We start from the raw sequence: 124,284 nt of genomic DNA on the forward strand, positions 1-124,284 counted from the left end.
CAACCTTTTTGAAAGAATTAAAAGTCAGCAGCTTTAAATACTGAAAGGGCACTTATCTGTCAAAGGGTCCACCACCCTGCTCACCAGAACCGATTCTTCACCGATCTTCAGGTCCCCAGCACTGGCAAGTTTTCTGTGGGCAGCTGGCTGTGATTCCTTGTGGCTTCATGGGGGGCTGGCCGTTACGTATGCACGAGTCTTACTGCTCTTTGTGAATGGTCCCGCAGCCTTCTGGGACCTGTGACATGTCCCAAAAGGTTGCGGGTGGGGGGTGTTGAGAACATTCATCTGGAAGTGGGAGTGGGCATCTGTCAAAACTAAGTACCTGCCCCCCCCCCCAAAAAAGTGCCAAAAATAGAAGAGGAGGGGGATGAAGGCATAAAGTGGAACTATCTCTCCCACCAGCTATGATCTGCCAACATTGCATAGAGAAGCACATCATTGGGTGTAAAACAGGATATGCACTGAAAGCGGAAGGGTTTTATTTTAAAGTTTTTACTTTACACGTTTGGGTGAAAGGAAATGGTGGAAGGCAAATAATTTGATTAAACTCCTTAAGTGTCAACAAAATGTATTTACCTGAAAATTAAATTTACATTTTATTTTGGTTTGCAATATGCATTATCTGAAGAATCTATCACTTTGCACATATATTTCATAGGGGTGAATGTCATTATTTCTAGTAACTCCATTTTTAATCTCATGAAGAATTGTTTATTTATTTTACTCTTATTAATAACCGATTTTGTCTTTTGTAGAGCCACATAATTAATTCTAGCAATAAGATAGACAAAATAAATAAATCCCAGAACATCTTTTTTAACTAGAGACACTGAGACATGGCCCATATACAAGCCAATGAGGGCTCAATGCATAGGCATGGCTAGTAGTGAAGATGATTTCAGCCATAGAGATGTGACTGTCCTATCAGGTAAATAAGCAGCTGGTGTCGGTTTAGGTCAGGAAGGCTAGGGAGAGTGTTCAAGTGTATTTTGCAAGAAAGTACACATACTCTTTAGCCACAAAAGTTAAATGATCATCTAAACTATGAAACTGGGCCAGTATTCAGCTTACTCAGCACTAATTTATACCACATCTTGCATCAAGGTATTTCAACACTAAAGATTTCTACTCTAAATGCATGAGTATCCTTTATTTTAAGCACTAAATCTAACCAGTTTGTAGCTCTTTTTAGAAATTTAGAATACCCTTAATAGGACAGATTTCAGAGGTACAGCATGTAGCACTACCCATGGAGGATTCGCTGGTAATTTGGGTTATCTGTTCTACACCTCAATTCCAAGAACAACCTTAGCCCCTCTGACACACCTGGTTAAATTAAAGTAACTGCGAGCACTTATAAGAACACCATAATAGATCCCTTTATCTTGACTGTGAATTTGTACCAGGAAATAGACACCAGACGGTTTAGTGGTAAATTAAAGGAGTTGTAAAGGCAGAAGGTTTTTTATCTTAATGATTCTATGCATTAAGATAAAACGCCTTCTGTGTGAAGCAGCCCCCTCAGCCCCCTAACACTTACCTGAGGTAACTCTCTGTCCAGCAATGTCCATGAGTCGCAGCCGTGTCCCTCCTGATTGGCTGAGACATAGCAGCTGTGCCATTAGCTGCCGCTGCTGTCAATCAAAGTCAGCTAGCCAATCAGGGGAGAGGGGGATGGGGGGTGAGAAGGGGCAGAGGGGGGGGCAGGTCAGGGTTCCATGTCTGAATGGACACAGGGAACTGTGACTTGTCTTGGATGCCCCCATAGCAAGCTGCTTGCTGTGGGGGCACTGAACAGGAGGGAGGGGCAAGGAGCAGAGAAGAGGCCCCCGAGAAGAGGAGGATTCAGGCTGCTCTGTGCAAATCCACTGCAACAGAGCAGGTAGGTATAACATGTTTGTTATTTTTATAGGGGAAAAAAAACAAGACTTTACAATCACTTTAACTCAATGTATTGTTTAGGTTATAATGAATGTCGGTTTGAGCAAAAGAAGAAGGTGTCTGAACCTACAGAAGGCAGGTTCAGACACAGTCTGCTAGACAGTATAAACACTATGCCAAAGTAACTTAGAATAGAGTTCTGTACCACTAGACTGTAATTGTCAGGAAAATAGCTGAAGAAGGACTGGCAATCCCACCCAAGACAATCATGTCCACCATGGCACGCAGTGTGACTGATGTGGGCAGTACTTCTGGGTCTATTTAAGCCTGCTGTTGAAGCTACCCCTTGCTGGATTATCGTCAGTTTTCCAATGTTTCTTGAGCTCCTCTGTTTTCGTGATTCTGATCCCCCATTACCACGTGTTCTGACTTCTGTTTTGGATCCTCTCCTGATTAACCCCTGGCTTGCCCCACTGACTACGCTCTTGTCTGCTCCCTCACCTGTACTTCACACCTGATACTTGTGGACTGATCTCACGTGTATGACCCTTAACATGTCTTCACCTTCTGTTCCTGGTTTGCCCTACTAGAGAAACCTAGCTGAATCAAACGCTCAGTGGCCCTACGAATCATCCCAGCAACTCTCAGTTCTCTCCAAGTGGCCAGCTCATCAACATCAAACAATTGGCAAACTGTGCACCATTGGGCACTGCTCTCCCTGTATCACTTCCAGGAAAGCACTGCACTTAGCCGCAAGGGGCTCCCTCTCAACAATCGGCCTCTTCCCTGACTCCTGGCAGTAATTAACACATACATCAGCAAAGTCTGCAGTGAATATAAGCATTAACTGCAATGTAAATAATAATACTATAACTAGACAAGAGTGCATTCTAGGAGAATGGCTAGGATATGGTGCAATGTCTCCTGAGAGGTACCTCTTAGCATAAGCAATAGGTAAAGGTCTCTGTATAGCACCTGTAAAGGCAAAGTCTTTGGTCGCAACTTTTCAGCCAGCTAGCGTTGGGGCCCACTTGTAGCATTGGTGCACATGAGAACAGTCCCAGTCAAGTCTGTAGGCAGCTAAAAGGCTACTAGATGGCCATTAGTAAGTTCATAAAGGGCCCAGTCTCTCACTGTAGCAGTAGATAATAAAAACCCCACAGCAGCAGCTCACCAACCCAGCGATATTCTATAAAGATAATATTAATGCGTTGTCTCAAAAAAACTATTGCGAATATAAAAATCACATAATATCAGTTGAGAGTTGGGCAAATAGGCTGCTTAACCGACCACAAGATCTCACAAAGGAAATTGTGAGGAATATTCCCTTCGGAGGACTGTGACTTGCTCTTGAACAGTCACTAGATAACATGTTACTCCACACACATCCATACATTAAAGACAAGGAAGAGAGCTGCTTTTAAGAGTTTATTCAGTAAAAAGTATTGCACTTACATAGTAAATCATGTAAACAGGCAAAAAGATTCCAATGGGCATGGCTGCAATGGCTGTGAGCCAGTCCCCGCGTGCTGACGTCACACCGCTAGCTCTGTCTGCCGCAGTTCCCCTTAGAAGGCATAATCAGGGATTAGAGGCCATCGTGGCCATGCACATTGAAATCGTTTTGGCCAGTTGACATGGTTTAAAAGAAGGGATTGGGCGCATGGCTCCCTTCTTGAACCTAAATTCTCACATTCCATTATGGACTGCATAGAGTTCTGTTGAATTCTTTAGGCATGTCTGCATCCCCTACTGGCTGGAGGCAGGCAATGTTGCTAGGGCCAGCATGAACAGTTTATTAAAAGCATAGAGCATCTGCATCACATTGTTTTTCTCACTCTCATTCTTAGCCAAGCACCTGGCTATAAGTATGAATAAAACACAAGAGTTATACAGTAAAAATGCTCAGATGTTCACCTAAGGGCTGTATGCCCTTATTTTTAATTCATGCTCAATTAATATGTGTTTTGTTGTATAAGGGCTTTCCATGCTCAATTTGTTTGACTTTAAAATGTTTATTTAACTCTGTTAATCAGATCTTTCAACCCAAGAAATATCAGAAGTAGGATTTCTGTGCTTCTGTTCACTTGGGAATTTGACACTATAGTTCATTAGGAGGTTTTTCCAGCACTCTATAACTAAAGTTCTTTGGCCCAGAGCTAGAAGTGCAATAACCTATTTGACAGGTTCAAGACACAACCATGACTGAGCAGATTCATGCCTGATGAATATGTAATGCAAAATTTACTCCAATTGTTAAGCTGACACTTTGTTTTTATATCTCCAGTGTAACTGTCCTTAGATAATCAAAATAGTACAGCTTGAATGCCCCCCAAAACCTGTATCAGTTGGATCAGCATGTGAATAGACTAGCGGAAGACAGCCAGGACTGGCTTGTCAGGCTCTAGTAGACTTCAACAAAATGGTGGCCAACTGCACACAGATATCAACTCCCTGTTGCATGAATGTGAATAAAATGAGTAAGATGACTTCAGCTCCTGTTCTCCAGTGTCTTTGCCCTGAGTCTTTTGTACATTTCAGATGCTTAGGTCTAGTCTTGCTTATCAAAACTGTATGGCTAAGTGCTAATTTTATTCTGCTGTATCATATGTGGTCTCTTAATTCTTGCAGTAAGAGCACTTTCACACTGGGGCGTAGGCGGTAAAGCACTGCTATTTTTAGCGGCGCTTTACCGTTGTTTTAGCGATGGTTTTCGGAAAAAGGGTTAACTACTTTCCACCCGGCCAATGTACATATACAGCCGGGTGGGAGCTCTCTACTTCTGAGTGGACGTTCCTGAACATCCATCAGAAGTAGGGGGATCACACGCGCGTACCCACGCAGCGGCGCGATCACGATGCGCCCGTGTCACCCGGACACGCCGCATCTCGGATCGGCAGGAGGGCTCTGTGATTGGCCCTCCTGATCACATAACGGCCGTGTCCAATCACGGCCGTCATGTGATGTGAACAAACAGCCGGTTGCTAGGCAATCTGCTCCTCCTCTCCTCACACGGAAGTCATCGCTGAGGAGAGGAGAGCAGATTGCTGCAGCCGGCTGATGATCAGTGAGTATGAGCTGTTTTTTACAGCTTTTTACTCACTGATTACCAGTCTAGTGTAAAACACACAACACACCACACAGTATAAACACAATGTGGGGACCATATGTCCCCAAAACACACATGTCCCCAAATAATAAAAACACATGTCCCCAATAATAAAAACATGTCCCCCACATATGTCCCACTAAAATCACATGTCCCAATGATTATCTGTACACATATGTCCGTGATCACCTGCACCCATGTGTACATGATCATTTGCGTACATATGTCCGTGATCACACAAACCAATTATTATACACTTAACCAATTTTTTTTTACCAAAGACGTAGCAGAATACCTTTTTGGCTTAAATTCGATTTTATTGGATTTCTTTTAACTACTTACAGACCGGACCATTTTGCTGGTCAAAGACCAGACCACTTTTTGCGATTCGGCACTGCGTCGATTTAACTGACAATTGCGCGGTCGTGCGACGTGGCTCCCAAACAAAATTGATGTCCTTTTTTTTCCCACAAATAGAGCTTTATTTTGGTGGTATTTGATCACCTCTGCGGTTTTTATTTTTTGCTCTATAAACAAAAATAGAGCGACAATTTTAAAAAAAACGCATTATTTTTTACTTTATGTTATAATAAATATCCCCAAAAATATATAAAAAAAAATTTTTTTCCTCAGTTTAGGCCGATACGTATTCTTCTACATATTTTTGGTAAAAAAAATCGCAATAAGCGATTATTGATTGGTTTGCGCAAAAGTTATAGCGTTTACAAAATAGGGGATAGTTTTATGGCATTTTTATTAATATTTTTTTTTTACTAGTAATGGCGGCGATAAGCGATTTTTATTGTGACTGCGACATTATGGCAGACATATCGGACATTTTTGACACATTTTTGGGACCATTGTCATTTATACCGCAATCACTGCTATATAAATGCAGTGATTCCTGTGTAAATGACACTGGCAGTGAAGGGGTTAACCAGTGGGTGGCAGTGTACCTAGGTGTGTGTTACTAACTGTTGGGGGCTGGGCTTTAATTTAGTGAACACTGATCTCTGCTCCAATCACATGGAGCAGAGATCAGCATCACTAGTTGCTAGGCAGAATGGAGAAATGCTGTTTACAATGGAATTTCTTCATTTGGCCGCTCCGTGAGACGATCGCGGGGTACGCCCACGGCGATCGAGTCCGCGGGTCCCGCGACCGGACTCACGGGGGTCCCGACCAGCGCGAGAGCGCGCCGCCGGCGGCGCGCTCCCGATGGCAGGGCAGCAAATTCAAAGGGACGTACAGGTATGCCCATTTTCCTGCCCGTGCCATTCTGCTGACGTACATCGTCGTGCGCTGGTCGGCAACTGGTTAAAATAGAAAGAAGAAAATATATATTTTTTTCCAAATTTCCGCTCTTTTTTCGCTTATATCGCAAAAAAAAAAACGTAGTCGTTAATAAATAACACCAAAATAAAGCTCTATTTGTGCAAACAAAGTGATAAAATGTAATCTGGGTACAGTGTAGCATGACTGCGCAATTGTCATTGAAATTGCGAGAACGCTGAAATCTGAAAATTGGGCTGGGAAGGAAAGGGGCGAAAGTGCCCTGTATTGTAGTGGTTAAAAAGGAAGTAAAGGCACTTTAAAAAAAAAATGCAACCTGCAAGGCAAAGGCATAATGAGCTAGTATGCATAGCATACTAGCTCATTATGAATAACTTACCTGAGAACAAAGCCCCCGAAGCGGTCCTCCTCCTTTATCTTCACTGCTGCCATGTATCCCGGAGTAACTTCCGAGTCTCGCTGCTCCGGCGCTGTGATTTGCCGGAGCTGCGATGACATCACTCCCGCGCTTGCGCACGGGACCTGACACGAGCGGTATATCGCCGTGATCTGCAGCGTGCTCAGTGCGCCTGCGTGCTGCTGTCTACGGCGCATGCGCCGTAGACAGCGGTGCCTGTTTTTTGGCAAATATCTCCTAAACCTACAGATATTTCTTGGACCTACAGGTAAGCCTTAATCTAGGCTTACCTGTAGATCAAAGTGGTTTGTAAGGGTTTACAATCACTTTAAAAGCACCTGCAAAGCACCGCTGTGGTGGCGTTGCCCATTAATTTCAATGGAGTGACAGGAGAGGCACTTTACAGGCGCTATTTTTAGTGCTATAGCACCTGTAGTGTGAAAGGGGGCCTAAAAGTTCTGGCTTTGTCTCTAGCTACATATTGGCCTAGGCTTGCTTATTAAAAAAAGGACCGCCCTGCTATTGGACAACTTTATACTGCTCTATCTTCTATGGTCTCTTAATTCTCAATGACTGAAAATGTCCAGCAGCAGAACAGTTTGGCACCAGCAAAAAGACAGACAGCTTCAGATAACCACTAGCCAATATCAATCCACTGGTCAAAGCAGGCCAATTCCTGCTTGATGTCAAAACCTGTGTAGTTTCTAAAGTTACCTGAGGATTTTTTTTTAAGCTTAAAAAAAATAAAAAAACTGATTGAAGTGCTGTTGTGAGATGTAAGCCAAGTTCATTACAAAAGAAAAAAATATGTTCCACAACCAAATTTGTACTGCCAGAGAATGATATTCCTGATTCTGTCTGCAGGACACAGGGGGTTATTTATGAAATGCAAATCCACTTTGCACTACAAGTGCAAACTACAAGTGCAAAGTACACTTGAAATTGGACTGAAAGTACACTTTGAAGTGCAGTCGCTGTAAATCTGAGGGGTAGATCTGAAATGAGGGGAAGCTCTGCTGATTTTAGCATCCAATTATGTGCAAGCTAAAATGCTGTTTTTTATTCTCCTTGCATGTCCCCCTCAGATCTGCAGCGACTGCACTTCCAAGTGCACTTTGTACACCTAGTGCAAAGTGGATTTGCCTTTCATAAATAACCCCCACTATGTACAGCTTTAGGCCATGGCTCCAGCCTGCGGTTTGAGGATTCGGATTTGAGTATTTTGTCACCCTCTAAGCTGGCAGGGCCCATGAAACCATAAAAGGGCCAAGTTCTGGTTCACCAAATTTCAAACAGGGTTTGCTTCACACTCAGCAAACTGAACTAGGACAGGTTTTCTGATCACTATTTATTATTTATATATCTTATGCTTCTGCCCTGACAGGTGTATAACCCACACTATCCAATGCATAGAAAAAAGTTTGTGCTCTAGATATACTTTCAGAGACTCTACTTTTCACTGGAAGTCCTGCATCTGACTGATATAGTAAATGATGAGGATAAAGGATGAGTGCCAGGAGGGAAAAAGTTTAACGCACACACGCACATATGTTTTTGTAAAAATCTCTCTATACACATTCTCCGGAAGTGGTTTGGATGACGTTTGGGGTCATTTGCCTCAGAAGACGAACAGGAGCGGTGACCGGGACAATTGATTTGCAGGGAACAGTGCCATAGAGAAAATGAGTATTGCAGTCAAATCTGCTTTTTATTTTTAAAGGCTATACAATTTTCATTTAATTCAAAAAGTGTGCATTTGGGCTTTAGTCAAAGCCAAATAGACTAACCTAAAAACTAACAAATGAACTTGTAAGCACCACAAGGTACCTTCACTTCAACAATATTGGTACCTTAGAAATGTTTTACCCCAGTTCAGGTTAAAGCCAAGTACACACAGGCTGATAGTCGGGTAGCATCGGTCGGTTCAATAGAAACTGGCCAACATTCGGCCCGTGTGTACTGGAGTCAGTCTGACAGAAGCCGGCCATTTGCCCCTGTACACTGTCGTATCTACTACTGTCCCTTAGACACTGCCCTACATTGAAAAAACAAACTACTATCACCACGCAAAAGGTCACGTTACACAAAGAAAAAAACTAAGCAGCAGCACTTTTAAAGGTATAGGATATACTACTTTAAAAAAAAAAACATAAAAAGCTGTTCCACGCTAACAAAGGGCAGAAAAGAATTACAAAAGCAAATACAATTCAATTTGCTAACGCATATGCAGCAAATGACATGTGATGGTGTATAATATCCTAAAGAGTCCATACAATAGTGAGATTTTGTTCCTGAAAATACACCAGTGAAGATCACTCTTCCCACATCTCGTGCTCTTCAAAATTCTTCACAACTGAGCACCCAGTGCTCAATCCACCACGTCACATATATGAGCTTACCAGAGTTAGTGTGACCTAGGCGGAAATCCGCATGTATAGACTACAATCCTTAGTGTTTACGAGGCTTAAAGCAGAGCTCCACCCAAAAGGGGAAGGTCTACTTGTCTGCCCCCCCCCCCCTCCGCTAATACATTTGGCACCTTTTGGGGGGGGAGAGGATACCAGGCTTTGACAGCTACCCGCTCCCACTTCCGGCTGTGAAGTTCGGCTGCCCTCCTCCTTCCCCCGCAGCCGGACCATTCACAGAGTGCAGCACGCTTCACGCATGCGCAGTAGGGAACCAGTTATGAAGCTGCAAGGCATCACTGCTGATTTCCTTTATCCCCATCACTTAGATGGCGGCGGCAGCACCCGATAGCTGATTGAAAAATTGGCTCCGGTGAAGACACTGCTGAATTCCTGGACAGGTAAATGTCCTAATATTAAAAGTCAGCAGCTACAGTATTTGTAGCTGCTGACTTTAATTTTATTTTCTGAAGGAGCCTGGAGCCCTGCTTTAACTTTTACTAACAACTGTGTTTTTTTTTCCACCGAAACCAATCAGACTCTCCATCTCATGCATTTACTAGAAAACATAAAAGGGAACATCTGGCAGGTTCCCAAAATGTGCTAACCTGATAATAAATTCAGGACCCTAGGGCACAGAAATCCATTTGCCTATGGCAGCCAATCAGTTTTTTTTTGTTTAAGGTTCCCAAAACAGAATGGAAATGGAGCAGCTGATTGGTTGCTACGTTCAAAAGACATGTTCTCAGACAATTTAACGCAAGAGTTCTATGTCCATTCAAAAAGCAGTATGCTATGCCGTCCTTTTTTTTAAATCATATCACCAAGGAGACAAGACACAAAGAAACAAATATGAAGAAACACTAGAATCCAAACAAAAGGAAAGTGTCTTCAACCAGGAAACTCAAACCATTTCTTGGCAAATGGAGAAAAGTGATTAAACAGACTTCCAGCACGTTTCTTATAACTGTTTGTGTTCATTTTTTTTTTTGTAGAATCAAATTGATAACGTGTGCAGTTTCCAACCTCTCCAAATTTCTCTATTTTTCTTAACTTCAGTTTACAGACAAATTCTTTTTGGATTGGGTAAGCATTATTTTGTCTTATTAAAGAAAAAAAACACTCCTGGAAAAATAAACCCATGAAGTGTACTGCTTTAACCTTTCCCAGAAAGGCATGTTTTCACTGGCTCCGAATAAAACTTTATATTCTTCAGAGTTTCTATAGACAATTAATTGATCCCAAGTCATTTCAGCAAGCAAATAATTTGCACATTTTACAGACTGAGAAACATTCAAACATCAGTCAAAGAGTTGCCGCACTTCTTTCTCTCTTTATTTTCAAGTCACAATAATGTTTTCAAAGTTCTACAAAAGGGAAGAAATAACAGTTTGCTAAATATAATTGTAAGGTGCTCATTTGGCTGCATGCAAGTTAGATTTTCTTTAGATATAATCTGCTAGATCAGTAAAATTTACCAATAACTATGTAATACCTGGACCTACTTTAGCAATCCAATTGATTTGAATCCAGTTGAGTAGGCCACAAACAGCATTGCTCGGTGTAGGCAACCCCCGGCAATGGTGCTGCAAGCGGCATGCAAAGCCTCTTTGGCCTACACTCGACTCCATCCCCATCAACAGAACAGCGCAAGGAAGTGTCGGTGAGACACTAATGCATTCCAATTTCAGAATTCCCCACACCGCACCTGAACTGAGGGGGAGGCACTGTGCCCCCACACATTATAAAATATGGGAAACATTGTTTGGTTCTCTAACTTTGTGACCGCCAGCTTTTGTGATGGGGTAGAGATTGGGTGCAGTGCCGTTGGGGGGGCCGGGCCCTGTTTCCAGGAGGAGGACTGTCATTGGCCACTGCTAAAGCCAATCACATTCCTGCTAGCCCTCTCCACCATCTGGAGGAAGATGACTCACTTGCTTGCCACTACCAATCTCCGAAAGAAGGGATTTCACTGTGATTGAGAAAACCCCAATCAGGAGACAGTTTGTGGAATTACTGTTGAGCGTCTGGAAACTTTATTGAAATTATTCCTAAACCCCTGCACTCTGTGTCCCTTTAAGCCACAGCCAGTATTCAGCACAATGAAAATCACATCCAACTTTTGCTGCAGCGCAGGGCGCCACACTTTTTCTCAGCTGCGGGGGCCCAACTTATGATCCTGCACACATGCCCACTGCTTTAAGAAAATGCCCCCGACCTGAGCGCATCATTGCACATCCATTCCAGATGCTTGTAGGTGACATCACATACATCACATACAAGCACGTGAGCTGGATACGAGAGGTGGATCAGCAGGATGAGTGTGCCAGGACAGGTAGATGTGTCTCATCCCTGCTTCCTTTCACCACTCTGCATATCACAAATATCATAGATGAGAAGAGGGTACAGCGTGGAGCAGATGAGCAGGAAGGTACAACGGTGGGGAAAATGAGCAGGAAGGGTTCCGAGGTGGGACAGAAGAGTAGGAGGGTACAGCGGTGTGGCAGATGTGCAGGGAGGTACAGTGGTGGAAGAGATGAGAAAGGGGTTCAGCAGTGGGACAGAAGAGCAGGGGGATACAGTGATGGGGCAGATGAGCAGGGGGGTTCAGTGTTGGGGCAGATGAGAAGGGGGTTCAGTGGTGGGACAGAAAAGCAGAGGGGTACAGCAGTGGGGCAGATGTGAAAGGAGGTATATTGGTGGGACAGATGAGAAGGGGGTTACAGTGGTGGGGCAGGAGAGCAGGGGGTACAGAGGTGAGACAGATGTGCAGGAGGTACATTGGTGGGGCAGATGAGAAAGTGGGTTACAGTGGTGGGGCAGATGAACAGATGGGTTCAGTGTTAGGACAGGTGAGGTGATTCAGTAGTGAGACAGAAGAGCATGGGAATATGGCGGCGGAGCAAATGTGCAGGGAGGTACAGTAATGGGGCAGATAAGAAAAGGGGTACATTGATGTGGCAGATGAGCAGAGGGTACAGTGGTGGGGCAGGTGTGCAGGAGGTATAGGGGTGGGAGGGATGAGAAGGGGGGTTCAGTGGTGGGACAGAAAAGCAGGGGGTACAGTGATGAGGCAGATGAGCAGGGAGTTACAGTGGTGGGACAGATGAGCAGGGGTTGTTCAGTGTTGGGCCAGATGAGAAGAGGGTTACAGTGGTGGGGCAGATGTGCAGAGGGTTACAGTGGTGGGGCAGATGAGAAAGGGAGTACATTGATGGGGAAGATGATCAGGGGATTACAGGGGGATTACAGTGGTGGGACAGAAGAGCAAGGCGGTACAGTGGTGGGACAAATGTATAAGGGGGTTACAGTGATGGGACAGGGGGGTACAGAGGTGGAGCAGATGTGCAGGGTAGTACAGTGGCGGGGCAGATGTGCAGGGAGTTAAACTGGTGGGGCAGATGTGAAGGGGGTTACAGTGGTGGAGAAGATTTGCAGCGGGATACAGTGGTGGGGCAGATGTGCAGAGAGTTACAGTGGTGGGGCAGATGAGAAAGGGAATACATTGGTGGGGAAGATGAGCAGGGGATTACAGTGGTGGGACAGAAGAGCAGGGTGGTACAGTGGTGGGACAAATGTATAAGGGGGTTACAGTGGTGGGACAGATAAGCAGGGGGGTACAGAGATGGGGCAGATGTGCAGGGGGTTATAGTGGTGGGGCAGATGTGCAGGGGGTTACAGTGGTGAAACAGATTTGGTGGGGGGGCAGTGATCTGAGGTGTGAAGGTGCATGAATTGGGGGTGATCTGAAGTGTGGAGTTGCAGGTATTGGCAGTGATCTGAGACATGAGTGCAGTATGTTAATTTCTCACTACCATTCAAGTAGTTTACAGCATTTACTTTATAAAAAATCCATTTCGTGATTGAGAGTGTGAAGTTGACATTTTTTTGTTATAAAATCAGCATGCTCAATTTCTTTGAAAACATTTTTCGGCGCAAAAGGTTGCCTGGCATAAATAATGATAAACCCAAGCAAGATTGTATAATAAGATTGTAATGTGTGCAGCCAGCTTTAGATTTTCTTTTTTAAGATCTGTTATATCAGCAACATTAATCAATAGCTATGCAGAGGGCTACATATTAACATATTAAAGGCTTAACATATTCAAGGATATGGCTGTGCTACAACCAAGCAAATTTTTGTTTTTCTTTCTTACCATTAAATGAATGTTTGCACAGGCCGGATAAGAGCCTATTCACACCACAATGCTGTGTGCTGCAATGCACATGTCATGTGTTATTATTATTATTATTATACAGCATTTATATAGCGCCAACAGTTTACGCAGCACTTTACAATATAAAAGGGAGACAATACAGTTACAATACAATAAAATACAAGAGGATTAAGAGAGCCCTGCTCAGAAGAGCTCACAATCTAATTGGGTGGGGCAGGCGGTACAAAAGGTTGTAACTGTGAGGAATAAGCTGATGGAAGTGGTAAAAGATTGGTTGGAGGCGTGATAGGCTTTGGTGAAGAAATTAGTTTTCAGGGATTGCCTGTTCCAGAGGATGGGAGAGGCTCCAGAGAAATCCTGGAGACGAGCATGGGAGGAAGAGACAAGGGGGCTTGAGAGTAGGAGGTCCTGAGAAGAGTGGAGAGGAAGGTTTGGGTGATATTTGGATACAAGATTGGTGATGTAGCTCGGGGCAGAGTTGTGAATGGCTTTGTATGTTGGGGTTAGCATTTTGAATTTAATTCGCTGCCCGATTGGGAGCCAGAGTAGAGATTGGAGGAGAGGGGTGGCAGACATTCAACAGTTGGTAAGGTGGATAAGCCTGGCAGCAGCAGACTAAAAATGGGATAGCCTATGGAGAGGTAGACCAATGGGAGTTGCAATAGTCAAGGCGAAAGATAACAAGGAAGTGAATGTGCAGCTTGGTGGTTTCATTTGTTAAAAAGGGGCATATTTTAGAGATGTTATGGAGGTGAAGTCTACAAGCTTTTGACAATGGTTGGATTTGGGGCTGAATGGCAATAGCATTGAAGCTAAAATTCAACTTAATATTGCCAAACTAATGAAAGCCAATTTAAGTATGATTACAGATTATTATTATTATACAGGATTTATATCATGCTGACAGTTTACGTAGCCCTTTACAACGTAAGGGCAGACAGTACTATTACAATACAGTTTAATGCAATAGGAATCAGAGAGCCCTGCTTCTTAGAGCTTAAAGAATATGTCAACCCAGAAATTTGTACTCCTGATACGAGTGACCACTTATACACAGTCTTGTGTCAGCCTCCTCAGTGCCCATCAGTGCAGCCTTATCAGTGCCTCCTCATCATGCCCATCAATACAGCTTATTAGTGCCCATCAGTGATGCCTCATTAGTGCAGCATCATCAGTGTCCATCAGCAGGGCCGCTGATAGGCCAGTACAACTGGCCCTGCTGTACCGGGCCTGACCAGCAGGGGGGCCCGGGCAACCTGAACTGCAAAATTTTATGTATAAAAAAAAAAAAAAAAAAGTTCCTCCTCCACCGATCACCGTTTTTTTTTATGTGCTATGTGCTGTATTCGTTTTAGTATGCAGCTGCAGGGGAGGGACTCTTTCCTGTATTTCGGGTGCGGAAGAATACGTCTTCTGCACCCGCTCCTAATGCTCCGCACACCGCACAAGTCCCGGCCAGCATATAATGTTATGGTGTTGCGGAGTGATATTCCCAATCCTCTCTCTCTCTCTCCGCATGACAAGAACTTAGTAGCAGGGTGAGAGGCGACTCAGGCGACCAGAGAGAGCAGGGGCCGGGCAATCGAGTCGAGATCTTGTGGACAATTACAGGTGAGGTGTATGCTTGCTTTGGGGGGGGCAGGGGGGGGCTTGAAGTTCAACATCTGCAATACATACCCTGCCAATACCCAATACTCTGCAATACATACCCTGCCAATACTCTGCAATACATACCCTGCCAATACCCAATACTCTGCAATGCATACCCTGCCAATACCCTGCCAATACTCTGCAATACATACTCTGCCAATACTCTGCCAATACCCTGCCAATACCCTGCAATACATACCCCGCCAATACCCTGCAATACATACCCCGCCAATACCCTGCAATACATACCCCGCCAATACCCTGCAATACATACCCCGCCAATACTCTGCAATACATACCCTGCCAATACTCTGCAATACTTACCCTGCCAATACTCTGCAATACTTACCCCGCCAATACTCTGCAATACTTACCCCGCCAATACTCTGCAATACTTACCCTGCCAATACCCTGCCAATACTCTGCAATACATACCCCGCCAATACTCTGCAATACTTACCCCGCCAATACTCTGCAATACTTACCCCGCCAATACTCTGCAATACATACCCCGCCAATACTCTGCAATACATACCCCGCCAATACTCTGCAATACATACCCTGGCAATTGTTTCAAGGCGGGGTCTGGGGAGGGGCAATGGGTGGGGCCAGGGGTGGGGCTGAAGGAGGGACCAGGGGCGGGGTCAGGGTGGAGCTGAAGGGGGCCCCATCAGGTAGGCTGTACGGGGCCCCATGATTTCTATCAGCGACCCTGTCCATCAGTGCAGCCTATCAGTGCCCATCAGTGCAGCCTCATCAGCACACATCAGTGAAGTAGAAAAATTACTTATTTGTAAAATGTATTAATAAAGACAAAGACATTTTTTTTTCCAAATTTTGGTCTTTTTTTGTTTGTTTAGCAAACAATTAAAAACCCAGTAGTGATTAAATACCCTCAAAAGAAAGCTGTATTTGTGTTGAAAAAATTATCAAAATGTCATATGGGTTCAGTGTTGCATGACATTCAATGTGCAATAGCACTGAAATATAAAAATTGGTCTGGTCAGGAAGGGGGTGGAAGTGCCCAGTAGGCAAGTGGTTAAGAAGCCAGCAATTCAATCTCATTTGCTGGAAATTTAAAATATATCTTTTTTTTCCTTTGTAACTGTCACTTTTGCGATATGCCTAAAAATCTATACCAGACTCCACTCAAACCATACCAGGACACATGTCTTCAACATACTAATCTTCCCCACAACCCTGACCCATTGGTTGAAAGAGTCTGTGGGCAGGGGACTTATTAGTATCTGGAAGCCAGGTATACAAATCGGGGTGACATCACACTCTTTTTGGGTGTTGGTGCTGGGGTTCCCCTTAAACTCCCATGAAATTATTCCCTGGCTTCTTTGTTTAAATGGCTGGGCATTCTCTATTCTAGATAATTGTCTAATATAGATGTGTCTAGATGTAAAAAGGGACCCCCACACAAAAAAGGGTATGTGGGTACAATCATAATTCATAGCAGGACCTTCACATCTGGTATGAGTTTTAATAAGACCTTATAAAACAAACTAAATAAAAATAGTGTGAAGTTCCCCTGAAATTCTCTACCCGATCATTTTGAACTGATATGGATTTTAAGGGTGAACTCAATTCAAAAATCAAGAAGTCTGGCAGCCCGGGAAGTGAAGAAGGGGGGGTGTAGCCCTCTTCCTAAATCATGGCAGGCCCCATGCCCTCAACATGGGAAGAGGGGGTGCCTTGCCAGGAAGGGGACTCCTGGTAAAGCACCTTGTCCCAATATTGATGATGACAACGGTCTCCTCCCTACAACCCTGGTCCATCAATTGTGAGGGTCTGCAGGTGGGGGACTTATGGGAATCTGGTAGCAACCTTTAACAATAATACAGCTTCCCCATATGAATGAGTATGGGGTACATAATATGCCTACTCATTCACAAAAAAATGTTGAGTGTAAAAAAAAACACAAAGACAAGACCTTTAGTAAAAACAATTCCACAATATGAATCCACGACTCCCATCGACCCACACTCACCCACTCACCAATAACCACTCCCAGAGCTGTAATCTTCAATATAAGGGAAGGAGTGGGGACAGTGGTGTCATCTTTGCCAAAATATGGCCTCCAATCTTTGGCCAATTGCTTACATTACTGACAGCTCGGCTCAAACACTGAGCTTATCCATAATCATAAATATTACCCATTTTTTTAAAATAAGATACTTTCTCTACCTTTTTTCATCCCTCGCTGCGTCTTAATATTGATGTTCTCCTGCAGCCTCTTTCTACATATATGCATTTAGTAGAAAAAGCTACAAGGCATTTTTCAGGCCAGGTTTCCTGATGGTGACAACAGTGGAGCAGGCACAAGTAATGTGTGTTGAAACACCCACTTGTATACTCCATCAGAGGCTTGTGTGAGAAAATGACCACACAAGAGAGGAATTGGAAGGCAAGGAAAGAGAGTTGTTACCCTATAAAGGAAAGGGCTTGCACAAGAAAATTCATGGCAGGATCATCAGGTATTGGTTTAACGAAAAGCTGAATATATAAAAGTATTGAAAATTACATTTGAAAATACAATAACATGTTTAAGCATATATGAGATTTTTGTTATTTGTTTTATGTATACTTGAAGGCAATTATTTGTAAGGTCTTATTACCACACTGCTACCAGACAAATTACAATGTAATGTATTTTTTCAAAGATCTAACCAATGTTAACAATAATTCCTATAATTATAGGCAGCAAAACGCAGATTACTGTTCAGTTTGAAAAATCCATACATCAAAAAAATTCTACCAACCTGAAACCTTTGAAGCTTACCATTTGAGAGCCAGTCAACTGAAATAATGTTTGTACAGATGTTTAACAATCTGAAAAAAGTTGACAGTGTCATACGACAGCAAAGGTATGCCAGTGCTCAGAGTGGGGAATGTCTAGTTTGACCCACACTGGGCTCTATCCCTGGCCCTTTTTAGCTGTAAAGCTAAATATAAACAAATAAGCTTGGGACACTGGTGATATCATTACCCAAATATGGCAATGCCCATCTGTTTTGCTAGAAAATCCTCCTATACTCTTGAATAAAAATATCCCTTGTCCTAGGAACATCATCAAACCTTTAAAAGCCTTCTTTTTGGGGGGTATAGAAGGTTTTTTTTCTGTGCCAAACTTGTAATATCTATAGACTGAGGAAATAGGAATAGAAGGAAAAATGTCCCTTACATCTAATAGTACTAATAAGTACATCGGATTGATAAACATATAACATGTCATATCATATTTGTTGTATATGTGCTCCAGTGCCCATGTGGTCAACAATATGTTTGTAGTGAGAATATGGGAGCATGATGGGAACATTAACAGAACTTAAGGAACCTACTTTGTCTTTACTTTTTTTTACAGTATCACAATAAGAATCCAACAGACATTAGATTTGTGGGTATTAACAGGTTACATCCATATTGGAGGCGTTGTAATAAAGAAAGAAAGATTTTGAGAATGAAGGCTGGAATATATGGATGTATGGATATATGATTTGCGTTATTTTGTTCCATTTGGTCTCAATGTGGCTTGGGAGATCAATTGTTATATATCCGCTCACTCAGAGTATATATGACACACAAAAAAAGAAGAAAAAAAAAGAGTAACAATATTCAGTATTACAAAGTACATAGTACCCATTGGTTGACATGACAAGTCATAGATTGAAACGATCTAGACCAGATAACATGGTGTGGCTTGTTTTACTTAGTTGAGGAGATGTTGCATTGCTTCCTGACCCACTGTCAGTAGCCTCTGGAGCATGATCGAACACGGAGCAGGCTTCAGAGGCAAGAGAAATTTAGACCCATATCTAAATCTACCTTTAGTGTCTGGGTGGACGAAGTCCAATGATGTTTATTTTAGTTGACAGTGCACAGCAGTGGCTGGATTCAAAAGTCACAATTGGACTGGATATTGGCTATGGATCCTCCCACTGCCATGCTCTGTCAATGAACAGCAAAGGGTATCTGATGGGGAACTAATCTTGCAGTTCCATATCAGGCTATTCCCACTCCACAACACTTCTCAGCCATGTACCCGTACGTGTGAAGGGCACAGTGAAGTAAGGGGAGAGACCACTGTCGAAGGAGTGTCCAGTATGGATACTCCAACCTCAGTGCCAGGTTTCATTAGATTCATTAATATATAGCAAAATAGTCAGTTCTGCTGCAAACGTACTACTCCTTTACTCTTCCGGAAACGGGTTCAAGCTTTTAGCAGTCCTTGGACATTCTATAAAGTCCACTTCCATGCACAAAAGAATGAAAGCTGCTCTCCATCAAAAATCCTGTGTATATTTATTGAAGTATTCCATGCACAAGCCCATCCACCTGTCCCACAAGCCCTCACATATTTCATTTTATCTGGATCGTATTTGTAGACTACAAATAGATAGATGGAGTGAACACATTGGAGTAATTTACTATTACTGGAGAGTGCAAAATCTGGTGCAGCTGTGCATGAAAATCAATCAGCTTTCAGATTTTATTGTCAAAGCTTAATTAATCCCCCTGACGGTATTCCCGAGTCTGGCTCGGGGTGGAATTTTCATACCAAAAGCGGTATCCCCGAGCCAGACTCGGGACTGCATCGCTGGATCCAGGAGGACGTTTACTCACCTTCTCCCTCGGATCCAGCGTTGTCTCCCCGCTGTACGAGCGAGCCGTGTCTCGCTCGATGCATCACATCGCCGATCTCCGTGCCCTGCGAGCGTTGCGACGCACGGGGACGGAGATCGGCGCCAAATTCAAAAAGTAAAACAAACAGTAAACATACAGTATAATGTAATCTTACAGATTACATTGCTGTATGTAAATATTTTACATCCCCGTTGTCCCTAGTGGTCTGCCCAGTGTCCTGCATGCAGTTTTATGTAATAAAAACTGTTCTTTATGCCTGGAAACTGGAGATTGTCCATAGCAACCAAACTGTCCTTTTACATCAAAAATGGTTTTAGACCAGCTAGAAAACAGCGATAATAAATTGGAATCACTCGCAGAATTGAGCGATAGCGATTTGTGGGGAGATCCGTCATCAAATACTGAAAAGTAATGACAGTGACAATTCTGCAACTGAGCAAATTTCAGTGTTTTTGATTCGATTACATTATTGAATAATTTTTATTATTGTTATATTATTATTTGGTACAATTATTTATAATTATTTATTATATTATAATTTATGATTTCATTTTTCAAACTTTATCATACCTGGGATGTCTGCTAGACTCTGGTTTGGACAGATTTAAGTGAGTTATTCCTAAGAATTGCAGGACTACAATATAAAACGCCAAATTTTCATGCAAAATAATGGTACCGCTTTTAGCACCTAAAATCCGAAATAATCATACCGCCAGGGAGGTTAAACAAGCTGAAGTTAGAAGCTGATTGGTTACCATGCACAGCTGCACCAGATTTTAGATTTTGCACTTTCCAGTTGTATAAAATCAACCCCATTGGGTCTTGTGGGACAAGTGAATTGGCTGTGCATGGAATACTTCAATAAATATACACAAGGTTTTTAATTAAGTTATTTTGTGCTTGGAAGTGGACTCCAACAGATTCATGCACCCGCGTACATGAATTGAGCGCAAGCCCTAATAATTTTGGTGCTGCTTCCTGACAGAAGCCTAAAGGTTTTAAGTTCATTCAAATATACTATTTTTAACATAGATCTGCTTATGACTGTCCACTATTATGTAGAGCTAATAAAAAGTACACAGTAATTAATTAAAGTAAACCTATATTGAAACATGAAGCTCAAATTTTTTTCAATTACTGATAAAAAATATTATTATTTTTTTCTTTCATTAAGACAGTGATTCACCTTGAGGTTTGCCATATGTAAAAGATAAATAACCCAAGATGCGATAGAAAACATATTTGAATTTTCTCTTGTTCTATCAACGAAATTGTGGGGGATCTTCTGATCTTTGCTCCCCAGAAGGTGGGAATTTTTAGCTGCTCTGTAGAAAATACAATCCCCTCTTCTCTTCTCTTTCTTTATAAATCTGGAATCATTCCAGACAGGGCTTTGAGTTGCAGCAAAAAAAAAAAAAAAAAAACTTTACTGTGTAAATTTGTTCTTTGTGTTGGGAAACCTTTGTTTAAACATCATTGTAAGTTTGCTGTGAAAGGAAAAAGGGGGGAGGGAGGAGACATAGAAGGAATTTGAAAAGCCTTGACCTCGGATGAATAAAATCAACCACATTAACACATTCTTCAATAAATTCATGATTTCAGATAAGGTGGAAGTCCATGGGGCTGGGCTTTTCATTAACCCCCTGCGGGCTAACCCAAACATATTGGAGTGTTTAGTTATTTCGTGAGGACAAGCAGAGGCCTCCCCACATGAAAAAAACAGACTTTCACACAGAAAAAAAAAATATCTGCTACAGACTAGTCTGAAGTTCCTCTTGTCTTTAGCTCCCCTTTAGTTAATGTTTTGAATAATTTTTGTAAATCGGATGCACTGCATGAAGGCTTTCATGCTGTTATTGACAATCAAATGCATTTAATTGAAATTCCATGGGAATATTCAATGATTATTGAATCACTGCTTGCATTTTCAGCTACACATTTTGCCAGAAGGTCTCAAATGTATTAACTAATTATATTAGTTTACACAACACTGGCACATTCCATAATTGAGTGTATGCCCACAATGCTGATGTCATTACAGTGTATAGACGCTTCTATAGTGGCACATCCCTGTATAGAATTTCAATAATTCCAAACTACAACGGTGGCGACTGGAAGAGTCCTTTAGTACAGAAATAGAGATAACACTTTAGGACATAATAGCCCCATGGACCTGGAAACTCATGGACCTTCATACTCCAAATCTAAAGAACTTTAGTACAATATTTTATTTACAGGCATACCCCACTTTTAAGTACCCAATGGGGTTTATTTACTAAAGCTGGAAAGTGCAAAATTAGGCTCACTTCTGCATAGAAACCAATGAGCTTCAAGGTTTTATTACAAAATCCTAATTGAACAAGCTGGGGTTAGAAGCTCATTGGTTTCTATGCAGAAGTGAGCCTGATTTTGCACTTTCCAGCTTTAGTAAATAAACCCCATTGTGTACTTAAAAGTGGGGTATGCCTGTACATTATTCACTCTCCTGGAGCACCTAATAGGATTTCAGTTATCCAGGCATTTGTCCCCTTTCCCCATCCACGCAATGGCAACCAGAAGTCACCACAGTTCAGCCATAAACAACCAAAATTTTAGATTGTAAGCTCTAACGAGCAGGGTCCTCTGATTCCTCTTGTACCAAATTGTAATGTAACTGTAATGTCTGCCCTCATGTTGTAAAGCACTGGGCAAACTGTTGGCGCTATATAAAACCTGTATAATAATAATAATAATAATAATAATAATAATAAGTGATGCCATAATAATTGGTCTTGCTGTTCAAACATTAGGGTGCATTTCAGTGGTATTTCTACTTTGCTATGCAAGTGAACATGCTAGCATGCAACCAAGCATCTCCCCAGCCCCCCATAACTAATGGTAGGTTTTGTAATCACCTGTATCTAATGTGCCACTATATAGGTCAAAGGAACCTGCGATAGCTGGTAAAGACTTTGCAAAGTAAAAGTTGTTATCAGCATTTGAGACACCATAAAACCAGCATAATGTAACTGCAAGTAGTTCCAGTATCTTCAATCAGTTTAGGGGGAGGTGGGAAAAATAGTTGCTCATGCATCAATACACTCAAAAACTGCAACATAGGACTCGTGGTAATTGCCCTTTAACTGTCACTAATCCGCTTAGGCCTCATGTACACTACTAGTTTGATTCAATCCAGCGGGTTGAATGAGAAAAACTGACAGTGCAGGTCGGAGCCGCTGCACTAGCAATCCAATGTTAGTACAGCAATCTTCCCTGCTGTTTTATTGTGTTCTGACAGGGGTGCGACCCAACCACCAGAACACTCCGGTCAGAGCTCTTAGTCATTGTATTAGAGCGCTGATCGGGAGCCGGTCTGCAGACCTTTTTGGGTCATAAGCCTTTTGAAAGAAGCCAGCTGAACGGCCAGCTTTTGTAGGATTGGCTCCCATACACACAAGCCGAATGACGGCCGGTTTCTATTGAACCGGCCAATGGCGGCCAACATTCTATCCATGTGTACTAGGCTTAAAGGGATTGTAACCCTCAATGGTTTTCACCATTTTTTGCTGTCTCTGTCCTCATTGGAAAGAATGATAGCAGCAGGAGCCATTGGCTGCCACTGCTCTTGTCAATCAAATCCAATGTCAATCAAATCCAGTGACACGAGAGTGGGGGGCGAGGCCAAGTCCTGCTGTCTGTGTCAATGAAAGCAGTGCCAGCATGAGTGCCCCCATGGAAAGTGGATCTCCGTGGGGGCACCAGATAAAGAGGAGGAGCCAGGAGTGCTGCCGGGGCACCCCAGAAGAAGAGAATTAGAGTTGCTTTGTGCAAAACCCTGTTAACATGTTTGTTATTTAAAAAAAAAAAAACCTTTACAATCACTTTAAGGCTCAACAAGAGGAGGTATAACAAAGAAAGCAGCAGTTTGTGTAATCTCCACAAAAAGCGCCAGAAATTATAAAGTGGATAGATTTTTTTGATTTTTTTAACATTCCATCAAAAATATGCATGTCTCAATGCAGAGCCTGCATGTTTAAGCCAATGGAGAACAAAGCTGAGAGAAGCAGCAGACATCTTCAGCACTAGCTGAATCACAGACAAGCAACAGTGATTCACAGAAACCATTTAACATACCTAGTTACTAAATTCCCCAAATAAACCAGAAGGGGCTGTCGGCAGAAGTCTGCTGGTCTCCATATATAAGAGGATTGGCACGTGATTGGATGACAATTATATCTTGTCAATGGATACCTTTAAGCATGTAAACCAAAGTAGTCAATGGGAACATAAGAATAAACATACCACACAGATTTTGCTCTTTTTACAGCACATTTGTTGAATGTACTATATTAGGGAGGAATATTGCCCAACAATCCACAAAGAGTTCTCAATGTAGAGAAATCCATACATTAAGGAGAAATTTTATAAACTGTTAGTAGTGTTATCTTTCTTCATTAGCCATACATTTGGTCTTTATGTTAATGAGTTGTAATGCGGAAGCATCTCTAAACTTTGTGCCAGTAATTAGAGTAATTACTCCATTAAATGTGAGTTTGCAGCTCTTTGTATCCACCATTAGCACATGAATAATACCTTCAGGTGATAGAAATGCAGTTTTGATGGTATTGGGCTATGCTAATTTTAAATACAATTAGCAGCCATTTACTAATGAAACACTAATGTTAGTACATTTGAAGCATTTCGAATGCTAACAGTAAAAAAAAAAATCCACACAGTTTTTATAATACTACTTTATAGGCCAGGTAGTTTATTAAATGTAAGATGGAATCACGGTGTTCGTGACTCATAATAGGCAAGTGCATTTGCCAGTTTTTTTTTTTAAAAAAAGGCCAATATTATTACACCTATTCTGCTAAAAAAATATCAGCTTAGTTGAAAACTTTTAGGTTAGATAGAGGTAAATAAAATGTTGACAAAATTACAGCGTTAAGTGCAAGCAGTGGTGTAGTGTTTAGCACTCACATAGCAGTAAGAAGGGTCACTGGTTCAAATCCCAACCATGACACTACCTGCTTGGAGTTTGCATGTTCTCCCTGTGCCTGCGTGGGTTTCCTTCGGGTACTCCGGTTTCCTCCCACACTCCAAAGACATGCAGGTAGGTTAATTGGCTTCTGTCCAAAATTGGCCCTAGTATATGAATGGGGACCTTGGATCCTTGAGGGTAGGGACCGATGTGAGTGTGCAATGTACAGGGATAGGGACAATTGTAGACACTCACTCGGGTTGGACTGGATGGACTGGTGTCTTTATTCAACCTTACTAACTATGAAAATATGTGTAGCAAATAAGATATAAAACTGAGCAATAAGACATAAACAATAAACTGATTGTAAAGGATCACCTTGTTAGGCATTCAGTCTAAAACTGAAATAAAAGGCTCTACATTTGTGTATAGATCTAAAAATAAATTATAAATACCCCCCACCCCTTTTTTTATAGGTGATCACATTTCCTCTGTTCTCAGATGCATAAGTGCAGGGGGGAGGAGAAGCAAAAGTACACTGAGCTGTGCAGGTGAGACGTATCAGGACAAGTCTGGTCATTGAAGGAGAGCAGAATGAGTTTTCAGCATAGCTAGAGAACTGACCATGATGTGTTCTCCTGCTTAGTGTGGTCGGTTTTTGATAGGAAAGCAGAGGGACTGGCAGGAACCAGGGATTTCACACATAGGAAGCAATACAAAGAGAACAGGATACTTTTTCATACATGTACATGTTCATACATGTACATGATACAGCAGGCACATATCAGGAATAGGCAATACTGGGGTAACAAACACTTTAAGGTGTCTTCATAGTACTTTGGAAGTAAATCCACATCCCAAAATGTATACAGGGAGGGGTACATTAGAACTGCAGATAGATATATTTGACTCTCTTCAAGATCTTTGACTTCCTGGCTTCAATATTTAATGTGGAATCTCCAGCAATTTTTACTTTTACTTTGCCCTGCTGTCCTTGTCTCCATTGTGGAAATTCCACTTCACTTCCTGCCTCAGTTAGCACACAGGAAGTGAGGGGAAATTTATGCAATGGGTACATAATGCTTTCCAGAGGTTCCAAGCCTTCTTTTGTACATAACTACATTATTACTATTTAATTATTATCTTTTAATTATAAAGCCCTAACCCAAGGAAAAGTGACCTGCTTTTCTGAGAAAAAAAAACTCAGAGGGGACCCAATATGGTATCACATAGATATAAAGAAATAAATTGCTCTGAGGAAACTAATTATACAGCTGGGAATTACTTTTGGCTTTCTGTACAAAGCCAGCATTATGGAGTTCCAGTTGGGCTGCTCTCTCTGGTCCAATGCATCTTGTAGCCTGTTAAGTATAAGGACCAGAATGATGAATGCATGCTAAGCAAAGTACCAAGGCAATTTTGGGTTGAATGTTCAGTAACTACACTTTTGGAACTGTCAATCTCCTCTGTCACCTGCTGCAGTTAGTGGCTCCTCCCACTGACACCTATGTCACCCTTTATGCAGGTTTGTATTACAGTGACAGAGCCACTTTAACCACTTCAGTTCCGGAAGGATTTACCCCCTCAATAAACAGGCCCTTTTTTGTGATACATCACTGCGTCGCTTTACCTGACAATCGATGTCCTTTTTTACCCCCACAAATAGAGCTTTCGTTTGGTGGTATTTAATTTTTGTGCTATAAACAAAAAAAGACTGACAATTTTGAAAAAAAAAAAATGTTTTACTTTCTGCTATAATACATATCCAAAAACTGGGCACTGGACTGCATGAAAACAGATCAAAAACGCACCAGAACGCATTAAAAATGCAGATGCAGAAAAGCACCTGGAGAGCATCCTTACTTTTACATATATATGCTTTCTTCAGCTTGCTATATTCTTTAGAAAGTGAATACCGTGTTAGAGATTTTTCTTCCTGTTCAGCACTGGGTGTGGATTCTTGGCATACACTGTGTGACAGCTGATTGGGGGAAAGGCACACCCCCATCTACATAGACAAAGGAAGGAAGGAATGTGCTGAGCTGTGCTGTGAATAGACCATGTGCTGCTGGTTCCTGAAGTGGATATGCCTCATGCAAGTAGATATGAAGAAAGAGACTTCATTGCGCAATAACATTTAAGAAGGGTTTATTTAAAAAAAATAACATTTATACTCACATGTATGGGTGCCTGTGTCCTGGCACCCGGTGTGAATAGCAGGTGATTATTTAGAGGAAATCAGCTCACAAGAGATGGTTGACTGCTAGTAGCGGTTCTGCTCGATTCCTGGAAGTTGGTCACAACATACTTCCACCCGCGACCAACTTCTGCCCGTATTAGTGTCAGAAGCTAGTTATTAGGTAATTTGGACAGAGTATAATCCCCAATCCTCATTACATTTAATAGGTACCAAGCCCGGTGGGTGTGGTGAGGCAACTCGTTGTACATCTTGCGGCATGTATACATTCCTTGATCATCCGAACGAGGGTGAATACTGCTGTGCAAAATGTAACGTATTGTTTTCCTGGAAGCCCAGGTTTTGAATCTAGGGAAGCAACTGTCAGCACTAAGAAGTCCCTCCATACTAAAGGAGAGCCAGGAATGTACACAGCAGGTGTCGGTAGGGGCCAGCACAGAGGCAGGTGGAGACAAAGAGGTGCAGGCACTTGCAAAGTGTAGATGTGTGACAGTCAGGAAGGTTAGGGGGGGAGTGCCAGGGAGGCCGATCCTAGGCTGGAGCCTCCCAATAAGTACGATCCATTGAGTGACAGTAACCAGTCAGGGACCAGCACTGCTGGAGATGAGGGACTCTCCTAGGTGCCGGGGGAACTCCTCCAGTGAGAGTGGGGGGGAAGTGATGGGAAAGACAGATTCTTGTGGTAGGGGACTCACTTCTTAGAAGGACAGAAAGGCCAATCTGTAACAAAGACCTGAAGCGCCGAACAGTATGTTGTCTACCACGCGCTTGGGTTTGGCACATCATGGATCTGGTGGACAGATTACTAGGAGGGGCTTGGGAAGACCCAGATTTCATGGTGCACGTTGGCACCAATGACAAAATCAGAGGCAGGTGGAGTGTCCTAAAGAACGATTTTAGGGACTAAATTGAGGAAAAGGACCTCCAAGGTAGTATTCTCAGGAAAACTACTGGTACATCGAGCCACACCAGAAAGGCAGAGGGAGATTAGGGAAGTAAACAAGTGGCTGAAGAGCTGGTGTAGTAAGGAGGGGTTTACGTTCCTGGAGGACTGGGCCAACTTCTCAGTCGATAACCAGTACTATAGAAGGTACGGACTGCACCTATATGAGGAGGGTGCAGATCAGCTGGGAATGAAGATGGCCAAAAAGTTAGAGGTTTTTTTTAGGAGGGTCCAGAGGTAGAGATAGTCAGCGCGGGACATATTCCAGAGGGTAGTACTGGGGACATTATTGGTAGGTTGACCAAAGCACATAAACCCAAGGTAAGTATAGTAGCAAGTCCTAGTTGCAATCTCAGAACACACAATAAGAGGATAATATGCGACTAGATATGCGACTAGATATGCGACTAAACTACGTGGCATGTTAACCAATGCCAGGAGTCTGGCGGACAAGATGGGTGAACTATAGATACTGTTATTTGAGGGGGATTTGGATTTTGTGGGAATTTCAGAGACCTGGTTCAACAGCTCCCATGATTGGCTGGCAAACATTCAAGGGTATACACTTTATCGCAAGGATAGAGAGCATAAAAAAGAGGGAGAGGTATAATAATAATGTACAAGTGAATGTGAGAGATGACATCACTTAGGCAGCTAGGGAGGAGGTGGAATCCTTATGGGTAGAGCTCCAAAGGGATGAAGCTAAGGGGAAAATAATACTGGGAGTATGCTATAGGCCCCTTAACCTGAGGGAGGAAGGGGAGACAGATCTCCTATCACAATTTGGATTAGCAGCAAGGATGGGAAGTGTTATCATAATGGGGGATTTTAACTATCCAGACATAGACTGGGCAGAGGGAACCACACATTCATCTAAGGCTCACCAGTTCCTAAATGTCTTGCAGGACAAGACACATAGTGGAGGAGAGCAAAAAAAAATCTCAAGAAATTCTTTCAGTATGTAAGCAGTAAAAACGGGAGGACAGACCATATTAGCCCCATAAAGAATGAGGAAGGACATCTGGTTACAAAGGATGGGGAGATGGCGAAGGTATTGAACGTATTCTTCTCCTCGGTCTTCATGAGGGAATCAGGGGGCTTCAGTAACCAAAACTGCACTGTTTATCCTCATGACATATCACAGGAAGCACCTCCATGGTTGGACAGAATTAAAATTAGACTTGGGAAATTTAACATTGCCTGAATGTAACTTTCCCTCCAATACTCCACTGCATTCTCTATACCTAAGGTGCCAAAAAACAATTGGTGATCCTATCCTACTCCGGAAGAAATCAGCAGGATAAGGTGGCTCTTGAAACCCCAGGCACACAGTTAAATGTACACATGCAATGCTTGCATTTGTAATTTTGCTTAGTTTCTGTAGCAATTCAGCCATCTTTGTGACATTGAACTGCCAGCTAGCTAAATCACTCTGCTGCTTCCTGTTTCAGCTTTACTGCTTCTTGTACAGCTTCCCTGCTAATTGGACAGCACTTAGATGCTCATTCATTACCTAGAGAGATGACTGGGAGGAGAAGGTTGCTGAACAAGGAAATAAGTGTGCCACGGATCTGGCTGTGCAATGTGGCAATTGTGTATAAACCACAAGACTTGCTGGACAGGTTAACAAATCTTCGAAGAGTTACAACAGCAAATACTGTATGTATACATATGAAATGCGTATTTAGCTATAGTAGTTATACATTCATTAAAATGCAATGCAGAGATTTAGGGCTAGCTCTAGGGGTCAATCAAGTACTGCATGCACAAAAAAACATCTGACAAAAAGAGAGAGCAGGAGGAGCAGAAGGATGCGGTCTTTGGTTTGCTACTTATCCTTCACTGTCCAATCACAGGCTGCTATAAGTACATACAATGGAATTGATTATGCAAGGGTGTGTTTTGAGATCACAATGGTCATCATGTTGAAAGTTGAAAGAAAGGAAAATGTAGACATTGCCTATAGTAACCAACTTCCAGTTCTTATTTGCCTAGATAAAACTTAAAAAAAAACATATGATGATTATTAACACACCCACGCTCTTTTTCTCTAGTCTTAGTAAATAGACCCCTTTTATAGAATATTTGTAAAGATGTACCAAACAAAATGTGCATTAACTTCATGTGCACTAAAGACTTTCTATATTGGTTTCAAACTAGAAATTTGGTGTATGGCAAGACACCAAATTTAAACACTATACATAAGAGTACATTTTCAGTCCAACACTTAGGTGTTGCATGCATATACAATGTCAAAAAAACATATCAAGAGAGAAAAGTGAGCAGAAGGATGAGGTTTATGTTCTGCTACTTTTCATTCAGTGTCCAATCACAGCCAGAGGGCGAGTAGGTGACCGGACTTTATTACCGTAAATAAAAGTGAGCACTACCTCACTTACTCTCAGGACTGATTGGACAGAACTACAAATTCTGACAGGTGAAACAGCTCCCATACATGTAGTTCAACTGTGTATTGACCCGTTGTTCTATATTAAATGTTAAGTTCCAGCTTTACCAGCAAGACAAAGACACGTATCACCATTAACATCATATTTATTGTTATTTAGCCGTTTTGGTAAAACATATACAGATATATACAATATGCATGAATACAGAAGACTGCACTTTACATATTTTTTGTTAAAAAAAGAAAAATAACACTCGGTTTTATGAGCTATTGTCACAGTCTTCCAAACAAGCATTTAAAAATGAATTTAACAATAGTCAATAAAAGATTACAGATTGCTAAACACACAGCAGAGTTAACATTTCCATATTTTACATGTGCAATAACATTTGAAGAAGAGTTTGCTATGCAGTAATGATTACCAGTGTTTTTCCCCATCCTATTAAACAAATCCTATGGAAAAGAAATTGCTATCACATATGATTTAAAGCTGTACTATATGTGACTCACAGTACATGTAATGACTGCTCATTGACAGTTCAGTCTGACAAAGTGAATATGAAAACAATATATGATATATATTATTAAAAAAATCCTTTTTTTGGCACCTTAAATTTTGTTTTATGAAAAGATTTGAGCTACGATTTATGTATAAAAAGGGAAAAATACAGTTGTAGCTTCTGGAGAAATGTGACAAGCTATACATTTTATACATTTTCGTCAAATACAATGGGTACAAAATCAAATATCACCTAGAGCTAAAAAAAAACAGTGGGGAGGATTTACTAAAACTAGGAGCATGCATAATCTGATGCAGCTCTGCGTAGAAACCAATCAGCTTCCAGGTTTTATTGTCATAGCTTTATTGAACAAGCTGTAGTTAGACGCTGATTGGCTAACATGCACAGCTGCACCGGATTCTGAGTGCTCCAGTTTTAGTAAATCTTTCCCCTCCCTCTGCATTTATTAGGTTAACAAATATCCATAACCATGTTGCCGCTCTCTAAATGGTGTGCAGCATTGCAAAACCATCAACGGAAACTTTTAGGAAACTTGTGGGCTGCTGGCTATAAAAATACAGGCCAATAAAACAGTAGGTAGGTATAAGCATGGCTTTTAGGAGAATTGTCCACTCATAGCAGCCTTTTCTATGCATTGTTCAAGAAGTGATGTTGTTACTCTTATCATTTTTAGCCTGTGCTATATATTTATTACCCATTTTATTTCCTTATGTATGTATGGGCATCAGCTCAGCCCTCTTGGAAATGTTCAAATCTTGTCATGTCAGCATTCTATAGACAGTGGTAGATAGCTGTAGATATGTCTACGGAATACCCCTTACAATAATTTAAACATTTCCATATGTCACAATTCGACTACCCTGCCTGAACACATTATATTTGTCCAAAAATGAACGCTTTGAGTTCTTTAATAAATGACTTCCTTTAAGTTTAACAAACTTCAGAACATGCACTATTATCAATAATATGGTGGTTGACAGATAGTGCAATTGGTTTGTATTATAATGGCAACATAAACATGCACAATCATTTCATGATATACAAGATAGAGTTGACAGCCAGAGATTTAGAAAATATTCCAGAAACTTGAAATAATAAGTGTTTAGAAGTCAGATGTGTAACACGCATTTGTTCTCTATATTATACAAAAGTTTTCATTACTTATATCCCAAAGGACTGTGCAAGAGGCTTTTATAAATACATACTATAGAATTGATTATGCAAGTGTGTATTTTGAGAACACAATGCTCTTCATGTTAAAAATTACAAGAAGTGGTATGTTTAGGCATTGTCTATAGCAATCAATCTGATTCTAGTTCTCAATTGTCTAGATAAAACTCAAAACATGTTATAATTATAAACACACCCACTCTCCTTTTCTACAGGGTAGGCCGACCATATACGGTCCGAATCTTGGCCGGTTCAACATGAACTGGCTGAAATTCAAACCGTTAATGGTCAGGGTGAATATACCAAGTTGAGCGATCAATAAACTTGGGTACAACCAGCCTGCCGGATCCTCTTAAGATTATCGCTAGCAGCTGCTATAGCCACTAGCAATAATCACTGTCTTTTCCCAGCCGCCCCTAAACTGGCCGGGAAGAGACAATTGCTCGGCAGGAGGGATTCACCTGTCAGCACTGTCTGTGTTGATGGGGGAATAGTGCAAATTTCTTTCTTCCAACTCGTGGTTGCAGGAAAGAAATTTGCACCATTTATGGCCATGCTAAGTAAATGTGCCCTTTTTAGAGAATATTTTCTAAAGGTGTACCAAACAAAATCTGCATTAACTCCACGTGAATTTATTGACCTTCTGTATTGGTTCCAAGCTAGCAGCCTGTGCATGGCAAAATAAAAAATATAAAAAGTATGCATGAGAACACATTAGTCCAGATAGTGAATTGCTTTAAAAATTCTAATTTTGCAACATAGGGATCTTTTTAGCGAAGGAAGCTGTCATCTTGGTTTCTGTTTGATCTGCAGTTGCCATGGAGCTGCACATGTGATTAGTTAGGACACCATCCATTTTATGGTTTGACTGTTCAGTTGAGAAGCAAATGTGACAGAAAGGGGTTAATTCACTGAAACCGGAGAGTGCAAAATCTTGTGCAACTCTGCATAGAAACCAATCAGCTTACTTTTTTTATTTTTTATCAAAGCTTAACTAAACAAGCTGAAGTTAGAAGCTGATTGGCTACCATGCACAGCTGCACCAGATTTTGCACTCTTCAGTTCTAGTACGTCAACCCCTTAGTATTCATGGCATTTCCTGAATGTAACTGTTTTTGAAACAGTTAAAGTGGAAGTAAACCCTCTTATCGTTTTCAGCCAAGGAAGCTGCCATCTTGAACATGTGATCAGTTAACACAAGCCATTGAATGGTTTGACCGTTTGGTTGAGAGCACAAGCAATGTGTTACATTTTGGCACATGCCGGGAATGTAACTGTTTTTTGAAATCGTTAAATTGATGGGTTCACTTCATCTTTAAATTGATGGGGTTAGTTTCACTTTAAAGCCAAAAGATTTGACATTTATAATCATTAAAAATTCCTATTATGATGCTAAAGGTTTGTGAATTGAGGCCAATAACTGGTCATAGTTATGACATGATTCCAAATGTATACTTTCCTGTTAGAGCATGAATTTCTTTCTAAGACAGGGCACAGCAAAGTTGGTGTATTTCCAGGATGCATAATGCATTGTTGTGTAACAAAGTTCAAGCAAGTGACATAACATTAAGGGGGTGGTGTAGAGGGTGCACCGCTACAACAAACTATACTGCCATGTACATTGCTTTTACTTGTACATGTACTCAAAGTTAAGCAGAACATTTCATGATATAAACCAGATGTGTCATATGAGTAAAATTTTATATTTACAGTTACAGTCTTGTATGGACCTAATCTAACCGTTGTGTTGTGCATAAAAGTGATGCACTATTAATTTATATTAAAACAAAAAATGCCAACACATAATATGGTGGCTGGAAAATCCATCTGGCAATGAATACGTTCTTAGAACAATGGTAGCATAATCATGTATGCTCATACCATCCTTTGAACTGGTTTATGCAGCCCTGGTGCTGGCCACAATCCAAGAGAACAATAGTGACCAGCTGGCTAAATTCCACCTCAAGATTGGCCAGGCAGAGGTCATCAAGGGTCTAGCAGAAATACAGTCATTTCCCAGCCTGGCCTTTATTGGATTTTGCAAAGGTCACCTCATGTCCATGGGCTCTTTCACATCTTTGCTACAATTACAGCCATGGCTAGCTAAAATGCAATACTTATCTGGGATGAAGTGTATGGTGAAAGAGATGAGATTTTCAAACAACAAAGCAAACAGTATAAACCATGCGTTCATGGAGATTACACAGCTCTAAATCTAATGGTCAAAGTTCCTAACTTTGTGGAGTGAAATTTTCACTTGAGGATGGCAAGCTATTCTGCCATTCAAAAAAAAAATAAGACAGCGTATTTAACATAAAAAAATGCCTGCTTTGTTGCTTAATACAGCATGGAGAATGATATGCTCTTTTATTTAAACATAAATAATCACATTTATTTAAAATAATGAACTTGACTATAGAAATTACTGTATTATACTTACTATAGTGGATTGTGCAGCCACATCAAAATCATCAAATAATTTCAGAGTAACTTTGGTGTGCCCCATATATATTTGTGTATATGTATATAATTAAATTTATAAAGGTGCAGTTTAACTTTATATCAATTGTTTTTTGTACTTTCAGAAAATCCAAGCTATATTAGATCTGCTCTATTTGGAAGCAAATACCTTGAAAATAAATATCAGATTTTTTTCATATAATTCTTTATTTTGATTCATGCTAGTATAGTCTTGTGCTTATGGCAAAAAACAATGGAGTGACTTGTTGAAAATATATAGTAATATAATAATAATCATATTCCTTTATTTGTCTAAAAGAACTGATAAGTGAAAGAGCGCCTTGTGTGTAAATAATGTATTCTGCTAAGGAGGCGAAGAGAACGTAAAATACTTTCAGTAAGGAGAATGAGAGACAATCACTTTACTTTAGGTCATCCATACAAAAAATAAATTTTTATAGAAATAGAACATGATTTAATGGTTAGCTATTGGTATATTTTTGGTTTTGTTAGCTAATATAGAGTCATTTTACTCGTAAATGGATTCTATTTACCTTTATGAACAATATACAATCCATTTTCTAAAAAAGAAACCAATGCTTACAAGCTTGATTAAATGTTTAGGCTTTCCACGTTCTAGCTCCTGAAACAAATTAATAATTAAACCAGTATTCCCTGTGGTGGCATGGAATGGTGTTAAGGGTGATCTTGTATTGCAGTTTGAATGCAGATAAATTAATGATCGGTCATAGACTAATGAGTCCATAGGCAGAAATGTCCTTGTTCACACACAAGATGATTGGTCAGTTTTCCAGTGACAGGCAGTGAACTCGGCTTGATGTTTCATCGACTGGTGAAAATGATGGCAAGTAATGACAATGCATTGACTAAAGGGAACAATGTTCACCATACTGACATGCAGCACAAGGTGAATTAAGTGCACAGTACTGAATGCCCTACAGGCATTTCATTATATGCTAGCATATAGAAAAAAATCTGTACTTTGTTAGCATTTTCAACCTGATTCCTTTACTGTTATATAACCTTAATGATGGAATGGCTAGAAATACATTGTATGGGGTTTATTTTATCATTCAAAATGTGGTGTGCAAGGCGAAGTAACCCACAACAGACATGCACCAGCCATCTTTTACTAAATACACTAAGCGAAAGAAAGGCGTAATCTGACTGGATGCGCAATTTACTGATAATATTGATATCCTTCTCAGATTTTATGTGAACTGACAAAGCAATCTGGAACCCCAGATTGTACCCCATACATGTATCATAAAAATCATAAAAATCATTCAACAGATCCAATTAAATAATTCCAATCAAGCATTTACATAATTACAACTGTAAATCACAGCAAGTATCAAAAGATCATTTAGCGTATGGCCACCTTAGGCATCTCAACTAAAACAAGTAATGTTCCTAGCCTGAAGCATCACTTATTATGCCATTTCCTACTGTAACTGCAAAAGGGCGATAATGAGCTTCCTGTGAGTGATCCCGACCCTTCACTTTTCTATGTAGAAGAGTGAAGAAGTAATGCATGTGTTATCACCGTTAGATGAGAGTCATGGTGGGTTCATACACTTATGAAAGCTGTGAAAGTGTGGGCAGTTATCCCTCTGGCCTTCATTAACAGAAATATATCTGTCCATTTATATGTAATTTAAATGCTGGCAATACAAGGGGAAATCCTTTCCCTGCTATCTCAGCGTATATAGTATTAGACTAAATTTCAAACTGTCACAGAACAGTATGTTGAGGCAGCCTTTCATTCTAATTAGCACAAAGAATGGTCTGTCTTACAGCTGAACCTCAACTCTCCAAGTCCTGGGTTGAGTAAAATGGTCATAGTGAAGTTGCACAATGCCACCTTCAACAAATGTAAGAGCAAACTATGCCAACATATGTTTAAGTCTGCATGTAACCAAGGTTTCAAAACATGTGATAGTAACTACCAGATTTTATCTAATTTCCTAAAGTGACTTTAAAGAGAGCATAGATGGTAGTAGGGATAACGTGCAGATACCTACACAGGTTCAGCTCTCATTCCACCTCTAGTTGCCTGACCCAATGCTAGCCATCCTGAACTGCAAAGTTCCAGTGTACTGGAGGGTAATGGGCAAATAGAAATATGGGGGCAGAAGGGAAAGGGCAAGTTCTCACACTACCTGGAAAAATCCAAGCGTTACCTGTTAGAAGTAAGAGTGGTGCTGCAAGTACGTGCAGGTGCCTGTACTTTATACTCGCTAGAAGGACTTTTTTTTAAATAATAGATTCACTTAAACAGCAATCTAAAACTCGCCCAATGGCCAGTGATGACATAAATTATACTGATGCTTCCATTTTCAGCATATTTCTTATATTATATTATTAGTATTAGGTTCATGTGCCCAATATGCAGCATAATTTTCTACCAAAATTTTATCTACCAAAATGCTATTGAATAGATTAAGCTTTATGTCTATTACCATGTGGAACCCAAGAAAAAAACAAATTAATTGAACTGGCCCATGTACGATTTGCCAAGATATTAAATACAAAAGATTTTTAAATGTCCTTTTATTCATCCCTTGCATACATCTATAATAACCCAAATACAGTGGGGAGAACAAGTATTTGATACGCTGTCGATTTTGCTTGTTTTCCTACTTACAAAGCATGTAGAGGTCTGTAATTTTTTATCATAGGTACTCTTCAACTGTAAGAGACAGAATCTAAAACAAAAATCCAGAAAATCACATTGTATGATTTAAAAAAAAATAATTGGCATTTTATTGCATGACATAAGTATTTGATCACCTACCAACCAGTAAGAATTCCGGCTCTCACAGACCTGCTATTTTTTCTTTAAGAAGCCCTCCTGTTCTCCACTCATTACCTGTATTAACTGCACCTGTTTGAACTCGTTACTGTATAAAAGACACCTGTCCACACATTCAAACAGACTCCAACCTCTCCACAATGGCCAAGACCAGAGAGCTGTGTAAGGACATCAGGGATAAAATTGAAAACATGCACAAGGCTGGGATAGCCTACAGGACAATAGGCAAGCAGCTTGGTGAGAAGGCAACAACTGTTGGCATAATTATTGGAAAATGGAAGAAGTTCAAGATGACGGTGAATCTCCCTCAGTCTGGGGCTCCATGCAAGATCTCACCTCGTGGGGCATCAATGATCATAAGGAAGGTGAAGGATAAGCCCAGAACTACATGGCAGGACCTGGTCAATGACCTGAAGTGAGCTGGGACCACAGTCTCAAAGAATACCATTAGTAACACACTACATCATCATGGATTAAAATTCTGCAGCACACGCAAGGTCCCCCTGCTCAAGCTAGTGCATGTCCAGGACCGTGTGAAGTTTGCCAATGACCATTTGGATGATCCAGAGGAGGAATGGGAGAAGGTCATGTGGTCTGATGAGACAAAAATAGAGCTGTTTTTGTATAAACTCCACTCGCCGTGTTTGAAGCAAGAAGAAGGATGAGTACAACCCCAAGAACACCATCCCAACCGTAAAGCATGGAGGTGGAAACATCATTCTTTGGGTCTGCTTTTCTGCAAAGGGGACATGGCGACTGCACGGTATTGAGGGGAGGATGGATGGGGCCATATATCGTGAGATCTTGGGCAACAACTTCCTTCCCTTAGTAAGAGCATTGAAGATGGGTCATGGGTGGGTCTTCCAGCATGACAACGACCCGAAAAACACACAGTCAGGGCAACTAAGGATTTGCTCTGTAAGAAGCATCTCAAGGTCCTTGAGTGGCCTAGCCAGTCTCCAGACCTGAATCCAATAGAAAATCTTGGGAGGGGGCTGAAGTCCGTATTTCCCAGCGACCGCCCTAAAACCTGAAGGATCTGGAGAAGGTCTGTATGGAGGCATGGGCAAAAATCCCTGCTGCAGTGTGTGAAAACCTGGTCAAGAACTACAGGAAACGTATGATCTCTGTAACTGCAAACAAAGGTTTCTGTACCAAATATTAAGTTTTGCTTTTCTGATGTATCAAATACTTATGTCATGCAATAAAATGCTAATTAATTACTTAAAAATCATACAATGTGATTTTCTGGATTTTTGTTTTAGATTCCGTCTCTCACAGTTGAAGAGTACCTATGATAAAAATGACAGACCTACATGCTTTGTAAGTAGGAAAACATGCAAAATCGGCAGTGTATCGAATACTTGTTCTCCCCACTGTATATAGGAAAAGTGGAAATGTACTCAAAACTTTCCTTTTATACTAAATTCAAGTAGGTTTTGCCTTTGTTACACCAACAAGGAGATCAGCCTCACCTCACCTACTATGATAGCCAAGACCCTGGAGACAGCAGGATGTATTGGTACCTCCTTCTGGAGAGCAATGTCATAGGAATACATGGAAAAAGAATTCACAGGGCAGAGTTACATGGTGGAGTGAGACCCCCCACCAACATCAAGAGCTGCAAAAAACATCCGATGCTGAACCAAACCCAGATTGCTACTATACAGATGAAGGAATCTTTACAATAAACTATCACACAAATATTATTATTCATCTGGCTTATTTGAGCTTCTATATCTTCTCACACTATCATACTCTCAGTATAATCACAATAAAAATAGATGCCGACTAACTGATTGCAGTATTTTTTCCTTTACCTAGTTCATTATCATTACTACGTTATTCACGCATGGCATAACCCTCCAATTTTAGAGATTGGAGATGATATTGCAGCAAACGTGTTCCTTTTGTTTTATCTTAAAATGTTACCATGAAAAATAGGGGATTCAAGAGGTAACTGATTTTTTTTTTTACCAGTCACAATAGTGTGATCAAATATTTTGTAAATATATTTCTAAATCTTATAAAGAGTTTCTTTGGTTAAAATCTCTGGATTTCATTCTAAAACATGGCCACATGGGTGCTATTTTGAGCACCATCAAAAGAAATCTTGCAACCAGTTAATTTCAGATTATTTGTATACTTCATAATAATAATTCAATTTATTATGGTGCCCGCTTTACATGTTTTTCAGTAAAACTGAACCACAAAAAAGTAAAATTTTGATCCAAAACCCTCTGTGAAATAATTGAGTTGACAGCAGCAATGCGTTGCCATAGGCCAGCCACCTTGCCAAGTTTTCTATTTATTCTTTTCTCAACCAGCAGCTGTGTGTGTGTGTTGGGAGTCAAGTGCTTGTGGTGGCCTAGGTTATACCACATAGGGAGGTCTGAACCAGAATTTCACTTTTGAGCAGGCAAACCTGCAATGTAAAATGTTCTTGGAAACTAAAATAACAAACTATGTATGTTGACGGTTATTCTCTATGCCCCAAAAATAATATACTAGTGCATGGCTGAAATGCATAGGAGGTGGAAAGGAGAATAGTCTGAAAAGCAGTCCATTCCTTATAGTGATCATTTTTGGACAGTCAACAATGTCAACTGAAAAAAATGTGAAAACAATTTGGAATGTAGTTTTGTGTACTGGGATGTTTAATGAAAGTAGAAAATAATATGGGCATGATTGGGATCTGACAGTGATGCATGCGGTACATGTTGGATCCAGCCATTGAACAATCTTTCATATTAAAAAAAATTAGCAAATGTAATGTTTGTTGTTATGAGAGGAAGAGCTCTTTGCAGATATTCCTGGTGCCAGCCCATCTTGGGGAAAAACCATAGCAATTGGCAGGGAAAATCCAAATTGGCAAATCAATTAAGAAGGTTTTCCAAGGGAAAGGGAAATTTTTAAAGGTGTGGAGCCTCCCTGGACCACAAACTAGGACTGTTCTATTAAATCAGGACAAGTAGACAAAATGGCCAGATATATTATTATATATAACGTCTAGTAGACTTTGAAGTTTGCTAATCAAGGAAAGAATTAAACTCACCATATTACCAAATAACTGAAACATGTAACCTCATTTAATTTATGAAATTCCCAAAATAAGAACACTGTACAGATCTGCACAATAAATTCCACAAAAATAAATCAAATTGATGTGAATATTTTAACAGTTTCCAAGTATTGTTTCTGCAATAACCACCTTATGACCTGAATTTAGACCTAGATAAGCTCAGTATTAACGTACCTTCGCATTGGGCTTAAAGCAGTATGAAAACAATGATGAAGTTCAAAGTGCATATGCTCATAGCATTTGAGTTACTGAAGTCGGCAAGATTAAGACTGGATTTTTCAATTGTTGCTATGGGTTACTGCTTTTTGAACATTGCCATTGCCTTATTGAATATACCTGCAAAAATATTCAGTCTGTAATCTCTGACTTGTGATTGGTCAAGTTGCCACGGCAGCACGTGTCATGGTAACTTAACCAATCACAAGTCAGAGATCATAGGCCATGATATCCATGGAGACATACCTTACTTGTCTCGTCATTTATTTTGCAAACAATTTCCAACAATATGATGTATAAAAAAAGACATACAATTCTATGTGCAAAATAGCTGTAAATATCCATTTTAGGTCATCAAACAAACAAAAAAAATAAAAATAAATAAAAGCCTCATTGAATAAATGTGGATAACAGAAGACAGTTCAATATTCAGTTTCCCTTTCTTGTAACTCAGCCATGGTCAAATACAATATGACATTTTAATAGGAAACACCAACCTTCTTTAACAGAAAAGTTTTTGTTTATGTTTTTTTTTTTTACTAGAAATAATATGTTTATGTAGCATGAACAAAAGCAGTAAAGAAAATACATATACATGTTTAACATACAAAAGCCCTTCTCTAGCCCAGATAAACCAGAAGTCAACTTTACAGGGAAATGACTTAAAGAAAAAAGTATAATATGTGCTGGATGATGAAGAATTAACACTGGTATCATACTGTGGCAAAAGTTTCAAAAATATGAGGTTTATTTCAAACTAACCCTTCTGAGTCCAAAAGCCACTAAGCAGGTACCAACCTAAAAAAAAAAAATATTAGTCCACCTATTATTAGCGGCCTCTTAGGAAAATGAACCAAAAAAAAAAAAGAAAAAAAAAAGAAATAGTTTATTTTGTCTCATTTTTCAAGTCAGGGCAGCCACGAAAGTTCCAAATCTATTGGAAATGTCAGAATGAAGTGATCTCCATGTAGGTACAGGAGTCCTACCCTTTGACTCCCCAATGTCATCTGTGCAGTGAACTGATAGGCACTGCAAATGGCTTCCATTCTGTGCCGCTGCTGAGGTCTTGTTCTGGGGAAGATCGTGGGCTGTAGGGAAACAATGAGACAAAAATTTAGCATCTTCTTCAATGCATTGTGATAAATATGTAGCACTTGAACAACAATTTGCAATATACTGCTTTCACCTCACCTATTATTAGTCAGACAATGATCGTCAGCGGTCACACAAACAAAATACATGGATCTGCTGACCTTCGCATTCAATCAATTTTATAAAGCGATTAGACAAAATAAAACAGGGTTTTGTTTGGCTTTATTTGAACCTTTTATTTATAAAGCCTATACACTTCTGTGGAGAAAATGTAAATTTACAGCAAAAGATACAATAAAACTGATGGTGTAATTTCCAAATTTTCTCCATCTATACACCTCTGTGTTCACGTGGCTACCCTTTTATTAATTAGCGATTTGTTAAGTAGTCAAGCTCAGCACATTTTTTTATTTGTTCAAAGAGTAAATAAGTGAAAGGACCCCCCCAACAAGATATACTCATGTATCCATGGCACCGCGCCACTGCAGGAGTCCACCCTGAGTAAGCTCTGGGGTCATAGCTTACTTGGGTTGATGACATCATTGTTCCAAACCACGTAGTAGTGTTGGGGCCTGGCCACTGGCCATTCAGGGCTAATTGCTTGAAGGAGTGGGGAGGCAGCATGAATTGCTAAATATAAATATCAAGATGCACCGTTAGGCCAGCCATAGACAAAGCAAATTTCTTTCTTGCAACCACGGGTTGACAGGGAAATCCCTCCCGCTGAGCCATTGTTTTCTCCTGATGGGGGCGGGGGCAGGATAAGCCTTTCCCCGCAAGGAGAAGACATAACAGCTACTAGCAATAATCACATGTAAAATGCCAGAGGTCGGTTGTACCCAAGTTAATTGATCAACATGGGTACATTCAGCCTGCCCATATATGGTTTGAATCTCGACCGGTTCCTGCTGAACCAACTAAGATTCGAGCCATCTATGGCAGGCTTAAGTTTATACTAATTTCAAATTCAGGCTTTTCATTTACCTTTGTAGGAGCCCCTCAAACACCTGTCAAAACTATGTGCATTGCAGTGACCAGTGTTGTTCACATGATTGATCTGACATGTCATTTGACTGGCTTTACTGGTCCCCAAACAGTCCTATTGATGTAAATGTAAATGCGCTTCAAAAACACCATAAATGCTCCTGTGGTGTTTACAGCGAGTTTGAGATGCAATCCATACAATAGAAAATCAACACAGAAGTGGTGCCTGGAAAGCATTATTTAGTGCAGTGAAAAGGCGTTAAAAACATGTCATAAAAGCATCAAAAACATGTCTTAACACAATACGTGCATTAATGGATGTTTAAACTTCAAAGCCCATCTAAATGAGGCCTTACTTCCCCTAAATTGGCAAGCTAACAACATATTTTTCACTTTCACTAGAAAATCATTTAGCAACAGTTCACACTAATTCAACAACACACAGTATGGTTGCAAAGAAATCATTGTAATCACAATGCTTCCTATTGAACATCTGAAAAAATTAGGACTCACAATATGGTTAGCAAACTGGGGTAATCTACTGGAATCCCAGTCCCAGTCTAGTTATAATAAATCTGTACCAAGATTGATTCAGTTAAAACAGGGAAGTTACACTGTAAAGACATAGGAATCTTTTGTATCCAAATCTCCAACCATTGATTTTTACTGAAAAGTAGAATGGGTACAGAAAAGTTCCCCCTTAGCAGTTCACAAGGGGCAGAGGAAGCATGCATTTTTACGGAGTAATTAAGTTGCTTCATCATTTCCATTATCAAGTACAGCCTGGTGACCATCCTCAGCCAGTTGGTAGTAATTTGCTTATATGAGCAGGATATTAGAGGAGCTTTGGTCACTTTTGGCATGCATTAAAAAGGGGATCAACTACAGAGATAAAACGATAATTCTCCCACTCTACAAGATTCTGGTCCGGGGTCCTATCATATAGAGTCCCCCATCGGATAGTGTCTGCTGTGTACTGCGCATGGCTAGCGAAGCGAGCCTGCGAGGGGCCCTCTAATACCGCCATCCCTATGTCCACTTGGATGGTGGGTCTACCATCTCGACTCACGGCGCAGGCGCCGTTCATCTTCCGATTTTCCAAAGCTTCCTCTGCTCCGTGCTGCGCTTGCGCAGTGTGGAGCGGACAGTATCCGATGCCAGGACACTATATGGCAGAACACCGGCCGCACCTGGAATATGCTGTCCAGTTCTGGGCACTAGCACTCAGGTAGGATGTACTATAAATGGAGCGAGTACAAAGAAGGGCAACAAAGCTGATAAAGGGTCTGGAGGATATTAGTTATGAGAAAGGGTTGCGAGCACTGAACGTATTCTCTCTGGAGAAGAGACGCTTGAGAGGGGATGTGATTTCAATATACAAATACCATACTGGTGACCCCACAATGGGGATAAAACATTTTCGCAAAAGGGAGATTAACAAGGCTTGTGACCACTCATTAAAATTAGAAGAAAAGAGGTTTAACCTTAAACTATGTAGAGGGTTCTTTACTGTAAGAGCGGAAAGGATGTGGAATTCCCTTCCACAGGCGGTGGTCTCAGCGAGGGGCATTGATAGTTTCAAGAAACTATTAGATAAGCACCTGAACGACTGCAGCATACAGGGATATACAATGTAATACTGACATATAATCACACACATAGGTTGGACTTGATGGACTTGTGTCTTTTTTCAACCTCACCTACTATGTAACTATGTAACGTATACAAAAATAAATAAAAGTCAGCAGTCACAAATACTGTAGCTACTGACTTTTAATATACAGACACTTTCCAGCCCAGGGATCCAGTTCTGTCCTCACCCGAGCTGGTTCTTCCCTAGTCTTCAAGTCCCCATGTTTCTTATGGGAAGCATGTTGTGACTTCCTGTTGTTTCACAGTAAACTTCCTACTGTGCATGCTTGAGACACGCTGCACTCTCTCAATGGGCCCACAGTCTCCTGGGACATGTGATGTTTTCCGGGAAGGTTGCTAAGTGGGCGAACCTGTCATAAATAAATACAAGCCTCCCCCCCCCCAAAAAAAAGGTAAGAATGAGAGGATGGGGGAAAGAAGGTGAGCAGAACTTTCCTTTTTAGGCAAAGTTCTGCTTTAAAGAATATCACTGGTATACTAAGCTGGAACAAGGAAGGAGCGCTTTTTGACTATAAAAAAAAAAGAAGAAAAAAAATATATATGTTGGGAAAAAGGTATTGGTTGGGCAAATCTTCAGGGGGTGCAGATTTTTTCAATTTCTGTCCTCACTAGTTAGATAAGCTAACCTATTTCTGTGGAATCCATCAATGCTCAGATTTGCTCAGGGCACATTTCTAATTAAATGATTATCTGCAGCGACCAGGTACAGTGCCTTAAAGCTGTGTGTCTACACAGCGTCTATGCAGCTTTTTCCAGAGAGATTTAAATAAAAGGTGACAACACAGAGAGTTTTCCACTGCTGATATCTCAGCTGTGGTAGCAAAAACCTAAAAGCTAAATATAATATTTTAGTCTAATCAACATCCCTGTGATCTTGCTTTCCATAAAGTCAATTCACTTTAAACTGGAAATACATGAGGAAGCGTGAATCAGATCATTTGGAACCAATTTATCAGTCCTTCACTCTACTCCCTTCACTTAACACAACCCTGATCAGGGTATTCAGCAATTCTGTACTTTATAAGCGTATCTCAATTACAAAATGTTTCAAACCTTCAAGCAAAACTATCTAAAATTAAGAATATACACCAATTACACCTAAGTAAAGTGAACACAAGATTACTAGACTTTTGTATTAATCAATTGCTATATCTATATTAAAGCTGAACCAGGCTGAAGAAAAGGTACCATAATTCTTTAAAGTGACCCCCCCCCCCCCCTATTTACCTTATTCCTCGCACCTTCAGAATTCCCTCTTGTAAGACTGGTCCCCTAAAGCTGCTTCTCTTTGCTGCCTGACCTTAGCACATACAGGAACATCAGTCCTGCATTCTACATGAGGATGCCGAGGACCCCCCACATCTCAGGACATTGTATCCTGGAGGAGAGCACTGGCTGCCAGGTAAGCAAGGAGTAAGGTAAGGTAAGTAATTCATCTTATTTATCATCCACTAGATAAAACAAGCAGTTAATGTGATACTAAAGGTTCCTGTTTTCTAAAAAAAATAAAAAAATAAAAAAAAATAAACGTCATACTTACCTGCTCTGTGCAATGGTTTTTGCACAGAGCAGCCTCGATTCTCTTCTTTTGGTGTTCCCTGCTGGCACTCCTCTTCTTCTACAATAGCCTCCATAGGAAACAGTTTCCTATGGGGACATTTGTGCGGGCTCACTCTCAAGTGTCTATTGACCCAGACTGGGAGGCTCGGCCCCATCACCAGCTCCCTTGTCACAGCATTTGATTGATAGCAGAGGGAACAATCTACCCCAATCTGAGGAGGGAGAGAGCCTTGGCTCTCGTGCACATTGCTAAATTGAGAATAGGCTCGGGTAAGTATAAGGGGAGAGGGGGATTTTGGTGCACTGATGTTGTTGTTTTTTACCTTAATGCATAGAATGCATTAAGATAAAAAAAAAAAAATTTAGGCTTTAGAACCACTTTAAACCGACAGTATACTTAAAAAATAATTTAAAAAAACACTGACAGCTGGGGTTTTTTTATGGCAGAAAAGGCTAAATTGATCTCTTATTCCATAAATGCTTTTCCTAGCCTATAAGAGGTAATGTACATTGAGCAGTGCTAGAGCAGATTAGAGTACATTATGGCACCCGCTCTGTGCTGTAGTGATGTGACACTTGTGCGTAACATGACATGACAGTGACATCATAGTGGCCCGACCATTCAAGCAGCTGAACAGAGCAATCCCGGAAGGAAAACCTGGTTAATGAATTGACAGTGTAGCACTGGAGGGCATCCTTTGACATGTAAGCTTGTCATAATGTGCTAGTATGTGGTGCTGGTAAAAAAAAATATCAAGAGTTTTACTACTTTACTACCTCTTTAAAACTTGCAGCGCAAAGGGGGGAACCACTGCAAGGGTAACAATTTCTTCAGACCCGAACTTTAAAGTGCTTGTAACCCTTTTAAAAAAAAAAGGAAGAGATCCTGTTCCCTTATAGCAGATTAAACAGCACAGTGCTTGTGCTGTCTAACCTGCCCCTCTTTGAACTGTAAAAAACCTGGCTGATCCTGCCACTTCCTGTGTCCCCCTCTGTAAACTGACCACGATAATCATGGCTGCTGAGCCCTGACCACCGTGGTGCCTCCGTCATCTGATCTCTGCTGTCCTCCTCACCCCCCGTGCCTGTCAGCTCCTGTGTCTGCTCCCCCTCCTGTCGCTATTCGTAATAAAAAAACTTTAAAATATCCTGGCAGCCCCTCTCCTTTATCTGGCAATAACTCACTCTCCAAGTGTTTGTTTAAAAAGATGCCTCTAGATACTAATTTTCAATTAGCTTCAAGCCGGTCAGGTGACACTGGCCACTCTGTTACTATGATCTGAGGCTACAGTGGGCGGTGCCGAGCGGCCAGCAAAGCGGTCACGTGACTCCCACCCAACGTCAGAGGGAGATCTTAGCTCTTCCTGCTGTAGACCTGGATTGTAGCAGCAGAGCGGCCGTGAGTCACGTGACCGGCCGAAAGATAACAGGAAAAAGTTATTTAGAGGCATCTTTTAAAAAAAACACTTGGTGAGTGAGTTATTGCCAGATAAAGGTGAGGGACTGCCAATGAAAGCCATTTTTTAGGGCAACAAACCAATTTAACATAATGCAACAATGATTTATAGCGAAAGAGCCCTGCTAGGATAGGAGAGGAGACATCTACAACCACATCCAATCCTATGTTATAAAAAAAAAACTATAACATACGCAGTAAAACAATTGGGAAACTGTTCTGTTATATTGTGAAATTTTCTGCCTGGAGGGAAGGTTGTTAATAAAATCAAAGCATTAACCTAGAAAAGAAAAAAGGGGTCACTGCTTCGTGCCATTAAACAGTTAATGTATATGTAAGTTTAAAGCATTTGTTATCTCTGAGGCAGCAGTGATAAATTCATTTTACCGCATCTTTTAAATATGCATGGCATGTAATGTAGCATGGAACTGCAAAAGGGAAGGGAGGCCCGAGATAACAGGTTTACAGTGAGAGATAGCATAAGTACTTCTGCTTTTCTGCTCCAATGAACTCAGTGAAATAAGGATTCCAGAAAAAAGCTTGGGAAGTGTACTTCAGTCATATTTTACTTAACAAGATGAACTTATGTGATTATACTGCCACATCAAAAAAGGGGAAAATATCTTATTTCTTTGGAGAGAAAATACACAGTAAGTTTGGAGGAATGGGGTTAACCTATTGTTGTTTTGCTTTTTCTTTTTTTTTTTTTTCAGAAACATTTTAGAACAAAAAGCCAAATGTTATATTAATTATTCTGCAAAATGATAATCCTAAATATTATATCTACACAGCTACAAAAATATTCATTCACTGAGAAAAATCTAATGTCTAGAATTATTTCTTTTTCTACATTTACCCCATCATCAATTGAAGTAGAAAATGATTCCATAACAAAGTACAGTAAATGTTCACTAAGTAAATAAATTGGAGTGGTGTTCATGTCAATCATCCAATCATGTGCATGCAAAAATTCTTTTTTTTTTTTAATTCCTTGCACATGATCAGGTATTACAAGTGATTACTGCTTAACCATAGAAACTAAGCTTACTGAACAGGGTCTGCTTCTTTAGTCAATCAACCTCACAGTGCAAAAGAGACTTCTCTTCACGATTTAAAAACACAGATGCCATGGGTAGTGTGTGCATGTGTGTGCTTATTTATCAATACCCTTACTTGCTTTGTCTTAAAAGAGAAAGATTTTTATTTATTTAGAAATCATACTTACCTAAGTGGATGCAGCATTGATCCGATGCTGCATCTGTCCCCCACCAGAGAACTGAGTGACCAAACGCCGCTGATCGCTCAGTTCTCAGAGCTCCGTGAGCAGAAAGCTAGTGACTGTTAGCCAGTGGCTCTCTGCTCTGCCCCTTCAATGCCCACTGGAGTGCTGGGCTGTGGAGAGGGTGGGAGTGGCTGGCTCAGGCTCCCAGTGGCTCACTGAGAGGCTGCGACAGGTGCTAGGGTCCTGGGCGGATCCCAACCATATGGTCGCATCTTTCTCCAGCCTGGACCGGCTCTGTAACGCCACAGTCCACTATTGGCTGAAAATGGGTCACAGGAGTGCAGAACTAACCACAGGAGAAGTACAACCAAATGAGCTTTGTCTGTACTTCTCCTTAAATGGTAGAAGCTGACTGGCTACCATGCACAACTGGCGGTAGATTTTACACTCTGCAGTTTTAGTAAATCAACCAAATAGTAGATGTTTTTACAAGGCGTGGGTGGACTGGGTTGTTTATGTTTACAAATTAGAACATATACCATAAATCTAAAATCGGAATAGAGTTGCACATTTGGTTAACACAAGAAGACTATATAAAAATGAGTATTGCGCAAATGCAGGAATTCTCTGATCAGGTTGCAATTCAGCTTTCACCTGACTTCAAAGAACTGAAATTTACTAGGCTGCGACGATGAGCGATGGAACTATGGCCATATTAATAGCTCTTTGACTAGTCTAAGTATATAAGTCTATAAACCAACATGTGATATCAATGTTAGCTGCTCATGTACTGAATAACACAAGCAATTCTGTAATTGTACCGTGCATAAACAATTTGGGAAGAAAATGGCAGTTGCCTTTGCTGAAAATACTAGGTCGCTGGCTGAAATGCTGATTCATTGGTTTTAGTCCTTTCTGAGTCACTAATGTATGCAAGTATGCAGACCACAAGCTCTGAATTCAATGGCTAAATGCTCATTTCAGTTATTAACTCAGAAGATACTGAAGGTGGAGCACTTGCCATTTTTAGAAGAAGGTCTGGCTCTAAATGTATATGCAAAATCAACACCTTTTTTGTGTTTGGATACAGTAGGGAACTCCTATCAGTTTACTTATTGTTGTTTGTATCCTGTTCGGGAGAGGTGTTGTTTGTATCCTGTTCCATGCACTTCCCAGACATGCAACGGGAAGAGATAGGAAATCTTTCCAAAGAGAGAGGAATTCCTTAAACAATTGTCACTGAAACAAATCCAGAACCTGCAAACAAAAAAAACCCCCAAAGTATGGACTGAACCTATTACATAGTTACATAGTTAGTAAGGTTGAATAAAGACACCAGTCCATCCAGTTCAACCTGAGTGAGTGTCTACAATTGTCCCTATTCCTGTACATTGCATATCACATCAGTCCCTACCCTTAAGGAGCCCACAATCCAAGGTCCCCATTCATATACTAGGGCCAATTTTGAACAAAAGCCAATTAACCTACCTGCATGTCTTTGGATTGTGGGAGGAAGCTGGAGTACCCTGAGGAAACCCACGCAGGCACAGGGAGAACATGCAAACTCCAGGCAGGTAGTGTCGTGGTTGGGATTGCAATATTAACTACTCAACATACCCCCCCAAAAAAAAAAACTTTTACAAACCATGAACCATAATCCATACATAACAAAGTTAAACTATAAGACACATGCAATCAAGACATATTTAAAAATCATGGTAGAAAAGATCCCATGTTACAGATGTGTTTCACAACACCCATATAAAGATTTCCCCTCACCTCTTGTTCTGGTGACAATTCTAAGGGTTTGTTCAGACCAAGTACGTTGAGACTTTTTTTTCTGCACACCACCGCACATGTATGGTGTAAACAGGGTACAGAAAAACAATTGTTTTCTATTTGTCCTGTTCACACCATTCATGCTTTGTGGTGTGCAAAAAAATGCAGCTAAACAAACATGGTGGGGGAGATTTTCTAAGGGCCAGTTCACACAAGATGCAGTTCCGTGCGCTTTTTTTCTGCACAAAATGCATGCATCACTGGGGGAGAAAGTGGAAGGCAAAAGGGAATTTCTATTCTGGGAGGCTAATATTTATATAATGTACAATAGACTTAAACACGACCAAGTAGCATTCTAGTGTTCACAAAGAATATCATTATTATGCAGGATTTATACAGTGGCAACAGTTTGTGCAGCAAGAATATATATAACTATTGGCAAAATAACAAAACACGTTATGTGGGATAAAAAGTATGGATATGATCACACACTGACCTCACAATATATATATATATATATATATATATATATATATATATATATATATATATATATATACACACACACATATTGTACGATTGCAGAGCTAGTATCAAATAACTAAAGTTGCCATACAGTGCATAATAGTAAAGTCTACACATTTTGTTAGGCTTTGTGTGCCGTTTTTGTCACATTTTATCACAATCAAAGGCGTGGACAATGGAAAGAGTGCAGCCTTTTAAAGGTCTGTTGAAGAATCAGCTCCCCTCTTTCAGCTTGCTGGCGAGATTAAAGTGACAAACAGGAGGTGAGGATCCTTAGAAAGGCTACTGGCCTGGAGGCTCGTCCCTTACACTTCTTCAAAGGCTCTGACAAACCGTCAGCTACTGCTCCTTGGCTGCCCATATCCTCACACAGCGTGAGTCCAGTGTGCAACAGCCATCCCCGATAGGCAACCAAGCGTGAATCACTCTGCTAGCGATCTTGCAAAGGCAACATCAGTTTATTTGGATCATATATCCAGGCTGGTTTATTGGGAACCGACCTTGTCTCGTATAACAATTAACAGAGTTAGCCTCTGCATCTCGGTTTAGTTTATTTACAAGGCTTACTTACATTACCAAGAATGAATCAAAGGACAGTCGTAACACAATTTCCATTGCCTTAGGACAGGTTACATTTTTTTTTCTCTTTGACAAATCTACAACATGACAGCATGACATATTGGTTGCGGCAGATACGTTTCCGTCTACATGTATCAAAAAGCCAGACTTTTTTTATTTTAGGGAAGGCCTTTGAAAGCTTGCAAAACCTTTGCTGAATCTACATGTATGTGCAATATACAGTGTATAATATATATATATATATATATATATATATATATATATATATATATATGTGTGTGTGTGTATAGCGTGTGTGTGTTATATTAATGCATAGTTCTCCACTGTACATGTGTGCAGTATACTATAGTTTTTAGGGTTTTTTGCTTTTATAAAATCAGGAAATTTTAACAAAACAGGTTTCTTGTCAATAGCAAACAATCAGGTTTCATCTTTAATTTTTCTTCAAAAGGGAAACAGGACTTATTGTAGCTGCTTTGGTCAGCTGCTTCACTTTTTGCTCCCATTTTTAGAAATCAGACCCAGTTGAAGATAAGACAATGGGAACAAAGGTGGAGATGTTAATACCAGAAACCAACCTGGCTTCATGTTTCATTAATGGAAAATGTATCAATAATTTTGACTAGCTGCTGTAGAATACTGCTCTCCGATTCTCAATGTTTTTTTCTTAACAGTTTCCTTTTTAAAATCAGTGCAAATACGCATATTCTTTAATGCATATTTACTAAAGCAAACAGCAGTGTGCAAAGTGCAGAAATGTATTTTTTATTTTTCTGACTTCCCTAAATTGATGAAAGGTGATTGGCTTAAGTAAGCCAAATATCAACAGAGTTCTGGAATTCTATCTCACGGCATTTATTATTCTGAAACAGAAATAGTTGGTGCTTTCTGTAAAGTATCCTAACTTGCTTAGAATCTTTTTGTATGGAAAAGAACACCTTAAACTGACAAACAGCAACAATGAGATATCAAACCCAGCTGCATAATAACCACACCTGAGGGATTTTACGGTTGTTTAGAGACATCCATGGCTCTTCGTACAATCCACAGTTGCATTTTTTTGGATTCCAAACATAAAGATTTTGCTAATTTAGACTACAATCTAAAGCCTGAGATAATATCTGAATGATATTCAAACCATTTATGGGGACACCCTCAGAGAAAGATATTTTCCAAATAATTGGAAAATCTCTGTAAAACTTAATGAAGGTGGTATTCAAAGGTGCCACCTTCCATCCATTGAATCTGACTCATCAGAAATATTGGCAAGTCCTGGTGCAACAGAGGACAGGCAGATGCCACCAGCCCTTTGTTCTTATGGTCAAAACTCATCAACGATTAGATTAAATATAAGCATTCCCAATAAAAAAAAAAACAACATCAACCACATTAAAAAAATGATCAGCTTGCAAACAGCAATGTGGGCATGGTGGGCATGGCAGGTTTGTAAATAACAATGGTAGAAAATTAAGATGAATTCTTAAAAAGTAAGCAATGGAAAATAAAGCAAATATATGGCCTAAGGTTGAATTAAAGGCAAACTGCTAAAAAAAAACACACATCCAACCACTTAGGTGAGCCATGCACCATTGCACATCTTGGACACCAGGTGTCACCTGGGATGAAAGCGATTTCCTTGTTCGAGTTAAAGTGGAACTAACCCCCCCCCCCCCCCCCCAATGTTTTACACCCAAGGAAGCTGCCATCTTATCCTCTGTTTGATCTTCATTGCACATTTAACAGCTTAGACCAAAGTTATTTGTTGACTTGACAGTTCAGTTCACAACAATCTGTGATAGTTATCATTTAATACATGCCTGTTTTAGGAAACTGTTAAATGGTTTGGTTCAGGGCCAGCCATACATGGTTCAAATCTTGGCCGGGTTCAGAAGGAACTGGCCGCGATTTGAACCGTTAATGGGCAGGCTGAATGATCAACTTGGTTACAACCAGCCTGCCGGATTCTCTGCCAATTATCCCTAGCGGCTGCTATAGCCGCTAGCGATAATCAACGTCTTCTCCTGGTGGGGACGGCTTCCTCCGCGCCCCAAACCAGGAAAAGACAATGATCTGTCTGTGTTGATGGGGGAATCAAGTGAATTTCTTGGTTGAAAAGAAATTCGCTCCATGTATGGCCAGCCTTAGTTCCGCTTTAAGTGATGAATAACCTCCCCACTCACAGCCTTCTGACTGGACAATAAAAAAGCACCAACACTGAATAGTCATCCAATCTGCTCATCTTCCTATGAAATTAAGCACATGCGCATGCAATGGGGTCTGACTGACTCCTAGTGCTGCAGCTTCTTCTCCCAAGAGTGTTGCTGTGCGGAGGATGAGATTGGTATAAAGAAACAGGTACTTATGCTAGTTGCATGTAAGATTACATTTATTTTATTTCAAAGGAATATATAACTACATTAAATGGTATTTATCTGCCTGGAGTTCAGCTTAATTTCATTCATTAGGATAAAAACAGGCAATTCAGCTGAAGCTAGGTCCTGCACTTTACAGTATAGGCTACAACCATTTAGAGATGTGATATATGCATTGCTGAAAACACTACATCAAACAATACAGAACTTGGATTAATTCAATTCAATCCAGCAACATGTGCTTTGATTTCTGAAGGTCTGCTTGAGTTCTAAAAAAAAAAAAAAATAGCACAAGTATTTTCATTTTCCATAACATGACAGAAAATCATTGCTGATATGATTTATCGAAGAGTGGAGTAACAGGTTTCTAGCAGATGTGGCTATCAAGCAAGCTGGTGATCACAAATAAATCCTGACAGTGTATATGGCCAGGATTCCCACTGTAAAAGCATTACATAATGAACATTACAGTATAGATTATTGATCGTCATGATGTAGGATAGCTTAACAGAAAAAAAAAAGAAGGCTACAGCTATTTCCTCGGTCACTAGCGAGACACGCTATATGTCTCTGTATACTGACGTACATTGCTTATCGAGGTACTTTCATCAAACCAACAAGCATTAGTGATAGGCCTTGAATCACACAAACTGCCACCCAAGAGAACAATTTTAAATAATAACCTCTTGGTTACCTCACATTCTAGGTATGCTAGTTATTTTTTTTTTTCTAGAGCTGAAAAAATATACAATACATAAACATAGGTACAACTCTATTTTGTATGCTGGTCTTGCGCTCATTCTTTAAAAATGGACGCACATTACCAAGGACGAAATTGTCAATGCACATACTGGCGGTAAAATCTCAACAAATGGTGATGTTGAGACCGTATGCTGCCTTTGTGTCCAGTTGGGGAAGACAAAAACTGCTAAAGCAATAGGGACACTTTAGTGGCGCAACGTAAAGTAATTTGACAAGCATGCATTAGTGTCCATCTATTCATCTCTTGAGAAGAGAAGATTAAGGGGGGATATGATCAACAAGTACAAATATATAAGTGGTCTGTATAGTGAACTTGGTGTTGAGTTATTCTCTTTAAGGTCATCACAGAGGACAAGGGGGCACTCTTTACGTCTGGAGGAAAAGAGATTTTATCTGCAAATACAGAAAGGTTTCTTCACAGTAAGAGCTGTGAAAATGTGGAATAGACTCCCTCAAGAGCTGGTTCTGTCCATCTCAGTAGATTGCTTTAAAAAAAAGACATGGATTCTTTCCTAAATGTACATAATATAACTGGATACTAACATTTATAGGTAAAGTTGATCCAGGGAATATCCGATTGCCTCTCAGGGAATCAGGAAGGAATTTTTTTACCCTGCTGGAAAAATTGGATCATGCTTTGCTGTTTTTTTTTTTGTTGCCTTCCTCTAGATCAACTGTGGATATAGGATTGTATGATTTTTATTTATTATATTTTTTCCCCTTTTGTTGGTTGAACTGGATGGACTTGTGTCTTTTTTCAACCGGACTAAAAGTATGTAACTATGTAAATCACAATGGTTTTCTAGGTATAGACAAGATGGACGTTTATATAAAACAATCAGCTACAACAAAGAGTCTTTATATAAGCCATGGTATGCCATGAATGCCCAAAATCCTGGTGTGGGAATGTCCTGGGTCCAGCTGATTAAAGAAGGTCTGGAAAAAACTGCGTGACCACATTCAGCGTGATGAAACAATTCCCTTTAAAGAATTATAAAATTGTAGAATATGGAGCCCTCCATATACACTCTGTAAGCTTACAATATCCACCCAGCATCCCAAATTGGTGAAATTGAATTATAATCACCAAAAGTCAACAAACCTTTACAACAGCAGCGGCTAACTGCAGACACATGGGCTGCAAATAGGGCCCTTTGCAGCTTTCCATGCCCTTAGGTTGGGTGCACCTTAAGTTTCTGTTAACCTATAGTTCTACTACTTGATAAAACAACAGTAGAGGTACTGCGATGTCGGTTTCTGGTTACAAAACCAAAGAAGAGGCACACAAACATGAGCAGAAATGTCTATCATACACGGGAAGCTAGCAGAACAATTAGAGATTCAGATGCTGTAAGCAATATCATCGACATCGTCTCATTCCTGTTTATTTTAGGTTACCTTGAAATATCTCTCAATCCTCTTTAGGGCATCCTTGTAATTTGTATTCCCAGAAGTAGCAAACTCCAGCTAGCAGCTACACAGAAACCTAGCAAATGTTCTTCCCTAAAATTAAAAGGAGTTCAATCAATTTTACCAGTCAGCACAGCAGGATGAAATATATAACTGTACTTCTACTACAAACATAGATTCTTATCACATAGTTATTTTCCTGATGTAAAATTGAGATGCAGATACAGATGTTGTAATATTTTAATCTGTCTGTTCAAGGAAACTCTGTGGGCATTTCGATAAAGGCTTTTTTTTCTCTTTAAAGTCATTTCATTTTAGCAAGTACATTTTAGGGGTTATCTCAAGGTGGATGTGTGTAATTGCCAATCACAAAACACGTTTTCAAAAGATAACCGATATCAATGTGTGATTTCTATATCACAGTTCATTTTCACATAACATCAAATAAAAAAAGGCCGCTTAACCTCCACATCATGCACATGTAAACATTTTTATGCATAATGCAGATATCTATGCAGCTTTATAAAATGGATTTTTATCATTTACATAGATGGCAAGTGTCTACAAGACATGCCACACTGTTTTCAGAGCATACTTGGCTGTCTACTATCCGAGTACAATGGTAGCTTTGCACTTGCTTGATTGCTCCTATAGATTTATGATCGATTGTGTCAAAAGAGAAGGGAGGAGGTGTCTGTATTCTTATATTCTGGTCTATATTCTCAGAAAAACAGAAATTCAGCAACCTTTGAGTACTAGACCTACACTCTCCGGTAAAGATGCTATAAAACAAGCATTTGTTATCATCTGATCATCACATCTATATAAGCTGGTTGGACATCCCAACAGAAAGCCATGGTCATTAATATGAAGCGGCCTTCTTTTGAGCTTTTAAAATCCTCCACTCATTTGTGAAGGCTTTCTACAAGATTTTGAATTGCGTCTGTTGAAATATGCAATGTATCAGGTACTGATGTTGGATGAAAAGATCTGGCAATCGGCGTTCCAATTCATCCCAAATGTATTAAATAGGGTTAAGGTCAGGGCTTACTGCAAGCCACTCAAGTTCCTTTACAACGAACTTGTCAAACCATGTCTTTATGGACTTGGCTTTGTGGACAGGGGCACATTCATGCTGGGGCAGAGAAGGATCTTCCCAAAACTGTTGCCATAAGATTGGAAGCACACAATTGTTTAAAATGTCTTTTCTGTAGAGTTAAAGTGGGCCTGAATTCAAAAGTATTGATTACATATGTTAGAGGGAACATAAAAAATGGTAATTGTACATAAGCACCCTGCCTTAAATTTATCCTAAAAAAATAACAGGTTGATTTACTAAAACTGGAGAGTGCAAAATCCAGGGTAGCTCTGCATAGAAAGCTTCTAGGTTTTCTTTGTCAAAGCTTAAAGTGATTGTAAAGTAATTTTTTTCCCCATAAAAATAACACACGTTATACTTACCTGCTCTGTTGCTCTTCCCCTTCTCGGATCCCTCTTCTCTGGTCCTGGCCACTCCCTCCTGTTCAGTGCCCCCACGGCGAGCAGCTTGCTATGGGGTACCCGAGCCAATTCACAGCTCCCTGTGTCCATTCAGAAACTAAGCCCTGACCCGGCCCACCCCCTTTCTGCCCTGATTGGTTATCTGACTTTGATTGACAGCAGAGGCAGACAATGGCGTCGCTGCTGTGTCTCAGCCAATCAGGAGGAAGAACCTCAGATGACTAAGGAAATCATGGACATCGCTGGACAGAGAGGGACCTCAGGTAAGTGTTGGGAGGGGGGTGGCTGCGGGGAGCTGCTGAACACAGAAGGTTTATCTTAATGCATAGAATGCAAGAAAAAAAAAACCTTCTGCCTTTACAACCCCTTTGATTGACACTCCTGTGCCTTCAGTCTCACAGCTGTAAATCTGCAGTGTGAGATTATCTAGAGCAGTGTTTCTCAATATTTTTTCAGTCAATGCATCCTTTAAAATTATGGACAGTCTCAAGGCACCCCATTCTAAAATGTAAAAAATGTAAAAAAAACTATTTCAATAGCTTTACATAATGCAGCAACATCCACACGTATTGTAGGACACCCGTTAGAGGTGATTTATTCTTCCAAAGCAAATACACTTTTGCACACTAGTACTGACTAGTATTCCTTAGTTTCTCTTCTCCCTCAATTTATCTCCATCAGTCGGCTAATGTCACCCCAGTGCTGAGGGAGAGCGGCACCGGAGGGTCAAACAAGGATGTTGTGGAGGCAACAGACATCTTCCTTATTAACTGATGACGTCATTGGTTGGTTGTTTGGATGCCAGTGTCTATAAAGTCATAATGGTGCATAATGAAAACCAGTGGCTTTGTGTAACTAAAAGACAGGCTTGATCCACCTGCTGGCTTGTATACAATTGTTGATCAATTTTTAGGCATTTTGCCGATACACCCCTGAAGAAACCTCAAGGTACCCCAGGGTGCGCGGGCACCCAGGTTGAAAAAGCTTCTAGAGGAGTTTGGCGCTTTGCATGTAGAAGCAGCTCAATGTTATCCTATGTGACCATGCACATTAGGACACATTTAGAGGCATATTTTAAGCTCAGTTTTTAGAGGAAGAAAAAAAACCTTCTGTCTTGCATTTATGAGAGCAGTTTTCTGGCAGCAAAAACAAACACTAAACACTCTTAAATGCCTGTACAAAAATGCTCTATATGAGCATTTTTGTCTGCCAAAAGAACTGGCATCTCTTTAAGCCCAGTGTGACCTTAACTAGTTGCCGGGGCAGTGCGGCTCTCGTTCTGCTCTCGCGTGCCGCGACACTCTTCCTGCTTATGTTTCCCTGCAGACAGGCTGGGAAAGAGCTGGGTCATGTGACAGCTGTATATCACATAGGAAAAAGGGAAACGGTGTGTGTTTAGTATCACTTTAAGAAGAATTTCTATTGATTACCAATAGAAACAAGAATGCAAACATGGTTGTACTGCAAATGTAATTATCACTTGATACCTTCACTAAGTGGTAAATATAAAGTGATAACTGTTTTTGATTCACCTTTTTTTCAATGTAACTAAGTATGTGAGCACATATTATAATTCATTTCAATTGGGATCACATGCATGTTACACCTTAACCTGGTCAGAAGTGCAAACAGGTTTGCCGGCTCATCCCTTTAATTACTGCCATATCTATGTTATACAGGTTTAGTCACTGCCGTACCTCCATTTCAGACACAGAACCTGTGCAATTCATAGGTGTCAGTAATTAAAAGTGATGAGTCGACAAACTCGATCACGCTATGCCAAGAATAGATCTGGATGAGTCTTTGACACTATGTGTGCAAGAATGAGTACTACAAATGTATACTGCACAATTAGATGTGGTTCTTATTGTAAATCATTACCTCCCTCAATATATATATATATATATCTATATATATATATATATATATATATATATATATATATATATATATATATATATATATAATATATATATATATATATTATATATATATATATATATTATATATATATATATATATATATATATATATACACAGAGAGGAGAGACAGAAAGAGAAATAGAAAACTGCTTTTTTTGTGTGTTCTATTCGATTTATGACAGTGTGAGTATTGTGAACAACACGCTGAGTGCTGACAATAATAGGCATCATCTACCCAAGACCTTATGAGAGTTTAGGCTGAGGAGGCAGCTGCCTTAGGCAAAGAGGAGCTTGAATACACAAGGACATGCCTTAGCAGCCATGCTGACAACAGATTCAGTCTGCAAAAGGAGCAGAATAATTTACAGGCAGCTACTGTCTCTTGCCTGTACAGTGGGTGTCTACCCATTCCAAACAGGAAGTAGCAAATAACAGTCATGACAGATAGGGCAGCAAAAGGTTCATAGTTATATATTCTCACTTCATCCATTTACAAGTTCTTCGAACATAATGTGAGGCCCGAATGTAAACAAGGACTATAGTCCACCATTGAAGTACAAAGTTTCTATTGTCTCAACAGACAGCTCGTTATAATATTTGTCATCATTAATGTATACAATTGAATGCTACAGTGTCTTTACAATACAAGTTTCATACATAAAGGTCGCAGAAAGTTATCTTTTATAAACGTATCACTACAGTCATGAAACTGAAAATCGGACTGGTTCTCCCTTTAGACGATTTCACACACGGGACTGCCATGTGTAATAAACCAGATCTACAAAGTGCTTGCTATAATTGATTCATCAGAAGGCCAAGGAATTAGCTATGCTATGTATAATTATTTTTATTTTTTTTCACAAAAAAAGATATTCTATTGCCAAGAAAAACACTAAAATATTTATTACCAAGAAGTACACTGCCAGTCACTTGACAGCCATTTTGAAAAATGGGCAATTGTCAGATCTTCTGTTGTCACTGCTTATAAACTGTACAAGTGTGTGCCCAGCTTAAAGCAGCTGTAATTTTTTTTTTTACCAAAATAAAAAAACATGTTGTGCTTACCTGCATTGTTCAAAGGAATTGTACACAGCAGCCCCAAAGCTTTTCTGGGAACCCCTGTTGGCATTCTCAGCTGCTCCTTTTCTCTGTGTGCAACCACAGGAAGTTGTTTATTATGGTGGCACACATGTGAACTTGCTCCTGAGCCAAGCTGTGTGCGACCATAGACACATACAGTGCGCTTTGACTCCCTCCCAAACTTCCTCCTCACAGGTTTTGACCAACAGCTTTCAGCCAAGCCCATGAAAGACGGGAGAGGGGAGAGAAGACCTGCAGACAGACATTGGATCAATACAGGACTCACGTAAGTATTTAGGTGAGGGAGGGGGAGAAACAGCTAGTGAGGGATTTTTTACCCTAAGCCCCAGTTCAAACTGCTGGAACCTCAAAATCGCCTGACTTTGAAGTTGACATCCCAGCACGACTTGCATAAGACTTCTTTAACAGAAGTCAATGCAAGCTGTGCCGAAGTTGCACCAAAAATAGTGCAAGAAACTTTTTCTAAGTCAAAGCGACTCAAGTCGCTCCTATTAGAACGGTTCCATTGCATTTAATGGGGAGCGATTTGTGCTCTGAAAATCGCAGCCCATGCCACACCAGTGTGAACCGGGCTTAATGCACAGAATGCATTAAAGCGCAATTATACTCACCTTCAGTTCAGCCAGTAAGGCAGTGTTTTGAAGCTCCCCGCCAGCCACTGACACCTTTGAGGGGTCTGCTTCCGGGTATCAATCGCTGGGTGCTTTCATTGGCCGGGCCGATATGACGTCACTCCCGCACAGGCACGGGAGTTCAGTGAGCTTTGACAATGTCAAATTTCTACAGTGAGCTGCGCACAGGGGCGAACAGGCAGGTAAGTAACTTTAATGCAGAAAAGACTAAGTATGTTACTTCTGCATTAAAAATCCTGCCTGTTTGTTAATTTTTATTTTTTACATGAAGTTCAATTTTAAGGTAAAAAAAAAAACTTCAGAACCACTTTAACCATCCTGTTTAAATCAGGCCATTCAAGAACAGAACTCTCATCAACAAGGTAACATGGCAGATCTGCCTGTCCTCATAAGCACTGGTGTACAATCAGCCAACAATTTACTGTGCAGGGAAGGTAGCAATTGCTCATTAAGTACAGAGATTTAACAAAATATCTAAAAAATCTCTGCAGGCAAGAATATATACTTGCAGCACTGTCAAGGCATCATTACCACTCACAAGGACTTCCTTCCATTACCATGTATAACTAGAAAAACATAAATCCTTATACAGCTTGCTCATATCAGCCATACTATGGTCACCCTTGGACTACCAACAGATAGAAAGATCCCTTTAAGAAATTGGCCTCTTGTGACTGAAATCACTACAGATCTAGATCAGCTGCAACTTTTTAACCAAGTTGAGATGATGCTAAACTGTGGCCCACAACCTTGGAAAAACTGAGGGACTGTGTTGAAGAGCTATTTCAGTATAGGCCCACTGCGCGACAAGGTAACGTGCCTTGTCTCCCTATCTGTGTGGTTCACACCACTGTGTTGCAGTGGTGTGGGGGCAATGTGCAGTGAAAAATAAAGTACTGCATGCTGGCAAACGGGTGGCAATTGAACAATATGAAATATCTGTGTGACATTTTAATAAAGTTTATTTTATTTTTTTCTAAAAGGGAGCACTGCACTGATCTGGCCAGGCTGCACCACACAATCACATCCACAAATAAACAAGAACCTTACTTTATGAAAGTGGTAACAGGGTAATTATTAAACACATGACAATCTCTTTGTTACAACATTTTTGTGAAATGATGCCCAGCATTTAATGCGCATTAACCACCATTTTCAACTAGAGTTCCTCCAAAGGTTGACAGGGGTTCCTTGAGCTGTGGCTGATTGACCTCTCACTTGATGTGCCTATTGTTCTGCATAATTCTGGGTCCAATGCTACTTGGTAGAGCCAGCAGCATGACACCAATTACCCTTTTAGCTGTCTGTAAAGCTGGGTACACACGGACTGAATATATTGGTCGGGTCAGCAGGAACTGTCTTGCATTCAGACCATAGCTGTCCTTAAGACAGAAGCCAGTCTAAGGACCCTTTTTTTGCTGAAGGGACATGATGGAAAACCAAAATCCAATGACTGATAGTGGTGATTGCTGTGTTTCGGCGGGGGAGTACCCTTGTCAGAACAAAATACACAGTGGGTAAGATAGGTGCATTAACATCTCTTACTACAGCAATCTCTGGGTTGAACAAAAAAAAAAAACTGAATGGCATTCTGATCACCATTGTAAGGGGGGCACCCATTCTCCACTGACCACCAATGTTAGGGAAAGTGAAAGGGGCATTCTTCCCTCTGATTACCAAGATAAGACACATTCTTCCCACTGACTACCATAGTAAGGGAAATTCTTCCCTCTAATTACTAAGTTAAAGTGATTGTAAAGCTTATTTTTTTTTTAAATAACAAACATGCCATCTACAGCGACTTTGCTTTCAAGTGAACTTGCAGTGCAAAGTGGATTTTCCTTTAGTGAATAACCCCCATAATTCCCACTGACTACCAATATAAGGGACATTGTTCCCTCTGATTACCAAGGTACGACATATTATTCCAAATGACCATCTATGTAAGAGACATTATTCCTAAGGACCAACAATGTAGGGTACATTCTTTTTAATGGCCACCAATGTAGAGGACATTCTTCCCAATGACCACCAGCATACAGGCATACCCCACTTTTAAGTACACAATGGGGTTTATTTACTAAAGCTGGAAAGTGCAAAATCAGGCTCACTTCTGCATAGAAACCAATGAGCTTCCAGGTTTTATTAACAAAGCTTAATTGAACAAGCTGGGGTTAGAAGCTCATTGGTTGCACAAGGCACAAGGGAGCCTGATTTTGCACTTTCCAGCTTTAGTAAATAAACCCCATTGTGTACTTAAAAGTTGGGTATGCATGTATATGTGTATTATCACTGACCCTGAATAATTTTAGCTGGGGTTCCCCATAAGCTTACTTTTTTTTTCAAGTGCTCCTCTGGTGTACAAATGTTTAGAAAGGATGTGTTAGAAAAATGCACCGAAGGACATTTAGCAAAGCATTTGGAAAGACATACATAAATATCTGATAGCATTGAGACTGAAAACAATGAGCATTGCCATCCAATTATTACACAATTAATCTTAATAGACATTTTACACCATGTCCACATAGGTGTAAGTGTGTCACCTTGCGTATATTACACTATAATTCAAGCAGTGTCAATAGGAGGCTTTAACACACATGTATTATTGTGCTCATAATGGGCCTAAACTCCTTGGTTAATGATCTGTGTCAAATGTAAAAAGAGATTTTCTTCCATCTGAACCAGCTGCAAAAACAGCTTTCTCTGCCTTGATACAAAGACACTATCATCTGATGTCTCATAAAGCAATATATAATGCTCAATGGCTACAAAAACAGCATATGTACTGTAGTGATAACAACAACAGACACAGCATGATCGCACAATTAAAATGATGTCTTGTCCCACTACCATGGACTTCTTCCTAGATAAATATCACATATTAGAATTCATTTGCAGAAAGAGTTTGTAAGAATGTATTGTACAATTACTTCGCTGCAGTAAGTTCACATTGTCTTTGCTCTTCGAAATATGGGCACACCACCCCCAGGGGGATGCGGGAGTTAATATGACATGTCATCTATACAACTTAGTTACATAGTTACATAGTTACATAGTTAGTAAGGTTGAATAAAGACATCAGTCCATCCAGTTCAACCTGAGTGAGTGTCTACAATTGTCCCTATCCCTGTACACTCACATCGGTCCCTACCCTCAAGGAGCCCACAATCCAAGGTCCCCATTCATATACTAGGGCCAATTTTGGACCGAAGCCAATTAGCCTACCCGCATGTCTTTGGAGTGTGGGAGGAAACCGGAGTACCTTGTTGAGAAAGACCCACAGTAAAAAAAAAAAAGCCTTTAATGATAGGCTAACCTAGCCATAGACCCAAATTGTGGTCTTTCCATAAACACAGACAAAAGACTGAATAGTTTAGGTGGGGTGGCAGAAGTTGCATTGTCTACATAGATATGTGACACATCTGATCAATACTGACTGAACCAAGTGACCATCATTCCACGCATTTCACACCAATTGAATGTTATCAGCTGACAACATTTCTGGTAGGATCAACAGCTATTTTTTGAACTTCTCAAACACATATAACAAAACGCTTTTAAATGGTATATTTATAGTATATGTAAACCCCTCACCTTGTAAAACACCCCATTCAGTGTACAATAGAAATAAAAGGCAAAACATTTGTGTATATATATATATATATACAGTGCCCTCTTAATCCTCTTGTATTTTATTGTAACTGTATTGTCTCCTTTTTATATTGTGAAGCGCTGCGTAAATTGCCGCTGCTATATAAATCCTGTATGATAATAATAATAATAAAAATAATATATATATAAACAATATAAATATCCTTTTCCCTTTTTTTGTAAGTGATCACATACCCTCTGATCTCAGCTGCATAAGGATTTTAGAGAGCTGGGGGAGGAGAAGCAGCAACACACTCGTCTTCCCAGTGAATGGCTGTGCAGTGGGAGCATGTCAAAACACGTCTAATCATTGGAGGAGAGAAGGCTGAGTTCTCAGTACAGACAGAAAACTGACCACACTGGCGTTGGTTTACTAAAGGCAAATACACTGCACACCTAGCAAAGTGTAGTTGTACTCTGCAAGTGCAGTTGTTTCAGGACTTAGTAAATGGTGTAAATTTTAGTAAATATAAACTGCTAAATACCTTTCCCCATCAGCAGTATATAGCAGTCTTGTGACTCCTATCAGTATCCGGCCAAGCACTGGTTGAAGATGGTAGGAGAAGTGTTCATTCTCCTCTGACGGTCCTATGAGGCTGCATGACCCCTGACCCTCTGTCTGAACAGTGCTAATTGGCCCTGTGTAGATCACATGTACTCTCCCAAAACTCTCAAGCAATACACACCAAATGGAGCATGTGCCGAGTGCCGCTTGGTGCTCTGTACTATCAGCAGATGGATTGCGGATAATAAAAGAAGGGGAGGATCAGAGAAGACAGGATGAAACAGCCTTTTTACCCAATGCACAGGATTAACCCCTTAGGTTCCACAGTGAGTATAACAAGCATGCTTTCCTGCATTTACAGACTGATTTTACAGTTGTGGGCTTAATAACACTTTAGGTACAAGGAGAACAATCATAGCTGTTTTGGGGAAGCAAAGGCCTGCATCATAGGTTACAAAATAGACCAGACAATGTTTGTTCAATTATTTGCAATACTATTAGGCATTCAAGGTAGAACAGACACATTACAGTCATTGCAAAGTACTCATCAAGCACTTGGCTAATGGGTACATTTTGCATTTTTCTGTGTATCATGTATAAAACTTGATAAGAATATACTTTTACTTTCCATTTCTCAGTATATCTCCTCTATTCAATGGCAAGATTAAAGGTCTTCAAATGTAATGCTTTAGTAAACTGTGCTTGGAATGCTGGCCTAACACAGTAAGAATTTAGCCTGGTTCCTAATAAACTCCTCACAATCTACTCCATGGATGGCCCTGTTGCCACTCTACTGTTGATATCCTTGAATTAAAAAATCAAAGTAAGCGAATATAAATTTTAGGCTGAACAGCAGCTGCATCCAATCAGATGCAACTGCTGTTTGATATTCTTGCAGCTGCTGGGAACTGTTGTTAAAATACAACTTAAACTGGATTTGCCCATCTGCTCCATGTGGCATGGATGGAGGAATTTGTCAGATTTGTATAGCTCAGCCTGTACCGCTGAATTAAAAAAATCGAAAAGGGTGTATGGCTAGGTTGACTGCTTCACTGGCAGCACAGTGACATTATCTCCCATACACACGTGATAAAGATCTGCCAGAAGCAGTCAAGTAGACAGCAATAATGCCCAATATTGCCATTATCCTTTATAACACAAAAATCTATATTAGGGCGTATAGTTCATTATACAGCCATTTTAAAGTGGTTTTATACCCCTTTAGCACATTTTTACCTACAGGTAAGCCTATAATAAGGCAAAAGGTAAAATGAATACCTCCTAAACCTGTATGGTTTAGGAGATATTCACCTTGCATGCAGCCGCCGATGTCAGCGGCGTATGCACTCTGAAGGTCCGGCGTATGCTGCTGGAAAATCAGAGCTCCTTGCTGGAAACAAGACACCTGCGCAGCTCTGGCCACTCACATCGCCGGAGCCGCGAACCTGGAAGAATTGTCGAGGCAAAATATCAGCGACCTCAGCGGTGACCAGGAGACGGTACAGGGGCTTCGTTCTAAGACAAGTATTTCATAATGAGCTAGTATGCAGTTCATACTAGCTCATTATGCCTTTGCCTTATAGGTTTTTTTTTCCTTTCTATAAAGCGGAGTTCCACCCAAGAATCCTCCCCCTCCATCCAGTGTCAAATTTGCCACCTTTCAGGGGGCAGGGGGGAGCAGATGCCTGTATAATCCAGGTATTTGCTCCCACTTCCAGGCATAGATAGCCGCAGTATTAGCGGATATCTATGCTATATACGGTGCCTCCTCTGTCCCCCCTGCTGTCTTTTGGGAGACACAAAGGTGTCCCAGAAGACAGCAGGGACCAGTGGAATCACGCAGCACGACTCGCACAGGCGCAGTAGGGAACCAGGCTGTGAAGCCGCAAGGCTTCACTTCCTGATACCCTTAGCGAAGATGGTGGTGCCTCCACCCGAGAGCCAAGGGACAGATCGGCTTTGGGTGCCGACATCGCGGGCGCCCTGGACAGGTATTTGTAGCTGCTGACTTTAAAAAAAAAAACTGCGGAACTCCGCTTTAAGCATGAAAATAGGTGTGCTATTATTCTCAAGCTATAATTTATTAAAATTAATAGTAAATGTATATAAGCATCTATTTAATACAGTCATGTATTAATCAAGTTGTACATAAGCAAGCAACACAGTGCCATTGTAATTGGCAGGTCCACCTTTCATTCCTAAGCAAATCAACTTACTAGATAGTGTACATATGTGTCACCCTGCATGTCCAACCCAGAGATGATATGCAGAAACGAAAGTGTGCACTTGCCATATCATACTAACTATACATTTTTCTAGAGTCTGGTGTACTTAAAAAATGATGTAAAATATGTTATTGCAATAAATAAATAAGTAAATACAGTATGTCAATACCTTGAAAACCGTGACTTGTGAATAAAAGACGGCAGGTCGAGAAATACTATAGACCATATACATGTCACCACTCTAGTTGGTATTTGTTTGCAGAATGTAACACAATACAATCCAGCATCTAAAATAATGGCGTGTTCTCAGATTGCCAATACAGCGTAAATATAGACGTTGGACTGCAGTGTCACATGTCACATGGGAGACAACCAAACAAGTTCAGCAAACTGTGGAAGGAAACTAGGGCTTGTTTAGGGGTTAAATCAGTTGGATACTTCCCAAACCAGAAAAAAAAAAAATGTGTATTTTTTTTTTATTATTCTGAATTAATAAGTAAACAGATCCATATCCCTTACATTGCCACACTCTATGAAAGCAGAACTCCAAGAAAAAGGTTAAATACACAATTGAAATATGTATGTGTACATTGGTTTACCTGTCAAAGATTTGTAAGACTTTTCAGTCACTTCTGAGATTCCCTCACTCCTGCCAGGCACCAGTCACGTTCCTGACCCTACGTTTCTCTAATAAGTTTAAAGAAATGTAATATATTGTAGCATAACAGTCCTTAGATTTGGTGGCTAAATTTTTTTTCTTGTTTTTTCCCCTTTAGTTCCACCTGGTGATTCTTCCTGCCCATGGGTTCCAACACTCCTTCACTCGACTGTATCTAGGGAGGGGACCATGGTGGTCACCCAGGCTGGACTTGTCTTCCCCTCTTTATCTCCATTACATGGTGGGAAATTGGGGGAGATTAGTAGTTTACTGAAAAAAGATAACATTGTTTGTGCCTTCACTTCAACTCACAGGAAGTGACAAGGCCACTGCATTTGGACTCATCCACATGGGTGTACTTTTCCACCCACTCATACAATGGGCCATCTTTACCCACACAGGAAGCATAGGTGTTCCATACAGGCAGCCTGGTAAAACCAATGGTAGGTAGATGGCTGCACAGATCTCCAAGTGCACCCCCAAGTGTACAACTGTCGTGCGTGCACACGTTCACACCAAATTCCGACCGTTTACAACGTGATGACGTACAACACGTACGACAGGACTAGAAAAAGGAAGTTCAATAGCCAGTAGCCAATAGCCTCTGACTCGTACTTGATTCTGAGCAAGCGTGGGTTTTTTGCGCATCGGAATTGCCACAGACGATCGCATTTTCGGATAGGAACTTTTCCCGACTGAAAAATTTAGATCTTTTGTTGACTGTAATTCGGCCAGCAAAAGTCCGACTGAGCGTACACATGGTTGCATTTCCCGGTGAAAAACTATCATCTGTCTTTTGTGGGCCGAAATTCTGACCGTGTGTACGTGGCATAACAGTATGCCCATATAAATGGGGCCTTTTTTGCAAAAGCAGCAGGTTTTTTGTGTACTTGCTGAAAATGTTCTTACTAAATGCTAAAAAATAAAAACAAATGCAGCCACCACAAATAAGGACAGGTTAGCAATATATTAGATTTTTTCTTTGGGTATGCATATCCTTATAAGCAATACTGCTTAGTTAAAGACTTGGTCATGTGTTTGACTAGATAGCAAGAAGCAGATGCTCAGGGATGAGATTATCTCTCTACACCTATCAGTAGGCTCTCTGCAGTACAATGGCAGCACTGTGCAAAGCAGAACAGCCTGACTGGCTTACATTGCTCCCCATTCTTTTCCTAGTCTAACTTCTGCTGTGCAGGGGATTAAAGGGGATAGCAAAAAGGCAAACTACGGCTATATGGGTCTTTTTGATCTGCTAACGATTATGTTTCATGGACCAAAGACAGCCAGATCTTATTAAACAAAAAAAAAAAGTAAGTAAAAAATAATGTTTTAAAGATCCTCCAATGCAGTATGTTTATGGCCTGATTTTCTAAAATGTAAAGTGAACTTATATTCATTATGAACCTACAATTATATGTAGAAGAGGGAGAAAATTATTAAAGCATCTTCATCACATTACTGCAACAAGCACAGGTTTACTTCACTCACACTCATGCAGCTCACTGTTAATTTAAAAAAAGATCACTCATCTCTAAAGATGGCAATAGACAACAAACAAGAACGTTTACTTATTTGGCCAGGTCAAAGGACAATCTTCATGGCTAGTTTTGACCACTTATGGTGGACAAAGAGTAGTAAAATGATGTGAATAGACAATTTCATCCATTGAATATTGCTTTCCCAAATCCAAATACAGCTGTGAGGTTCTTGGCTCTCTTCCATCTTACTACCCTACAGGTTGCACTAGACTTGATTCTAGGCTTCCAGGATGCACATCGGGAGCCCCATTTAAAATAACAAACTTAAAGGTATGGGATGAATCTTAAAACTGCCCACCAAGTCTTGCAGCACTGCAATGCTCAGTGATGGAGCAACCGATTACTACATCTGAGTGCTGTCACATGGGGAGGGTGTGCTTAGCCATATGCAAATACTGACTTTTAGAAAGTCAACATTTGCATAGGATTTTCAGGGACACCAAAATGTTTTGTGGAATCATGCAGACATTGTTAATGTTATATATATATATATATATATATATATATATATATATATATATATATTTATATATATATAAAATGTTTTTTTTAGATATGGATAGAGTATGGACGGGTTGACGGGTATGGACGGGTTGTTTGTGGTCGCTGAGGAGATTTACCTTCACTTCCCGTAAGACAAAATCCACTCAAAGTGAAGGGAATTCCTCTCTAATGTCGCGTACAAATGATCGGACTTTCCAGCAGACTTGGACCGGAATCTGTGGGACAATTCGATCGTGTGTGGGCTCCAGCAGACTTTTTTTCCCAAAAGTCTGATGCACCTAGAAATAAAACATGTTTCAAATCTATCGGACTAAAAATCGGGAAAACCGTTCGTCTGTGTGCTAGTCCGACAGACCAAATACGATGCAAGGACAGCTATTGGCTACTGGCTATTGAACTTCCTTGTTTAGTCCCATTTACATCATCACGTTCAAAACAAACGGACTTTAGAATGGATTTAGTCCGGTCGTGTGTGGCCAAAACCGTTCCATTCAGAAAGTCTGTTGGACCTCTGCCGAAAGTCCGTTGGGAAGACCGTCGGACCTAGTCCGTCGAAAAGTCCGGTCGTGTCTACGCGGCATAAAACAGTTGTCACTAAAACAAGTGTCCTCAATGGAAGATTTCAACATACACCTTGTTCTGGTGACAACTCAAAGTTTCAGAGGGCTCTGTGACATCAGTCTCTAGGAAAAATGAAGAGGGTGAACAACTCCATCTGGGACATAGACTTCAAACTCCATCTGGGACATAGACTTCAATAAAAACTTGACCCAGGGTCAATCCCTATTGGGACCCGAAAAAAACCATTCACTTTACATTGCAAAATATTTCAAGTGTACTTGCATTAAATAAGCATGGGAATTAAAAAAAATAAACATTTATACTCACCTAGGTCAGATCAGACCGATGTTGCATCTGCTATTCTCCCGCCCTAAGACCAAGACCAAGAGTGATCCCATGACCAGCGATCACTCGGTTTCTGGTCTTCAGTGAGTAGAGAGTGGTGACTTTCAGTTGCTGGAGCATCGGGCTCTGGAGAGGGCTGCAGTAGCTGGCTCAGCCTCTCAGCGGGTTGCTAAAAGTCTAAGCCAGTTGCCAGTCAGACATCTGGGCGGATCCCAACATTAAAGCACTGCGCAAACCATTGGCGCTATATAAATCCTGTGTAATAATAATAATTATAGTCAGGATCTCTTTAGAGTCTGAACTGGCTGAGTGACGTCAGCCGACAGCAGGTTGTAGCCTGCTTTTGACTGAATACGGGTCACAGGAGTGAAAAACAAAGTGTTATCCCTAGGAAAAGTAGGGCCAAAAAAGCTTTGTCTGTACTTCTCCTTTAAATGATACTACTTACAGGTTAAAAGCTCCATCTATAACCTGTGCCTTGGTACAATAGAGCAAACAACCTTTGGTTTTTCAACATTGTTTAAAGCGGGAGTAAACCCAGTTTCGAAAAACACTTACATTCCCGGCATGCCGGAAATGCTAACTTTCACATTGGTTGTGCTCTCAACCAAACTTTCAAACCATCCAATGGCTGGTGTCATAACTGATCACATGTGCAGCATTATGGCAGTTGAAGAATTCTTAGAGGCCAATATGGCAGCCTCCTTGACTGAAAACGATAGAAGGGTTTACTTCCACTTTAAGTGAAAGTTATCCAGCTAGGGCACCTTTTAAAACTAGAACGGTTAAATACACCAAAACCTCAGCATGCATATAAAAGCCAAATGGACAGCATTGCCCATAGTGAGGTCTGACTGGCTCCATTTACCAGTATTTTGATAGTGCTTTCCCATGCAGGTAGGTATGAACAAGCAGTATTCCAGCCTGTGGGCAGCATAATCACCATAGTAAAACTGTGTGTAGATGCTTATCATTCCGTATAATTATCCATTAGCATCATAAACCAACAATCGCGTAATGTTTTCTTTTCAGGGATAAGCCTGTAAACAGAGATTACTTTAGAGCACTTTTTGGACGATTCAAGCAATTTAGATGGTTCACAAGTGTCCTATCACGGTAAAGAATGCTCCCAGTATCACTTAGTATCTATTCCTGGAAGATGATCTGTTTAGCTATTCAGATCATCACTGCACGGAGGTCACAGACATTTGGTTTTATCGCATTCATTTTATTACTTTTGAATATTAATAACAGCTTGAAAGAACCATAATGTGATATTATATTTGTTGTTAAAAGGCAAATGGCTTCTGCTTGTAAAACCAACGGGTAATATTATGCAGAAAGCAAATCCATCAGGACATTTAAGTTTGCATATTATCCAGCGTGCGCAGCTGATGTCTGGCTCGGCCGGGCCGGGGAAAGCAGCTGGGGTGGAAACAGTTAAGCTGCAGAACACGTTTCAGGTTTCTCACACTGGGGTAGTAGCTGCCTATGACCTGATACTCCGCCTTCTGCGTGACCCTTGACATTTCCACTCTGCTTCTCTCCTGCAGACACATATACACAGAGCTCCCAGACAAGAGAGCCAGGAAGAAAAGCTTGCCTGAACAAAACAATTTCTCTTAGACTAGTTCCAACACATCATTTTAGAAAATGTTGTGGTCAGGACTCCGGGACACCTTTGGGCTTGAGGGAAGGCCGGAGATCAACATGGTTTACTAGAGCTGTGAAAGTGGATACACTTCTTTTGTTGCTTTTGGTGTATTTTCTAAACCGTCTTGTGTTTTGTGGTCCAGGTTTGGTAACCTTGTGGCATTCCAGGAATACCTGATACTGAAAAGTAAAGCCCCACAAAGGAACTGCAATGTTTTTACTCTAAACAAAAAGAGGTGTACGTGTATGCACTCTACTCTAAATACTAACACGCCGAAAACACTGCAGATGCAATCAGAACATCGTATGTTTTTAGAACGTATTAAATATTTAACTAGATGTCTGAGTATAGAATTGTTTCCTGTTCATCATTATTAAAAACAGCCCTAAGTCGGCCCATACACTTTATTTATTTATTTTTTTCTTTCAACCAGTGAGATGGACAGAAGCATATTACTTGATTCCCCCATCCACATACTCGATTCCCTTCCATTGTGCTATTGTATTCTGACATTGTGGTTATTTCCCCACCGAATACACTTATAAGCACCACTGTCTGAAAATGGATCAACTTGTGTACAACCAGCCTGTCCATACATGGATCAAAATTCAACTTGTCCTTGCTGGACCGGCTGAATTTCGATCCATGTATGGCCGGCTTTAGGGCTTGTTATTATTTATTTCAGTTACTTATAAAGCGCCATCAATATACGCAGCGCTTTTATATATACATTGTACATTCACATCAGTCCCTACCCTCAAGGAGCTTACAATCTAAGGTCCCTAACTCACATTCATACATACTAGGGACAATTTAGACAGGATCCAATTAACCTTCACACTTGCCTAAATTTCTAACGCTCAACAAACGCTCCTATAGAGTTTGTATGGCGTTAGCATGGGCATCAGACAGGCATCAATGAGCTTTAGTATGGGCATTAGACAGGCGTTTTACAAGCATTAATGAGGAGTTAAAAATGCTCCCCAAATGCCCTATGGGCAGTTTTGAAGCATTTGACAAGCATTAAAACTGATCCACAAATGCCTATTCCATTACAGTAAATGAACAAATTTTAATTCCCCACAACCGCTGCGCAACTGCCTGCCAGAGCATTAGCAAGGCATTACCATAGACTTGATTGGGAGGCGTTAAAAGGCTTCAAACACCTCTTGAGTTGACACAAGGCTTCAATTTTGAAGCGCTTAGTGTGAACCGCACTATGTGCTGTCTATTTTATCTTGTGCATAGGCATTTTAGGGGCTTATTTAACGCCTCTCAAATGCCTGCTCTTAATGCCAGTGTGAACTCAGCCTTACTCTGTGTAATACCGGTTATTTATTCACAGTGTTTTAGCAGAGCCTCTTGCACATGGGCACCTGAGAAATTCAAGCATTTCTCCCTGCCTAGGCATTCCATGTGCCATGAAGTCTCCAACAGACGTGATTAGCTGTGTGTGGCTATATTCCAGGTATATGGTGGATTTATTTCAAAAACGACTATAGCATAAAGGCATATGCAAATAGTAAAACATTTTCAAATTTTTACATCCTGTGAACTATTCTCATATTACCATGAGTACTGCTATATACCAGAGTGCAGTCGCACATGGCCATTCATGTCTATAGGAGGATTTAACAAACACCTAGGCTGTGGGTTTACAAGCATATAAGTGAAAAATACACCAAAATGCTCAGCTGGAGCACAGGATTAGGGCATTTTATAACATTTCCGAACGCTGTAATACACTCACCGACCACTTTATTAGGTACACCTGTTCAATTGCTTGGTAACACAAATTGCTAATCAGCCAATCACATGTCAGCAACTCAATGCATTTAGGCATCAAGATGTGGTGAAGACAATCAGTGGAAGTTCAAACTGAGTATCAGAATTGGGAAGAAAGGGTATTTAAGTGAACGTGGCATGGTTGTTGGTGCCAGACGGGCTGGTTTGAGTATTTAAAAAACTGCTGATCTACTGGGATTTTCACGCACAACCATTTCACACACAACCAAAAAAGAGAAAATATCCAGTGAGCGGCAGCTGTGTGGAGGAAAATGCCTTGCTGATGTCAGAGGTGAATGGGTAGACTAGTTTGAGATGATAAAAAGGCAACATTTACTCAAATAACCACATGTTACAACCAAGGTATGCAGAATACCATCTCTGAACACACAACACATCAATCCTTGAAGCTGATGGGCTACAGCAACAGAAGACTACACCGAGTGCCACCCCTGTCAGCTAAGAGCAGGAAACTGAGGCTACAATTCGCACAGCCTCACCACAATTAGACTATAGAAGATTGGAAAAATGTTGCCTGGTCTGATGAGTCTCGATTTCAGCTGCGACATTCAGGTGGTACGGTCTGAATTTGGCATAAACAGCTTGAAAGCAAAGATCCATTCGGCCTTGTCAATGGTTCAGGTTGGTGGTGTAATGGTGTGGGGATATTTTCTTGGCATACTTTGGGCCCCTTAGTATCAACTGAGCATCATTTAAATGCCACAGCCTACCTGACTATTGTCGCTGACCATGTCCATGACTACAGTGTACCCATCTTCTGATGGCTCCTTCCAGCAGGATAATGAACCATGTCACAAAGCTCAACTCATCTCAAACTGGTTTCTTGAACATGACAATGAGTTCACTGTACTCCAATGGTCTCCGCAGTCACCAGAACACTATCCAATAGAGCACCTTTGGGATGTGGTGAACCAGAAGATTTGCATCATGGATATGCAGCCGACAAATCTGCAGCAACTGCATAATGCTGTCATGTCAATATGGACCAAAATCTCTGAGGAATGATTCCAACACCTTGTTGAATCTATGCCACAAAGAAGGCAATTCTGAAGGCGTAAGGGTGTCCAACCCAGTACTAGCAAGGTGTACCTAACAAAGTGGCCGGTGAGTGTAAATTACAGAGCTAACCCCTTCTATGTACATGGACACAGTAGCTATACCAGAGCTTTGTTCAAATGGGAGAAGTACACATGGTAGTTTGGAGGCTGACCTCAGCCTCCTTTGTTTTGCGCTGCATTTCTTTGAACGCAGCATGTCCTTTTGAGGAGCATCTGTACTGCAGGTTTTTCAGATACAGTCAGCCTCTTCAGCTGCATATGTTCACATGGAAAATGAACGGCAGCCACATATGTACTTTTAAACATCTCTTATCTCAGTAGAGGTTGCAGAAATGATAGAAAATGTTAAAGTGCAGCCAATTCTATATTACCTATGTGCCTTCAGGTAGGGGAGTCTGTTGACATCCATAGATATGATGTGCACAACAGCTAGTATAGAGTCTCATACTGTCGTGACTGGTGATCCACGTACCAATACGACCTTAAAGAGGAAGTAAACCCTGATGGGTTTACTTCCTCTTTTTTTCCCTGCAAAGGTAAAGCATAATAGACTACTATGCATCGCATAGTAGCTCATTATGTGTCACTTACCTGACACAGGAGCCAGCGAAGTCGCCGCTGTCCCCTGTAGTCCGCCACATCCATGTTGCTTGTGGCGTCTCGCAGCTCCGACGAATCACAGCGGCGCAACCGCGATGACGTCACTCCCGCGCATGCGCACGGGAGTCGCGCCTCGCAGCTCCGCCGCTGTCATACGGCGAAGCCGTGATGACGTCACTCCCGCGCATGCGCACGGGAGTCGACAAATTTGGCAAATCCATTCTTGGATTTGCCGCATTTAGTGCGCATGCGCGCCGCTGTCTACGGCGCATGCGCCGTAGACAGCGGTGCCCATTTTCGGGCAAATATCTCCTAAACCATATAGGTTTAGGAGATATTGCTTGGACCTACAGGTAAGCCTTAATCTAGGCTTACCTATAGGTCCAAGTTGTTTGGAAGGGTTTACTTCCTCTTTAAAATAGAATGACCATTTTGATAGAGAATGGTACAGTATTATAATCAACTACAACAAATGGCTGCTTCCATTATTAAACAATTATTTTCTTTAGGAAAAAACAATTGATCCTTTCAAAAATTTGATCAGATTTGACCAACGTAAACTTTTCTTTCTTGTGTTGTACGGTATTTTCTAATGAAATATTTTAAATGATCAAATTTAGGGTTGATCATTATTATATATGGGGGAATCGTTTTTCTGGCATCAAAGCCCTGTTGAACAACAAGATCAAGACAAAACAAGGTATTTTCCAAGAGGTTTTTATTTTCTACTCTCTTCTTACTGAGAAGCTAAATATATGTGTTCATACAAAAGAATAAATACTAATTGGGAAAAAAAGAAATAAACACTCTTATGATACACAACCACCAGACATTGGACATTAAAACTAGCCAACGTCCAGGTCTTCTCAGCCTGGCAAATAATCCTATATAACAACATATGGCCAGACTCAAGCAAAATGTGTTTTTTGGAACAATATATCTTCTATTTCAAAACAAATATTACATATATATGTTTTACCTAATTTTAGCTTAGATTACCAGTTTCAACTGAAGGCTAAAGGCTAGCAGGTACTTTTAGTCCTAAAGCAGCCAAAGGCAATCTACCATCTGTAAACAAATGCGGAGATTACATGTTCATTTAAATGCTATATATAAATACGCCTAGCACATGTCCAAATGTGCAGTGAAAGCAAATGTCTGGCTACCTCTCCATTCCATGTTTACTCTCAGACAAAGACATGTTATACATATGCATAAATGCAAATATATGGCAAAAGCATGATCTCTGCTGCAACAATGTCCATATGTTGCGTTGTCCATTGTGAGGAGAGGTCTGGCAACTGGTGAAGAAATAATAGCAATTACTGCAGTTGCTTTAGAAAAACAAAGCAAAAATTCCCCCTGCTTTCCTCTGCTTCTAATTTTTAATAGGATGGGGGGTTAACCTTGGTTCAACTGCAGGGAACGGCCAAGAAGAAAACAAAGAATAGGAGAGAAAGGAAAACGGGAGAGGGAGAAAAAAGGGGTAAGGGAGAAAGAAAAGAAAACAAGGAGAGCGAAGAGGTGAAAAAAAAAAAGACACAAAGAAAGTGCAAAGGAAATTCAAAAAGAACATAAAGGTGTAGTGTATCTGTAGACATTTAAAATATGACAATGATAGAAACAAAAATCCAGCAGAAAAATAAGATACAATTTTAATAGTCAACACAGGTACAGCCTAGTACACACAATGAGATTATCGGACGAATGATCGTCCAATTTTTGTTTTTTTTGTATGCTAGTCTCCATATTGAAAATGAAGAGGTTACTAAAGTACGAAAATTCAGAAGTGATGTAATGTTTTGTATTTTATTTTGGGACGAAAACCATATTGATTAAACCAAAATGGTATGATCTGGTATTATACAAGGAACATTTTTGTGCTTGTCCCAAAAGCTGTGTGATAATGATCAGATTATCACACGATTGATTCAAAAGCAGTATTTTGTATGATTTTCTGATCGTGTGCAGGGGTCTTCTGTAAGCTCAAGAATTCAGTGGTTGGGGTGTCTCCATCGGAGCTCCAAAGAGCTTTATGAAGCTGGCCAGTGACTCAAAGTAGAAGTTTACCCTAATACTACAATCTCATAATCTACAGGCATCCACGATCTAAAACTGACCAATCTGGCCCTGTAAAGAAGGAATCACTATACAAACCTTTTCTGAAGCCAATTCGGTCCGGTCTCCAAGTGGCAAAAGCTCTTCAGAGGAGACAGCCCACAACGGCTGGAAAATGACTAGGAAGCAACGTCACTTATAGAGTTACTATGGGCCTCCTCTGCACCCACCTACACAGAGAAGCCACTGCTGACAGCTCAGCATGGAACCAGACCAGAGCGACTTCAAAAAAGGTATGTATAGCGATTTCTTCTTTACAGGGCTAGATAAGTTAGTCCTAGATTGTGGATGCCTATATATTTACAGATTTTAGTATTAGGATGAACCTCTACTTTAACTTGCCTTCGCCTTCGTGTATCCCATAATGTTTTGGTGGGATTCTTGTGCTCTCCTTTTTTTCTCAGATGCTTTGGTTTGTGGGTCCTTACTACCCTTACATACATTGCAGGAATTCTGTTCCTGCTTCGTATTCGAGGACGTCAGTGGTCAACCATTGGTTGGCACGCTAAGGAAAACATTGTGGAAGCCTGCGAGGAATAAAGTGAGTACTACAGCTTATTCTTCTACCCCTAGACTTAACTTTTACCCTTGCAGTTCGAGGAAAGGATGCACTACAAAGGTGTTTTTATTCACATCCCAGAGATCAGCTTTAAGCACAGCCGAGCAACTATGTAACCTGTTAACTCTTCTGCATTGAAATATATCTTGCAGTGAATGTATTAAAGTCATATCACAGTAATCAAAGCTAGCACCAGACACTGACCTCAGGGATTGTTATAGTAATGAGTGAGCATACTACAGAAGAATTAATAGGAGGCACTATATGCAGAATTTCCAGGAGGGGACACATAATTTTGGGGAGGCATTGCCTTCCTATTATGCCAGAGCTCTTAGTGGAAGAAACAATGCCACGAAGAAAACGAGCAACTAACACATTAATAGTTCAGTCAATAAACAGATGCTTTGCAGTGTCATAAGTGAGATGTGCAAGAAACAGAAATCTTGTTTTGTTCACTATCCAATGCTAGCTCAGAAAGGCTACATGTTGGTGTTATCTAAAGTGCATAGTAAATCTCTTATGACTGATAACAGAGCTCCTAATGTGTTTGTATAGTTAATGTAGTCTACACCTTTGCAACAACCATACACCACAATGTAATCAATGTGATATGTTGATCTGCAGTATGAATAACAGAGAAATGGATTGGAAACACTTTTCTCTGCAGTTCATTTTAAATGAATATTCCTTCTAAAGGGATTTTCCACTATAACCAAAATCTCTGCCTCTGAACCCTCCATAAGGTAAGCTAGACATAACGGAGGAGAGATCACCCAGTTTTACAGACCAATCGACCCTCACATGGTTAACACCGTCTTTCCTAATTCACAATGAGTGGGGAAGATCAACTAGTTAGAACATAGGTTTTACAACAAATGCAACTGTGGGTGCTTCTGCCTGAGACAAATGCTCACCATCACCCCCTAGGATAGCTCAACATGACCCAATCATTTTCCCACCTATCTAAGGTTCCCCTGTGAACGACTGCCTGTTGTGAGCAAAGAAGATCTAGAAATAACTAGTTAAATGAACAACAAAATTGACGATTTTATCACATCAGATTTTCTTTATAAACACTGAGGTTGATTTACCAAAACTGGAGAATGCAAAATCTGGTGCAGCTGTGCATGTTAGCCAATCAGCTTCTTACTTCATCTTGCTCAGTTAAGCTTTGACAAAAAAAAACTGGAAGCTGATTGGATTCTATGCAGAGCTGTGCCAGATTTTGCACTCTCCAGTTTTAATAAATCACCCCAATGTTTGGATTTAACCAAGTGTTTAACCATAATACACTGACTGATCATTTAGACTTCAGTCTAGTCATACAAGTCCTATAAAAGAAATTTGAATAATTCTGAACACAATTCCAGTAGTGTTGGTAGTAATTAGTCACATTTAACTTGATGTGTTCTGTAGTGTTATTGATATTTTGCCACTAATCCAAGTAACTACCTGAGCAAGCCTGGTAGCGTGTGATTGATTCCTACTAGCTATTCCATGAATTGGATGCATGAGAACCTTCACAAACACAATGACAGTGACTCTTTAAGGTTATCCAGGGAAGAGTTTAATTCTTTTCACTTGCTCATGGTGTCTGCATGGTGAATTGTAGCCTTTATTTAATGAATCTTTGAAGCCCTTTCCAGCAATAAATCCTCATAAAAAATGGACTGGTATCTACTCCAGCAAGTTCCCAAATAACCGGTGCTTATCAGAAGGCAGATTTTAAATGGGAGCTTAGGCTTTACATAACTCAGCCTTTTTCAATCAAGGTACCCAGGCACCCTGGAGGGCCTTAAGGTTTCTTCAGGGGTGCCTTGGCAAAATGCCTAGAAAATGCCCAAAAATGTATACAAGCCAGCAGATGGATGGAGCCTGCCTTTTAGTTACACAAAGCCACATGTTTTTATTTTGCGCCATTTCAACCTTCCAGCCACTAGTGTCCTGATGTCATCAGTGAAAGATAAGAAGGGTGTTGATCGCCTGCACAGCATCCTTGTGTGACCCTCCCCTACCCTTCTCCATCAGCACTGGAGTCACATTAGCTGAGTAAGAGAGAGAAACTGAGCAAGAAGAGAAACACTGGAATACCAATGTGCAAAAGTGTATTTGCTTTGAAAGAATAAATCACCACTAAAGTTGGGTTTGTCGATGCTGCCACATTATGTAAAATTATTAACATAGTTTTTTTACATTTTAGAACGGGGTGCCTTGAGACTGTCCATAATTGTAAAGGGTACCTTGAGATTTTCCATAATCTCAAAGGGTGCCTTGAGGTTGTCCATAATCTCAAAGGGTGCCTTGAGGTTGTCCATAATCTCAAAGGTTGCTTGAGGTTGTCCATAATCTCAAAGGGTGCCTTGAGATTGTCCATAATTTCAAAGGGTGCCTTGACTGAAAAAAGGTTGAGAAATACTGACATAACCACTTAAATGTCCCATTGACGTTTTTATACCAGCATGCTGAAAACCCTGAAACTGTGTTGGCAAATGGAAAAAGTTTAGCCCGTTTCTGGAGTGCCTCTTTTTTATTTGCTTATTACCAACTACTGAAGGAAGTCTCTAATATTAATTTAATTTAGCTGACTGGTATAAATAAAATACATAAAATATTCATATCTACAACATCCAGTCCTGCTCCTTTGCTTGTGCTAAATGCGCCTACATGAACATATTTTATTTCTTTTTTTGCTTGTAAAATGTAAAATGCAAATCGAGTGATGAAGCAACTGTCTGTAGCTAAGGAGAAAGAGCAGATGACGCCGTTGGCTGTGTGTGAGAATCACACCTGTAGCTCACTGATTAGCTGCAATTGCCTAGCAGTGGCCCAGTCTCATTAGGTCCTTGGCGGAAATCCATGGGCAAAAAGCTCTGAAAAGGTCACGGATAAAGATTCCTTGGCTATTTTTATAGAATGTGGTCATGGTACTGACTTGATCTCATCTGAAAGATGAATGTTCTCTTGGCTTGGATGTGTGATAGAATATTAAATAAAATTGAAGCATTTAGACTATAGCACAGAAAAATGTTTATATTAAAAGTTAAAACTTGGATGCAGTTAGAGATAAATTTGTTAGATATAAGATGCAAAATTATAACTCGGATATTAAAGGGTAACTACACTTTCATGGGAAAAAAAATAGCAAATAATTTAAAAAAATGATAATATAGGGTAAGCGTATACAATTGCAACACAAGTCATATTGTAATTGAATGACCTTTCCTTTTTAATCTGCAGCGCTGTACTTTTCAGTAAAATACAATGCAACATGGCTAGCTGGAGGTGTTCTGTACACAGAATGTGTACAGAACGCCCCCCAGAAATATAATTTCCTGCTTGTGTGATTGGCTCACTGATTTTCTGAGAAGTCTGTCCTAAGATACAAGTCAGATTTCAGGCATCCCCTGCAACAAATAGGAAATCACGTCTAAAGGGATGCAGGCCTTGCAATTTTCCTTATTAGAGCCCTGTAAGTGCAGCAGCTGATTGATAATTATGAACCCAGTGCCGTTAGATTCACTTTTCCATATGGACACAGACAAACACACAGTGATTTCTTCAGAATAACAAAAGGTAGGAATCTGCAATAAAGTTTGTTAAAATCCTTGCACTGTACATAGACCACACAGGGGAATGTTTTTTTCTCAACAAAAGTGGAGTTACTCTTTTAAAAATGCAGCTAAGAACTCTTTGCATCTAAACTGACCAATGATCTGACTGATACAAATTCAGAAAAATTACCCTTCTCGTGTAAAACATAGGGACTAATTCATTAAAGTTCTCTAAACACAGCATTCCATGTGAAATTTATTTTTTTTCTAAACATGTATTATTTTTATGCAATTGTTTTTGTGAATACACACAGGGAGCGATACAATGCTGAATAAGGTAGCATTCATTTTAAGCAAACACTTGCATAAAAGACTACCAGTTTGCCCATCCAAGACAAAGTGGCAGGTTTTCATGAAAGAACATCCCCTGCTTTAGTGCTGAGCCCTAACCCTGGAAAGCACTGCACTGCACAGTGTTGGCACTCACACACAATTATTTCATCTCCTTTCTCACAACAGTTTAAAGGACTGGCAAATGCTCGCTCAGATCCAAACACTGCATCCTAGAAGGATGCCATGTGAACACAGGAAATAGCAACTTGGCAGCCAAGGCAATTTTGCTGAAATTCATATTGTAGTAGAGACAGAATATAGGTGGCCTCCTCACTATGCTCAAATCAACTTGCCTCCTAAGGCATTCCTGCCTACTACTGATAGCCACCAAGCTCTTTGGCACTCAGGGGGCCCATAAGAGTTTAATGCTCACCAGCATGGGTCAAGGAAACATTTGGAGAGGTAGCCCTTATTTTGGAGACCCTTCTCCAGGCATGTTTCACTGCTAATGGGCTGGTATCATGAAGAAGGTATTAGGGAATGCATATTTACCACCTAACACTCATGGAAATACTGCTCATTTCTTTACTTTCCCAGTGGGACAGACTGGAATCACTTGTATTAGCAATCCCCTGCTTAAATATTTTTCCCCCCTTTAGTAAATCAAAGAATATTTCCTCATTTGATACCATTACATAATATTCCACCTTTAACATGCAGTATTACATGTCACGGTTTGATAAATCTCACTCTTAATTTTAATGGTTATGGTTAAGCAGGAACACATGTGGATTAATTCAAATTTGAAAAGCTGTCTGTGACCAATCCATAGATTACAAAGCTAGAAATGGATGTTTAAAGCTGGCCATAGATTGGTTTTTTTGTTTTGTTTTTGGCTGATAAAAAAAAAAATCCCATTCATACATTCAGGGAGGATGATGGAATCCTCCTGACTGCACTGTTTTATTCTGACAGCAGGAACTCCCCCCCTTCAGAATACACAAATCAGCATAGCAGTACTGATTGTGTGAAAATTTGCCAACAAGCTCGTTCAAGAGCATTTGGTCCTTAGATCGACCGCTCTCAAGCAGGAAAGGCCAGTCCAGCAGGGCTGGTCCCTGCTGAACTGGCCGTATATGGCAATGTTATGTATTTGAATAGCATTTTATGACAAACTACTGTATAAATAAACCAGAAGGTAGATGAAAGTTTATTGAAAATGGTGGCTTGGTGAATCTGTAAAAAATAAATAAAAATAAAATAAAGATGGTAGATAATTGAGACTGGGGGAATCCACACAAAACTGCAATATGAATTTTCAGCTTGGTTTTGGCATTTAAAAATACATAAAACTGCATGAGAGTTATATACAATATATTAACTGTGGTATGGTTCCATTAGAATTATTATTTCTAAAAAAAAAAACACATGCACATTTCAAATTTTTTTCACAACAGTGTATGACATTTGGTTTTCAAAGGGGTGCTAAGTTCACTGTTGCCACTGGGAACATTAATATTAAATGTCACATTCCCAAATAGCATCTCACTGTAGCCAATCTAAGCTTGAGGGCCCATTTGTCCAACTAGCAGCCTGCCTCACAGACACGAACTGTGCTAACAATGTAACTTATCCAAGATAAAATAATAAAACTACTATGTAAGAATCAGGACACATATATTAACTATGTATCTAAAAGTTCATGAACAGGTGAAGAGAATTGTTAGTTTTTCAAGACAAAGTTGAAATTTACCTTTTAGAATTCTAAAAAAAAAAAAAAAAAAAGTCCCTATTTTTTTTAGGTACACAGTACCATCATCTAAGACAGTGGTCTCCAAACTGGGTCCCAGGGGCCCTTTGCCTGCCTTTATTTGGCCATTGGAGTACTATTCATCCAAATGATATGAGACACTATTCTGCCAACTGACATCAAAACTGGGTCATCATTTCTCCCACTGACACCAACAATGGGCACTATTCCTACCAATGATACCAACAATGGGCCACTATTCCTCCCACTGACACCAACGATGGGGGACTCTTTCTCCCAATGATACCAACAATGGGGCACAATTCCTCCCCTATTACCAAATTTTGTGATTTGTACCCTAATGCAGGAAATGTTCCACTCTCATTGGCCACAGACTGGCCCCTCTAAAATCTGAAGGACAATAAATTGGCCCTTTATTTAGAAAGTTTGGTGACCCCTGATCGAAGACAATAATGACATACAATGCTATGCACACCACATTGGTTTGGCTCAAACTGGCATCTTTAGACCAGGCACCATTCACCTCTCTGAGAACCAAGATGAAATGCCATCGCACTTATGGAAATTTCCTCCTATATCCCAATAAATGAAGGTAATTCACATGAACATTCACAGTCAAAGCCTAACTGCACTTCAATCAAACTGTCATAAAGGGTAGCACAATGTTTATTCAACTGGTGAATGGTGCTTAAAGTATAAGTGAACCCTTAACTTGTAAAACAATGCATTCAGTTTCAAATAGAAATTTGATTTAGAACCTTTGTGTATATATAAAGAAAAATCCTTTTTTTTTATAAGTGATCAGATAATCTCTGTTATCAGCTACTACGTACATACACTGATCTTACCAATTAATGGCTGAGCGGGGGTGGTGTCAGCGCATGTCTGATCATTGGAGGACAGGCAAGCTGTCGCAGCACAGCCAGAAAGCCGACCACGCCAAGATGGATGTGCTCCCATGCCTATCGTTGTCAGTTTGAAATACAAAAGCAGGGGGACTGGCAGAGTCACCAGGTATTTCACACAGAGGAAGCAATACAAAGAGAACAGGATACATTTTAACACAAGTAAATGGAACAACAGACATACCAGACAAGAATAAAAATCCATTCATATCTAAAACATCTCATACTATGTGCTTTATGTTACGAAAGCCACAGGATGAACGTTTAGTGTAAAACATCCATAGCATACTGGTTTTTTATTACAACTCCCAAAAAAATACAATATCAATAATAACAATAGTATTCTAAACTTGGTGTTTAGGAGTCAACATTCACTTGAAATACAGGCAGTTGCTCAGAGATTGTAGAACCAGCACGTAAAAAAAACCCATAACAAATCAAATAAATACTGCATAATTTACACTTTGGCATAGTTTAACAGTTTGTAAGGGAGCTGCTCCCTATACGACCTATGTCACATCTAAGTTTATAGAAGTCAGCAAGATAACAGGAAGTCTAGCTTATGCTCTTGTATTATATTGCCTGGAGGTCATCTGCGTTTCTTTGACAGAGCAGGTGCTTACCAGAGGCAACATTAGAGCTGAAATACGAGAACTGTTTTTACAAGTGAGCCAAAATACAAAAGTTTTACAAGAAATAGTCAACTTACAATCTGTTAAAATAATTGGCAGTATGTGCGCTCTATAAATAAAGTTGCTGATAGTATTCATTATGCAGCATTTTTTAGAAGAAGCTTGGGATCTACAGTATATTTATGTATATTTTTATAGGAACATACATTTTTATAGAGCTGTTGAGATTTAAACAGCCAAAATCCTTCATCTTGTCAATTCTTAGTACTCAAAGGAAAGACTGGACTTCACTTTGTGGCCATATATCTTGTAAGAAAATGGTCAGGGCCTTATCTGATCTCCTAATATTGGGGGAAGGACTGGAAACATGAATAAAATTGACACAATCCTCAAATGTTTTATACAAAAATTTTCAAGGGTCCCGTCCAACTTTGAAATAAAAAAAGAGAACATTTCTTCCATTTTACAGACAAACTAGAAGCCATATTTAAATACATACACCACTCATCTCTCTCCCTTTCATGATCTGTAATACTCTACATTTTCTGCCTTGATGATGGGTATATTGTATATCTAGTCTATGGGCATCCTTACAAGTGGCTCAAAAACTGATAACAGTGAAAAATAAATACATGTGTGCATTCAATTGGTAAAGTAGAAAAGAGATGGCCAGTTATGCATGGATGATGTGGCCCAGCCGAACTTGCATTCTACAGATTTCTGGTAGAGTTAGCAAATTAATCAGAAGAGCCATAAACGTGAATTCCATGGGTATGATATTATTATAGTAATTTCTATTAATCAATGACAATTCACATGGATATTAAAAACCAGTACATAGCAATAAATTATATAAGCTAAACATGAGCATTTTTTTCCAAACCAAAGGCAAGCTCACTGTAGACTGATGATCTTCAGCTTGTTCTAGTAAAAACATCCTTTCCATTGTTACGCTAATCATTTGCAGGTTTATATCAGTGTTTATTCTCCATGTTAAATAAACTCGGAACAGGAAATACCGGTTCTGTCGAGACAGAAGGAGTATGGATTCCACCAATGATAGTTTCTAATATTCACAAAAAGTTCTTTAAAGTGACACTAAGCTCTGGTTTAAATTCTATTCAAGTACAGTATGTTTTCTTAACTCAGAAAAATACCTTCTATTTTTTTCAGCCACCTCCAAATCTCCAAATTCCTTTTTGTTTGCTGATGAGATATGACTTTCTGTTAGAGGGTGGCTGCATTCGTTCTCCATGGTGGCACTGTATGTAGGAACATTGCTTCCCCCTCTTGTTCACATTCGAGATGGACTATGGGAGTTGAAGTGGGCATAGAGACATGCACATGACCAAAACCCCACCCTCCCATGACACCCCCTCTTTTTCACTTTCAAGATGGACTATGGGAGTTGAAGTGGGCATAGAGACGTGCACATGACCAAAACTAACATGCAAACGGGAGTGAGGGGGTAACAGAAGAGGTTTGAGAAATCATGATGCATATTACATGGAGGCAGAAAAACACACCGTAAGAAATTATTTTATGAAAAGTAAATTACAGGGCATTAAAGTGAAATTCAACTTTTAACCAACTAAGATTAAAACTGCTCCCCCCACCTTCCAACTTCTATAATAACCCTATAAAATGAAGATGCTTATACTTGCCTATCCTCAGAGCACTCCAGTCTGGTCACATGATCTCCCTAGCGGCTAGCTAAAGGGGAGAGGAGAGAGTGCCAACAATGGATGGAATGCATGGGCGGTGATGTCACCCAATGGGTTACTGTGGGGCATCCGCTGGCCGGCTGAAGCAGTCACGTGACCGGACTGGAGCTTCGTGAGAATAGTAAATACAAGCATTGTCCTTCCAAAGGGTAGTTAGTTAGTTAATTAATTAGTTAGTAAATGTCAGAAGGGGGGGGAGTAGTTTTAAGCTTAGCTAGTAGTAGCCTGGAATTCTACTTTAAGTAACGGATGTGTAGGGATTCTTTTTAAAGAATAGGGATATTGTTTAGTGTTACTTAAATACAAGCATCCGGTTCCAGTATTAACATATTTTCAATACACCTACTACATACATGTTATCTAACTTATAACACCATGGAATAAATACTGTATTTATCGGCGTATAACACGTACAGGTGTATAACACGCACATTCCTTTTAAGAGGGAAGTTTCAGGAAAAAAATTTAATTTTTGTATTGGCGTATAACACGCACACGCTATTTGCAACCGATTTTCATGGTGAAAAAGTGAGTGTTATACGCCAATAAATACAGTAGGTAGGCAAAGCAGATCACTAAAACTCCTATTATAATGTCATACAACTGGACACTCACACAACCAGATCAGGGCTATTTGGCCATTTCAATGTATGACCCAATTAAATAGAAACTAATACACAATGCAAACTTATTATTATTCACCCCCTCCCATCCTTAGCAATGCAAAATTGTAGATTATTCACTCCTCTCATAACTATTAGTGCCATTGGGATATAGCTGCGTCACCCCAGGCAAAATGCTGGTTTCTGATTGTATTTTCCAAAGTCTCTAACACGTTTCCCATTGATTTGCATAAAATAGTCATCAGTATTGACATTTTTTTCAGGGTCATTCTAGTACGTGATCACTGTATTGCCAATTTATTACAATTACTGCGCATTATAAAAGAACCACATTGCAACAGCAACCTCAAAACAATGTATGATTTCCTGCACATAATTCTTAATCCTATTTTTTTTTTTTTGGATTAATAATGTGACGATGTTAAGTTTACTGAATTATTTTAAAATCCAGAAAACATCAGACAATTATTAGAAAAATACACAGTCATGTTAAATTATATTTAGTTTTTTTTGGGAAGCTTAGTCAACAGGACCATAAGCATGTAAAAAGTACAGTAGCAACCTAATGCAATTAACCCTATTTGCTTGACTGAAGTGAAATCCCAGAGGGCTAATATATTTATATTATTACTGCACAGTGCACATTGCTCCTTTTCTTATCGAATAAACCCCCTTCCGTAATTTAATATGTACTAAAAGAACACGCCATGTAAGCACTTAAAGCTCTGTTTGTGCATGCTTAAAGTGGATGTAAAATTGATTTATGAAATTTGAGCTGGGCACATATATCTGCAGTGTTTTCTTATCTCTCTCCAAATCACTAATTCCTGTGGCTTTCTCCTGCTCTGTTCTTCTGTTATCAGCCTGATAATGTCTGACAAGTTCTTCGACACAGGAGATAAAACCAGGATGAAATTTGTGTTGTGGGAGGTTGCTATAAATTGATTAGCAGACAGCTTGCCGTGTCAGAGCACAGCTCTGCACATTCCTTCTCCTATGTTGAGGGGGGGGGGGGTGTGCCTTTCCTCCAATCAGCTGTCTTGGCTGTATACTTAACACTCAGTGCTGAACAGGAATCCCTGTGTATCATCTGAGGCTGCTCACTTCACTGGGTATAGGTGAGGGTTTACATCCTCTTTCAGGAACAATGTATTGTGACAAAAAAGCATGCTGCCGCTTAAGGGCTCTCTTTATGAAAATGCTAGCTGCCTGGTTATCATGCTTACCCAATGGTAATGGTCTACTGACCTAGAACAAGTATGCTAATCGAGGGCTCTATCTACAATTGGCTATCCTTGCTTGTTATTTTTTCAACAGGTGTGTATTACAAAATGAAGCTGTCTTTACTACTGAAAAAACATAACCCCATCCCTCAAACAAAAAAATTAATCCGGAAGAAATGTTTGTTTAAACATAAATATCCAGCAGGAATAATTGATTTCAAAAGCAGCCATTGACATTTGTTCATTCAGTTTTCAGTTTGAGATGTTAGACTTGCAATAATTCTGTAAAAAGCCAGATGCTTTATACATTTCTTTACGCTATAGTCTGCTTGGTACATTATTTCAAACATCAGCTATTTAAGGGATATCTAAACCCAAGAACAACATTGTAATATACAGTTTTGCAGCTTACCAGTCCATAGATGTGATGACTGCATTACTTTTATTTTATTTTTTTCAAGCCTCTTGTTTACTTAATTTTTTCCTGGTGATCCTCCCATTAACATACTTCCTGTCCTCGGGCGGTAATGCTCAATCACTGATCTGCACTATATCTATGGAGGAGCGGTGCTGTCACTTCACTCTAGAAAAGGGCTAGAGAACCTCTAACCCTTCCTCATCTCCATAATAGAGGGGGAAGGTGTTCTGTAGTCCACAGAGACAGCTATGAGCAATGCTAACTCATAACAGACAGCAGGCAGAGAGCAGAGGAAGGTATGGTCTCATTTTGTTGAAGGATCAATGGGTATTTGCTTGCACTTACAGATTTAACAAATGTCCTCTTTACCAGACCAAAAGGAAAGCAATTAAGAGTTGTTCATTGTTAGTGCATACAGACATACATTTTCAGCAACATTCTAAAGGCAAACAATAAAGCATCTGAAAACAGAAATGTAATGTATAATGTGACCTATATTTAAAATTGCTTTGATGTTGAAGTGAAAAGCCCTGCCTGTGCCATTATCTTGTGGGTAATTCAGTACAGCAGTACATGTACAGAGAAATTGCAAAGTGCTGTAACCCACAGCAACCAGCATTCCGATTTAAAGTGATACTAAACTACCGAAAAATACTTACATCCACCTTCCAGTGACACACAGCAGTTGCAAACCTCACCGGTTGCTGTCATCTTCTCCCAGGCCACTTAGAGATGCTGGGTTTTTGACTTCTTGATTGGCCATGGGAAAGGGGGGATGACATCATCCCATGCATACGCACAGAAGTCAGTCATTCTGGCACAGCCAGTCTGTGCTGGGAATTTACACATGTGCAGCTCAGTGTACATTCAATAGATAACTGCAAGCAGGCAGGTAAGTGTGTGGTTTTGCCGAAGAGATATAGCATGTGTCCTTTGCAATAAACAGATGCCTACTTGCAGTCTTTTACAAATTAGGTTTAGTTCCGCTTTACGTTTTCCGGAGTCAGATGCTTGCTATGGGCCTATTAACTTTCCATCATTATTACTATTTGAAGTGTTCTATTGAACAAGCCTTGAACATGTAATATATTAGCCCAATGAAGCAGATAACTGTAACACTGTAACAAAGGCCTAAGGCTAGGACTACCCACGACCTTTTTCCTAGTGTGAGATTTAACTGCTTGCTGACAATCACCTCATTAACAGCACATTGATTTTGGTATATTGCAAAGGGCATGGTTGCGAACAAGTTGTTAGATCTCTGGCACAATCTAAGAATTGGGCAAATATTCCTCTTGCCTTGCCTGGCCATTAAGCTTACCTACTGGCTTCAGGACATTCTGAGACATTGACTCAAAGCAAGTATGGTTATCATGAAAACCAGAAAATATAAGAATCCCTTCTCTGCATACTTCTATTAGGTTAGTGGCTCAAAGTACTGAAGCATAATGATCAGCATGTCATCCAGACTAAAAGAGAAGTCAGCAATAGCAATAGTTCCTTTCACAAAGGTCTACCTTTAAATCAGCTTTGCCTTTACCCAAGAGGAATCTTTAAAAAAAAATGTTCCGGTCTCAGGGATATAGTACTAAAAACAATTCTTCAGGAATCAGTTGTAACAATACCCCTTATATTGCTGATCAGTGGGCAATATAATTCAGTGTGAAGAATGGCTCCCTTATGTTGGTGGTCAGTGTGAAGAAAGCCCTACCTTACACTGGTAGTCAGTAAGAAAAAATGCCCTCCTTACAGTGGTGGCCAGCGAGAAGAATGTCCCCTATATTGGTAATCAATGCTATCTACATTGGTGGTTAGTTGTATGAAAGACCCCTTACAGTGATGGTCAGCAAGCCAGAGAGCTAAAAGATCAATGGTGTTATGCTGCTGGCTCTACAAATTAGTACTGAATGCAGGACTATGCAGGCACCATCAGATGAGCATTCAATCAGCCACAGCTCAAGGAACCAATAGTAACTTCTGGAAGAACCCTAGGGAATGAATGCATTGAATATATCATCTCTTTTGTCTCAATGCAGCCCAATCTAAAGTGTAAAAAAACTAAACTAAGTTTTACATAATGCAGCAACATCAACACGCCTAGGACACTCAACGTTAGAGGTTATCTATTCTTACAAAGAAAACACACCTTTGGACACTGGTACTGACTGGTATTCCAATGGTTATCTTCTCCTTCAGTTGTTCTCCCTCACTCAGCTAATGTAGCCCCCATCCCCATTGGACAAGGGCAGGTGGGGGGCAAACAAGGATGCTGCGCATGCGCCCGACGTCCTCCCTAATAAGGAATTATGTCATTGATTGTTAAGACACCGGTTGAAAAAGGCTGGTCTAGTTGCAAGTGTACGCATCATGTACTTCCTTCTGAATTACTCTGTCTCAAATTTAGTTCTTAAGGATTACTAACAGGTCATGTTTTCCAAGCTCCTACTGTATGCAGCTCAATTTAATATTAACTAGGAAAATTCTAAATACAAACATTAATTACACCAAATGTGAAGAGATCTGGAAAACTAGAACTGGACCACATTGGCAAATATTGATAGAGATTGCGGCTGATCATAAGTCCTCCTTTCTCCATAGTAGAGTATGGTCAATTCAAAAGCTTGCTTCTTGCTGACATCAGCAGATCTGAACTGACTACTGTAGACAGCTATTTAACTCAGTCGCTTTGAGCCTGAAAAAAAGTGTTGGTTGGCAGCTGTCAACAATATTGCATCCTGATAGATGGCCCTGATTCCTTAACAGTGGTTGCATTACAACTGGCAAAACACAGCACTCGTAAACTGCTGCTTAACACTACTCTCAGGGCTCATTCACACTATCTCTATTAAACTGTGTTGATCTGCATAGATCAGGGCAGGCTCTACACCAGGGCACATAGAAAACAATAGTTTGTGCCCTGTTCATACCACAACTTAACTTGAATGAAGCGTCGTTCACACCACCCCTACATAATGGTATCAATGAGCACTCATATAGTGTAAAATGGAAAGATGCCAGCTAAACAGGAATGTGCTACAAGATGAAAATATAGGTATCCCATTATGCTAGCCTAGCAAATATCAGGCAAATGCAACATTTTTAAAATGAAAAGTGATAAATATTTTGTTACATAACACAGTGCAAAAATATGCTGCCTTTTGATCAGCTGCTATGGATTACTACACATTAGCTCATTTTCCTTATTAGTTCATCACCAAGTATACTACTATGCACCATGATGGTTCAATGAAGATTTATAATATTTACAGTTGGGTTCCAGTGTACTGCTTAACTACACTGGAGGTCCAGGACCCGGCCATGCTGTCAGCTAGTGTTACCTGGATTAGAAGCATAGAATTACAAATCTTCTATCAATTAGAATAGTATATATATATATATATATATATATATATATATATATATGTGTGTGTGTGTGATGTGTGTGTATTTCAACTGTGTATTTAGTCACTTACTTGAATTTCAAGATTTAGGGCCGGTTCACACAGCGGGCGATGTGAGGCGACACGACTCGCCTCGCCTCGCTCCCGCAAGTCGCCCCCGTTCTGTACAATGGAACCGTTCTGAGAGGAGCGACTCGAGTCGCTCCGACTCAGAAAAAAGGTTCCTGTACTACTTCTGGGCGACTTCGGGGGCGACTTGCATTGACTTCTATACAGAAGTCCTCTGCAAGTCGCCGCTGAGGTCGCCGCAGGTCGCGGCGAGGCAAGTCGGAGACACCTCGCCGCGCCTGCAGTGTGAACCGGCCCTTAGGAGGGAGTGTATAATGTTTTGCTTAAGTAAATCCGAAATGCGAAATATGAATATTTTGTGTTTGCATTTTTAGCCAGCAGGTACAGAGATACAGCTCCAGACGTTCACACATTTGCTCCCTGATCTGTTCCTAATGGCCGGATAGAGAGTCAATAATGGGTGAAACAGTCTGAAAGCAACTTTCTTTAGGAAAGCCATAATGCTCTGTGACACTAGTGTCAATAGCCTTTAACAAGTGTTAAAAAATACATAATCCTAAGAGGAAATAATCAAAACATCAATTTAAAGATTATAATTGCATTACAAAATAAATACAATTGACTCAAAACTATAAAACAGGGGTTATTTAACCCCCGGCCAGGGTATAGAGACAAAGATCACAGGCTCTAACTTCATATTCCTTATGCTCCCCCACAGTGAGGAAGATTTCAGCTAAAGAAAATTATTATTAAAAAAATATCTGCGTGTGAATGATGAATAATGCAGTGAATTATGAAGCGACCCGAAGAAAAATTTAATTTTGCACAAAATGCTTACATTTTCAAATTTAATGAATCAAGCCCTTTGTGTTTACAATGCAAAGTATTGCCGGTAACTATGTTTTTGCTACCAAGCAGTGTCAATCAATGGAGGCAATTCGTTATATGGCTGCTTGGGCTGTAACTTTCACCTGACAATAGTGAATAACGCTATCACAAGGTCGCACAGGTATATATCAACACAGCGTGTTTTAGAAGCAAAAGACCATCTGCACATGATTTTATTTTAACATGGCCGGGAGTTAAAAAAAAGGTGTTAAAAGAGTACAAAAAATTATATAAAATATGTACTATATCAAAATGTATTTTAGCTTTACAGGAAATGACAAAATGCCTCATTATACAGTATTTATTGGTAATATCCAAAAACTCACTTTTAAATATACTAATGTGACAAAATATCTTAAAAATAAAATCAACAGGAATAGCATGTTAATTTACAATATTAGTGCCTAATTAATAATAATTTTTTATATTCGGCACCAACAAAAAAACGCTACTTTACTCTTCTATAAATCACTAAGGCCTTCAAGGAAGGAATGCAATTGTTTATATTACCATTATATACGTATGCATAACATTTTCCCATATTTAGACTGTGTATTAAAAATTTTCTAGCTTGACCAAAATGTCAGCATACATAAACCATATGTGGTTACTCTAAGTCTTTCTTTACAAAACTTTCTTTTTATTTTTTTAAACTTGCAAATGCCCTTGTGTCTTACAGCTTGGGTTGTATTCATATTTCTATTCGTATTTCTACCTTACAACAAGACCAACCTAGGATCAAATAAAAACCTCCAAGGTGGCCATGGAAACTTTTGTATGGTAGCATGCTGATATTATCCCTGAGGCCTCATCCACATGGGCGCATCGACCCATATACCTGTCAAAGGGCTGTCGTCAGCTGCCCAAGATGCACAGGTGTTCCATGCAGACAGCCTGCTGAAATCAATGACAGGCTGCCAGCAGCATGGACCTCCATGCCCTTCCTGGAGTGCACATCCATGCAAGTCCTACGCATGGATCATTATGCAGATTTCCAAAAACTGCCAGTACACCCCGGCTCGAACACATGCATCCCAGGTGACTGAAGACAGGCCTTTGCACAGAAGTACGCCTGTATAAATGGGTCCTAAGTGTATTTTACATAGCCCAAGAGCTACTGAAACTCCAGGTTCTTTCTAGTTCTTTAATGTTTGAGTTAAAAGGAAAATGTACAGTATTTTCATTCACATTCACTGGCCATACATTACCAAATTTTCTTGTAAAATTTTCCTTTGGGTTTACCAAAACCATATAATATGAGGTCAAACCTAAACACTTTCAAATAGTATGCAATTAGGGCAGGCCCTACGTAGTTGAGGGTAAACCTAAATGTAACTGAATAGGAAAATTGTATAAAGTAGGGTCAGAATAAGCTAAGCAAAAATTCACTTGCAAAGAGAAGAGTTAGTAAATCAACCCCCTATATGTTGCTTTAAGGCATGTGCATTAACACACATTATTGGACCTTAGGGGACCAAAGCATCTTGGAGGCGCTTTGCTTTAGAAGAAAGTTTTATTTTCTCAACTTATATGCAGTGTGTAGAATTAGTAAACAGCAATGTGGCTCTGGGATGTGATCATGGCAAAAAAAAAAAGGCAAATTGGTAAACTAGACCAGTCAGTAACATAATAGCGTGAGGAGTTGTCATCAGACCAAGACCAATAAATGTAACGTATCTTATGTAACTGGACATACACAATACACACTGATTGTACAATTTTGTTTAGATCTACCAATAACTGTACTGCTTTTAGGGGCAGCCTAAATATCCATTTTCTATATAATTGCAGGCAGTCCCCAAGTTACAAACATTAGACTTACATACGACTCATACTTACAAATGGAGGAAGATAACAGGAAGTGAGAGGAAATCTACTCTTGTAAGAGTTATCATGGGAAAAAAGGTGTCTCCACTGAAGCTTTATCACCAATCCTTGTTTTCATGACAACCCAAAATTTTCAAAATCCAATAGTCACAAGGAGAGAAAGTGAGGTGAAATCTTCTGAACAGGAGCACAGACAGCAAAACAAACATTACAGGGGTGTTAATTCTTCACTATGCTATCCAAAAATTGTAATAATTCTTTTTTTGTCTGGAGCTACACGCCAACTTATGTTCCAACTTACATACAAATTCAACGTAAGAACAAACCTACAGAATCTTGTTTGTAACACGGGGACTGCCTGTACAGTTTTTGATCAATGAGATTGTATAAGAAATATATGTGCTGTCTCATACCAACGACTATGAGCAACGGAAAAAAAATGTCAGATAGAAAAGGAACATCTGAATTTGATTGGTTTCTATTGGAACCGTAACACCACTTTGATATGCAGATAGCAGCAAAAAAAATAAAAAATAAAGCAATCCCGGTGTTATGATTGATGTCTGACTGGCAGAGTCGGCAATGTTTGGCATCTGCAAAAATCTGCCAGATTATTTGCAGAGCAGATGTAAATATCATCAATATTATAGAGAAATACCACAAAACCACACAAGTACCATCGGAGTCATGTTTCCACAATGATTGTTTTTTTTTCTTTTCACACTTACACTAACATATTTTGTTAGAGGAGAAAAGAAAAGCATGTGAATAAAACATGTAGATGTATTGTACGTGGATAGAACACAGCTACTTGAGGCCTATCGTGTCTATGAAATACTAGTAACCTCATTCTCAGAACGCTGTCACTTCACACAAGGAGTCTGAGAAGGAATACATCTTCTAACTGTTTTCTCAGACGAGCCAAGTACAAGGCATATGTAAAGGTGATGAAATTCCATCACGTTATGCATTCGCACATTATTCAATAAGGTGTGAGCTGAAAATGTGTCAACAATTTCAACTCTTGGCAAGACATAATTAACTAATAATCGTATATGTCCCGTATATATTAGCAGTGTTTATTTGCATAAATTAGATGCATAATTTTGTATTTTTTAACTCATAGTATATTTCCACACAAATTTCGCAAATAATCACTTACAGATGCAAAAGAGAACACTACTTAACACTTTAAAAGTTTTATTCCGCAATTAAAAAAAGCTAATATATTACAGGTTTTCATCTTGGGAAAAAAAAGCACCTGATGAATAAAACACTCATTTGTTTATAGAAACACAAAGGGAAAAAAAATTTCCCTTTTAAATAGCAAATTGCTTTCCAGCCTTATTATTATTATAAATGTATCAATTATTTTAGGTGCATAAAATGCACAAAAATCTAGCTTTCTGCGGAAACTGTGCTGTTGTGCAACCTAGGCCAAACATACATGACATCTTTACATTGTTTGTCCCATCAAAATTAAAAGGAAAGAAAAAAATTACTCTGGGTACCACACAGAGTAAGTCAACCTAAGGCCTCATGCACACGGACGTTTTTACAGCCGCTTTTTTGAGCATTTTTTGCAGCTTAAAAAGGCCTGTCCATGTTAGTCTATGGCTTCATGCCCACCTAGGCGTTTTTGAGCTGCAAATGGCATAGGCGTTTTTAAGCTGTAAAAAAAACCCAGGACCAGTGCATTCCCTGGCGCGGAGCTAGAGCTGTAAAAACGCGAATCGCGGGAAAACGCGCAAAAACGCGCACAAACGCGCAACATATGTTCTTTGTTTTCTGAGTGCTATAGCCAAGAGATGTGTTTCTTTAAAAACGCTACTTAACGCTAACGCTAAAAAACGTGCAAAAACGCGCAAAAACGCCAATGCAAAACGCAGTAAAAATCGCGTTTTTAACGCCGATTTTTCCAGGCGTCTGAGCTAGCTTTACAGCCAGTTTTTTAAAACGTCCGTGTGCATGAGCATTTAATGTATAAAAAGCTTCACATTTATTTAGACCATGACATTCAACATTTATAGGAAAATAGCAAACCCGTTCCCAAATCTTAAAAATAGAACACCATTGTTCCCCAACTAAGGGCGCACCTCTAACAGGAGTGTGTTATAGTTGTATACATTTTGAATGTCATATGGTCTACATAAATGTAATACTCTTCATACATTAGGCTTGGCTTATTGCTCTGTGTGGTGTCCAGAGTCACTTTTTTACTTATTTTTCTTTTCTATGGGGACACCTGCCCAGATGGTGGTGGGATGAACATGCCAACCATTGCCACTGGGAGTCCCATGGATTTTTATGTATTGTTTGCCCTATCACCTCCTGAAGAAGTATAATTCAAGCTGAGCGAGTGAGTGACTGATCAGCCAATTAGAATGTATATATGTGTAATATATATATAATATATATATATATATATATATATATATATATATATATATATATATTACACATATATGCATTCTAATGGCTGATCAGTCACTCACTCGCTCAGCTTGAATTATACTTCTTCAGGAGGTGATATGGCAAACAATACATAAAAGTCCATGGGATTATATACATACTATGTGTGTTGACACAAGTTATCACTTTCTGCTTTACTCTTTCATCATCTCCAAGGATTCTGTCACAATTACCTATCCTTAAATATAAAACTATCTGCAATAATTCACATCTTACTTGTTCAACAAGAGTGAAAAACAGAAACTTGATATGAGAAAGTGCTATCCTGGCACCTCTATTGCCCCAGGCCCAGACATCTATTGTCTCATAGATAAGACACCATTATCTAACTCTGTAAAACACACATACAGTATAGATGGAACAAATATAGGTATTTTTCTGTATTATGCTGGCTATACACTGATCAAAACTGTTTAATCAACATCTGCCAAAGAGGCAGAAGTTATTGTGTCATTCTGACAGTGGTGGGTGCCGCTTTAAGATTTCAATGTCCCAACAGGAGGGAATTCCACCATCCACCTCAGCTTTAGTCTTTTGGAACCTTTTTACACTGGAGAATTTACCATCCTGTTCTGTTTTACACAGTCAGTGACAGTACAGAACACTCTTCTGTTTCCCTATGCTAGCTCAGTGTATTATGTACAATATGTGATGCCTTAGCGTTTGTCAGCCATTGCAAGAAACGTAAGCACCAGTGTCACTATTTTTCCTGACATACTATTTGCTCTGCGGGTTTTGATGTGAAGACAACGTCTTAATAATGGCACTGAGGTACATGACACCATTTCATGTAATTTTAATAGTCCTATTGCTGCATTTTTCTTTGCAAAAAAGGCTGAGATTCACTACATGTTGACATTGAGTGCTATCACCATCATGTTATCTGTCTATTGTGAAAACATCTCAAATAGGCTGCTAGAGCTTTTCGTCATGGTTATGTTCTTACCCCAACTCATTGCTATATGTTAAACAATTGTTTTTTTTAGGTATACATGAAAAAGAAAGCAGCTTGGTCTTAATGTTCAAGTGTTTTACTACTGCAAGTCTATGGGGCTGATTTATTAACTCAAAAAATTGTTTGCGGTCTTTTAGGGCAGTGGTTCTCAACCCTGTCCTCAAGTACCCCCAACAGGTCATGTGTTGGGAATTTCTCTTAGATAAAATAGCTGCCCAAAATACCAAGCCATTGACTCTAAATGAAAGCACCTATGCAAGATAAAGGAAAACCTGCAAAACATGGCCTGTTGGGGTACTTGAGGACAGGGTTGAGAACCACTGTTTTAGGGGATATCTAGAAATGCCAACTGTGCCTAAGCAGCACCCAGAATTTTTTTTTTTTTTAATAGAATTCCTTCTTAAAATTAGGTCTTATCTGCAGTGTAACATGTAATGCACTGCTGCTTCTGATCACTAGTCTCATAAGCTTTGGTGACTTCATTACTGTGCTGGAAAGAAAGCTGTACCTGAAGACCTGCAGTGCAAGGACATCCCTGTTTCTTCTTCATTCAGTCTTTGGTTCTGTGCTTTCTCCATTTCTCCTGCTGCTTCTTGTATATTACCCCACCAGGCATCACTAGTAATGAGAAGGCGGCTCTGACATGAGGAAGCAAAGCCCTGCTCCTCTGCCAATGTGCCCACCTCCATACAGAGATACAGAACAGGGTACAGTAAGGCAGTAATAGGGAAAAGAGCAGCTGCAGGGATTCCATAGGCAAGATTGATGACTAGTCTTTTGCCCTTTGCTTGCCTTTTCTGAGCATAGTCTACACAATTCAAGTACCAGAGAATGTGTGAATAAGATATAACTATATTCACTTTAAATATTCAAACATTGAATGAGCTTAACTTTATTAATCTTTATGAACATTCTCTCCTCTTTCAGTAAGTTAACCCCTATGGGTCTGATAATTATTTGAAAACAATGCACTCCCTATGCAACTGATTTCTTATCTCAACAGTTGTTAGTTGAGGGAGCTGCATGATTGCTGAGAAATACAGAGCTACCCCTAGCCCTACCCTACAAATAGCTACATTTAGTACAGTAACAAAAGTATACGATAATCAGTACAAACATGTAATAGTGTGAAAGTCGGATTAAATTGTATTTTACAAAAAAACACTGCAAACATAAGCCATAATATTTTTTCTGAAAATATGCTTTCATTTCTCTTAAGAAAGGACAGCAGGATGTCAGTATTAAGTCTATAACTACCACAGGCATTATATATGTTTCAATTCTAAAAATTTAATTTATGGTGGTTTTTAGTGAGTAAATGCTTGAATCTGTTATTGTAGTGCTTAACTGAACACTGTATTTTAAGTAATATGATTTTTTTAAATGTTTAGGTTCCAGATTTTTGTTATAATAAATATAGAAATTGAAGATTGGCCACTAGAGGGAGCTCTCATTAAATCAGTGCAATTGCTCTCCTTTTCTTAAAGTTGACATAAGCAAGCTCTCTAAATACAAAAGGGATATATATTCTATTCCTAATTCAATTTTTTAATGCTTTGTATATTTTTCCCACATTTGTGCTATAGTCTAGCCTCTGTGCAGGAGCTTCCTGTAATAAAGACCGCTCACTGCTGCTCTCTCTCTTTGTGCAGGGTAACTGGTCTTGTCTCCGCCCCCTCCTGTAGTTTTCTGCAGGGGTCTTGTAGTGTGTGGGGCTGCTGGGCCCCTCCCACCCCTCTGTTTTCTACACAGGCTATGTACAGAACAGTGATGATATAACCACTACTTTAAATAAGTAATATTTGGGGTTACAAAGGCATCTGCAGTCACAAACATTTGTTTCCAGTCACAAACATTTGTATCCAAAGATATTCCTCAGTAAACACAAAAAATGTATATTCTTTGTGTTTACTAAGCAATATCTTTGGATACAAATGTTTGTGACTGAAGTTAAAGCTATTAAAATAAGCTATCATTTTCAATGAGTAAGCCAACACATAGACATGCTTTGTGAGAAGGATCAGTACAGCACAGCCACTATACAGCACCACAAAGTAAAAAGCAGAATGCAATGGCCGTACCAGTGCATATATTACAAATATATATATATATATATATATATATATATATATATATTTTTTTTTTTTTTTTTTAAACCCTTTAACCACTTCAGCTCTGGAAGAATTTACCCCCTTCCTGACCAGAGCACTTTTTTGCGATTCGGCACTGCATCGCTTTAACTGACAATTGTGCAGTCATGCAACGTGGCTCCCAAACAAAATCGACATCCTTTTTTTTCCCACAAATAGAGCTTTCTTTTGGTGGTATTTGATCACCTCTGCGGCTTTTATTTTTTGCGATATAAACAAAAAAATTGCAACAATTTTGAAAAAAAAAACGCATTTTTTACTTTTTGCTATAATAAATATCCACAAAAAATATATAAAAAAAATTTTTTTCCTCAGTTTAGGCCGATACGTGTTCTTCTACATATTTTTGGTAAAAACAAATCTCAATAGGCATATATTGATTGGTTTGCACAAACGTTATAGCGTCTACAAAATAGGGAATAGTTTTATGGCATTTTTATTGATACATTTTTTTTTTACTAGTAATGGTGGCGATCAGCGATTTTTATCCTGACTGTGACATTATGGCGGACACATCGGGCAATTTTGACACATTTTGGGACCATTGGCACTAATACAGTGATCAATGTTAAAAAAAAATGCATTGATTACTGTAAAAATGTCACTGGAAGTATAGGGGTTAACCACTAGGTGGCGCTGTAGGGGTTAAGTGATTCTAACTGCGGGGGGAAGGGGTGGTGTGTGACACGTCACTGATCACCGATTACAGGGTGCGCTGATCAGTGACAGTGTCATTAGGTAGAACGGGGAGAAGCTTGTTTACATTAATACCTCCCCGCTCTTCCTCACCGTGACACGATCGCGGGTATGCCCGCGGACATGGAGTGCACAGGACCCGTGATCGCGGGCATGGATCTCCTGGCGCATGCGTGCAAGCCGCTTCTTAAAGGGCAATGTACAGGTGCGTTAATCTGCCTGTACCTGCCCTTCTGCCGCAGTATATCTGCGTGAGGTGGTCGGTAAGCGGTTAACACTTATTGCTAAGACTATTTCCATCAAACTGATGTCTTTTTATGCTTATCATAAAATAATGAAAAAAAAAAAGGTATACATTTATTTTTTAAATGTTTAACATATCTGCATGAAATGCAAATTTAAACATTCATGCTTTTATAACACAACAAAAATGTAAAATGCAGTCACCTATAGAAACAGAATTTGTCCCCCAATAAATGAAAAGCTAGTTAGCTGCTGTGGGTTAGTGTGCAGTGCATATCATTACTGCTCTCTGCACTCTTATTACCCACCCCAGCTGCATTTATACCAGTTGGAAAATCAAAGAGCTCTTCAGAAGGGTGAAAAAAACCTACGGCAATTTGGCCTTATAAGCAAGGTCGAATTTCAGTCGTACACTTCCCCCCGCCATTCCACTTTAACAACGTTGTTTCTTATGACCCCAGATCTTTGTAGCTGCTCAGTTACCAATAACCTGTGTGAAATAAGTAAGAGCCTATTCACACTAGTGCAGATTTCCAGCACTGCAATCCATGCCTGGTTGCCACTAAAATATATAGAAGTCCAAAGGGGGCGATTTACACCACTGTACCCCAGCTCTTAGCACAGTCCCACAACGCTATCACATTTTTTTTTTGCAACAAGCTAAAACTAATAGATCATGTGTTTACTGTGTACTAAGCAACACAAGTGTCCAAACCCTTTCTATCAGGAAAGAAAACACAAAAATAGCTAAACTTGTGTGCTCCATTGCACTTGTATAATACAGGTTTCTGCTGCTTAACATACTACATGTACAATCACATCAAGGAAACACAGAACTGGTATTAGAATCGATTATATATATATATATATATATATATATATAAAATCAAGAAATAGTATATAAATGGAAATGATCTTATACTTTAGGTTTGCCTGCCACGTAAGATAACGACATAGGAAGCTCAAAAACCATAGAAATCCTTTTTTTTTATACATCTGAGCCAGCATTAAAGCTATATTGACCAATTACAGACTGGTAAATCAAACCTTACTTAAGATACAATGACCTTGTGCAAGCTGCAAATGATTTAAAAGGAGTGTTTGGGTGTGCAGTCGTATGTCGCGTTAATAAGGAAATATCCCAGCATGCTGGAAAAATGTCTGTTTAATGTAAAAAAAAATAATAATAATTCAAGATGGAAGAATTTATTACAGTCTACCTATTTTTTAGGAATAAGCTAATTCTATCATCATATCAGGCAATAGATCTGCCTGTATACTAAAGCAGCAAACGCTGCACGTTTGTCATGGCGGTAACATGTTCCTCCAAATTCAAATGCTCAAAGAAGAGAATTATGTACGTTGCCATTGATTACTTTGTTGTGAAAATGCTGACTGTCTGGCTCTCATGTTAATCCAATAGTTGCAAAACATTTGGAGTCGCTGTGGTTGATTTAGCAAAGGCAAAGAAGCTCTTCTCTTTGCAAGGGAATGTTTCCCTTTGCAAGGATTTCCCCCAGACCTTAGTGAAAGATGTGAAGATCTGCTGACTTCCATCAGTCAAACATATGCAAATAATAATAATAATATTTTTTTTTTCCATAGCGCTTGAATGGGTATTCTTTGTAAAGTGAATTTTCACCACATTCACTAAGCAAATGGAAAAAAAACCCTTCCAAAGTGCAAAGTCTCTTGCAAAATGAACAGACTATTTGCCTTAGTGAATCAACCCCACTAATCAGAAACACCAGATGCAGTGGCATAGGTGAGAGTGCATTTGGGATCGTCTGGTGTGCATACTTGTACAGGTCAGTGGCTCAAAGTATTGAAGCCATTGGATCACCATGATAGCAAGGCAAGAAGAAGGGGTCAACATTGGCAACCCATCTACTCTCCCCAATGTAAGTTTTATTTAATCATATAGATAATGTTGTATTAGCGGAGTTCCTTATAAGCACAAGAACATGCAAAGAAAAGGATCACAGCAGCCAATCACAATTCAAAATTTTCAGATCTGGCAAAATGTATTTCAGATGTGGTATGGGATGCTATCTCTGCACATCATTGTTATTACAATTTGCATTGATTTACTCAATATTTTTCCATTTGCAAGTGCAACATCTAAAACATCAATGTTCACTTTCCAAAATCTACTTAAAGAAAAAGTGAAGCTACACCTCAAGACAACCAATCAGATTCCATCTTCCATTCTACCATGGCAGGTGAAACCTGACCGGTGGCTGTGGGCACTGGGCCCACTACACATCCGCTCCAACTCCCATAAATCAGGGCCATTGTTATAGAGCCAGTAAAACTGTTTGGAATTATTGCTTCTGCATCACATCGAAAGACTTATGTTTCTATTACCTAAGAGTGAGCTACACAAACCTACATACATTATTTTTAGCACTTCGGCAAGATGGAAATATTTAGCAGCGCTTTAACTTCAGGTCAGAATTTACTTGTGTACACAGTTATTATAATGGCAAATTCGCAGAGTTCATTTGAATAAGGAAATAACACTGACAGGTTATTACTATGAAAAGGTCGGCACTGTAGTAAAAACAATTCTCAGTCAATGTGCTAGCGTTTTATGTGAGTTTTAAAGAGATTAAAACGTCTTTGAAATATATTATGGCAGTATATAAATAAAGGGAATTAAGTCGGTAGGGTAAAAAATGGGTTAAACATTAACATCAAACTATTGTTCTAAGAAAAGCGGATACATAATAACTAGGAAAAGTAAGCACTCGGCAATTTAATATTTTGTCAAAATGTAGTTCAACATCCCAGACTAATTACCTCTTCATACAAACACTCTCTGAGGCTATTTACACTATTGATTGGAATAGAGTAGATAATGGTTGCCTTCCAGTACATTATAGTCATTTCTATACTACAGGAAACCAATATAGGCTATGGGGAAGAGTGGGAAATGGATGATTCAAAAATAAATGGTACGCACACCATACGAAGGTCAAAGTCTTTCTTGTAATCCCTTTTCTGCCATAACTCTGTTATTTGGAATTTATGGTACGGGTAGAAAGAACACGACTTGAAACTGAAAGGTCTAATCAGAGGGGTATGTAGGCGTTCAGTATTGTCACTTTGACTTTTGTGGGTTTTATGTATGTATGTGTACTATATTTTTTTTTTCTCTAATAATAGGTTAGAGGCTTATAAAATGGTCTAACTGCAATAATAAGTTAAAGGTGTGATTTAACGAGTTATTATGTACTTAATAAAATGATGGGTGGGTGCCTACGTTTACCCCATCCAATCAATCAAGGCATGGGCAAATCCTATATAACATTAGTCATCTGTTCAAATGACTGCAGTGTCCAGAGGGTGCATGATCCCAGAAGCTCATACATATACATGTAAAAAAAAAAAAAAAAAACATGTACAAAAAAAATAACACTGCATGTGAATATTGTTCATCAACTTGGCATAAAACTTTTTTTTGTTATGCTTTTGCTGTTCTGTGAAACATGTATTATAGTGTTAAGTGGAATTCATATCTGATTTTACCATCTAACCCCCAGCTGAGCCTCTTCTGGATCTGGAATATAGATTTTTTGCTAACAAAAGAATAAAAAAGGTGTTAAAAAAAAATTGTGTCGGTTTGCTTTATAATATATTTACATTATACCTAAGAGTATGTTCCAATGTCCTTTTCTTATATCAAGACAGCTAGATAGATTGGTAGATAGCTAGATAGCTAGATAGATAGATAGATAGATAAAAAAAAACTGAGATAGATAGATAGATAGATAGATAGATAGATAGATAGATAGATAGATAGATAGATAGATAGATAAAATTAAGATACTAAGATAGAGATAGATAGAGAAAAATTGTGAAAATAAGATAGAGATAGATAGAGAAAAATTGTGAAAATAAGATAGAAATAGATAGCTAGATAAAATGGAGATACTGAGATGGAGATAGATAGATAGATAGATAGATAGATAGATAGATAGATAGATAGATAGATAGATAGATAGATAGATAGAGAAAAATTTAGAAAATTAGATAGAGATAGATAGATAGATAGATAGATAGATAGATAGATAGATAGATAGATAGATAGATAGATAGATAGAATGGGGATACTGAGATGGAGATAGATAGATAGATAGATAGATAGATAGATAGATAGATAGATAGATAGATAGACAGACAGACAGACAGACAGACAGACAGACAGACAGATAGATAGATAGATGAATAAAGACAGACGGGGAAGTATGTGTGAAGGAGCAATAGATAAGAGCGATAGATCGATAGAACGTGTGAAAATAAATCTAAGCTATCTAAATATCAAAACAGACTACGACCATAATAAACAATATGTACTGTTCCTAATATAAAATTCTCAGTCCGCGCATATTTGATGGTTCATATATATGCAAGGCCTCTCAGCCTTGTCCAAACACTGAACTGCGCAATATAATGCAGCCAAATATTTTTTATATTTTGTAAAAATAGACAAACAAGCTATTTGTAAACTTTAATTAATGTATAACTAAAAATGTTACTAAAAAAAAAATTAAAAGTAGTCAGGAAATTTAAAAAAATACTAGTAATAGAGATATGTCCAATTTAGTTGTCTTCTTAATTCCGAGTAGAGGGCTAATTTAGGAGAGGAGCAATTTTCATTCCAGTCTGTGTTCACTGGAAACATGCAACCAATTTGAGGGAAATTTTCTCCATTAGCAAATCAGCCCCTGCGTGTTTATCTGGTTTATTTCTTTAAAACTATGACATCACGGCTACATCTTAGGAGGTTAGTGGCTATAAGAAAAATAAAAAACCTACTGTCATTTAACAGGACATTTTTGACTGCTCCCCACCCTTCTTTGACAGCTCATTATACAGCATTATACAGCAAGCATAGGATCAGAATATTGAATTTTGAACCCTGCTTTAAATGACGTATTAGTGGGTGGAGATCTGAAAGAAGGCGAGAACATCAATTCCTATGACTATTAGCTGATCTTCCATCATATAATATGTGCCACGTAGGAACTTTTGACATTTACAAGATCTGTTCTTTGCCAAAATTTTAACATTACTACTGTTCATCTTTAGATGCCTATCAAAGATTAGTGATAACGAGCATGTTTTCCTACTATATCAAGCAAAATAAATAAAAAAAAAAATAATAAAAAACATTCAAGAACCTGCAATATAATCATCTAAAACTGTATTTATCATTATTGCGATAACAGTGTTGTTTTAGCTGCAAACATCATAACTTTGCAGTATATTGATACCACCTACAGCAACAATATGCCAAATATTTGAAGTTTTGGCACACTTCACTTAAATCCAATTGTAGAGTGCAGCAAAATATCAAGGCAAAACAGTTTTTCCTTACTCATGCAGAAAAATAACAGATCAAAAGCCATGTCTAAATGATATAATCAAATATATGACAACTTCCCATCCATCTGGTTGGGGGACTCTTGAGTCGATGCGTGAAATAATGATTATCGCATAGTCCAGCGGTATTACCAGGCTTAATGTGCAATAACAAATAGTTTAACAAGCTAAACTACAAAATTCCATGCTCACATACGTAGAATGTATTTCCATTCATTGAAAATGCAAAGGTGTATAAAAAATATATGTACCAGAGAGATAGCAAGAGTTGGGCATTTACCGGCTCCTCAGCTTTAAAGTTTTTTGCAGTTTTTGCTGCGGGGAGGGGGATCCTACCTATAAATTCACTTTTTTTTTTTTTAAATCCTGCATATTGGAATTTTGCTACGTAAGGCCGTACGCTGCCTCAACTGTTTAAGCCTATAAATAAAAGTCCATAAACATATTTTACTATAACCCTTATCATACCTGATTTTTACAATAACTATTTGTATTTTCATGGCATATACATATGCATTTTATTATTTTTACTGCAGAGAAAAAATAAAAAAAAATTCAGCTTTTTATTTATTATAAACATCATATATTAAAGAGTTGCGTTAAAAAAAAAAAAAATCTAACAAATGGAATTATATACAAGATATAGCAGAAGGAAAGATATTTACTAACATTTATAGGTGATCTTTAAAAGACGCTGAAGACTTTTTTTTTTTTTTTCGTCTTTTTTTTATCTTTTCAACTGAAACAATATGCAAAAATGTTCAGCTACTCTAGCCTTGAAAGTCAATAAATAAAAAGCAATTTAAATTACATTTAACAGCATTTTGGCTAATGGCTATAATTTGTCACAGAGTATGCCCTGCCACTATTGAAATTTAGACATACTTTAATTGCCCATGGGGTAAGATGGCTAATTACGACAAAAAGTTTAGCCTTCACCATACAGTATGACATAAGGATCAGCGCAGGCTCTTTCAAATGTTCACTGGGAGAATTATCTTTGCCTGCTCTTTATCAGTGCAATCAGCTCATCTAAATCATTTATTAAAAGACATGAAGTCTATTGTATACAAATCCTTCATAGATGACTATTTTACATTTAAAAAGAACTATAGCACCAGCTATTACCTAGCTAATACAAAGAATAATATTCCCTTATTTTTCATGTATTTGCACAGATTATTTTGGAGACATATAAGAAAGGTAATTAATACTTTAGTCTCAAAAACAGCACTTTAAACATTTTTTTAAGTTTATAATGAGTAAAGCCAAGTCAGCTGGAAAGAAATGGTCTAAAAAAAAAAACCACTAAGTGTGTAAAAATGATCATTAATTAGATGTATCAGAGGGTTTTAGCCAAATAAGTAGTCAATAAAAATGTAAAAAAACAATAAAAATTACAAAAAATGTAAAAATAAAGGGGAAAAAAATGTGATAGTACACATCCAGGGCAACTTGTATCCATTTACATCCAGCTCGATTAACACCTGTGTGGTTTTAGGTTACATGTTCTTGCAGAGCAAATGTCAAATGAAGGCATTTGCAGAGACCTTAGGAATTTTAAGGAAAGGAAGAAAAAAAAAACATAATGGACTTAACCCCTTCATCACCAAAGCTTATCCTTCCCCGAAAGCTCATCCTTCCCCGTGCACATATTACCATGTTACACAGATTCTAAAAAAATATCGCTATGACATATAGTTAAACCGACTTTGACTATTATATTAAAAAATATATATATATAATTTTTTTTTTCCAGTAGGTAAGATGTTGGCATCACTTGGACACCTTTCTAAGCTTTAGTCTAATGGAGACTGTTGGATTTTTATCTAAATGCAATTTTAAAATTAATTAAAGAAAAATACAAAACATATTTTACATGTTTTTTCCCCCCTTCTGTTTCCATCTCCTAATTCACTTTTGTTTCAATGGTCTAAATTATTTCCCTTAAATTAAAAACGTGTCACTGGAGAGCAAAGGTTATGCAGTGAGGTTAAATGCTTGTGGCCACTTATAATAAACAGAAAATGGCTTTGAGAAAGAACAGGGAACAATTGTTGTATATTGATTCATTTTGCACACTGTATAGCCAAACTATAAGAAACCTATTGTTAATAAGAAATAAGCAGCAACAAAAAAATTCCAATATTAAAAAGGTGCCTAAATGTCCCATAAATTAAAACAATAGGTAACTCCGAGGCTGTGTTTACCAATGGGGTCAATGGAATATTTATAAACACTTCATTCAGATATGTGTGATATACACATACAAAGTTTTATATGTATTTCATACACATGCATGGGCACACACAAACACAATAATATATACATACAAGATGAAAACAATGTGTGTATATGTATATATTTATAGATAGATATCTCTCTCTCTCTATATATATATATAGAGAGAGAGATATCTATCTATATATAGAAATATATCTATAAAGATAGATCTAAATCTATCTATATAGGATATAGATATAGCTATATATAGATATATTTTACATATAGACCTAAATTTATATATATATATATATATATATATTTTTTTTTTTATTACATTTTTATGAAAAATAAACTTTAAAAGTAGCCTTTCCTAAAGCTAATTTAATTAAAGCCATGATAAATAATTATAAACAGACTATTAACAAAATAAGCTAATAAATAAAAGACATGGCTGAACTCACGTAAAAAAAAGTATAAGATAAGTAATGATGTGGGGGAAAAAAAAAATGTATATATATATATATATATATATATATATATATATATATATATATATATATATATATATATATTTATTTATTTTTTAATGTAGAGAGCACCATAGAACACAAATAATCCCATCTCCAATTCAAGAGGAAGGGCCCCAAACACAGCAATTTCTGCTGTGGCTTGAGCATAGCATGGGGAATGCTGATGTGCTCTGGAGTCTGCTGTGCATGCTAAAGATTCATTCCTCAAATAGTGGCCCTCCTGAGCTGAGCATTAAACAGGGACAAAGAGGCAAACAGCGGGGGCTTCTATTCATGCTTCAAAACTCAAAGCTGTAAAGCCAGCCAAAACCATGGCCATTAAATGATGCACGTTTAAACCATCCAAACTCTCTTTTTATTTCTCTTTAACCTATTCCCTAATATCTTAAGTCTTTTGATCCTGCAGTGGTCTACTCCAGCAAATGTCAGACTAGAGCACATCAGTATTAAAAAAAAAATCAAAAAACAAAAAAAACAGCTATTTAGAAACCAAACTGTGATTCCCATAGTATTACAATATTGAATGGAGTGCTGCCTATTAAAAATAAGAAAGAGCAAGAGATTGGATTAAATGTGATGCTTTTCTTTTCACCTTGCGCTTGTAACAGGGGGAATCAATCTAAAATAACCAAGCATCAATCCACACACAACCCTAACCTGCATCTGAAAATGTGGAGGAATTAAAAAAATAAAAATAAAAAAAATAAAGCAAAGACAATAAACTGAGGGATTTGTGAAAATAAAGTTATATTAGATTGCATTTCACATTTTCAAAAACATACAAAATAGATTCATGCAAGAAATAAATACATTACAGAAAAGTTTTTTTTTTTCTTTTGTTGTTGTTTTCAGAAACCTTGAATGATTTTAGAATAACAAAGCTATTCAACATGAATAAAACATTCAATAAAACATCCCATAGAATCCAAATAAGTATGATTGCATGCGTGTGTGTGTGTGTACTAATATATAACTCTATATTTTATATATATATATATATATATATATATATATATATATATATATATATATATATATATATATATATATATATATATATATATATATTTATTATATACATACATATATACATATATATTTACTATAAACAAACATGTATATACATATATATATATATATATATATATATATGTATATATATATATATAAAATACACAAACACACACACACACAATAAAGCTGTACAATTTACAATAGATTATTGCAGAATTAACAGAGAAAATAAACCACATGGCATCTCAGGTAAATGAACCAAAAACTAAAATCGTGTTCCCATGTACAACCTGAAATATTAAGCATTCTTTATATGTATGGAAGTGTGTAAATATACACAGCACAGATGCACAGTATGCTACTATACACTTGTGAAAGGTGGTAACCCCTAATGATAATAAGGTAAAGGGTTATATATCTCTTCTAGGGTAAATTGAACAGTAAACATTGATTACCCTCTGTCCTTGCCCTGCAGGCAGCTCCTATTAATTAACTGATAGCATTTTATCAGGACTATAATGGGAACGAATACTTCCTCTTTTGTATAGGTAAAAATAAAGGATTGTAAATTTGTATGCACACTTTGCAATTGAACGTCCAAGAAGTGATATTTGATAGATAAAAAAAACGGTTTCTGGGTTTAAAGATCAATTTAAGTATTGCCTAATCAGGCTGCAAAAAAAAAAATGGTTCCAGCAATGCCTCTTTGTACTGGCTAGCCTTAGCAAATAGAAAATTAATTAAAATGAGGTTCTAAGAATATGTGGCTTGATTTTTATTATGTGCTGATCAAGTACTGAAGCTATTCCTTTGACAAGAATAGATATATATTTTGTTTTTTAACAGAAAAGGCATTTTTAACAGGTAACATCCCTAAAGGAGGAAACAGCTTATGCACAAAGTGTATAATTAAATGTATATACCTTCTTTGTTGGTTTGTTGGCTCTTTGATTTTTCCCAAGGTGTGATAGACTTGTCGTCTTCCTCTCCCTCCATCAATGATTTCTCATTAGGCAGGTACCAGGTAGAATTATGCTCTGCCATGAGAGAGTCAAGGTCTATCGTACTCATAGAATTTTTGACATTGTCAGAGCAACAACTGTTCAATTCACTGTCCACATTTTGAGCAGTACAGTCACTTTTTTTATTTTTCATCCCCAAGGGCTGGTCTTCAGAAATGCTGAACTGCTGTCTCTGAAGCTGGATCTGTGCTTGGAGTATCTCTAAAGGGTGAATCTCATCCTGGGTCGATGTGCTAGTAGGAGTGCGGACCTGTTCCATCCCTGGGGTGCCAGGGTGGCCAGCCCCGGTACTGCTCAACCCATAACTGTCCGGGAGAGAGGTAGTGTTATTTAGTAAATTTAGACCCATGGGTTTTTGTCCATTAAGAAGTCCGTGTTCACTCCGCTGAATTTTTGGAGACCCTGTTACCAAAGGACAGTTATTGGGTTTTGATATGTTATTATCTGAACTAGAAGAAACTTCATCTTCATTGCCATAAGTGGTGTTGACATCTTCGGAGAAGTCAACATGAGGTGAGCTACTATCTGATTTAGTCACACTTTGAATTCCACTGTCCAAAGATGACATGAGGTCAGGTTGGTCACTCAGAAGTAGCTCATTACTTTTCCCCCAAGATGGAGAGGTCAGGGGCTTATCATGAGGAGTGCCACCAGGTTCTACTTGATTGGCAGTTTGGCCCTGCTGCCCTGGGCTCACAACTGCGCCCCCACTGTCTGCAGAATACTTATCAAAGTAGTTACCTGGGCTTACATGTCCGCTGTCTCTTTTTCTCCGACCCCTCCCTCGTCCACCTCCAGTCACTGGTTTGCCATCATTGCCAGGAGTGACTTCAATGTTGTAGTTTGGGGAAAGACTAGTTTCTCCCTGTGTGGGTTGCGATGTCCCACTCTGCCCTGTAGATTTACTGTTATTAGTTGTAGCACCAGGACCCTGATTGCCTTGAGAAGAGCCCCCAGAGAAATAATCAGAAGTAGAGCTATTCCCACTGTTGCCATTCAGCTCAGTCTCTGTTTGGCTCAATTTTCTCTTTCCCTCTGCTTGGCTTTTTTTATTAAATGTCACATTGAGGTTTGGTGCACCTAAGCTAGCAATCATATTCTGACAAGCTGTAGAAAGGGCAGCTAAGCAACTTTGTCCAAACATGTTTTCCTTTGCATTAGCCTTACTGAATGAACCAAGTGAAAGTGCCCCTAATTTGCTGGCTGTTGAGCGCTGGCTAGCTTGAAAATCGGACTGTGGTGGGTATGAACTCGGGGATGAATTTACACCAGGTGGGTTATGAGGTGTCGTCTGTCTATTTGATCCAACAAATGGGAATCCTGGCTGTTGGCCTATAGCTGGTGCTGCAAAGTCTGGAGCGCCCCTTCTGTCAGCTGGGGTACTGTTCATGCCCACACCACCTCCCGGTGATTGCATTTGGGAAAGGTTAGCCATGTTGTTTCCATACTGTGAGTGCATACCCGGAGAATGTAAGGCAGGAACATGTCCTTCTCCTGGTAGCCCCAGCGGCTCCTGCATACCCATTCTGTTGACACCCGGCCTAAAAAGCATGTTTGATCCATTTTGCTGCAAATTAATATCATGGGATGTAGGATCTGTAGGGAGATTTGACCCAGCCATTCTCCTTTGCAAAATGTCACCTGGTGGGTGAGGTCCAGGAAACCAAGCATTTTCCTGGCCTACATGTGGATTCTGAGGATCAAAGCTACCAATCCTCCCTCCTTCACGATCAAAGTTAGGCGGTGGAATACTCCCCACTTGACCTCCATGGACAATGCCGCTTTGATTAACATCGCCATGATGGCCCAATTGCTGCAAATTAGCTTGTCTCATTCTTTGCTGTTGGTTTCTGGAAGCCATTTGTTTAATCATCATTGCAGCATTCTGTCTCTGTTGTAATGACTGGTGATCCGAGCCTGGGTGCTGTAGAGCTGGGCCAGGGGGGAAGCTGTCTGGCACTTGAGGAGGGTATTCCCCTGGGAGGCCAGGGTAGGTGGAGGGAGAAAGGTGACTGTCAATGCCGGCATTGTGAATGCTGTTGTTATTCCAGGCAGCACAGTTCTCAACCCCGTGATTATTTGAAAAGTCAAACCTGGGCCTTTTGGTGACATTCATATATGGGGCATCAAAGTGTTGCAATCTTTGATTTGGAGGTTGTTGCGGAGGTCCCTGCTGCATATTGAACATGGACTCAGAATAGGGATGCATATTTCTATTCTCTAGTCTTTGAATGGGGTACTCAAACTGCGTATGCTGGTTCTGCATTACTGGTCCATTGTCTGGCAAGTTTGGGTTAGAGGTATTGCCTTCAGTTTGCTGCTGCCTGGCAATCGCTGGCGGGCATGAGTTTTGTCTGGCAATCAAACCTGTCTGTTGCTGCTGCTGCTGCTGTTGGAGGAGGGGGTGTCTGGCATTGACTGCAGGCTCCATGCCCACAGGTATCTTACGAGCACCTCCAAACCTCTCAAAGAACACCCCATGCTGCTGCTGTTGCTGCTGTTGTGGGTGAACTTTGGACATGCCCACCATGCCGGGAGGTCTAGGCAACACAGAAGCACCGGGGAAGGCGCTGTTGGGAACCTGCCGACCAGCACCGTAATGACCCTCGGATTCGGAAGGAGAAAACACAGGTACCTCAAAGTGTCCGGACGGGCCGTCGCTGGGATAATTGTATTCCAGAGCATCGACGCCTGCTTGGTTGTGGATCCTTCTTTGTTCCAGGTTGTGGGAATCCGAAGAAGTGGATGCAGGAAGCCCATGGAAAGAGGCAGCACGGTTGGGAGACTGGTCTAGGGGAAGGCAAGGGGCCGGGACAGCGTGGTTGGAGGCGGTGGAGTTGGCGTGCTGGAAATCGGGTAGGTTGCCCGATCTCTGCTGTCCAAAGCCCTCACCCGATTGCTGGCCCTCGGGCATCTGTTCGTAGCCTTCTCCGAAGCCTTGCTGGTTGCCAAGGTTGTTGTTGTAAGCCATGAGCCGGCCACCGTGCAGACAGGAGGCGGTGGGCTCAGGCCCAGCAAAGTTGGCAGGGAAGTGGGGGTGATGCTGGTGAGGGTTGGGGTGACTGTGATGGTGATGAGGAGGTTGGTTGTTGAAGAAGCCATGGACAGGCTGCATCCCAGCAGGGTGGAGATCCGAGTGTCCCCTGGTATGGTATCCATAAGGCTCTCCTCCGTTGAGGTTGAGGTTAATGCCCAGCATGGCAGGCTCGCCCAGGGCTCCCATGGCAGGATCCACAGCCCCGGACGTGCCCCCGGGGTGGAAGGCAGCGCTCTTGAAGTGGGCGCTCATGGCGAAGTTCCTCTCTCCTTGGCCGGCGGCGGAGCTGCTGCTAGTGCTGCTGCTTCTGCTATTGATCTGCGGCTCAAACTGCTCCAGCCCGAACATCATTCCCGGGAGGGGGGAAGCATGCAGCGATCGGGGACACGGAGGAGCTCACATGGTGCGCTGGGGGGACCGGGGAGGAGGATGAGGATGATGAAGAGGAGGAGGATGGGGGTGATCAGCGCTCCTCCTGGATGTCCGGAGCGGGCTCGGTGACAAGTCTCATGGTAGAAGAAGAAGGCTGGCTGTGCCGATGTGTGACTGTGTGTCTCCTCTCCCCTCCGATCAGCGAGCAACAAGTTTAGCATTTCAGCAATCCATTCCTCGCACTAGCGGCCAGCCAATGTCAGCAAGGAGGGGGCGTGGCCTGCGCTTAAGGTGGTCCTGATCTATTACAACACCGAGCACGCCGGGCTGCCATTGATTGCCATCCTAGCCCAGCCACTGCCGCTGACTTCTCAGCTCCTACCAGGGCACGGCCAGCGCCAGCGGTATCCTTTTGTCTGCCACCGGGGAGCCGGAGGAATGGGGGGTCTCCTTAATGCATTGCCTGGAGTTGGTGATCCCCAGTGTTGGCAGCTGTCACTCCCAAAATTCACCCCAATCACAGCCTGGAGATCACCCCGATAATTACCTCCATCAAACCCTGGAGATCACCCCAACATTTACCTCCATCAAACCCTGGAGATCACCCCAATATTCACATCCATCAAACCCTGGAGATCACCCTAATATTCACCTCCATCAAACCTTGGAGATCACCCCCAATATTTACCTCCATCACAGCCTGGAGATCACCCCCAATATTTACCTCCATCAAACCCTGGAGATCACCCCAACATTTACCTCCATCAAACCCTGGAGATCACCCCAATATTCACATCCATCAAACCCTGGAGATCACCCCAATATTCACATCCATCAAACCCTGGAGATCACCCCAATATTCACATCCATCAAACCCTGGAGATCACCCTAATATTCACCTCCATCAAACCCTGGAGATCACCCCGATATTCACCTCCATCAAACCCTGGAGATCACCCCCAATATTCACCTCCATCAAACCCTGGAGATCACCCCCAATATTTACCTCCATCACACCCTGGAGATCACCCCAATATTTACCTCCATCACACCCTGGAGATCACCCCCCATATTCACCTCCATCAAACCCTGGAGATCACCCCAATATTCACCTCCATCAAACCTTGGAGATCACCCCCAATATTTACCTCCATCACAGCCTGGAGATCACCCCCAATATTTACCTCCATCAAACCCTGGAGATCACCCCCAATACTTACCCCCATCAAACCCTGGAGATCACCCCCAATACTTACCCCCATCAAACCCTGGAGATCACCCCAAATATTTACCTTGATCAAACCCTGGAGATCACCCCGATATTTACCTCCATCAAACCCTGGAGATCACCCCCAATATTCACCTCCATCAAACCCTGGAGATCACCCCCAATATTTACCTCCATCACACCCTGGAGATCACCCCCCATATTCATCTCCATCAAACCCTGGAGATCACCCCAATATTTACCTACATCACAGCCTGGAGATCACCCCAATATTTACCTCCATCACAGCCTGGAGATCACCCCATTTACCTCCATCAAACCCTGGAGATCACCCCAACATTTACCTCCATCAAACCTTGGAGATCACCCCAACATTTACCTCGATCAAACCCTGGAGATCACCCCCAATATTTACCTCCATCAAACCCTGGAGATCACCCCCAATACTTACCTCCATCAAACCCTGGAGATCACCCCTAATATTTACCTTGATCAAACCCTGGAGATCACCCCGATATTTACCTCTATCAAACCCTGGAGATCACCCCCACTATTTACCTCCATCACAGCCTGGAGATCACCCCCAACATTTACCTCCATCAAACCCTGGAGATCACCCCCAATATTCACCTCCATCACCCAATCACAGCCTGGAGATCATCTCAATATTTACCTCCATCAAACCCTGGAGATCACCCCCAATATTTACCTCCATCAAACCCTGGAGATCAACCCCAATATTCACCTCAATCACAGCCTGGATCTCACCTCCAATATTCACCTCAATCACAGTTTGGAGATCACCCCCAATATTCACCTCAACCACAGCTTGGAGATCACCCCCAATATTCACCTCAATCACAGCCTGGAGATCACCCCCAATATTGACCTCCATTACCTCAATCACATGCCTGGAGATCACTCCAAATATTCACCTCCATCATCCCAATCACAGCCTGGAGATCACCCACAATATTCACCCCAATTACATTGCTTCACTCTATTCTCACACCCTGGACTCTGCACTCACTCAGCTCTGCATACAAACCAATCAGCTTCCAGGGCTTAGCCCAGGTTCACACTGATGCAATATGGGACACCGCACAGTGCCAATTACATGCAGTGTCTCTAGGGTGCGATTTGAGCCATGAAATCACACCAAACTCATGCAGGATGCTGAATACCCATGCAATCCGATTCTGCAAATCGCACTGCATTGTTAAAGCTGAGTTCAACTCAAAAGTGGATCTTCCGGTTTATGTATGTATTTTTTTTGGGGAGAGGGGGAGTGGGTACCTAGTTTTGACAGGTACCCAGCTCCCACTTCTGGTCTTGCCGCCTAGGCAGCTCCTCCTCTTACCCTCCCTCCCTGCAGTCTTCTGGGACACCTCATTTGTCCCAGAAAATTGCCCGGCCATTCAGGACAGCGCAGCGCAACTCACGCATGTGCAGTGCACACCCTGCTGTGAAGCTGCAAGCTATCACAGCCAAGTACCCACACTTACAATACCGGCACCGTGGAGAGGAGGGGTAGAGGAGTGAGGCTTTGGGGGGCCGCAATGCTAGACCGTGGGACAGATGAGTGTCTGTTTATTAAAAGTCAGCAACTACACTTTTTGTAGCTGCTGATTTTTAATAAACACAGAAACAGCTAGAACTCCATTTTAACATATACGCCACAATCGGTTTCCATCAAAGGGGTTGCGATTTTGAGGCGCGGAATCCACAGCTAAGCCTGGGTTCACACTGCCCATGACTTTAAAGTCACAAGACTTTGAAGTCAGAACACATTGCAACTTCGGCGCGACTTGCATGCAACTTCTTTATCAGAAGTCAGTGCAAGTCGTACCAACGTCAGACCAAAAGTACAGTGAGGGGAAAAAAGTATTTAACCCCCTGCTGATTTTGTACATTTGTCCACTGACAAAGAAATGATCAGTCTATAATTTCAATGGTAGATTTATTTTAACAGTGAGAGACAAAATAACAACAAAAATTTCCAGAAAAACGCATTTCAAAAAAGTTATACATTGATTTGCATTTTAATGAGTGAAATAAGTATTTGGTCTCCTATCAATCAGCAAGATTCCTGGCTCCCAGGTGTCTTCTATATAGGTAATGAGCTGAGATTAGGAGCACTCTCTTAAAGGGAGTGCTCCTAATCTCAGCTTGTTACCTATATAAAAGATACCTGTCCACAGAAGCAATCAATCAGATTCCAGTCTCTCCACAGTGGCTAAGACCAAAGAGCTGTCCAAGGATGTCACGGACAAGATTGTAGACCTACACAAGGCCAGAATGGGCTACAAGACCATCGCCAAGCAGCTTGGTGAGAGAGTGACAACAGTTGGTGCGATAATTTGCAAATGGAAGAAACACAAAATAACTGTCAAACTCCCTCGGTCTGGGGCTCCATGCACGATCTCACCACGTGGAGCTTCAATGATCATGAGGACAGTGAGGAATCAGCCCAATACTACACAGAAGAATCTTGTCAATGATTACAAGGCAGTTGGGACCATAGTCAACAAGAAAACAATTGGTAACACACTATGCCACGAAGGACTGAAATCCTGCAGTGCCCGCAAGGTCCCCCTGATCAAGAAAGCACATGTACAGGACCATCTGAAGTTTTCTAATGAACATCTGAATGATTCAGAGGAGAACTGAGTGAAAGTGTTGTGGTCAGATGAGACCAAAATCAAGCTCTTTGGCATCAACTCAACTCCCGTGTTTAGAGGAATGCTGCCTGTGACCCCAAGAACACCATCCCCACCATCAAACATGGAGGTGGAAACATTATGCTTTGGGTTTGTTTTTCTACAAAAGGGGACAGGACAACTTTGCTACATCAAAGGGATGATGGACAGGGCCACGTACCATCAAATCTTGAATGTGAACCTCCTTCCATCAGCCAGGGTATTGAAAATGGGTCATGGATGGGTAGTCCAGCATAACAATGACCCAAAATACACGGCCAAGGCAACAAAGGAGCGGTTCAAGAAGAAACACATTAAGGTTCTGGAGTGGCCTAGCCAGTCTCCAGACCTTAATCTGATAGAAAATATGTGGAGAGAGCTGAAGGTTCCAGTTGCCAAACGTTAGCTTCAAAATCCTAATTACTTGGAGAGGATCTGCAAAGAGGAGTCAAACAAAATCCTTCCCGGGACTTGGTCACATCGCTTGACAAATCACTCCAATGTGAATGAGGGCTCATTGTCAAATCCTCACAGAACAGGCTGAAGTTAGAAGCTGATTGGCTACCATACACAGATGCACCAGATTTGGCACTCTACAGTTTTAGTAAACCAACCCCTGCTGTGCATGGTAGCCAATCAGCTTCTAACTTCAGCTTGTTCAGTTAAGTTTTGACAATAAAACCTGGAAGCTGATTGGAGCTGCACCAGATTTTGCACTCTCTAGTTTTAGTAAATCAACCCCATAATAACAGTCAGTAAAGATGTCATTGACCCATAGGATGGAGCGGTTAAGGTGGCCATGCAGGCTTCTAGAAACAATTGATTTGTTTTCCGATCCATCTTTCCCAATAAGAATAACCAATCTATAGTATATATATATATAAAAATAGATTATATATAGATGTATATATAAAGTCGTCAACCCATTTGTGGATTTTGATCGATAGTATGATCATAAATTATTATTATTAAATTATTATTATTGCACCTCTGTTCTCACTTTATAATAGGATCAATCGAACTACAGTCAAATTCTCAAACAAAGCATCCTGAACAATGCAAGACAACCAATCAATTTCCCACAACTCAGTTTGATTAAATCTAAATCAGAAGGGTGGGGGGTATGATTATTTGATTGTTTGCTGATTCAATCGTTTTGATCAATCACAACTTGGGGGTGGATTTACTAAAGGCAAATAGGCTGGGCTTTTTGCAAGTGCAGTTGCACTAATTTTCCCCAGAGCTTAGGCTTGACTCACACCTATGCAGTTTGCTTTTGATCTGTTTCTGCAGTGCTTTGTACAGTGCGTTTTTGCATATGCATTTTGCACTCTTTATTCATTTATTATTCAGGAGAGATGGTTTCTGTTAGGCAGTTTAAAAAACGTAAAACACATAAAAAAACGCACTACATGCGTTTCCGCAGAGTGTCCATTGAACCAAAAATGCACCGCATTGCGTTTAAAAATGTCCCTGACCCTTTCCAAAGACGCATTGGCTGAATAATGTATAGATGCGATCGTGTCCCAAAGGAAACCATGTTAAAGGGACTGTAAAATGCGCTGGGAAAAAAAACGCATAGGTGGGAATCAGGCCTTAGTGAATGTGCTGATTTCCATCATCCAATTATGTGCAAGCAAATAATTACTTTCTTTTTTTTTACCTTCCTTGCACCTGATTGGGTATTCTTTACAAAGTAAAGCTTCACCACATTCACTAAGCTCTGGGGGGAATGAGTGCAATTACATAGCAAAGTGTCTAGTCTATTTGCCCTCAGTAAGTCCAGACTATGGGCTGGATAATATATTATTATACAGGTTTTATATAGCGCCAACAGTTTGCGCAGCGCTTAACAAGATAATACAATTGACGCATGTGTGGCTACTACTACAAAAGCTTTTCATGTGCTGATCTGATGTCGTGTGAGTTGCCTTGTGCCCTTCTGTGCTCACCTAGAGGTAGTTTGATTGTACCTTCTGCTATTTTCTTCTAAAGTGTCACCATACATGTTCAATCTAATTTAGACTTAGCAAAACTTTGTAACATGAATACATATCTAATCTACCCAATTTGTATCCAATCTGGCAGGCACTTGCACTAGATGTAAAGGTGATTGTACAATCAGATTGTACGGTGTGTATTGAGCTTTATTCAACGTATACACCTCTGAAACCAGGATAGGTGATTTTTGTTAGTTGGGTCGTGCTATTAAAATCGCAGTTGCTACGCTTGTGGAATGTGTGACTCATCGCTAATAGTCACAAAGGGGCTGATTTACTAAAACTGAACGGTGCAAAATCTGATGCAGCTGTGCATGGTAGCCAATCAGCTTCCATGTTTTAGGCTCGGTTCACATAGGTGCAATGCGGGAACACTGCAAATCCACTGCCGACTCGGAACTGCTGGGAGTGTCAGTGCAATGTTCATGACACCCCCATTTCAGTTTGCATATTGCACTGCGAACTGTCAGTTTGGACAGGAATCAGATCGCATGGATGCGATTTGATTCTTTTGTGGACCAATAAAAGGTTCCTGTGTGAGTTTGATCCGAATGCACAGCAAATTCAGCCACGCTATCTGTATGGCTGAAATCGCATCGCACAGACATTGAATGCGATTTTCAGTGCAGTGCGAATCACATGCACTCTCCCACAGTGCACTGATGTGAACCGGCACTTAATGTCAAAGCTTAATTAAACAAGCTGAAGGTAGAAGCTGATTGGCTACCATGCACAGCTGCACCAGATTTTGCACTCTCTAGTTTTAGTAAATCAACCCCGCAGTGTTGCAAAACGCGTGCGATGAATTGCGACGATGTGTAGCGATCACAGGACGATTTTAGCGGCACTACCACAACTCGTAGCCTAAAGGGTGGAATTGTTTGCAGATAAAAAAGCGATGGTTGTAATGCATCATCTGGCCCTGTTCTTTATGAAATATTTATCCCAGTAATCTTAATTAAAGCATCCGTCCCCTGGCACGCTGGCAAGTGGCAAGACGTTCCATTCCAATAGATCAGGCTTTGATCGAAAAAAAAAAAAAGAGATTAAACTGTAACAAAAGTCTGATTGGTAATTAAAAAATACCAAGCAGAAAAAACAAAACAAAAAAAACTTTTATTTTGCATCAGTGTTTATTTTTTATTATATCAAGTCACCAACGTTAGTAAATATTTGTTTGTTATATTGAAGTCTTGCAGAAAATTTGTGGGGGGTTTTTTTTTGGGGGGGGGGGGGATCGTGCTATTGTGAAGTGCAGAGATGGCGAGGAGAAGTTGTCAAAGGCTGTAGGGTGCAGTGACGGCTCTGCCATCCACCCACTGCTGCTAGGAAAGCAGAAATAAATAGAAATATTTTCAACCTTGGCATGTGTAAATGAAAGGAGGAGGAAGCCAATTTGTATATTGCAGTAGATTTTAAAAGGATTTTTTTTTTTTTTTCTGCAGGATCTGGATGCTGTGCTGTGATTAAATATTGATTTTGTGTAATTAGTTTTCATGTGAACTATCCTCCTTGCTGATGGCTAAGAGATTTCAGAAGTAGAAAAGAAATGGATTTGGACATGGAAATTATTACTTTGCAAAGTGACGGGGGAATGGGGACCTGCGATGTCTTACCATGCCATAGTTTATGGGATGGATAAAATGGGAGCATTAAAGTACAATGCAGTGCGATAACTGAAAGGAGCTCAGCTGATGGAATAAAAACACCATCGTTCTGCTAATACCCTTTTTTTTTTGGACCCATCTCGCTGACTGTTGCACTAGGCTGATTTGCTTATTGAAAGTTTCTACCTAAAAGGTACAATGTCTTTTTATTTTATTTTTTATTTTTTTGGTCTGTTATTTCTGTATCAAGCCTTTTGCAACGTTTTTAAATTATATTTTAATAAACTTGTTTTTCTGCAACATAAAAAGGCAGCTCTATGACTAATTAGCAGTAGCACAAATCCAAAAGGGTTGTATCTCATTATATTAAACAATGATTTTTTTTATATTTTTTTTAGTTCAAAGTCAGTTCAAGAAGAGCGATTTTTTGATTTTTTTTAAATATATATATATATATATATATATATATATATATATATATATATATATATATATATATATATATATATATAAGATTGTATGTATGTGTGCCTAAGCTAGTAGTAGAATCAGTCTTCCAAACAGCCACACTGCCCCCTAGT

The 124,284-nt window shown here is 39.9% G+C and overlaps 1 protein-coding gene across 2 annotated transcripts; it reads right to left on the reverse strand.

Annotated features, from left to right (window-relative positions):
* Positions 1–30,204: 30,204 nt before the first annotated feature.
* MN1 (MN1 proto-oncogene, transcriptional regulator) lies at positions 30,205–116,390 on the reverse strand. 2 transcript variants are annotated; one of them, XR_013263837.1, is made up of 3 exons: positions 112,662–116,390; positions 55,744–55,848; positions 41,316–41,449 (listed from the first exon to the last, which is right to left on the reverse strand). XR_013263837.1 is itself a non-coding variant. In XM_077461410.1 (2 exons), the coding sequence occupies exons 1-2, from the start codon at positions 116,146–116,148 to the stop codon at positions 41,265–41,267; spliced, it is 3,672 nt and encodes a 1,223-aa protein (XP_077317536.1). In that variant the 5' UTR covers positions 116,149–116,389; the 3' UTR covers positions 30,205–41,264. The 2 variants fall into 2 exon arrangements, 1 of the variants encoding a protein (XP_077317536.1); XM_077461410.1 differs by lacking the exon at positions 55,744–55,848 and having other exon boundaries at positions 30,205–41,449; positions 112,662–116,389.
* Positions 116,391–124,284: the final 7,894 nt, after the last annotated feature.

The sequence above is a fragment of the Lithobates pipiens genome, unplaced genomic scaffold, assembly GCF_037356315.1.
Source record: "Lithobates pipiens isolate NorthernLeopardFrog02 unplaced genomic scaffold, aLitPip1_a1.2 Scaffold_3, whole genome shotgun sequence".
NCBI classification, from domain to species: Eukaryota; Metazoa; Chordata; class Amphibia; order Anura; family Ranidae; genus Lithobates; species Lithobates pipiens.

Excerpts from the sequence above, each read along its gene's own strand:
- MN1 (XM_077461410.1), bottom strand. The coding sequence starts at position 116,148 with ATGATGTTCGGGCTGGAGCAGTTTGAGCCGCAGATCAATAGCAGAAGC. Across the intron at positions 41,450-112,661 it reads CCAACAAACCAACAAAGAAG|CCCACGATCTTCCCCAGAAC; the intron begins GTATATACATTT and ends GTTTCCCTACAG.